Source organism: Lolium perenne, chromosome 7 (genome assembly GCF_019359855.2).
Source record: "Lolium perenne isolate Kyuss_39 chromosome 7, Kyuss_2.0, whole genome shotgun sequence".
NCBI lineage: Eukaryota > Viridiplantae > Streptophyta > Magnoliopsida > Poales > Poaceae > Lolium > Lolium perenne.
In genome coordinates this window covers 62,458,010-62,602,188 of record NC_067250.2, presented here as the reverse complement: position 1 = coordinate 62,602,188, position 144,179 = coordinate 62,458,010, and the positions used below count along the sequence as shown (strand labels likewise).

The window sequence follows — 144,179 nt, the reverse complement described above, 5'->3', positions numbered from 1 at the left end:
CTTCTCAATGGCTTCAACTTTAGCTCTATCAACTTCAATACCTCTCTCGGAAATTTTATGTCCCAATACAATTCCTTCATTAACCATAAAGTGGCATTTCTCCCAATTAAGAACAAGGTTAGTTTCTTCGCATCTCTGCAAAACTTTATCAAGGTTCCGCAAGCAATTATCAAAAGAATTTCCGTAGACGGAAAAATCGTCCATGAATACCTCTACAATACTCTCACAAAAGCCATGAAAAATAGCAGACATGCATCTTTGAAAAGTAGCAGGAGCATTACATAAACCAAAAGGCATACGCCTATAAGCATAAGTTGCATAGGGACAAGTGAAAGTGGTTTTCTCTTGATCTTTAGTTTTAACAGCAATTTGTGAAAACCCAGAATAACCATCAAGAAAACAAAAATGAGTATTTTTAGATAACCTTTCTAACATTTGATCAATAAAAGGCAAAGGGTAATGATCTTTCTTAGTAACCTTATTAACTTTTCGATAATCAATGCACATTCTATACCCTACAACTACTCTTTGAGGTATGAGCTCATCATTATCATTAGGCACAACAGTCATTCCTCCTTTCTTAGGAACACAATGCACAGGACTAACCCATCTACTATCAGCAATAGGATATATAATACCAGCTTCAAGGAGTCTTAATACCTCATTTCTTACCACATCCTTCATCTTAGGAATTAGACGACGCTGAGATTCAACAACAGGCTTCGCATCATCTTCCATATTAATGGCGTGTTGGCAAATAGAGGGAGAAATCCCCTTCAAGTCATCAAGAGTGTAGCCAATAGCACCTCGGTGTTTCTTCAGTATTTCCAATAACCTTTCTTCTTCAAACTCTGAAAGCTTAGAACTAATAATAACAGGATATATTTTCTTATCATCAATATGAGCATATTTAAGATTATCAGGCAATGGTTTTAAATCAAAGACAGGATCTTCCTTTGGTGGTGGTGTTGTACCCAGATCTTCCACCGGTAAATCATGCTTAAGAATAGGTTGACGAAGGAAAATTTCATCAAGCTCATCTCTTTCTTCCCTAAAAACTTCACTCTCACTATTCTCCAAATGTTGCTGCAAAGGATTACTAGGAGCAAGAGCAATAGATGCACATTGTTCAACTTTAAAATCACTATTAGGCGAATCAATTTTATAAGGAGTTTTGGTAAATTTAGAGAAGTTAAACTCATAAGATTCACCAGCAAATTTAGTCAAAATTTTCTCTTTCTTGCAATCTATAATAGCTCCACAAGTATTTAGAAAAGGTCTACCAAAAATAATAGGACAATATTTACTAGCAGCAGAACCAAGTACCAAAAAGTCAGCAGGATATTTAATCTTACCACATAGAACTTCCACATCTCGAATAATACCAATTGGAGAGATAGTTTCTCTATTAGCCAGCCGAATAACCACATCAATATCTTCAAGTTCACAAGAACCAATTTCGTGCATAATCTCCATGTAAAGCTCATAAGGAATAGCACTAATACTTGCACCAATATCACATAAACCATAATAACAATGATCACCAATTCTAACAGATAGCATAGGAACACTAGCTTTCCTAGACTTATTAGGATGCGAAACAATATTAGAGGCATCTTCACAGAAAATAATATGACCATCCTCCACATTTTCAGTCACAAGATCTTTAATAATTGCAACAGCAGGTTCAACTTTTATTTGTTCTTCAGGTTCTATAGGTTTCTTTTCACTTTTATGAACCGCACTATTTATAACAGAGTACTCCTTCATTTTAGCAGGGAAAGGAGTTTTTTCAATATAAGCTTCAGGAATAACATGATCAACAGTTTCAACTACAACACATTTATTTATAGATGAATCAATTTTATCTTTATACGGTTCATGATACTTATCAAAGTTATTCTTAGGCAATTCATAATGAGAGGCAAAAGCTTTATAAAGATTTGCAGCAACTTGAGAATCAAGACCATAAGTAGCACTCATATTACGAAATTTATCAGTATCCATAAAAGCTTCAATGCATTTATAATCATAATTTATACCTGATTCTCTATCCTTGTCATTCTCCCATCCTTCAGTATTATCTTGGATCCGATTAAGAAGGTCCCTTTTAAACTCTTCCTTGTTGCGTGTAAATGATCCAGAACAAGAAGTATCCAGCAAGGTCTTGTCTTGAAAAGAAAGTTTTGCATAGAAATTATCAATAATAATATTACCAGGAAGCTCATGAATGGGGCATTTGAGCATTAAAGACTTCAATCTCCCCCACGCTTGGGCAATACTCTCTTCTTCATGAGGCCAAAAATTATATATGCGATTCCGATCTTTGTGAATCTCACTTGGAGGATAGAACTTAGAATAAAACCGGGGTACAATATCATTCCATTCAAGAGAATCCCCATTATCCAATAATTTATACCAATGCGCCGCTTTACCAGACAGCGATATAGAGAATAGTTTCTTCCTCACTTCATCCATAGCAATACCTACACACTTGAATAAACCGCATAATTCATGTAAGAACAATAAATGATCTCCAGGGTGGACAGTTCCATCCCCTGTATAACGGTTACCCACTACACGTTCAATAATTTTCATAGGTATTTTGTATGGTATTTCTTCCTTACCTGGCGCCTCATCCACTACCTTTGCAGTAGTAGTAGATTTCCCAAATAAACACTCAAGAGAAGATCTCTCCATAATGAATTATAGCAGCAGGCAGAAATAAAATCAGCACAAACAGTAGAAATTTCCCTTACCAATTCCACTTACCAATAGCGCTTCACTCCCCGGCAACGGCGCCAGAAAATAGTCTTGATGACCCACAAGTATAGGGGGTGTATCGTAGTATCTTCGATAAGTAAGAATGTCGATCCCAACGAGGAGCAGAAGGTGTTGACAAGCAGTTTCGATGAAGGATTCACTGTAAATGCTCACAGACAAGTATTCAGGGGGTTTTGATGTAACAGATGAATAAAGTACGAGTAAGTAAAGTGCGAGAGTAATAATTGCAGCGAGTGGCCCAATCCTTTTTAGCACAAAGGACAAGCCAGTTTGTTTACTTATAATGACCAAACGTTCTTTAGGACACACGGGAATTTAGTCTAGTGCTTTCGCTACATACAGCTGATTAATCTTCATTCTTTTGATAAGTGTTGTGTGGGTGAACCTATGCTAATGTACCGCCCTTCCTAGGACTAATACATACTTGTGATTATACCCCTTGCAAGCATCCGCAACTACAAGAAAGTAATTAAGATAAATCTAAGCACAGCCTTAAACTCTGAGATCCTGCTATCCCTCCTGCATCGATATACCAACGGGGGCTCAGGTTTCTGTCACTCCGGCAACCCCGCAATTGGCAAACGAGTACAAGATGCATTCCCCTAGGCCCATAAAGGTGAAGTGTCGTGTAGTCGACGTTCACACGACACCACTAGAAGAATAACACCACAACTTAAATATCATAACATTGAATATTACTCAACCATACTTCACTACTAACATTTAGACTTCACCCATGTCCTCAAGAACTAAACGAACTACTCACGAGACATCATATGGAACATGATCAGAGGTGATATGATGATGAATAACAATCTGAACATAAACCTTGGTTCAATGGTTTCACTCAATAGCATCAATAACAAGTAGAAATCAACACCGGGAGAGTTTCCCCTATCAAACAATCAAGATCCAACCCGAATTGTTACAGCGGTGACGAGGTGCAGCGGTGGAGACGGCGGTGATGATGATGGAGATGATGACAATGGTGATGGAGATGATGTCCAGCTCGATGACGGTGACGATGGCGTCGATTTCCCCCTCCGGGAGGGAATTTCCCCGGCGGATTCCTGCCCGCCGGAGAGCTCTTTTCTCTCTGGTGTTCTCCGCCCCGCAGAGGCGGCTGTGGCTCTTCGCGATGTACCCTCTGGAGCTTAGGTTTTCGGGACGAAGGCGTACGCGAAGAAAAGGAGGCGAGAGAGGGCTGTGGGCCCCCTCCTCACAGGGCGGCGCGGCCAGGCCTTGGGCCGCGCCGGCCTATGAGGTGGGCCCACCTCAGGTCCCCTTGGCTCCCCCTTCTGGCTCCCTTCGTCATCTGAAAAAATAGGATTTTTCATATAATTTCCATCAACTATTGATCTTCCGAAATATTGCATTCTGACGGCGCTTTTTCCAGCAGAATCCTGACTCCGGTGCGCGATCCTCCAATAATCATGAAACATGCAAAATAGATGAAATAACATAAGTATTATCTCCAAATATGAAATATATCAATGAATAACAGCAAATTATGATATAAAATAGTGATGCAAAATGGACGTATCACGGGTTCCAGCAGCGGTGACCTCATCACCACGCTGCTGGCCCCTTCTAGCTCCGCCTCCGCGGCCGCGGCCTCTTCCGCCTCCTTGACCTCCGCGCTGGAAGGCCATGGCGATCAAGTCGGATCCGCCACTCCTTTGGTCATCAGGGGGATTTTTCCGCTTGGTGCCGCTGCTGCTACCGTTATCACGGTTCTTCTTTTGCTGATGCAGGGGAATTGCTGTAGCTGCTGGATCTCCGCCTGTGTCGTCATCGGTGGCAGTATGATCACTGGCGATGGTGATCATGTCATCCAAAGTCAGTTTGTTTGCATTGACCAAGCAGGTCAGCTTGTGCCGCAGCAGTCCTCCTCTCTGCAAACCACCAATAAAGGCGTGCATTGCTGTGCGGTTATCGACGTTCTCGCACTCGTTCCTGGTTTGCAACCATCGGGTGAGGAAACTCCTTGATGTTTCACCCTTCTTCTGGATACATGCATGTAGGTCGCTTGTCGTGGCAGGTCTCTTGTAGGTGCCCCTGAAGTGTTTCTCGAAGGCGTTCTTCAGGTCAAACCAGCAAAACATGGAGTTTTTCTCGAGGTCACTGAGCCAGATCCGGGCTGGACCTACAAGGTACAGCTGAAGCATGCGGCAGGCGATATTAGGGGTTCCTCCGGCAAAGGTTACTGCATTATAGTAATCCTCAATCCAGGTATCCAACATTTCCGTGCCATCATAATTCTTCAGGTTTCCGGGTAGCTTGAGGTTCATCCTTGGCTTTGGTTCCTCTCGAATCATCCTGCCAAAGCACTTTGGGCCAATGTAATCAGATATGTACTCATTGAGGCGTTCTCGGGCATCGCGTGGGCCGCCGCCGGGGGTTTTTGAGCGGGAACGAGATCTCCGGCCACCGCCTCCGCCTCCACCTCCGCCACTTGGTGGCGGTGAAGGAGACCTGCGAGGGGGCCTGTGAGATTTTTTGCTTCCGCCTTCAGATTCCCGGCGGTCTTCCCGTGGTTCCCTCCGGCTCCGGTGGCTACCTTCACCTTGGTGATAGTATCCTCCGTCGTTCCGGCTTCGACGGGGTTCCGGCTCACGCTCAGCATTCCGGCCCCTCCTGGGCTCAGGCTCGCGATCATTGTTCCGGCTTCTTCTGGGCTCGGGTTCACGATCGTTGTTCTGGCTCTGACGTGGTTCCGGTGTACGCTCTCTGGTTCTCGGCGGCGGCATGTCGCGGATGTTGATTCCACCGGCCCCATGGGGCCTGGTGTTTCCGGCTGGACTACGGCGGCGAGTGGGCGGGGGACGCGGGTACCCGTTAGGCGGAGGTGACGGGTTCCGGTACTTGTTCCTACCAGCGTACATTGCATCCTTTCCCTTCTTTGGATCTGACGGAGGCGTCTTTGATGGTATGGGGATCGGATTTGGGTGCTCCCTGGTTTTTCTTCTGCGCTCCGAAGATCTGGTGTGCGATTCATCATCGGGATGGCGATTGGCGTGGGCGTCCTTTTGCGCGGTAGAGACACAGTGATCCGGATTGGATTCCAACCTGCGTGAAGTATCTGCCTTACTCTGCTGCTTCACTGCTGAGGCAACGAGCGTACGAACGTAGTCGATGTCAATCTCCTCGTCCTTCTTTTTCAAGATCTCCGCAGCCTTTTTCATGTTGTCCTTTGGGGTTGCAAGTGGCTGTTGCTCAGTGGGGGTCGCGAAAGTGATCTTGCGAGGGGGTATAGCCTCCCGCCTGATTTGATCGACCTCCTGCTCCTTGACTTTTACGAGTTGTTGGTCAACCTCAAGTTCTCGCTGTTGGAAACCTTCCACGAATTGCGCGGCTTCTTTCCTTTCGTCCAGCATTGCTGCTGCGGTTCGAGTGATTTTCTGGGCTGTTGCCAACATCTCCTGCCTCTTGGCCTCTAGAGCCTCCGTGTCTGCAGCTTCCTCAGGAGTTATTGGTTTGTTGAGGATCGCCGAGTGTGCTATTGCGTCCATGCCTGCCTTCTCAACCAGTTCTTCTGGGGACAGGATTTCCTGACGCGGTCGTTCCCGCGATAGCGGAGTACCTGCATAGGATGGCTGCGGGTCGGAAGTGGTGTGCTCATCTGCAGATTCCTGCTGATCCAGCGCTGCTAAGGTTGCGAGAACCTGCTTAGGCTGGGCGGAATCTACCTCAATTTGCTCACCACCTCCGAGTTCCTTCAACTTGCGATCGTACTCTTCAGTGTCCATGGAGGAGGTGTCGTCGGAGGTTGGGCTGAGGTTGCCCAGGATCGATTCTTCACCCGGAGCGTCGCTTTCTCCGACAGCCTCCTGCTCATCCGGGGCGACGCCGTTTTCCGGTGCCTCAACCTGCACGGGGCCAGCTCCGACTTCTTGAGGGGCGGCTCCTGCAGTATGGGCTATGAAGTGCACGAAGTGACACCTTTTCTTCTCTAACACCTGGGAGACCCAGGCGGATCTGCATTGGTCTTCCACCGTTATTTCCTGCTCAGGGGCGGATTGGGTGGGCTTTGATTTTTCCAGATCTAAGGCGGAATCTTCCTTGGGAAGTTCCTGCGACTCAGATCGGATCTTCGCGACTGCGTCCTGCTCAGCGGCGGTCGCGTCAGCGTTACTTACCAGTGCGTTCCCGTCGGAATCGACGGTCTCGCCGATGAAGATGTGTATCCCGCCGATCGGGATGATGGAGAGCTTGACGGGGTTTGTTCTAGCCGGAATACAGCACTCATCCTCAGGGACGATCGGGAAATTTCTGGCGTACTTGACGCGCCCCACGGCGATGGTGTCGCCGATGCCTCCGAAGGTAGAACCCTCCCGGTTCCGGCCTCCAGACGCCGCTGGCCCCACGGTGGGTGCCAACTGTCGTTGCCTATTCGACGGTACCTCGGAGGAGGGATCCTCACGAGGGGGAGAAGATGTAGGGGCCATAGGGCGGAGTGCACTCGGGACGGTGGTACGCGATTTACCCAGCTTCGGAACACCTGCACGATGGCAAGGCCTACTGCTGCTTGTCTGGAATTATCTGGGCGCTTTCGTGTTGTTACAATGAGTTGTGGTTGTGCCTCTAGGGCTCCCGGGATCCGGCTTATAAAGGCGCACGGATCTATGGTTTACATGGAGAGTCCTAGCCGGATTACAGATTGCCTAACTACGGTACAATATCTTGCCGTGTACGTCAAGGATCCGCCTCCCATCTACGCCGTACTGGATCCGGGTTCCTCATGGGCCTCCCTGGATCCGGCTTCCTCCGAAGGTCAGTTCGGATCCGGCTTACTGATCCTGGGCTGGACTTCATCCTTCATGATCAACAGCAACTGGGCCGCCCGATGGGCCACATGCCACATCACCGTCTATGGGCCACCCGGGTTTGCCGGATCTAGGCATTGTCGATGGTACACCCATGAAGTATACCCACAACACATAGTATTCAATATTCATGGATCCCAATAAACACAACATGTAGCATTACATAAAGATGATCTTGATCATGATTGATAGCTCACAAGATCTAAACATGAAGCACAACCATCTAGCTACTGCTATGGACCCGTAATCCAGAGATGAACTACTCACGCATCACTTCAGATGCAGGCATGGCGATCTAGAGGCCTCCGGTGATGATCTCCCTCTCCGGCAAGGTGCCGGGAAGAGCTTCAGAACCCTCCCGAGCTAGGATCGGCGATGGCGGCCACGACGGGACTTTTTGTGGATGGATGCTCGGATGTTTAGGTTTTTCCCGAGATCGTGAATAAGTAGGCGGAAGGGCGAGGTCGGTGGGTGCCTGGGGGGCCCACACAACCCCATGGCGCGGCCAAGGAGTGGGCCGCGCCCAGGGCCTATGTCGACGCCTCGTGGCGCCCCTTCGTCTCTCCTCTGGACTCCGTCTTCATTACAGTAAAATAGGAACTTCGGCTTTTGTTTCGTCCAATTCCGAGAATATTTCCTGTACAACTTTTCTGAAATACAAAATAGCATAAAACAGGGAACTGACACTGTGGAATCTTGTAAATAGGTTAGTGTCGGAAAATGTATAAAAGTGCAACGAAGTGTAAACAAAACATATAGAAATTGGTGTAAAACAAGCATGTAGCATCAAAAATTATAGATACGTTTGCAACGTATCACCCGCCGAAGCCGCACCGCCGTTGTACCGCCTCCTCCTCGTCAACCCCCAACGGAGATCCTCATGCCTCGGCCAGCGACGACCGCGCCGCTCTGTGCCCCCACCAGCGACTCCCCAACTCCCGAGAGAAGCCATCAGGCAGCACCACACCATCCCCACCGCCGATTGACGGGAAGGGGGGCGCTACCACCGCCAGCAAGGGCGGCGATGGCCAGAGGGGGAGCGGGTGGAGGGGGAGAGGGGCGAGGGTGAAGGCGGCGCCTGCAGAGCCGCTCGGGGGGAGCGACCCGGGAGGGTTTCTTCCTTGGGTCGGGCCTTTCTCTTGGGTAGTAGACTAGTAGTCTCATGCTCAGGGGAAGAAGTACACGGTAATATAATACAATTTGGTTTACATCCTTCGGCAGGTTGCAATACGCAACATATACAGATATACTTGTTTACTCCTATGATGTTTGTTCCATCTAAGAATATTCGATTAATTTGACCACTTTCAGCTCGCTTGTGGTGAAGGCGGAAGCTAGTTAACACCTGCAGTAAGCCGAACGACTCTCTGATTGCATCTTGCTGTAGCGAAACTCGCAGCCTTTTTTATGATGAATGAACATCGGTGGTTTAATTAGCAGTCGTACTAATTGGTTATTAATGAGTAAGATACTGCCTGAATGTGAGGTTATCAGTCCCAGACCAAACCTATGTTCTTCTGGGGAAGGCAGTTATGAACTCTTTTCTGTTTTTGAAAATCCGCAATGATCACATCAAGGTGACTTCGAGGATAATATTCTGATGTAAATCGAAGTTCATGTCTCTTTACTAGCTTGCAACCGCGGAGAAAATGGAGTTAATATTAATATTTTAAAAGAGAATACAAGAAATAATTTGTCACCTCTAATGAATGCCCTTTAAAAAAAACTCCAGCATGTTTTTTCCCCAAGTATCACTAAAAATATGCTTTACATTGCTGTAGATTATAATAATCACATCTAGTTAGCTGCTTTTGGAGTAGGAAGAAGTGTAGTTATACTCAGAAGATGCTAGCTCACTACACACACCCATACATTTTTTTAGTTTGTATTTTTTGTATCTCGCAAACTACACAAAGTATGGATTAAAAAATCTGCAGGTCAATGAAACAGTACAACTAAAATCTAGGAAAGTAGTTTAATTTTTTAGCAATTGATTTTTTTTTGAATAATTGAAATTAAAAAAAAAATCTTTAAATATATATAATTTGATGTCATAAAGATCCTGAATTATTTTTCCTACATTCTGTATCAAATGTTTCTGTGAACTGCAAAGATTCAAGTTCAAATGTTGTATGTGTGAGAGAAAAAAGAGAAGTTGTTTGTGAGGGGGAAAAAGCTAGCGTGGATCTTGATGCAGCTATGAACATCTCAATGAGGGGTGTGTGTAGTGAGCACTTGCTCCGAACATCCTCTCTCTAATACTTTGGAATAACTACCTGACGAATAGAACAAAAGAGATATATTCATTCTTGTGGTAATCATATTGTGGTTTGTGGTTGTAAATAGTTTTTGAAACAAAGGCAAAAGCTTTGCCTATTTCATTGACTAACAAAAAGTAATTAAGGTTAAAAATTAGCCAAAAAAAGGCTAGAAGGCTAGGATACAAAAACCTACTATCGCGCATAATAGCACTGAAACGTTTTGCCCCGCGCCCAACCAAACAGAGGCATTTCTCTTAATGGCCGCAAGGACAATAGCGGGCATCGAAGTGAAATTCTTGAGGACCAGGGCATTTATCATTCCAAATCTCCCAAGCCACGAGCAAAAGTAAAGTAGAGAGTCATGTTCTTCTCGTCCCCATCCCCATAAGTGAGCACCACCACTCCATGACTGATGCAAAATTGCTCCAATGGGAGGTGCTCATATGAAGTACGCCGAGCCACTCCTTGATGCCCATCCAAACTCGGATAGAATTATGACATTTGAACATGATGTGTGCCGCGGTCTCCGGCTCGCGCCTGCAAAGTTGGCATATGCCACAGTTTGGCTAACATAGACGTGTAAGTCTATCCGCCATCCATACACGATCTTGGAGGATCAACCAAGCAAATAATTTGCATTTTAGAGGTGCCCAATTATCCCAAACTGCTGGCCTTATGAAGGATTTGGTGGCCACCCCAAAATGTATCAAATAGAACGAGGCAGCGAAATGTCTTCCATCACTTGTGTTCTTCCAAAAAATTGTGTCTGTGCACTGGTCCCAAAGATGAATGGTTTCAATCTTGATCCATAGGGCAAAGAACTCGGATATGTCGATGGTTGGTGTGTGCTCATTATGCAAGGTTCCTTATCCACAAATTATCATTTAGAGCCTTATGAACCGGGAAATTCTTTTTCTTAGATATGGCAAGAAGGGAAGGTGCAATGTCTCTCATCCCATCAAGCCAAGGCGGTATTACCATCTCCAATGGTAATGTTGATGGATGCACAGAACAACTCCATATTCTTGTCGTCGTTTGGGTGCCCCAAGCCCACCCAAGCTCGCCCCGGTTCCGCCCATTTATACCAAGGCCATCTTAACCTCAAGGCCCTTGCAAATTTCTCTAGATCCAAAACACTAAGCCTCTCATATTTTTCAGGGCACACAAAAGATCCCAGTTAACCTTGCATTTGCCGCCGGAAACCTTATACGGGCGCGCCCAGTGGAAAGCACGCTTTAAGCTTGACCATAGCTTTCATGATGTTGAATGTTGGACCGCATGCGGTCAAGGATAACTTTCTTGGAAAGTTGTCACGGATTTGATGAGGGTCATTCCACTGGTGGTGGTGACATATTTTCGTTTACCAATAGGGAGCATGTTTTCCATCTTGTCCACAATAAATTGAGAATTCACACCACGAAGATGCTAGGTCGAGAGCGGTAAGCCCAATTACTGGACCGGGAACCAGGAGCGCATGCGGGGAAGCCATGAATAATGGCATCAAGATCAACCTCTTTGGATCATCGTATAGGGACCTCCATGATTTTTTGCACATTTATGACAAGCCCGGTGAAGTCTCCAAACCTTTGGAGAATGCGTGGGAGGACCACAAAATCCTATTTAATAGGAGCCATGAAAATGGCCGCATCATCAGGGTAAAGTGAGGTGCAAAGTTTAGTAGCTCGAGCCAGAAGATGGTGAAGGTCCCCATTTCCGTGGCTTGGCGAGAATCCCTTGCAAGGGATCGATTGCTAGGACGAAGAAAGCAGTGATAGAGGGTTCCCTTGTCGTAGGCCTCTTCCATGCTTAATTAGAGAACTCGGAACACCATTTAAGAGCACAAGTGAATATGCGGAGGAAAGGAGGGACAAAAACCAATTTATAATTAACTCTTGGAGGGAACCCCCCTCTTTTGCAGATAATCAACGAGATGGTCCCATCTCACTGAATCAAATACCTTCTTTATGTCAAGCTTGAGCAAAAGAGCCGGATTTTTAGTATTGTGGAGTCTTCTCGCATAGTTGAGCATACTTATATCTGTCATGGATGCTTTTAGTTTGATGAAAGCACTCTGGGCTTGGGAGAAAAGGGTGTTCACGAAAGGAACAAATCTTGTGGCCATCAATTTTGCAACAATCTTTGCCACGGCATGGATGAGACTAATTGGCATATAATCTAAGATTTCTTTGACCCCTTCCTTCTTTGGAGCAACACAATGTTGGGGGAGTTAATGAATGTTGGAAAACAAGGTAATTACTTTAATGAGGTCCTCTTTTATGATGCTCCAACAAGATTTGAAGAAAATCCCGGTGAAACCGTCCATACTGGGGGCTTTGTCAGGCAGGAGTGCTTTGATGGCCTCATGCACCTCCTCCTCTGAGAAGTCCTCGGTGAGAGAAGGTCAGTCGTAATTTGATTTGCCAACAAGATTTTTTTTTTTTTTTGCAAAACTGAAACATGGGGAAAATAGCAGAAGACGCGGAATATTCTCCAACTACCTTTAGACAATGGATTAACAAATGAACATAAGTTAGCAACCACATACTAAGCTAAACCAAGTTTTGTATCATTAAAGATAATTGGAGAAATGTCTGCCTCGGTAATTGATGCTGAACTGATGGTCATAATTTTTGTTTGAATGGGCACATGTCTTGAAATCTTTCCAAGTAGTAGTTGTCTAGTCTTGGTGACCAGGCTTTCCCAAAAAAAAAAAAAGTCACGGTGGTCAGGCAAGCCAATTGATCTGATATTGATAACAGTGAAAATAAAGGAATTCTGACGTTTGTATTGTTCCATCTGAGAAGATTCCAGCCTCCAAAACTAAATGCTAAACTGTATGCTGATTCATGCTGAAAGAGCCTCGCCAATTTAATTGGCAGTGATGGTTCACCATCGAAGAAAAAAAAAGCAGTGGTACCAATGAGCAATGGTACTGCCCCAGTTAAGCTCACGAAGGTTGGCAGCCCTATTCTTCTGGAGAAGGCGATTTCATTCGCCTGTAGATTCCCATGATAGTCAAGGATTCCTCTCTTTGTCAAATAATATATGTACTTATAGTTTTTCGAGATATTAATATACTCCCTCCGTCTCAAAATGTAAGGCGTCTAAGCTTTAGTCAAAAGTCAATATCTTCTAAGTTTGACCAAGTTTATACGAAAAAATATAGATATCTACAATATCATATGAATATTTTGAGAAACTATACCTTCTGGTGAATCTGCTGATATTGATTTGGCATTGTGAATGTTTATATTTTTATGTATAATTTTGGTCAAACTTAAAATATGTTGACTTTTGACTAAAGCTTAGGCGCCTTAGAGCATGTACAACGGGGCGCTTATGCCCAGGCGCTAGGAAGAAAATACTGGCCGTTTTCTGCTAATCCCGGCAGTTTTTGAAGCATTGACGCATACTTAAGAGCCGGACGCTTGAAATATTAATGCAAAACAAGTCTGCCAAGCTGCCGGCGCTTGCATGCATGGAGTAACTGACTTCTCAAGCGCCCAGGCTGGAGTCTACCGATGTACATGCCCTTATATTTTGGGACGGAGGGAGTATTTCCTTTGTTCAAAACTAAATCGAGATTGTAAAGAGACATTCGAAATGCTCAAGCAAGCTTTTCTCCAAACAGATATAGCGGCCAAGTTCAGCAAAGATGGTTTAAACCGACTTTGTCAATTGGCAGGCGACTTGAACTTCGGTGATCCATAGATCCTTTGGCTTGGCGAATGGACTTTTAATCTTCCGGAACCAAGAGATCCTTTGGCTTGGTAGTGGGCTTTTGATCTTCGGGTATCCATGTAGATGTAGGCTCTCCTACATGTCATGTACTCCCTCCGTTCCGGAATGTAAGACGTCGGGGAGAACCCTCTACAGTACTCGGCCGCCTCTCTCTCTCGTCCGGGCCAATCCGAAGCCACTCTGCCGGAATAGCCGGCCGGAGGCGGTGGAGGTGAAGCGCCGGAGTAGTCTAGGTGTAGATCTGTAGGTTTTGTAGAGTTTGGGGCTGTTTGCCACCGTTTTGGGCAGATGCCCCGTAGAGGAGGCGGTGGCCTAGATCCTCGCCGCTGGATCCCGGCCAAGATAGGGTTGCTGCTGGCGGTTTCTCTGCTCCGGTGGTCGAAGGGAGATGCGGCGGCAAGCAACGCTGTCTTCTTCAATAAGTCTGCGGCGGCAGGCTCTTCTCCATCCCTCATCTGCAGTGAAGACGGAGATCTCCAGGGCGGCGGTGGAGGCGAGGTGGGGATTCTTCTTGGATTTGCAAGGTGTGTTACTGCATCTCTCCTGGCCGGCCTTGGTGGCGAGGAGGAGCGGAGGCGTGGCGTGCTGATTTTGGATCGAGGCGGAGGATCTTGTCCTCTCCGTCGACGCGGCGCGTGGTTGGCGGTTGCTAGCCCGCAACTTCTTCTTCCTTGCCATGGTGGCCACAAGAGGAGCGGCGGCGATGCACTGGCGGACCCTGCTCATCGGCTTCTGCCTGCAGGGTGCTACGGAGTTGCTCTTCAAGCACTCCACGCGACGTCTTCCAGCGACGCCGTGATCCTTGGCCGGCAAGGCGGCCCATCTGGTACCTCCAAGACGGAGGCCCTTCTGTGCGCTGTTCATTGGAGCTCGACGTTTCTCCACCAACAAGTGGTTCGTCGCTGGAGGAGGAGGAGCGGCCGGCGGATCAGCAGCTTCGCCGGAAGTATGCTGCCGAGCATCTTGGCATCGCATCTCGACGGCAACGTCTCGAGGTCGCCGGTGATTGGTGGCGGAGGCGCCCAGGGACCCGATTGCTTTCCCAGTTTTTGTCTCAGGGTGTTAGATGTAAATCTGGAGGGCCTTTCTTCAAATTCTGGTTTCTCTATGCAAAAGATGCCAAAGGACCTTCTTATAAATTTGTACCGGCCACATGTGATCTAATGAAATCTCTGGGTCCTTCTAGGCCCTTATCTTGTTCAAAAAAAAAGACGTCGGGGAGTGTCACGTGCAAAAAAAAATTGCACTACGAAATATGGTGTCTTGCCCGTTTTGCCCCTCTACCGCCCACTCGCTTGACTCGGTCCATGCCTCCACTCGAGCACCGGCTCCTCCCATGCCACCGTCCTTTCCCTGGCGTGCGCCGCCGCCATGTCTCCCTAGCACGCAGCGCCGCTGCCGCCTCTCCCTGGCGCGCGTAGCCACCATCCTATCTCCCTAGCATGCGTCGCCGCCGCCCCTCTCAACCGCCCGCGTCGCCTCCCCCTCGAGGGCGACCGCCAGGCCCAGTGAATTGTATAAGTTTGAACTGTCGTGGAGCCGGGAACACCACGACAGTTCATGAGCTGGGAGTTCTGCAACGAACACACCAGGCCAAAATTATGTTCCTATGTGAGACCCGTCAGAATTGTGATCGTATGCGCCGTCTTCGATCTCGCATGGGTCTCAGGGGTTTTACTGGAGTTGACTCGGAAGGCTTTAGTGGAGGACTTGCATTATTTTGGCATGAAAGTATTGAGGTGATTGTTAAAGATGCTACAGCAAGATACATTGATGTCTGGATGCGGATCAGTCCAGATGAGCCCATGTTTCATGCTACGTTTGTTTACGGAGAACCGAGGACTGAGAACAGGCACCGTATGTGGTCTTCCCTTTCCACGCTTTGTGCTTCTTCCTCTCTTCCCTGGGCTCTAATCGGAGATTTCAATGAAGCTTTGTGGTCATATGAGCACTTATCGGCGGTGCCACGGGCTGAGTCGCAGATGGCGGCATTTAGAGATTGTGTTCAGAGATGCTTGGATTCTCAGGTCTACCTTTCACATATGATAATAGGAGGGCTGGAAATAATAATGTGCAGGTACGCCTGGATAGAGCGCTCGCCGATAATGCGTGGCGGGATATATACTCAGACTCTACGGTGGTTCACCTGGTTACTCCATGTTCTGACCATTGTCCTCTGCTCTGGTCACTGGCAAGGGAAGTAAGAACACCACAAGTCCGTAGTTGTTTGCGTTATGAGATCTTTTGGGAACGTGATGCTGCCTTAAAAGAAGTGATTGAAACTTCGTGGAAAGGACTTGGACCAATGCAGGACATTGGTGGTGTGACACGAGGCCTGGCATCTGTTATGTCTTCCTTACATCAGTGTGGGAAGAGGAAGTTTGGAAATGTAACACGTGAGCTTGCCAGACTTCGTGAGAAACTCTCTAGTTTGCAAGCGTCTAATGCACCCAGGGAGGAGATAAGAGTCACCATGGATCTAATGAATGAGATTCTATATAGAGAAGAAATGCTATGGTTGCAAAGCTCCCGAATCGATTGGATGCGAGAAGGTGATCGTAATACAAAAGTTTTCCATCAAAAAGCTGTCTGGCGTGCTCGGAGGAATAAAATATTAAAGTTACGAGATGACATGGGTGTGTTTAAAACTGTACCATCAGATATGCAGAGGATGTCAGTCTCGCATTTTAAATTCTTATATACTCGTGATCCTTCCCTTGATCACACGAGTATTACAGATCTTATTCAGGAGAAGATCACAGAGGACATGAATAACGATCTTTGTAAGGAATTTACTGATAAAGAGATTGCTGATGCGGAAAACCAAATCTGATCCCGGGTGCATATGCACCTGGTATGTATAAAACTTATTTTCAAAACATAAAAAAATTAGTAAAAAAATTTAGCATATAGAGGGACATGTTCTATGTGTGCACGTAAAGTTTCACATAATACCAACAATTTTTCTACCCTGTGTAAAAAAGATAAATAATGCCTCAAAAAATAGACTATTTTAGCACCAAAGATTTGTCTTTTTTGCACAAGGCACGAAACATATCGGTTTTTGCTGAAACAACTTTGTAAGCATGTAATATGTCAAGGTATACATGGGGAATTTTTATTTGTATTTTTCTAACATTTTAAAATATGTTTAATATGCATTTCAAATAAAGGGTGCATATGCACCCGGGTGTAGAAACACCCTGTCCCTGATGATGCCTTGTTTCAAATTGGGCCTATCAAGGCCCCTGGGCCCGATGGTTTTCCAGCAAGGTTCTTTCAGCGTAATTGGGATCTCTTGCGTGGTGATATTATTGTTGCGGTTAAATTTTTTTTTGCCATGGGTCATATGCCGGAAGGAACGAATGACACATCAATTGTTTTGATCCCAAAGATTGATAACCCAATGAGTCTCTCTGACTATAGACCAATTGGGCTCTGCAATGTTGTGTACAAGATAGTTTCTAAATGCTTGGTTAATAGGCTAAGGCCTATACTTGGTGGCGTCATCTCTGAAAATCAAAGTGCATTCATCCCTGGCAGAATGATTACTGATAATGCATTACTGGCATTCGAGTGTCTCCATTATATGGAGCACGGTACATCTATAAATTCTAATTTTTGTGCCTGTAAGCTTGATTTGTCTAAGGCTTATGATAGAGTGGACTGGTCCTTTCTGGAGAGCACATTGCTGAAAATTGGGTTTTGCCACCGGTGGGTTAAATGGATCATGGCGTGCGTGACCACGAAGGAGGTTAATGATGGTGCACTATCCCCAATTAAGGTGTGTCGTAATGCCCCTGGTATTTCACATTTAATGTTTGCTGATGATACCATGTTATTCTTCCGTGCAAATGAGGAACAAGCAGTTCGTGTTAAGGAGGTGTTGGATGTTTATGAGAAGGGGACTGGCCAACTGATCAATCCGGCCAAATGTTCTATCCTTTTCAGCCCAATATGCTCACAGGATGATCAAGTTAGTGTTCGTAGTTCCCTCAATGTTGTCCAGCAAGCATTTGAGGACAAATACCTGGGCCTTCCAGCTCCAGAAGGTAGAATGAACAAAGGAAAATTTCAAAGCTTACAAGCTCGGCTGAGTAAATGGTTAATCGATCTTGGTGATAGTTTGCTGGCTCAAAGTGCACGTGAAGTGCTTATTAAAGCGATCGCCCAAGCCATTCCGACTTATGTCATGGGTGTGTTCAAGTTACTAGCTTCGGTTTGCGATGATCTTGAACAATTGATACGGAATTATTGGTGGGGATCGGAGAAGGGTAAAAGGAAAATTCATTGGATAGGTTGGCCAAGGCTGCTACGTCCTAAATCACAAGGTGGCATGGGTTTTAAGTATACTAGCAAACTACTGGCACGGCGGCACGCCGCGCCGAACATGTGCCTGTGAGTTAAAGAATAATAAGTGGTATTTTTAGAGTGGACGCATACTTTTGATTGAATGCTCGTTCATCGCAGCATTATTTCTGTCCAAGTTGTCAGATAAATCATCTATCAAGCAACAATGTAGATGAATTCGCAAAAAGAAAAAGCAACAATGTTGATGCATGTGGTACATGTATGGGATCTCGTCGCAACTTTTATTACACCATCAAAGATAAAAACTGACTATGCAATCCCTGGAAACCATCGTATGCACATTACACTTGGTAACTGGGACGTAAAAACATAGAACACAATTTTTGGAAAACCTTATTATTTCTACTTGGAGGGCAATCAGTATTTACCAAAGTCACCTCTTCTTTGTCAGAGAAAAGGAGGCTAATTTCCATGCCTTTGCCAACCGTGTCGGGGATAACCTACTCCTTGGTGGCACGCCTGATATGTGCTTCTTCTTTGATCTTCAGCCTGAACTCGTCCATTATAAGCAAGGAAGCAACTCAGACTTAGTAAGAACATGTTTTTTAAAACTACTTCAGAGGTCATAAAGCTGAATATATTTGTAGATGAAAAAATAGAGAACTTCCAAACATTGAATTCCAAGAAATCAATAATAGATCCCTAGATCTAAGTAACAAAAAAGACAACTTCCTATGCCAAAGCTCATATATCTGGCACCTTTTAGAAGCGGGCAACTTACATTGTAGCCTCAAGAAAAGTTTATTTAGTAGACTATTATAAGGACACATGCGTAAAAAAAGAAAGTAATACATCAGAGGTAACAACCGGCTTGGAAATGATAGCATGTTACCTAGGAAAAAAAATATGTTCAATGTATTGACCAAGACACATCTAGATGGCGACATGAGATACTTTTGTAGATGAAAAAATAGAGAACTTCCAAACATTGAATTCCAAGAAATCAATAATAGATCCCTAGATCTAAGTAACAAAAAAGACAACTTCCTATGCCAAAGCTCATATATCTGGCACCTTTTAGAAGCGGGCAACTTACATTGTAGCCTCAAGAAAAGTTTATTTAGTAGACTATTATAAGGACACATGCGTAAAAAAAGAAAGTAATACATCAGAGGTAACAACCGGCTTGGAAATGATAGCATGTTACCTAGGAAAAAAAATATGTTCAATGTATTGACCAAGACACATCTAGATGGCGACATGAGATACTTAGTATGCATGGTTCTATTAAACTGAACTGTGTTCTATGTTGATAACGTGAAATAAGTAGTTGACTTCAGAAACTCGTCCAAACAGCTCGGAAGCATCTTTCTAACATTATCTGTCTTAAAAAAGAAAAAAGAACAACCAGGGGTAAAAGAACATTCAAATAACTTATCAACTCTGATTAATATAAAAAGACGAAAAACATGGTTGAGGAGGTTTCCATGCTAGCTAGTATAAAGTGTATGCAAAATTTAATTCAGAAGATCGTGTAAATTCACGAATTGGTTTGCATGAAAATTATTACTTTGTGAGGTTGCAAGGTAAGATAATTTATATATTGCAAGAAATATAAGTTTAAGGGTGGTGGCAAAACAAATATTTTTATGCGAAAGGAAAGTTCAGATATAGGAGCATCCATTGATCTTTAATACAAAATGCAAGAAAAGTGTAATTCGAAAGATTAGGCATACTTATGAATTAGCAGATGAAAATTATTCACTGCTGTGGGATCACAAGGTTAAATAAATCATACAAAACAGGAAACATGAGTATAAGTGTAATGCTATGAAAACAATTATGATATGCAAGAAGATAACCAGATATAGACGAATCGGTTTATCTTCGTCCACGAACGCAATGTTCTAAATTAACCAGGGACAAAAAAAGAGGGAAAACAACATGGGAGCGCACAATGCAAGGTAGTTCAATACAATGTTTCAGATCATAAAACAGTACCTCATCGACAATAAACTCTAGCTCATATAAGTTCTGCTTTGTTTTTCTGATGCCTACACTTCCATATTCGAGCAGCACACACAAGAACCTTCCAGTTGAATCTTGGGATGATAAATCTTTTAGCGTCAAGACTTGCATATTTAGCACTTTTTGGTCTGTATTAAAGCGAAAATTCTGAGTAGAGAATTGTAGGCGGCATACCAAAGAGTGAAGATCTAATTACAAAATAATGGAAATAATTTCTTAGGGTGATTTTGTTCAACTTCGTTATGGGAGATTTTGCTCAGCACATCAGCAAGGATATTAAGAAGATGAAAGAGCTTGTACCAGTTTTTGCTCATTGTAATGAGAACACCAAAACGCTCCATACATCGCAGAACCAAACAACAGTGTGTAGGTGTCTTGCAAGTGAAACGGCAAATGGGGTTGATTCAGTTGATATCTCTGTTTCATATTGTTCTAATACAAAATCATCTGTGATGTATAAAAAGAAAATAAAAATACATAAGTTAGTTATAATGCTTTTAATTAAAAGCAATAGAATATGCAGGCTACAAACTGAAGTTGACTACCTAGCATGAAACTTGCCTCACCCCTTCAATTGAATAGTAATGCATATTTTAATAACTTTTAAGAAAACCCCTTGCCTGTTTAATTCGTAGGTTTGGCGAACTTAACATTGCATTAATGCTTGTGACTCCCATCCAAAAATCTCATTGGTGTTCTAGTTTTTTTTCATCTGAAAGTTCTGTAGATTCCTACATTGGGATCAATCATATTACTTAAACTTCTGAATTTGTGTGGCAAAAAGTGTATACCTAACCGGTAATTAATCTAAGCAGTAGGTTTATTTGGGAATCATACATATGTCCTTATTTTGGATTGATTATATGGAAAATCAAAATTCGCACCATTCACTTTCTTAAAAAAGTCTATACCTAACCGGTAATTAATCTAAGCAGTAGGTTTGTTCAGGAATCTTACATATGTCCATATTTTGGATTGATTATATGGAAAATCAAAATTCGCACCATTCACTTTCTTAAAATACATCTACTATCAAAGTATACTCTATAAATGCATCAATACGCAAGGCTTTTGAGCTTTCTGAAATATTTAGCTGTCCACAAAATATAGAGGCCTCCCAAGCCTTCAGAAAGTCTAAGTTTGTATTTACTGTAATGCCTTGAGGTAGCTCCAAGTGTGCAAGAAGAAGTCAATATTAATACTTATGGGTGTGTAATGATTATGAGAAATATACCCATATTAGCATATTATATATGTATAAGCACATGAGAAAAATCTGCACATTTAAGACAACTGAAATGAAGTTACAAGTGCTTCTTTTTATGTGGTTGCTAATTTCAAGGTTCTACTATTAATTACTGGAATGCAAAAAGTGTATGTTGCGCATAAGGGAGACGATATCACATTTTATCTAACCTATGAGAAGAACCCGGTCAGGAAATTTAGGCCTATCAGTAATCATCCACATAGCCGAATGATTTCAAGCCTTGATGTGAAATCAAAGTAACACAATTGGCTAAATGTCTGCATATACAGAATAATTTGTTGTTAGTTTACCTCAGACAATAGTACCGAGAAGATCGCAATAAGTTACCTGTAAGACATGAAGTGCTCCGAAAAGTGTTTGAGCCTACAGAAATTTGCAAGGCGACGGAGGTGGCTGATTCGATTGAAAATTGTTTTAAAGTGCTCAACACCACCTTGGCGGCGCACCGCCCCGCAAGCTTGAGCCCCTCCACACTGTCACCTTTGACCGTCAACATCCTTGGTCGCAGTGGCACTACACCGCCGCAACAACCTGTCGACCCCTTCTGTGCCTGCACCAGCCGCCTCGGCTAGGATACGGAGCGGGCGTGTCCACGCTAACTGGTACGGCAGGAAATAAGAAACATTACAGAGTAAAGATAAGATTTGGTCGATAAAATCTGAATCTATCACCACACAAAAAGCAAGACGAAAACTCTGTGATTCAGATATGTTTTTTTCCAAATTGATTCATGTATGCTAGAAAATCTAGGCATCTCAAGATCTGGAAATTAAATCCAAATCTTGCGCAGCCTTTGTGGAGGCACCATACTGCTTCATGTATTGTTAAGGATAAATTATATTTGAAATCCGCAGGTCTGTAACGAATTCTTTCTGATTGAAGCGAGGGTTTTAGCATGGCACCATGTAAACTTTTCTTTGCTGCTAATAAGAGAACTTCAACAAATTTATAACTGACTGGTATCGAGTATTCAGTATAATCTTCAATACTCCCTCCGGTTCATATTAATTGACTCTAATATGGATGTATCTAAACACATTTTAATTCTAGATACATTCATATTGAAGTCAATTAATATGAATCAGAGGGAGTAGATCTCAAAAAAAGAGTGGGAGGCAGAATGATAAAAACGTCACAAATTATAACTCAAGTGGTATGAGTGGATGAAATCTTTCTTGTGTGGAGATCATAAAATTTAACCCATCAGCATTAACTGTAATATCCAACACTGATGAAGTTAGCACTATCTTCAGCCTGAATTAACAATATGCTTTGCTGCAAAGGTACATGATACACGTAGATTGAATGGTAAAATAAAGGTCGATTTTCGTCCCGGTGCAACATTGATTGAGTACAGAGAACCTCGAGTCGGATTTTCACTTCAGCAAATGGAACAACATTTCACAGCCAAAGAAGGAAGGTAAGGGTGCCTGTGCTACAAAGAAGCGAACACCCGCAAGCATTACTAATTCAAAGTGGGCAGCTACATGTATTTCCCGTCATGGGCATACAGCGTGTGCTTTTAGAAAATGAAGCGTGGTTCAAATATCCACTGCTGCAAAGGATATGTGCAGCTCGAGCTTGTGTTTCAACTACTTACTGAACTTTTTAATTCCAGCACTTGGCAGACACTTTGTAACAGCTTATGGATGTAACTCTGTGCTACACACGACTGGCGGTTTGCATCTTTGGCCGGGATGAATACTTGTACTACCTTAAAAAACAAACCCGCTGCTCAATTCCATTGATCAAGTAAATATGTTGAACATTTCAGTGAATGAAGACAGTAATGCATCAGTAGCATTGTTGTTAGCTCTCAACGTAAATGGAAAGGCCAATAAAGAATATTTCGTAACTGAAGCTAGCTGCTGACTGCTGATCAAGCTATCGCCGAATCTTGGAAAGGGTAAAGACGACGGAAGTTCAATACGGACTGAAACAGGGAAGGGAAATAAAGAGACAAAGCGGATAAATTGGTACCTGAGGATGGGGGTCGTCGTACTGGATGGAGGCTTGCCTGAGAATTTCGACAAAGTGGGGCCGCCTCTGCTCCATTTCCTCCATGGATTTGGCGTCTGATCGACGCACTTGGGGTTCCACTTCGATTTCCTGGCAGGTAGCGGAAGTATACGTCGGCGCTGCCAGCCTGCCACGGGGCGACCCGCCACGGAGGGGGACTGGGCGGCTGCAGCGACCCCCATCCGGTCCGCGTCAAGCACGGTCCAAGCGCGCGGCCTCTGCTCCTCTGGAATCACCAGGAGGTGGTCGTCTCAGGCTCTCAGCGAACAGATCTAAGGAAGCAGGATCCTCCATACTCCACAGCCACCAGAAGACGACGACAGGCGACCGCCGCGGCGAGGTGGAGGGCAAGGAAAACCGCCGGGAGGCGTGCAAAGGCACACGCACGTCCAGAATCCGCAGCAGGTTCTCCCCGCCGCTGTGCCGCCCACAATACTCTTCTCGCTGGAGGCAAACGCGGGGACCAAGCTCAGCCACTCGACCTCGTCCCCTCCAAGGCCTCCACCCCTCCGCATGTTGCCCCCAATCGCACCCCGTCGCCGGCAATGACACATTCCGCGTCGCCGCCTCTGTGCATCATCAGAGCAAGTTGCTGAGTCAAGGAAACCAGCGTTAGACTGACCTCCACAGTACCCTTACCTGGTGACCATAGGAGGCGGTACGGGCACAGGATCTAGATATGAATCGGCTAGAAAGGAGCTCGGGCAGCGAGAGGACGAAGGAGATGGAGAACGCTGGAATTGATCTGGAAAAATCTAGAGGATTCTTGATTTCCCTCGATCTAGTCAAAACGGATGGAGAGAGGAAGAGAAAATCTAAAGAATCTATGGGCGGGCCGAGCACAGCGGTGCCGGGAAAACGAAAGAGAGCATGCAGTGGCGCCAGATGTGGAGGATGGCGGGTGGAGGGACACCGGAGAAACCAAAGAAAGACGATGGGGCCGTGACTCGTCAGAGGTTCGCCGCGCCGCGTAGTCCAGTGAAGGAGGAAGAAAATAACGGGCAAAGAAAGAGAGACCGCGGGGGGAAGTCGAGGGACGCAGACGATCTCTCTAGAAAAAGTTAAAGCGGCGGTTCAATAAAAATGCTACATCCACCCGTAACAAAAGGGAGCACAACATTAAATTTACAAAAGGAGAAAGTGCAAAAGGACACCCAAATTGCACACAAGAAATTCACAGCGGTAACAAACACAAAATCACATACGTGTCAACCTATAGGTAATCCAAAAAAAAGTTCAAAATTGTGAGAAAAAAGATGTTGGTTACCCTATAATATATAGTATTATGAGACTATTCAATCAGTCCCTGTTGGCACGTCAAGCATGGAGGCTGATCAATTTTCCCAATAGCTTGTGTGCAAGGGTACTACGTGCTCGATATCACCCAAATGGCGATCTAATTGATACGGTGTTTACCGGAAACCCGTCCTCTACTTGGACGGCAATTGTATATGGATTGGAATTACTTAAAAAGGGTGTTGTCTGGAGAGTTGGTAATGGACGGAGCATCAGGATATGGCGAGATAGTTGGCTTCCACGCCGGTCTTACATGAAGGTTTTATCACCTCGTCGCAGTTCTCGGCTGCGGTGGGTATCGGAACTATTGGATACCAGCGGACAGTGGAGGACAGAATTGGTTCGCCGAACCTTTAACCCAATTGATGCAGAGGTTATTCTCAGTATTAAACCTGCTTTCCGTTTTGATGATGTCCTTGCCTGGCAACCAACCAGAGAAGACTGATATCTTTTCTGTTCGAAGTGCTTATCGTTTAGCTTTCACTCAAATGCCGATTCAATGTAATTTTGCTGCTTCGAGTTCGAGGCCTAAGGGAGATGACGTTTGTTGGCAGAAGATATGGAAGGCCAACGTCCCTCCTAAAGTTAAAACCTTTGCATGGAAGGCTGCTTCCAATGCGTTGACCACAGAGCTGAACAAGAAATCTAGAGGTATTAAAGTTACTGGAACATGTCTAATTTGTGGCTCGGCAATGGAGGATACTCAGCATGCACTATTCTCATGCCCACATGCAAATCATCTTTGGTCGGCAATGTCGGATGTATGGCACATTCTGAGGTTGGATGAACTACGTGTTCAAGATGGTACGTGGCTTCATTCTGTAATCACATCAGCACAACCATCAATGGTAGATGCAATTCTGCTTATCCCCAGGAGGACATGGCACGCTCATAATGAGGCTACTCATTCAAAGCCACTACCATCTACTGAAGGCTCTAAGAGATTTTTAATCAGCTACTTGCGCTCGTACCGACAAGCTCGGGAACTTACCACAGAAGAGATGTTGCGTGGAAAACAAATCTTGGGCTCTCTGAATTTGAAACCAGAGGCCACGGGTCAAAGAAAAGAAGAAGCTTGCTGGTCTAAACCTGCCTCTGGATGGGTGAAACTGAATTGCGATGGCTCTTATCGCATAGAGGATGGCTCAGCGAGTGCTGAGAGGGTGTTGCCTTGGCCTTACAATGGAGTACTAAACCTTTGGTGGTGGAGCTCGACTGCGTTGGACTGGTGGATGCTATCAACAAATCATCACTGGACCGATCGGCGTTTTCGTTTCTTATTCAGGAGATTAAAGCTTTAGTTAATTCAAATCGTACTATTTCTGTTGTAAAAGTGGACCGTATACAAAATAGGGCTAGCGATTGTCTCGCAAATTTTGCAAGGCAACATAGTAGACAAATCCCCTTCTTGGCAACCGATCGCTCGAGCGAGCGATCCTTGTCGGCGCGGAGCGCTCGCGCGGCAGCGCGAAAGCAATTCCCTTTTCGCCGTGTCACGCGTGTCACGATTGATTCTATTTTTGGTAACCGATCGACTTTCCCTTTTCGGCCCGTCGTTTTCGAATTATTTCGAATCGATCTGGTGTTCCCCTCCTTCCGCCCGTTATCCTCTCTCCCCTGTTCTCGTCCCATTCAGCCCTGACGGAGAGGGCGACGACGACGGCGACGGCGGAGTCGACGCTCCGATTCCTCGTGGCTAGTGCGCGACCTAGATTTCTCCTGCCGTCGCTTCACTAGCAAGCTCCAGTCGAGTTCGGCGCTGTAAGGTTAGTATTCCAACTGGATCTAGTGGGGAGATCTAGGTCTCGCCGGCCGGTGTGTTTGTCCGGCGAGGGATTGTTTTCCACCGTGGATTTATTTTCTGATGGGTTTTTTGTTTGTCTGGCGATGGATTGTTCCGGCGAGGGTTTGTCTTTTTGGGTGGATTTTGTTCTCCGCCTAGGTTCCTGATCCGTCCCTCGGTTCACAAACCTCTGTTATCTGGGTCTCGCCGGCTGGTATTTGTTTTGTGCGGCGAGGGATTGTTCCACCTTGGGTTTTTTTTCTGATGGGATTTTTGTTTTTGTCCGGCGAGGGATTGTTCCGGCGAGGGTTTTTTTTTGGGTGTATTTTGTTCTTCGCCTAGGTTCCTGCTTCGTACCTAGTTTTTTCACAAATCTCTGTTATGGGATCGGCTGTAAATTGCGTTTTCACTATTTCAATGTTCATTGTAGTCCGATTTTTGGCCTGTTGCACTGCTTTTTGTCCACAATTTCTATGGTAATTGTAGCAGGAGAAAGCAGAGATCATTGGACTTGTTTTTCTAGGGGGTTCACAAATCCCTGTTATGGGGTTTGTTTTATCAACCCACTTATTCACTTTTCATCAACATGTATCTCAACGTTTAACCAATATATACATTCTGAAGTTACCCACCTCTTTTTTTTCCTGTGTTTAGGGATTGATGAACTCATTTTTTTTGTACTCCTGCATATGTTTTTTGTTTTGATGCTGATTTCTTCCTTTTTACAGTTGGTTGGGCTTGATATATCAACCAAGGCATTGTTATTTTGATTTCACTAAGAGTTTTTCTCATTATCATGGCATCTGTTTTTGTATTGCAGCGTTGTTGTTTACATGGCGGGCAGCAAGAAACAAGGTGGTGATCATCTAGGTGTTCGCAAAATGCCCAATGCTAGTGAGCGCGCTAGGAATCGGGCCTCTCCTTTTCCTGTTGTCAGGTTATATGAACATCTAAGTTCTGATCAGAAGAACTCGATTGGGGATATGGATCTTGGTTCAATGCTTGACATCAAGTGCCATGTTCTTCACAATCCATTGATAAGCTGGCTCGCTCCTTTGTATGATAGTCATTCCCGAGAGTTTGTCATTCAGGGGCGTGGTAGAATCCCTCTCAATGCTGATTCCATTTACCGCACACTCGGTCTTCCGCGGGGGGATATTCCTGTTGTGTATGCAATGGATTCTGTCATAGAGGCTCGTCTAGGTCCTTTGTTATTTCCTAGCCATAGCAGCACGCCGAAGATTACTGGTGTGTTCACAATGCTGTCAGAGATGACTCAGTATGATGACATTTTCAAGCAAGTTTGGATGATGTATCTTGTTTGTACTTTGCTTGCACCAACAACGTCTAACAAAGTCGACAACGAGATGTTATCCTATACTGGTATATGTGTTATCCTCTAGTTTTTTAAAAAATCATTCAATTTTTTTATCAATATATGTGAACAATCATTTTTTACGCGGTGTTTACATTATTTTTTTGTAGGACAACATTAGCAATGTCAGGAACATGAACCTTTGTCAGTTTGTGTGCGACAGATTGCATGATGAGCTTTGTACTGGGAAGCCTTCTGGAGGCTGCCTGTTCCATATTCGATTCTTTGTATGTTGACTCTTTGGATATTAGCTCTCTTAACCTTGACCTTCCAGATGGTAGATTTGTTGCTAATATATGGTCAAAGAAAGATGTTGATACTGTGCTTGATGCTGACTTGAAAAGGGATGGATCTGGTTATGGGAATCTCGAGGTTAGTTAATCTTTTTGTGTTTCTCATGTTATGACATGAACTTTTGTGGTCGATTTTGTGCAAGCTGATGCATTTTTTGTTTTTGTTTTGTCACTAATATCAGTTGAAGCCACACCTTGCTATAAATTTCAACTTGTTTGAAGGTGCAGCTAGCTTTGAAAGATGGGTTGAAACCAATACTGCACCTAACTGCCCGAAAAATGTATGATACAGTGATAAGTTTTTAATTTTAGTTTTTCAATTTTGTATGGTACCATTACATTTTTTTAGTATATCTCTTTTTTTAAATGAATTTTAACCTTTTCCATTTTTTGTGTGTTGTTTTTTGATGTAGCGTAAAGACAAGGTTGCTAGATTAATGGGTGAGTTTGCGTCTGGTCTCACTGGTCTAATGAGTAAGCTTGTGCAAGGTTTGACTGAGGTTGATGATGACGAAGTTGTGTATACTGCAAAATCTGATAAGACATTACGCTCTCAAATCGTTGCCTCTCGTTCATCGCATGATGGAGGTGCTGCAAACACAACCTCTCCTATTGCGCAATCAACTTATGATCGTCCTGATAAGATTGTAGGGAAATCACCAATACGCCGTCTGAAGAATGTGCCTTGCAACCAAAGTGCTGATGCTACAGATGTTGGGGGGGATGTGCCTTGCAAGCAGATTGCTGATGTTACAGATGTCGGAGGGGATGTCCTTTGCAACCAGAGTGCTGATGCTACAGATGTCGGAGGGGCTATTACTGCTGATCCATTGAATGTTGTTGATTCCGTTTCATCACCTGTCTCTGAGCAAACTAATGTTCTGGCCGAGGCCCGTGTTGTTGAGCAAACTCGTGTTACCAGGTCTGCTGCAAAAGCCGCTTGTGGTGCCAAAGCGCCATGTCAAACTGATAAGGTACCTGTTGTCAACTTCAGTGACAATATGTCTGACGGCGAGAGTTATCATTCTGGCAATGACAGTGATTATGTTGATGAAGCCGTTGCTGATCGCTTTGTTATTCAAAGCAGACGTCATGTGGATGGAGGTGAGCATGGTGATACCGTGTTGTCGGAATGTGCAGGAGTGCCAAGCCAGACAACTCTTTCTGGTGTTGCGACAGTTGTTCCCGGTGTTTCTCCTGAACTGGTTTCCAGCAGTGTACCCATGGATATTGATTGTGCTGTTGCGGAACCATCTGATGCTGATGCTCTAGTACGTTTTATGGAAACTGATATCACTGTTGCATCAGCAGAGAATAGGATTGTGTTTCAGGGTCTTGAAAATCTTGCAGAAACTGCTGCTATGCATATTGATGGTGTTGTTGATGAGCGAGATTTAGATATTGGGAAGCAAGTTTTATCTGAAACAAATGAAGCTGATCTTCTTCGTGCCAAAGATGCCAGTGCTGATGGTGCTGTCATTTCTGTCGGTACGAAGTCAGGCGAAGTTCTGAGTTCTAGCCTTGAGGTTGCTGTAATGAATGAAGGCAATGTGAAAGGATTATCTGATGGTTATGATGTTGTCAGTGAGACAATCAACGAAGTTGTGAATGATTTGAAAAGGAGTAGGTGTGCTCTCGATGCTTCTGAAGCGAAACGTACTTGTGTTGTACGCGAGGATCGTTCTGTTAATCCTGTACAGAATGAACCGTCATCTGCTCCTAAGAAGAAGCCCAATGTGAGAGGCAGAAGGTATTTTTGATCGACCCCGTTTGAAGTTACTTACCAATGTATTTCATGTGTAGCTATCAACATTTCTGTCGTTGCATTTTCTTACATTTTTTCGCTGTAAATGTATTCATGTTTTTTTCTTTTTTGCTCCTTTTTTGTATTTCGTGTAATTTTACCAAATACCATCTCATGAACTTACCAATGCCTTTTTCTGTTACTTATACTTCATTGTTTTGGAGTTTTTTCTAATAATTTTAAGTTTTTTGCTTTTTCACAGGCAAGCTGTTTATAAAAGTCAGGTTGCTACAAGATCTTCACCACGACGACCTCCTAGAGGTACTTCTTCAGGTGTTGCTGATAACGTTGCAGTTAAATCAAAAGTGTCTACTTTGAAAGACCGTCTTGAAGGCTCAACAAAAATTCACGCTGCTGGAACATCTACTGTAGTTGAAACTGGTAGTCAGATTTCATCAGAGGTTGTTTCTGATGGGGTTGTTTTTAAGGATGCTGTTTTCTCTTCCAAGTCTACAAGTGAAACTGTTCCAACAGGAAAAGAATCTGCACATGAGGATCCAGTTCAAGTTAGCTTTGCAACTGGTAGCCAGATTTCAGCAGTTGGTGGTTCTGATGTGGTTGTCCCTTCTAAGTCTACAAGTGAAATTGTTCCAACAGAAAAAGAATCTCCACACGAGGAACCACTTGAAGTTAGCTTTGCAACTGGTACCCAGGTTTCAGCAGAGGGTGGTTCTGATGTGGTTGTTCCTTCTAAGTCTTCAATTGAAATTGTCCCAACAGGACAAGAATCTGCACATGAGGAACCAGTTGAAGTTAGCTTTGCACCTCAAGATTCTGGTACCAGTGTTACAAATCAGATGGCTGATCCTGTTGGCGATGTTGACCATCATGCATCTGCTTCTACTGGAACAACTGTTGTTGTTGCTCGTGATGCTGAACAAAATGCAACAGCTTCTCCACAAGGTATTTGCTCTCTCTTTTTTTCGTTGTATCGGTTTATGTTTTTTGTATTTATTGTTTTTTCATTCTTTCATTGTTTTGTTTGACTTAGTATGAAACATTTTTTTAATCAGATCAAATTGTTACTGTTGTTAAGAGAGCTAAATTTGTTGCTGCTGATGGCAAACTGAGTCTCACTCCTGGCATCCCTATAGATCTGTCTGCTTATCATGTGTCTGTTGTAAATACATCTGCGTCTGATAAAAGCGCTTCTCCATCTGGTAATATGATTTTTTGTTTTGTGCTCTTTTTTGATTGCTTTTGTTTGTCACGCTGCTGCTCACAATATCATTGTTTTTGCGCAGAGGCATTAGGAAATGCTGATGGTCATGATTCTACCATTTCTGCTGATGTTGTTAAAGAATCAGAAAGTGCAAATGTGTCATCTATCCCTCCTACTGGTTAGATCACTTTTTCTATCTTTTTTGTGTTTTATTTTTACAGTTTTTACTTTCTTTTATTTTCATGTTCTTTCTGTTTTTCACTCAACCTTTTTTTACTTATTACATGTTTTCTGTGCATGTCTTGTTCCATCAATTCATCTACGCCCGTTCCGCATATTATCTCCCACTTGTAATCTATATATGCAGAATGCGTACCATCAGGGCAAGTAAATGCAAGTATCCGTAATACGTTTTCAAGGAACAAGAGAGGGAGGAAGAAGAAGAATTAATTGCTATTTTACAAAATCTGCCTTTTTTATGTATCATTGGGGGTGTGGCGAAGTGATGGTGCTGTTGAGTTGGTCGATGTATTAACTTTTTATTTTATTTTATATGGGTGAACAATATCCTGTATGAACGCTATGTAATTTTATCCCTGTTTATATGTAATGGATGATTTTACCTTTTTGTTATGAATAATTTCGATCTGTGTGAGTGAGTACTGTTTGTTTTTTCTTCCCTCTCTCTTTTGTTTTTTTTGGACCCTTTTCTTTTTTCTTTTTATACCTTCATTTTTGTTTTTTATTTGTGGCTACATGTGCGGTGATGTTTATATTTGTCAATGAAGACGGAGGTGCAACTGACTTTCAAGAACATTGTTTTGATGAATCTGTAGATGGATTGCATCCTGTAATCGCCACCGAAATCAGTAACAATGAAGCTGGTATGTCCTACTCTATCTTAGTAGTTAAGTTTTTCATATAGAATATCATGTCCTTGTTTTTTTACAATTTGTTCACTTTCTAATTTTTTTTTTTTTTTTGATTTTCTAAGATGATTTGGAGGTCCTTTATATTACTCCAGCTTTGCCAGTGCCTGTTCAGAATTTACCTGTTGCCAGTAGAACTCCAAGGACCAGGCTACGCATGGAAAGGGTCGTTCTTCCTTCGAAGTTCATGCTACCTCCATACAACCGAGTAACTTGTACCGATGAGCAAGAATTATTGTACCAGCAAGTTATAAAGCACAACAGCGACTCTGAACACTCTAAAATTAAACAGTATGTCAGTTTTCTCATGTATACGCAATGGTGTTCTTTTTAGATAATTCATTACTTTTTTAGCAACTTAGTTTTGTTCATGCATTCTTTTTTTTGGCAGATCAAGGTTCTTGATGATTGACCCTATGTGGGTTTCCACTGGTGACTTGGCTAGTAGCGTTATGCCTTCTGGAGAACTGTCAACAACGGTTGCCGAAATTGGAATTGCTGTTCTTCAGGTTGACTGTCCGAAGAAGAAGATCATTTTCCCATGGATAGTAACTGTTTATTTGCTTGAAAGAAGATTTAATTCAAGAATACTGCAGAAACATTTCAGGATGGATGATAAGTATAAACTTAGTCACCAAAATCTGGTAAACTTTTTCTGTGTGTTGTATGTTTTTCGATTTGTGTTACTTGTGAACATTTATTTTAATGTTTCTCTGACCCTTGTTTTTATCTTTTCTTTTTTTGTTTTTTTTCAGTTGTGTTTTGGTGTCCTTCAGAATCTTGGAACAGAAAAGAAGCCATGTGGTCATTGGTATTCACTGTTCTTGAATTTTGAGAAAAAAAGGTTTGAAGTTCTTGATTCTGCGCGTGGTCCTGATGATGAATCGCTCATTAATCATTCTAGCGATCTAGTCGATGCTATCAAGTGCATGTATCGTATAAATTACTCCAGTTCATCAAAACAGATTGATGACTATGAGTTGGTTTTCATTGAAGCTCCTAAGCAAAATAACAAGTATGTTCTCTTCTTTTTTATCTAACTTATGCTTTGTTCACTGTTTGGATATTTCTTTGTATTTGATAGCTCACAGATCTTTTGTTCTGTATCTTTTTTTTTTGAAGCATTGATTGTGGTTATTTTATGCTCAAGTTCCTTGAACTTTGGAATGGCCGTGTTGTACCTGCTATCACTTATGATCAGATACCAGAACTTAGGAAGGTCCTAACATGGAATTGGTTAAACCACCCTCTGAACAAGTTGCAGAATTGGAGGTACCTGTTGGAAAGCAACGCTCTGTGAGGTATGAACTACCAGATGCTACTCAAATAAACTACCACTTACAGCATAAATAAGCTACTTCTCTTTTTACTTGCAGTCTGATTTAGTTAGCATTTTTTTCTTATTCCTTTTTGGCTTGGTAATTTGTAACATTAACCGTTGGTAAATATATGTTTTAGTGGTTGGTAAGGGGGGGGGGGCAGGTTGGTATTTTGTTACGAGCTAAAATGTAATTTTTGTCTATTTTTTTTTCGTTTGTAACTTAATTTATTGCTGTTCGTGGAATTATCAATATGCTGGTAAACAACATGCTCAGGGGTTGATAAACACATTGAATAGCGGTTGATAACTTTCAAGAACTCGACCTGGTCAGGGGTGGTTTTTTGGGGGATGGTGTTGACAAGTTCATGTTCTTTTCCACAGCTGTTTTTCATAGGCTACTGGGTTGATAATTTTTCATGTTTTTACATTTGATAAACAACTGCTTGGAGGGTTGATACATAACTGGTCAGGGCGTTGATAAGTTCATTTTTCTTTTTTGACAGACTACTGGGTTGATAATTATCAAGGATAGTTTTCATAATTTATGGAACAGAAAAATAATTATCCAAATTGTAGTATTACAAGTTCGAACGACAAACACAGCATGACCATTACACAAATGATTGTACTCCTTCTTTCATTGCATACTTCCATCCTACTTTTTTCCCTCATCCTTCTTGCTTTGTCATGGGTTCCCTTCTTCTTTTTGGGAATCCATTCCTGGTATGCTCATGCCAACCTGTGTATTTTTTTTACATGGGATAAATTTAGTAAATGGTAATAACTTTTTTAATAGTTTCTTGTGTACTTGTGTGTATATTTTTCTGTAAGTCAGTACAGTACCTTGTCTCTGTCTGGGCATTTTGGTCTCTTGTGTCCAGGCAACCTGCAAAGTCCACACAATCTTGGTGCAGCCTTTTTCTTTAGTTTTGCAGCACATTTCTCATGGAAATTCATAGGTCTTTCACCTAGGTTGAACCCTGGTTTTCCTGACTGTGGTGGATCCTTATAAGGGCGATGCTCATCTTCATTTTTTTCTTCGTCACTTGAATTTTTCTCCTCATGGTGTATCTGTTCATTGTTGTGTCCATGATTGTTGTCTTCTCTATCTTCATGACGCATATTGTCAGTATCTTGTTGAACTGGGTCATCAACCTTTTTTCTCTTACGTGTGACTTTTTCTTTCGTCTGGAGGCGTTCCATTGCATCTTTGCATATAGCTTTCTTCAGCTCAACAACTCCTTCAGCAAACAAGTCGTATGACCTATCATCCGTGCAGACAGTAGATAGTATGTGTGATATTTTGCTCATTTCAATCGCGTGTCTAAATGCCCAAGTGTGTGTTCTGTGATGCCGTATTGCTTCTTCTCTCCGTCAATCGCGCTACCTCTATCCCACTGCAGTAGTCCATCTAGGGTTGATGAACCGACAGGAAGCTCTGTCAAACCAATATGACTAGCCACCCTCATGACATGGCAGCAGTGTATTCCATCGCGAGCCATCTTAGAGCACGAGCATCTGTACACATCGTCATCAGAGGAAATAGTAACCACATATATTAATTTGGGGAACTCTGCATTTCTATAGTTTGCCACCCTAATAACTCTGTACAATCTCTTCTCTTCCACAACTTCAACATTGTAAGCAGTACCCTTCCTTAGCTCTTCAGCAAACTTGCCGTATATTGGGTCTGTGTAGATTTTCATTGCTTCCCTTTCAAGAGGATTGAATCCCCAATTCACAGACTCCTTGAACTCACTTTTCTCTCTTAGGCGATCTAGGTCGGACTGTTTTTTTTCTTGTATTATGATATACTCCTTGAAGAATGTTGCAATCGAGTCCTTTCTTTTTACATAGTGTTTGAATAAGGAGTTTGTGCTCTCACTTCTCCCCGTCGATGAAGTGAATGGGAAGAATCTCTCTTTGAAATATGCTGGGACCCACTGAGCTCTGATGTCATATATCCTGTCCAGGTGTGGCTCTCCCAAAGCATTGTGACGCTCCAAAGAGATCATGCCAGCTATTTTCGAATTCCTCTGGAGTAAATGAGTTCCTTATAACCGCTCTTAGTTCTTCCTTCGTAGTCCCTCTTATCGAAGAATAGGGACAACTTGTCATCCAGGTTCTTGCTGATGTGAAAGTTGCAGAAACGGTGCACTGTGTAAGGTAATGCTTCAGATATTGCAATCCTCATTGCAACGTCTTGGTCTGTTATTATAGTTTCTGGGTGCTTGTTGTCCATAGCAGACAGGAATTCCTCAAACAGCCACTTGAAAGTGTCTGCTCTCTCATCCTCGAGCAGTCCTACTCCAAACACTACTGTTTTACCATAGTTATCAACCCCTAATATTGGAGCAAATGGCATCCCATACTGGTTGGTTGAAAATGTTGTATCAAATGATACAAATTGACCAAACTTTGAGTAGTTTGCCCTCCCTATTTGGTCTGTCCAAAATATACTTTTCACTCTATTATCGCTGTCAACATCAAGTGAATGTCTGAATCCAGGCATGTTTTCACGTGCTTCCTTGAATAGTAGCAACAACTCTTCAATGTCCCTGTTCTTAATTTTCTTTCTTTCTTTTGCTAGCTCGTTCTCTAGGTTTTTTGTATCAAATGGAACTGCCCTGAAGCTTCCCCTTGTTTTCCTGAATATTTTCATTATGTTCCTGGGTGGAACTCTTGTTTCTTGTAGGATGTGGATCAGAGTCTTGTCTGATGCAGACATTGACCTGTGACACTTCATGAACCTTACTATCCACTCTGAAGGAGCTAGGTTGTGGTTATGTTCTAGTCTTACGTTACTTATTGACCACTTTCCTCTGTATTCCTTCACAAACATTCTGACTTTGCATTTTTTCTGCACAATCCTGGAAGTCCGTCTCTGTCTGAGTGCACTGTCAACGTATGTATCGTCACGGCACCTGTTGCATGAGAATGTCTGTCTTGTTATTTCATTGGTTTTTCTAGACTCGTAGGAGGTGTCCTTTTTTATTGCAAATCCAACCCTTCTTGCGTACAATGCAAAGAAGAAGAATGCATCATCTTTTGAATCGAATTCCATCCCAACTGTGGGAGTAGATGCCTCTGATATCTCTTGCATTGTTGGATACTTCTTGTTTGCAAACATTCTATCCATTTCAAGCTCTTCAGCAGTCGGTTCCTCTGGATTCAGCACTGACTCAAGAGTTTCTTCATATTTTTCATCTTCTTTGTTCCCATGCTCATCACCATTTGAATAATCAACATTGTCAGCTGGGCATGCATTCTCACCAGCAAATGATGCACCATCTGCATGCAATTCTGGGATGTTGCTATCAGCATATCCTTCGTTGTCTTCGTTCTCGAATTTGAGCACCTGGTTTTCACATAGATGCATCATGGTTTTTGGGGTATCAGCTATGGTGTTTTGTTAATGTCTCCCAAATAAACTCAATGTTTTTACTTTATTTTTGTTTTGTAAATTATGTTACGTGAAGCAATTTGACATGTTACCTCATTTAAATCGAAGTCCTTGCATTTTTGTTTGCTCGCCCTTGTGATGTTTGATGACGTATGTCCTTCCGCTTCCGAGTTTTGTTTGTGCATGTAAAAACTTTCTTCAACTGCTTGTAGCTCTGCCAAGCTTTCGAGCTCAGCTCTCTCTTTCCTTCTCTGAAGAAATGCCTGTAATGTGTAACAAAGACTTTTATTAGTTTTTCTTTTTTGAGGATATGAACAAATGCCATCTCTATAGTCTGTAGAGGTTCATTACCTGTGCAAATTTATCTACCATCCTCCGGCACTGTATCGGTGTCTTCCCTGACATAGATCCAAATATACTTTCTGCAGCAGTTGTTCCATCCTCCTGTTGTGTTTTTCCCGACTCATTCGCTTTTGTTGTATCCATCTGCAAAAGAAATTATTGTTGTATCAGAGTTACTCTTTCTGTTTTACATTTGTTAGTCATAGTCACATGTTTATGTATATGAGTTTAAATCAATTTTTTTTTCATATCTTCCTTTTTCAGATAATGGAGGATTTAACTTTTTTGTGTGCAAGTCAATAAGAGTATGTGGAGCTATGGACAAAGAATTATGGACAGATGATACACAGTGTTACCATTTTTGTTCTACGTGTGCTGTGTAACTTTTAGTACACAGGAGGATGTTAACAGAGTTTTTCTTAATTCTGTCTCTTTTTTTATTTATTTTTCTCTTTGAGCTGTGTAAAGTGATCAATGTTCTGTAAGTTTTTCTATGTGATGTACATTGTACGTTTTTTCCCATGTAATATTCTACTATTCTGAACCTTTTCTATATTTTTCTATTATGGTAAATGAAGGTAATGTACACATGATTTTTCTAGGTTTTCTAGATGAAAAATGCATATGCTAGTTGAATTAAGTACTAACCTTTCCTTTTTATACCGTATGCTGGTGGGTGAATTTCCTATCTCAGATCAAGGACTCATCCCGTAAACCACTTGGATGATTTTGTCTATAACCTGAGCACCCTAAATCTCTCTCTCTAGAAGTTCTTCGTGAATTTTGTAGGATGATTCTCAGATTTCGTCCGTCTGGTCCACTTGCTCCATTGCTTTTTGATGTGCACCAGGCGGAAGCTTTTTTGTTTGGTTGAGGAGAGAGATGGTGGCGATGGTTGGTGGCGGAGGAGATGGATCTGTCCCCGATCAGATCCTGGGGAAGAAGGAGTTTATCTCCTTTTTTTCGGTTTTTACTGATGAGGTTTTGATTATTGTGTACGTGACCCTGTTTTTTATCTTCCTATATCTTTCATTTCTATCCTTGTGTGTGTACATGTCCACCTGTTCCGTGGGTATTTTTTATACTTTATTTTTTCGAGGGGTTTTTTGTCAATAGGTAGATCCTACCTAACCCGACGGTCTCGTTTTGTCTGGAGTTCGAGCTGTCCCCTTTCCTCTTCCATTCTATTTCCTCTCCCGACCATTCTCCATCAATCTCGTATATTTTCCTCCAAGAAGGCGCTAGGCGTGTACGGAGGAGAAACCATGGGCAGATCCATCTAGGTCCTGTTTTCAGATCTGTTTTTTTTGTCCTGCCCTTTGTTTCCTTTTCAATTTCTTCATACCTATACGTTTTTTCCAGCTCGTACGATCGCTGGTTTTCGTACCTCTTTTTCTTTGGCTTTTTCATCTTTTTGCAGATCCAATGATTTTTTTTTCCGCTTATCTTATGATGATTCGTCTATACTCCCCTGTACCTTTTTCCTGGATGATTTTTTGTTTTCCTCCAGGATTTTTTGTTTGGTTTTCTGTTCATATTGGTCTTCTTCTCTCAGCATTTCTTTTTTTCGAATGACTGATATATCAATTGTGTTAATCAAGGTACACCAACTTCTTTGTTTTTGCAGGGTATGGAGATTAATCTTTCAAACTAGCAATCCTTCTTCTTATATTTTTTTCTTCCATCTGCAAGCCATGGATGGGAATGATGTAGCAACGGTATAACATGATTTTGTTGTGTTTGTCTCTTTTTTCTTTTTGTGTTTATCTGTTATGTGTATGTCCCAAATTATATATGTTTTGCTTTTTCTGGTTGATCATTTATTAATTTTTTGTGTGCCTAGATCATAGTTGATGTTCATCAACCTGTAACGACTATTCGATGCCATGTGTACAAGGTAGTGTGAAAGTGCTGTCATTTGATGGTTTGTTTGTGTTCATTATACGGCGTTTTATCTGTGCGTAGAAGGTGTCGACATGAAGTGTACTGTCTCTTTGTCTCACTGGGGTAGTACTGGTTTTGTATTGAAGAATATCTTTTACGGATTGTTCACTATTTTACTGGGTATATGCTTTTCATTTCTTTTTTTTAATTGTGTGTGTGCTTGTTCCTCTTTTATAGAAAAATAAAGCACACAACATCGAATACTGCATGTTCACATTACATTGTTAATAGTTGTTGTGACCTACTTTTTTGGTATGTTAAGACTACATACTTGCTGTTCATCAACATGTACCGACTATTCGATTATTTTTTTTTAATCATATAATTTGCAATTATCAGGGCTTTAGGACCAAGCTCTCGCTTCCTAAGTTTCTTGGAGTGACTAGACGGTTGACAGCTAGTCAGAAAAAGCTTGTTGCTGATATTGGTCTTGAGCAACTGCTCTATGTGACCTGTGATTACCTTCCTAGAAGTCTCATCGCTTACCTGGTAGCTAACTTCGATTCGCAGACTAGGTTGCTCTCTCTACCTAATGGTCCTCCTGTCAAATTCAGTGCCTATTGTATCAACAAAGTTCTCGGCACACCCATCGGAGGTTTGCTGATTGGTAGGAAAGTCGATCCTCATTTAAGGGCAGCTATTGGTGATTTGACCAACTGCAAAGGACATTACCCTACCATTTCCGAGCTGGATAAAATTTTGACAAGTGATTTGGATGGAGACACTTTCAAAATTGTTTTCACTTTGTATGCCATGACCGCTTTTCTTTGTCCTTCTAGCCATGACGCTGTGTGTCCTGATTACTTACACATCGTGGACAATCCTTCTGTGATATCTTCTTTCGACTTCTCAAGTGCTGTACTCCAAAAGCTCGTTTCTTCCATTGAAGCTTATAATGGAGGTACAACTTCGGTCTTAGGAGGGAACCTGTTTTGCTTAATGGTACGTAATGTTCATACCATGGTAGAATTCTCCAAAAGGGGGAAAAAGTCTGTATTTTAACATCTTTTCTGCTTTTTGTGTTGTCATAGGCTGTGTACTTTGAGTTTCTTGACACTGAGGTGATTCTGCCACACTTGAAGTGCAATGTTCCTCGAATATCAATATGGTCTTCTTCTTTGGTTTCGGAAATCGAGATGCTAGATTGTGTTTGCAAAGACAAAGCAATATTCGGTAGCTTGCCTGTATGTTTTCCTTTTTCCAGACTTAGTTTATTTCGTACAAATTTCATCTTTCTCACACAATTATCCTTCAAACATTGTTGTTTTTCTTCTCTTATTCATTCAGACGAAAGATGTTGCAAGGACCCCTTTTGGAAATTCACTTAATGAAGGTCAAACCATTGAGAGTAATTCATATGAAGACCTTCTACAATTTGTCTTGTCAACAACACCTTTGGAGTCGCATGAAGAGGTATGTATGCTTCTAAGATAATTATAATTCTGTGATAGCACCAACTGCTTTTGAAGAATTCTACCCTGGTCGTGGGGGGTGGGGGGGTCTTTTTTTTGGGAGGATGGTGTTTTTCTGGGAGGGAGTTGACATGTTCAAGTTTTTTTACAGTTTTGGTACGCGACTGGGTTGATAATTTCACGTTTTAACATTTGATAAATAACTTTTCGTGGGATTGATACATAACTGGTCAGGGGGTTGATAAATACACTTTTTTCACAGGCAGGTGACAGGGTTGATAATTTGACGTTATTACACTTGATAAATAACTTTTATGGCGTTTGATACATAACTGGGCAGGTGGTTCTTAAATACACCTTTTTTCACAGGCAGGCTACTGGGTTGATAAGTCCACCCTTTTACATTTGATAAATAACTGATCGTGGGGTTGATACATACCTGCTCAGGTGGTTGATAAATACACTTTTATTTTTGCCAGGGTAGGCTACTTGGTTGATAAATTCACCTATCTACATTTTGATAAATAACTGATCGATGGGTTGATACATAACTGGTCAAAGGGTTGATAAACACAATTTTTCTAAGTCTGTTGTTCAATAGTTTCTTTTTTATACTAGTTGCATTTTTTTTTATTAATGTGTCTTTTTGTTTTTATTTTTGTTTTGTTCATAAAGGTTAAGGCACAAGTCGCTTTGTTAATAAGCAAAATGCAGAAAGACATAATGGACTCCATACAACCAGTAATTGTCAAGAATGTCATGAGTTTTCTTAGGATGACTTCAGTTAGATCATCCTTGTTGAATACTGACGAGAAGCATGAATGTCAGAGTGGACCTGTGTGTTTCAAAGTACCTTCGCATGGTTCTACTGTTTGCCAAAGTCCATTAGTTCAGTCGGACACTATGTGTATTCCTGGGCATGCAGCAGCATTAAAATTTTCTGATCCTCTGACTATGTCTGATGTGTACTCTGAAGTAGAACATGTCTGCAATGATGGGTGCTTGTTACCAGTTCCTGGCGATGATATCCTTGAGAGATCGACTAAAGAAGGCATGAAGGATGGTCAGGTTCCTGATATCGCCTCCATTATTTCTGCTATGGAATCTCTTGAATACCCAAGCGGTCTAGGTGAACTCACATGTAACTTTGAGTTGTTGGAGCAGATGATCCCGGCCAAGCCTGACTTCTCTCAGTTTTATGATTCTGCATCACCAGTAGTTGACATGCTTCAGTATGTTATAGATCAAGCTGCAGAAGAGAGGAAACTTATGGATGCAAGGGAATTGCAGTCACAGCTGTTGTTTGAAAAAGTTCACTTCTCTGTCGATTTGGACAGTGTCAGCAGTTTCAGGAGACCCAATGGCGCAGGGTACTCTTGCAATGAAATATTATCCTCCAACAAAAGAAATGCAATGATTTCAAGCAATGATTTTGGTTCTGAATCTGCTTGCTTGATAAAGAGGCCAAGGATGTTTGGAATTAAAGAAGAAGCTGCAGTTCAGAGCATTGATCCTGCTGGTATAGATAATACAAAGGAAACTCGTTTTAATGATGGAGAGAAATCCTTTATATCTCCCATCAACTGTACCATATCGCACAGACATGTTCAAGCTCCTGAGACCTCGTATTCATGGGATGAAAGTGAGTTTGACAGGGAGTTATTAAGAACAACACTTCAAGCAGAGGCTGAGCACGAATCGAAGCTACGTTCGACGCAGTTTCCAAGTTATGAAAATCAAGCATTCAATGTTACAGAGATCAGCCCAAACAAGGTCATATCAGAGTTCAATTCTACACTGGTTGAACAAGATGTTTTCAAGGACATTGTGCACAGAGTCCCCAAAACTGCAAAAGCAAAGACGTAAGTTGATCTCCCATTGATCATTTTTTTATCGGCAGTACTTGTTTCTTATACTGTCCATCCTTTTTTTATGTGTTTGTGTTCACTGTCTTTATTTTGTTTTTGTGTTTCGTTGTTTCTTTTTTGGCAGTGTCAATATTGTGCGAATGGGTAGTACTTGGGCCGAGCACCGTGTTTTTGCTCTTAGTATGCAAGTGTATGGTAATGTGAACAAATACGTTATCAACATGTTGGGGAAAGCTGTCATTGTTGAGGATACTGAGAAGCGTTCACTGAAACTTTTACCTGAAGACCATTGGAAACGATATTTCATCCCTTTTGATGAATCTGTAAGCTTCTTTTCTTTTTCATCTCTCTCTCTCTCTCTATATATATATGCTTGTGATACATATAGGTTGGACTTTTGTTTCATAAACCTGTATTGATGTTTTTCATTATCAATACGTAGGCTCTGTTTGCAAAACCTTATGAGAACCCTGGAAACCTGTCTAGACTCATATCACATGAAATGATTGGTTTTAAGCTCGATTCAATGGATCTGGTATGTTTTTTATAAACTTTTATATGTGTTCTAAAATAATGGCTTTATAACCCTCTTTTTATTTTGCCTTATTGTTTTTCAGCAGCTTTTGAAACTTTTTATCTATCAGATGTTGTATTTTATCTTTCTCACACTTATTATTGTCCTTTCCTTGTTATGCCTTTTTTTATCGTAGGTGCATGTTCCGTTGATGACTTCTGGGTTCTACTACCTTCTTCTTATCAACTTTAGGTTAAAGTTGTTTGAAGTGTTATACCCTAACAGAAAAATCAATCTTGTGTCTGAGCACGTCGAGGTTGCAATTAAGAATTTTAAAATGGGATTCAATTTATCGTACAAGCACTCATTGATCAAAGTTGATGGCATGCAAACAATTTACAGGAGTGTATGTTCTTCTGACAAAGAGTATGTCACAATTTCCTATATATGTTTTCACATGTTCTATATGTTTACAGAAAAAGAAAAAAAGGAGGTAATAAAAGTTATCAGGGGTATTGTTATGTAGTTACCATCGGTTTTGATAGTATGTTACCAGGTCATTCATTATATAGTTACCAATGGGTGGTGGAGGGGTGGTGGTGCAAGTTATGATTCTGTATAGCTTTTCCCTTTTTTATAGGTTATTGTTTTTTTCAGTGTTCTCAAATTATGTTGTTTTTAAGAAGGTGTCAGGCCATTTTTGATTGTGTCGTTACGAGGGCTTTTGTTTCCTTTTCTTTTATGTATCCTAATGCCATACAAGTTCTATTGTAACTTTTTATCCTTTCTTTTTTATGTATTTTTTCAGTTGTGACAGTGGTGTGTTCATCATGGAATTAATAAGAAATCAGAAGGGAGGAAACAAACTCTGTTTTGAACCAGTATGTTTTTTCATTTCCTTTTTCATTTCTTTTTTGTTACCGATGAATGAAATATATTTTTGTTAAAATGTTTATTTAATATATGTATTCTTTATTGTCTTTTTTAGAACCATGCAAAACCATTGCGCGAAAGTCTTACTTACTATATGGTTGCTCATCCTTTCAATGAGAAGATGCCACTGGAAACAAAAGAAATCCTTAAGAAGCATGTACGTTTTTTCACATTTTTGATTTATCTTTTTTCCTGAATTTTTTTAATCTTTTTTATTGATCAATCTACTGATCAGTATTTATTTTTCTTTTTTTTTGCCATGCATTTCATGATACAGGGAATCCCATTTGACCACCAGGTTTGTATTTCTTAAATCTAGTTTTTATATGGCTTTTTTTCCCATATCATTTTGTTTTGTTGTTTGTTTTTGCACACAATTGACTGTACTTCTTTCATTTTCAGACACCAGGTTACTATCCCTGGATGCACGAGCAAAACAAGCTTGTTAATGGTGAATATCACATAGTCCTTTTTGTCATATCTTCATTTTTTCTTATCTGTTTTGTTCATATTTTTGCAATTAAATTTTTATTTATTTTTTGCATGATATGAGTTGGCTGTCTTTTTTTTTGAATGCAGATGATACTGACTCCATTGAAGAAATGCTTATTTTCTGATCCTTTTCCATGTTATGACTGTCCGATTTGGTGTGAAGAGGAGATGAAATGCGACCGATAAGATGTAGTGTAGACAATTTTTTTTTATCAATCATTTTATGTTTCTTCTTCTTTTTTAAATTAATTGTCTAGTTATTCTTCTAGTTTTTGTGGAAGTGTAATGACTTTTAAATGTCTACATATCCATCCGGGGTTGGAATGTGAGTGAGAACCTTGTGTTTGTCAAATAATAATCGCAAATTATTCCTCTTATTTCATTCTTTTTTGGGGGGGTTCGCACTGTGTTTGGCCCATCGTGGCCCAGTAATTAAACTCCTTTTTTATCTAGTCTTTTTTTTGTTACTGGGCCGTCTCTTCAGGTCCAGTCCAGTAAACAACTTCTATAAGTATTCCTGGTCTGGAACCCACGGAGCCCCCACATCTACAGTTTCCGCATTTACAGTTCTGCTCGCCCGAGAAGTGGGAGGGGCGGTTCAGAGCAAGCGGATAGAACGGTGGTGTAAGTTCAATCTCAAATCTTCCGCCGTCATCTCTCTTTTCGATCTATATTTCTTCTCACTTTTCTTTTTTCGCATTACTGTCTAGTTGCTTTTGTAGCATTTTCTCAAGTTTCTATGGTGTTTTTTCTTGCTGGAAAAACCAATCTATGTATCTTTTTGGTGTTCTTTTTTGTGGAATCTGAGTTCTCTCTGTAGCTTTTTTTTGTTGTCTTTCGTCCGGATCTCATCCTAATGGTCTTTTTCATTCTAATATATTCTACTTTTTAATCGACTATCTGATGTATCTTAGATTTTTTTATTTTCGCAGGTGAACAGTAAGTGCGAACAAAAGGGTGGTTTTCTCTTTCTGGAGGTCGTTGCTGTTCAAGTTTTTTTGGTGGAGATCTGCTTTTTTGTTCGTCGGTGGTGAGCACTTTCCCCTTTTTTTTATGTATTTGTATTACCTTTTATCTATATTTATTTTTCTTATCTGCATGTTTTCATTTAATCATTATCCTCCTGGCAGTAAGTCAAGAAATTGGGATCCAATAATTTTTTTTTTGTAATCTTTCTTGCGTCTGGAATCCTGGTTATGTGTCAGTAGTAAAGTAGATATCATGGTAGGTATCAACAGTTATACATTGTAGTCATCAAGGTGCTTTTTTTTATAGTGCTTTTAGTTTCATGTTCTTCACCTTCAGTTTTACATTGACAGCTGGTAGTCTGTTAGCATAACTCTAGATATCATAGTAGTTATCAACATTCCTATTCTGTAGTTATCAAGGCGCTTTCTATCTACTGCTCGTTGGTGACCTTTAACTGTTAGTTTTAAACATTTTTTGATATTTTTTTTGATTAGTGCTTTTTGTACATTTCTAGGAGAGTGAAATTCAGTATGTCTACTTATCTGACTGAAGAGACGACGGTTCAGGTGTCTAAGTTCCTTCTTAGTAAACTAGGACTTACTCCTGGCCCAGTTACCAATCTGTTTCTTGTCAAGAACCTTTCCTGTTTTGAGCCTGCTGGAGTCTTCAAGTGTCTCCATGTCATCAACAAGCTGGTCGGCACAGAGTTTGATTTCATAGTTAATCAAAGCCGCCAGTGTGAAGTCTTTGTTAGGTGCATGACCCCTGTTGCATGTACGAAGCTTCACGACGTGCTTCCTTTAACCTTTAAGTTTGATGAAGCTCGCGTGAAGTTTTGCAAGGTTAGCTTCCTTGAAACACTCCCAGAAGATGAAGACATTTTCCTCAAGGAACCAGCCAAGACCTTTGGAGAATCGTAGTATTACTCAACAGAAGCTTCTAGGTTACCCTGCTGGGTACTCTGATGCAAGCCTTGACATGGATTATGAGGAGAACATCAGAATGACGGACACCACGATGAAGATTCTCGGTGTTTCTGAGGGTTCTCAAGAGGGTCTAGTTAGAGTGAACCTAAAATATCTGCTTTCACCTGAGTACATTGCCCATGCATACTGTTGTGCAATCCCTGCACCTTGTCAAGTTTGTCGTTGAATACAACTCCAAGCTTTATATGAAGTTCAAGATCCCAATGATGGCTGAGGTGATGACCAAGAGCCACTACTTTGTTGATAGATTCATGATCAAGTTCTATTTAGTCAAGACTGTCAGGAAGTGTTCATTCATGGAAGATATTGGCAGGAAATGTCCAGTATACAGTAGGCTCAAGAATGAAGACCATTTCGAAGACCATTTCGAGTCTGCTTGATTTCTTAATAGACGATATAGTGCCTTTCCCTTTCCCTAAGTGTTTTTTAGAAGCACAGTATGAACTCCATGTAATGTGGTGCTTTTGTATCAAGGCATAAAGCCCTTGATGTTTGATTTGTGTACTATATACTTTCTGTGTCTAGGTGGTTTGATGAAACTTTTTTTTTAATGCTGCTTTTTCGTCGTGTGTAATGGATGCTATTTATTTGTACTTTTTTACGTAAGTCCTGGTCGGTGATGAGTGTGTGCTGACATTTTATATGCACATGTGTGACAAATCTGAGTGTCACACATATCTTGCCTGATATACAATCTCTTTTTTTTAACCTATCATTTTTGTTTCCTGTTCTTTTTTTAACAGGGTATGTCGTACATCACTAAGATGAGGAGGCCATCAGTTACTCGTCATGTTATGAGTAGGCTTGGAGAGTATCCTGGGAAAGTGCATGATCTTTACCTTTTCCGTGTGATGGATACTCGGCTTGATGGTATATTCATTTGTCTTGCACTAGCAAAGAAGCTGCTCACTAGGGATTTTCAGTACACTGTTAATCAGGGCAGCAAAACCAAAGTGTTCATCAGGCCCAGTGGGACAGATGATAAAGCTACTCTTCTAGCTGCTTCTGAATTTAAGTACATGCTGAATCACTATCATATCAAGATCATCAAGATAGAAGAGCTTCACTACAAGCCAGTTTCCAAGGATTTCTCTCTGAACAAACCAGTGTCGACATTCCCTTGTTCATATGATCATCTCTCAGTTGAAATGATGACTGAATTATCTTATCCTGTTCGTTTCTCTAGCCAAGGTGATAACATTGATGGTTTTTGCAACACAATAATGTCAGAGACAACCATGAGTCTTCTGGGTATTTCTGAAGGAGTGCGATCTGGTCTTCTCAATGTCATTGTCAAGTACTTCGTTCAACCTTCAACCATTGGGCTTGCACTTGAAGTTATCCCTACAGACTTTGAATTCAAGTATGCCATTGACCAGAATGGATCTTTTTACATGAAGTTCAAAAAGCCCGAGCAAGCTGAAGCTATTGCTAGGAGGCATTACTTTATTGGAGGCAAAATGATCAAGTTTTACTATGTGAAGACTGTCGAACAGTTGGATGAACAAGATGACACGGGCAAACTGTCTTTCCACAAGAAGCATCATACTGATGATTTCTATGTGCTTTTCTAGTCAATCTATGACTGTGTAGTCGTGCTTTCGTGTCGTTTAGTCACCTGGTGCCTTTTGTTTTGTTTCTAAAAACTTGTCATGTAATAAGTAGGTAGCAGGGACTTTACATGTTTTTTTACTCTTTTCAGTGATGTATTTTTGCTTTATCATATCTGCAGTCAGTATGTTTTTTTTTTCTCTTTGGACACTATGATGTAATAAGTCTGTAGCAAGATATGCTATGTTATTTTTTTAACCTTTTTTTTCACTGTTTTTTTTTGTCTCTTTTTTTTGTATGAGTGGTTTTATTGTTCTTCATTTGTATCCTTTTTCATCTGTCTTTTTTTTTGCCATTTTGCCCCTGATTTGTATTCAAATCTTCTATTTTTTTACTGGATGTCCAAAATATTGTCTAGCTTGCCGTCATTTTTTACAAGCAGTTATGAATATATTATAATTGTTCATGACGCCGGCATCTAGTCTATATTTTTTATTCTTTTAAATTTTTACAGTGGTTTTCTTTTAAATGGTTTTTCCATAGGTGGACAGATAAAATGGTTCTCTTTTTTGTAATGCATCGGTACTCATACTCTTAGTTTGTAATAGCTATCGAGCGTGACTGTATGTAGTTACCAACGCTGGTCTAATGTATTTACCAACACTTTGGCATTACAGACTGTATGTAGATTACTTGCTCGCGGAGCGCGCGCACTTGAGGTGTTCGGCAGCGCGCCGGTTCACGAACTCGGCCACGTCGCGCAGCATCCTCTCGCCGTCGGTGTGGTCCTCGAACACGTAGAACGCGTGGATGGCGTCGGGGAACTCGACGACGGTGGCCTCCTCGGCGCCAGCGGCGCGGAGCGCGTCCGCGTACTCCCGCTGCCTGTCCTAATTTCAAATGTATTTACCGACACTTGGCATTACAGACATTTCTTTTTTGCACGTCCTCTTTTTTAGTTTTTATTAGATTATAAAATAGAAATGTTGGATATTTTTTTCACTTTACTTATGCATAGCTCACTCCTTTTTATAGTGGTTGTTTATTCTCTTTTTTTTCAGCTCAACTAAAGGAGCCAGTTAGACGCTTTTTTGTTCACTGCAATTTTTTTAATGCTACAGTTGGTGGAAGGTGAGACGACTACGCCTCAATAAATAGAGACCCCCTTTATCACTTCTGCATCTCTTCTCACCCTTGGCTATTCCATTCTCCCTCTTTCTAGGTCAACACATCCACATCGAGCCATTGCTTTTAGTGCTTCTTCTCCCTCAGTCCAGGCGGAAGGAATCCTCTTCTATCTATCTTTTTTTGGGTGGATCTTTTCCAAAGGTGCATCTGGACGGTAAGGCTTTTGTTTGCTCCCTTTTTCTGACCCCGCGCGCCCCCCTCTGTCTGTTGACCTTTTTTGCTAAATCTAGAAAGTACCTGGACAACAACTTTTTAAATATATAACCAGATTCTGAAGATTTAACTCTATTTTTAGCAGATCTACAACAATATTCCTGTAGATCTAGTTTACTTTTTTGTAATCTATGAGAGCTCGTCTTCTATTTTCCTATAGTTTTACTCACAGATGTCCCTTTTTTTCATTGCACAGGGTTTTCCTTTTGCTCTTTTCAAGATGGTCTGCAATGTATGTGGTAATCTAGATGGACCATGCAGGGCCAAAACGAGGGATTGCTCTTTTTTCATATCAGAGATATTGGTTACCTCTGAAGATTGGATGGTACATTTTAATACTTTATTCTTCGTTTTTATACTTTGTTTTTGTGAGATTTATTTGCTGATTTCCTTTTTATCACTGCACCAATGTATTTTTGTTTGTTCTACAAATTTTTTGTTTTGCATGTTGTTCACTATACTTTTTTATCTTTTGGCAGAATGTTCCATGCTATGTTAGGAACCAGATAAATATGATATGTCTTTGTGAACCGATATCTCTGTCTCTGATGAGTCTGGAACCACTCACACTTTCAATGTAGCTATGAATGAGTCGGTAACAAGTTTTTATGGTTGGGGGTGGAAGGAATTTCTGATCACGTCCAATTCCAAACCTGGTGATTTCCTTATGTTTCAAATGACCAATAACCCTGAGATACCAATTAAAGTAGGATGTTGCAAGTCAGCAACAATGTCTCAGTTCAGTAATGTGCAATCTGGTACGTTGAATGATTCCGATAGTGAATCAAGTGATGAAGAACAAGATCAAAGTGATTCAAGTGATGGAGAACCAGATCAAGGTTGTACGATTTTTGTTTTACCTTTTTTTTGCACATTTCTTTTACAGATGATGCAAAATGCTTAGACCTTAAACAACATTAACTTATTCATTCCTTTCTTTTTGTTTTTTGATTTTCTTTTGTTATCAGTGTATGATCGACATAGTGTTGTTGTCATGACAAGGCCACTTGATTGGACTATGAATCTCTTGGCTAGCTGGAGAGCAATTGTTAACAGGAGAGGCATTGGTTTGGGACCATTGTTTCTGCACAAACTCACTGCCACAAACATTAACAATTCGCTGATGGTATGTATGTAATTTGTGTCTCTTTTTATATGTGTCCCTTTTTAAAATGTTTAATTTTTGTGTTCTCAAGATCATGATATGAACATGCATGTTTATATATACTCAGGGTTGTTTCTTTTGTTGTTGTTTGTACTGTGCAGAAAATCCCAGGCATGGTTGTCCAGGGTCTTAATCTCGAACCATCAGGTTCCGTGGTTCTATCAGCGGACAACACACCAGATGTCCTTGGACAGTTCCATCCCTCCACTGATGGTAGGATGATAATAAGTGTTCAAGCATGGGGAGAGTTTGCTGAAAAGAAGGGATTAGCAGCTGGTCAAGTGGTGATGTTTCTCTTCCATCAATATGGTGGTATCATGACACGCAGGCAGGGTGTTGTTATTACTGTCGATGTTATTTGAATATGCAACGAATCTGTGTATGTTGGAACATCGATCAAGTCCTTTATGTATCGTTTTGAAACACCTTTGTTATCCATTTTCTATGTAACTGAACTATGTTTTGTAACTCAACTTTGTTTTGAGATCAATGTTTTTTACCAACCCATGTCATCTTTTGTTACCTCCTTCTTTTTATTTCTCTTTTTCTGTAGACAAATGTGGTCCTTTTTGTTTTTTAAGTGAACAAGGGAACCTACTTATCAACCCTCCCATGCAGTCTTCATCAACAGGTCGCTCAATGTTTTATCAACCCATCTACTCTCTTGTTACCATCTTCTTTTCTTTCTTTTTTCTGTAGACAAAGGTGGTCCTTTTTTGTTTTTAAGGGAACAAGTGAATCTACTTATCAACCCTCCAATGCACTCTTCATCAACAAGTGACTCAATGTTTTATCAACCCATCTACTCTATTGTTACCATCTTCTTTCTTTTCTTGTTTTGTAGACAAAGCTGGTCCTTTTTGTTTCTTAAGGGAACAAGGAAACCTACTTATCAACCCTCCCATGCACTCTTCATCAATAGGTGACTCAATGTTTTACCAACCCATCTACTCTTTTGTTACCTCCTTCTTTTTATTTCTCTTTTATTTGTAGACAAAGGTGGTCCTTTTTTGTTTTTTAAGGGAACAAGGGAACCTAATTATCAACCCTCCCATGCACTCTTCATCAACAGGTGACTCAATGTTTTATCAACCCATCTACTCCCTTGTTACCATCTTCTTTTCTCTCTTTTTTCTGTAGACAAAGGTGGTCCTTTTTTGTTTTTAAGGGAACAAGGGAACCTACTTATCAACCATCTCATGCACTATTCATCAACAGGTGACTGAATGTTTTATCAACCCATTTACTCTCTTGTTACCATCTTATTTCTTTCTTTTTTCTGTAGACAAAGGTGGTCCTTTTTGGTTTTTTAAGGGAACAATGGAATCTACTTATCAACCTCCCATGCAGTGTTTTAAGGGAATAATTTTTGGTCGCCTGAGGTGCTCGCCGAAGCAGTGTCGTCTGAGGGGGCTCGCTGATGCAGGGCCTTATGAGGTTGTCACAAGAGTTGGGCCGGACGAGGGGTGTGTAGGGGAGAAAGGCACCGAGTCGAGTTGGCTAGGAGGTTTGTGGGGGGTGTGCGCAAGGTTTGCGGCGACGGGCGTAGGGGCGAGTCGGTGGTTGCCGAGAGAAGGGATACGGGAGAGTTCCGGAGCGCGAGGAGGACAGAAGGGAGCTGCAGGCCGCGAGAATGTAGACGGTGGCGGTTGTTAGAAGGACAGGATGGAAGATTGGTAGGGGCAGTCGTGCAGCGAGGGAGATGTGCGGGGCAGACGCAAGTTTCCGAGTTTTTCTAAGGGTGAGACTATTTATCAACCCACTTATTTTTATCAACCCTCTTATTTCAGTTTTCACCAATACGTTATTCAATGTTTTTTTGTCAACTTTTTTTTTTATGTCTAGCGTCTCTTACTCTCTTTTTTGGGCCGTCCCGTTGTTTTTAGGCCCAGTCCAGTACAAAACACTACAAAGCATGCGTCTTCTCGAATCGACGGGGACCCCACGCGTGCAGTTTCTCCCATTTACAGTTCTGGTCGCTTGAGAAGTGGGAGAGGCGGTTGATACGAGGCGGATAGGACGTTGTTGCAGGTTAAATCTCAAATCTTTGCCCATCCAATCTCTTTTCGATCTTTATTTTCTTCTTAATCTCTTTTCGTATTTCCTGTCTTAGTTGATTTTCCTAGCATTTTTGCAAGTTCTTAGGGCTTTTTGCTGGAGGAGCTAATCTATCTCTCTCTATTCTTTTTTCTGTCGAATCTGTGTTGCCACTCAAGTAATTTCTTCATCTCTTGTTTGTTCGAATCTTATCCTAATCGACTATTCTCTTCTGCTCATCAATTTTTACATTTCGCAGGTGAACAGTAAGTACGAACAGAAAGGGTTTTTTTTTCTCTCTGTAGATTTGTTGCTGTTCATCTTCTTCTTTTGTCGGGGGACATCTGCTTCTGTATCTAGGCGGTGAGTACTTATCCTTCTTTTTTATGTATTTTTCATTAGCTTTTATGTAGATTTTAACTTTGCAATCTTCATGTTTTTGTAGTATGCATTGTTCTTATTTCTAGGGGGTAAGCCAAGAAATGAAATCCAATACTTTTTTTTGGTAATCTAATGGTCTCAAATCCATGTTATTTTACCAGCAGCAAAGTACATATAATGATAATTATCAACATTCATTCATTGTAGTCACCAAGGTACTTTTTCTTTAATAATCTGCTCATTGATGTTCTTCCCCGTCAGTTATTTGGGGTTATTTTTTAGATAAACAACAGTTATACTTGGTTATGTATGACATTTTTTTTTTGCAGACTAAATATCTTTTTATGTTCATGTTTTTTATTACACATTACTTTGCCTAGCAGCAAGCCTACAAAATGTGATCCTATATACTCTTTTTCTCCAGGGGCACTCCGCAGCAAGTTATCTCCCTTTTGCTGTTCCTTCTCATCTTTTTTTCTTTTTTCCAGTGACCTCTTCGTGTCCCTCTCATAATGGATGAGGAAGGCAAGTTTAGCAATCCCAGCAGTGACAAGGATCAGGAAGAAGTGGTTAGCAATCAAAACAGTGATACGGATGAGGAGGTGTATGTTAGGACTGACATCACTGAAACCCGTAAGATGTTTGCACACACGGCTGATATTGAGGTTGTCTATACTGATGACACCCATAAAGCAGCCGAGATTATCGACATGTACGAGCAATGGCTTATGAAGGAGAAAGACAAGTTCGTGGGTCTTGACTTTGAGTATTGTGACCCAGAATATAAAGGTGACTATCGTATTGCGGTTGTTCAACTGTCGATGAACAATCATGTATTGGTATACCAATGGTCTAGGTATGATATTTCAACTTGCATTTATTTTTTTTGTTGTGTGTTTTAATCAGTGTTGAAAGCAGATTTTTTCATATCTTATATCCTTCTGTTTTTATGTTTTTGCAGTAGCCTGAAGTGGTGGCCGAAACTTATGGATTTCTTACGCAGCGGCGTACATTTTGCTAGTGTTGACATAAGGAATGACAAAATAGCAATCAAGCAAAGTTGGAATATTGAGATACCAGCTGAGTGCCACATTGATCTTCAAGACTTGTTCAAGCTCGATCGTGACAGGACTGGTATGGCTGACATGGCAGCCAGCCTCATAGACAGTAGCTACAAAGTAATGAAGCAGAAGTTCCCATCTATTCAGCACAAGTTCTGGGAGAAGAGTCCGCTTGATGATATTAATATTGAGTATGCAGCCAGAGATGGTTATGTTGCGTATCAACTGTATCGTACAATTCTTGCCTGCAACTATGGACAGCGGCACAGGCTACCTCCGCAAGCAACACCAACAGCATTGCAACCCAGTTCAACGGGTGGCACAGAGGCTTCTTCATCGAGCATCTGCAAAGTACAAAAAGTATTGGTTGGCACGAAGCGACCAAGTGGGGATGAAGGGTGGACACAAATTCGCATGACTGATGGGCATGAATATTGGAGTGCCGCGTCCTGGAAATTTCCCATGTATTATGAAACAAGCCCTCCTCATTATCTTGAGGGCCAGTGGGATGATTGGCCAGAGGACAAGAAGCCGAAGATAGATTGGAGTGATGCGCCTGCCGACACACCCGTGTTCTATGCTCCGTGAAGTGTGTATGTTCATACCAGGCTTTTTGTAAATGGGATGAACTACTTGTCTAAAATGCAAAGTGTGTGTTTTGCACTTGAAAACATCTTCAAGGAATTTGCTGTGTGTACGTCGAAAATTCAAGTGTGTGAGTGTGTAGCTGAATAAGGGCTACTATGTTTTTGGGCGTGTGATCCTTGTTACAAATGCAAACCCTGTCTCTACACCTGAACAAATCTTAAACGTTTTAATACCCGTGTTCATACTGTGTTTTTATGTATGTATCTGAGATGTTTACTCTTCATCATGAAAAATGATCAACAAATATGTACCAACCCTCACATGTACTTTTTATCAACAATTGAGTTAATGTTTTACCAACCCATTTAATTTTTTGTTACCTCCTTCTTTTTAGTTTCTCTTTTATTTTTTGTTGTAGACAAAAGGTGGTCCTTTTTGTTTTTTAAGGGACCAAGGGAAAAAATAATTATCTACCCATACATTCAGTATTCATCAACACATGAGTCCACGTGTTACCGACCCATTTTCATTATTTTTAGCTGCATCTATTTTTTTTCTTATATATGAACTTTTTGGTTTCTTTTTTGTTTCTTACGTGAATAGGGTGAACCTACTTATCAACCCTCCCATGCACTCTTCATCAATAGGTGGCTCAATGTTTTACCAACCCATCTACTCTCTTGTTACCATCTTATTTTCTTTCTTTTTCTATAGACAAATGTGGTCCTTTTTGGTATTTTAAGGGAATAAGGGAACCTACTTATCACCCCTCCCATGCACTCTTCATCAATAGGTGGCTCAATGTTTTTACCAACCCATCTACTATTTTATTACCTCCTTTTTTTTTCTTTTTCTCTACACAAAGGTGGTCCTTTTTGGTATTTTAAGGGAACAAGGGAACCTACTTATCAACCCTCCCATGCACTCTTCATCAATAGGTGACTCAATGTTTTACCAACCCATCTACTCTCTTGTTACCATCTTCTTTCTTTCTTTTTCTATAGACAAAGGTGGTCCTTTTTGGTTTTTTAAGGGAATAAGGGAACCTAATTTATCAACCCTCCCATGTAATCTTCATCAATAGGTGGCTCAATGTTTTACCAACACATCTACTCTTTTGTTACCTGCTTTTTTTTTCTGTACACAAAGGTGGTCCTTTTTGTTTTTTAAGGCAACAAGGGAACCTACTTATCAACCCTCCCATGCACTCTTCATCAACAGGTGACTTAATGTTTTATCAACCCATCTATTATCCTCTAACCATCTTCTTTCTTTCTTTTTCTGTAGACAAATGTGGTCCTTTTTATTATTTCAGGGAACAAGGTAACCTACTTATCAACCCTCCCATGCACTCTTCATGAATAGGTGGCTCAATGTTTTACCAACCCATCTACTCTTTTGTTACCTCCTTCTTTTTTTCTTTTTTTGTACACAAAGGTGGTCCTTTTTGTTTTTTAAGGGAACAAGGGAACCTACTTATCAACCATCCCATGCACTCTTCATCAATAGGTGACTCAATGTTTTATCAACCCATCTACTCTCTTTGTTACCTCCTTCTTTTTATTTCTCTTTTTTTGTAGACAAAGCTGGTCCTTTTTGGTTTCTTAAGGGAACAAGGGAACCTACTTATCAACCCTCCCATGCACTCTTCATCAATAGGTGGCTCAATGTTTTACCAACCCATCTACTCTCTTGTTACCATCTTCTTTCTTTCTTTTTCTGTAGACAAAGCTGGTCCTTTTTGGTTTCTTCAGGGAACAAGGGAACCTACCTATCAACCCTCCCATGCACTCTTCATCAATAGGTCGCTCAATGTTTTATCAACCCATCTACTCTCTTTGTTACCATCTTCTTTCTTTCTTTTTCTGTAGACAAAGGTGGTCCTTTTTGGGTTTTTAAGGGAATAAGGGAACCTACTTATCAACCCTCCCATGCACTCTTCATCAATAGGTGGCTCAATGTTTTACCAACCCATCTACTCTCTTGTTACCTCCTTCTTTTTTTTCTTTTCCTGTATACAAAGGTGGTCCTTTTTGTTTTTTAAGGGAACAAGGGAACCTACTTAACAACCCTCCCATGCACTCTTCATCAATAGGTGGCTCAATGTTTTACCAACCCATCTACTCTTTTGTTACCATCTTCTTTCTTTCTTTTTCTGTAGACAAAGGTGGTCCTTTTTGGTTTTTTAAGGGAATAAGGGAACCTACTTATCAACCCTCCCATGCACTCTTCATCAATAGGTGGCTCAATGTTTTACCAACCGATCTACTCTCTTGTTACCATCTTCTTTCTTTCTTGTTCTGTACACAAAGGTGGTCCTTTTTGTTTTTTTAAGGGAACAAGGGAACCTACTTATCAACCCTCCCATGCACTCTTCATCAATAGGTCGCTCAATGTTTTATCAACCCATCTACTCTCTTTGTTACCATCTTCTTTCTTTCTTTTTCTGTAGACAAAGGTGGTCCTTTTTGGGTTTTTAAGGGAATTAGGGAACCTACTTATCAACCCTCCCATGCACTCTTCATCAATAGGTGGCTCAATGTTTTACCAACCCATCTACTCTCTTGTTACCTCCTTCTTTTTTTTCTTTTTCTGTACAGAAAGGTGGTCCTTTTTGTTTTTTAAGGGAACAAGGGAACCTACTTAACAACCCGCCCATGCACTCTTCATCAATAGGTGGCTCAATGTTTTACCAACCCATCTACTCTTTTGTTACCATCTTCTTTCTTTCTCTTTTTTTGTAGACAAAGGTGGTCCTTTTTGTTTTTTAAGGGAACAAGGGAACCTACTTATCAACCCTCCCATGCACTCTTCATCAATAGGTGGCTCAATGTTTTACCAACCCATCTACTCTCTTGTTACCATCTTCTTTCTTTCTTGTGTCTGTAGACAAAGCTGGTCCTTTTTGTTTTTTAAGGGAACAAGGGAACCTACTTATCAACCCTCCCATGCACTCTTCATCAATAGGTGGCTCAATGTTTTTACCAACCCATCTACTCTTTTTGTTACCTCCTTCTTTTTTTTTCTGTAGACAAAGGTGGTCCTTTTTAGTTTTTTAAGGGAATAAGGGAACCTACTTATCAACCCTCCCATGCACTCTTCATCAATAGGTGGCTCAATGTTTTACCAACCGATCTACTCTTTTGTTTCCTCCTTCTTTTTTTCTTGTTTTGTACACAAAGGTGGTCCTTTTTGTTTTTTTAAGGGAACAAGGGAACCTACTTATCAACCATCCCATGCACTCTTCATCAATAGGTGGCTCAATGTTTTACCAACACATCTACTATTTTGTTACCTCATTCTTTTTATTTCTCTTTTTTTGTAGACAAAGGTGGTCCTTTTTGTTTTTTAAGGGAACAAGGGAACCTACTTATCAACCCTCCCATGCACTCTTCATCAATAGGTGGCTCAATGTTTTACCAACCCATCTACTCTCTTGTTACCATCTTCTTTCTTTCTTGTGTCTGTAGACAAAGCTGGTCCTTTTTGTTTTTTAAGGGAACAAGGGAACCTACTTATCAACCCTCCCATGCACTCTTCATCAATAGGTGGCTCAATGTTTTTACCAACCCATCTACTCTTTTTGTTACCTCCTTCTTTTTATTTCTCTTTTTTTTGTAGACAAAGGTGGTCCTTTTTGGTTTTTTAAGGCAACAAGGGAACCTACTTATCAACCCTCCCATGCATTCTGCATCAATGGGTGGCTCAATGTTTTTACCAACACATCTACTCTTTTGTTACCTCCTTTTTTTTTCTGTGACACAAAGATGGTGTTTTTTGTTTTTTAAGGCAACAAGGGAACCTACTTATCAACCCTCCCATGCAATCTTCATCAATAGGTGGCTCAATGTTTTATCAACCCATCTACTCTCTTGTTACCATCTTCTTTCTTTCTTTTTCTGTAGACAAAGGTGGTCCTTTTTGGTTTTTTAAGGGAATAAGGGAACCTACTTATCAACCCTCCCATGCACTCTTCATCAATAGGTGGCTCAATGTTTTATCAACCCATCTACTCTCTTGTTACCATCTTCTTTCTTTCTTTTTCTGTAGACAAAGGTGGTCCTTTTTGGTTTTTGTAGGGAATAAGGGAACCTACTTATCAACCCTCCCATGCACTCTTCATCAATAGGTGGCTCAATGTTTTATCAACCCATCTACTCTCTTGTTACCATCTTCTTTCTTTCTTTTTCTGTAGACAAAGGTGGTCCTTTTTGGTTTTTTAAGGGAATAAGGGAACCTACTTATCAACCCTCCCATGCAATCTTCATCAATAGGTGGCTCAATGTTTTATCAACCCATCTACTCTCTTGTTACCATCTTCTTTCTTTTCTTTTTCTGTAGACAAATGTGGTCCTTTTTGGTATTTTAAGGGAATAAGGGAATCTACTTATCAAGCCTCCCATGCAATCTTCATCAATAGGTGGCTCAATGTTTTATCAACCCATCTACTCTCTTGTTACCATCTTCTTTCTTTTCTTTTTCTGTAGACAAAGGTGGTCCTTTTTGGTATTTTAAGGGAATAAGGGAACCTACTTATCAAGCCTCCCATGCAATCTTCATCAATAGGTGGCTCAATGTTTTATCAACCCATCTACTCTCTTGTTACCATCTTCTTTCTTTCTTTTTCTGTAGACAAAGGTGGTCCTTTTTGGTTTTTTAAGGGAATAAGGGAACCTACTTATCAAGCCTCCCATGCAATCTTCATCAATAGGTGGCTCAATGTTTTATCAACCCATCTACTCTCTTGTTACCATCTTCTTTCTTTCTTTTTCTGTAGACAAAGGTGGTCCTTTTTGGTTTTTTAAAGGAATAAGGGAACCTACTTATCAAGCCTCCCATGCAATCTTCATCAATAGGTGGCTCAATGTTTTATCAACCCATCTACTCTCTTGTTACCATCTTCTTTCTTTCTTTTTCTGTACACAAAGGTGGTCCTTTTTGGTATTTTAAGGGAATAAGGGAACCTACTTATCAACCCTCCCATGCACTCTTCATCAATAGGTGGCTCAATGTTTTATCAACCCATCTACTCTCTTGTTACCATCTTCTTTCTTTCTTTTTCTGTAGACAAAGGTGGTCCTTTTTGGTATTTTAAGGGAATAAGGGAACCTACTTATCAACCCTCCCATGCACTCTTCATCAATAGGTGGCTCAATATTTTACCAACCCATCTACTCTCTTGTTACCTCCTTCTTTTTTTTCTTTTCCTGTACACAAAGGTGGTCCTTTTTGTTTTTTAAGGGAACAAGGGAACCTACTTATCAACCATCCCATGCACTCTTCATCAATAGGTGGCTCAATGTTTTGCCAACCCATCTACTCTTTTGTTACCTCCTTCTTTTTTTCTTTTTCTGTACACAAAGGTGGTCCTTTTTGTTTTTTAAGGGAACAAGGGAACCTACTTATCAACCATCCGATGCACTCTTCATCAATAGGTGGCTCAATGTTTTACCAACCCATCTACTCTCTTGTTACCTCCTTCTTTTTATTTTTCTTTTTCTGTAGACAAAGGTGGTCCTTTTTGTTTATCAACTCTACTTATCAACCCTCCCATGAACTCTTCATCAACACCTTAGTCCATATGTTACCAACACTCCAATTCAGTCTTTATCAACATGTATATGGAAGCTTAACCAACACCTACATTATTATGTTACCAAGAAGGGAATTGCGGAAGAAGGGAATTGTCATGTTGCAAGTCGTAGTTCATTTCATTTGCAAGTGGATTATCTTTGCTCCCTCCCTTTTTTTTAACCCTAAAATTTCACTAGCCCAAAAAGAGAATAAGGGAATAGTTAATATTTTACTACGTGAACATGTAAAGGGAATTGCCCACGTGCAGCAAGCAAATTAACGTACGACAACCCAACTTGTGTCACGAGCGGAAAAGGAATTGCCACGAAAGAGAATTGCCACGAGCGGAAAGGGAATTGCCACGAGCGGAAGGCAAATCAATTAAGGCACGTAACCTCTGTGGTCCACAATTACCACGAAAGGCAAAACGCGTTTTTATGGTTTTATTCCCAAATTGGGTTGTCCGAAACCGATCGCTCGATTTAATCCTGGCGCGCGAGCGCCAGCTAGGGCCGCCCCATAGTAGAACGGTTACATGGGTGAGCTTGGGGCCTGAATGTCTTCGGAAGTTCCTCGAGGCGGACCTGATTGTAAATCCTATTGAGTAATAAAGTTCACTTTTACGCGCGGAAAAAAAAACAGAGCTACCAGATCGAGGTCAACTTGAAAATGAGTTTTTTCCTCCACCGGCGGCCAAATCTGCAGCGGCGGTGCTCGATCTGATGAGCCAAAGTGAGGCACGGAGGATGAGGTGGTGGAGATCGCGTGAAGCGGCTGTCGGCGAGGTCGCGGCACGGCGCGGCAGAGTTCCGGAACGAGGTGGAGCTGATCGCCAAGCTGCAGCACAGAACCTGGTGAGGCTGCTGGGGTGCTGCGTGGAGAAGGACGAGAAGATGCTCGTCTACGAGTACCTCCCCAACCGGAGCCTCGACGCATTCCTCTTTGGTTCGTTTGCTTTCCCCCCTTTCCCTCCATTAACTCTGGAAGTAGTCCCCGTGTAGAATTATTTCCTCGATCGTGCAACACGACTGTGTCTACGATCGGCCTAATTGATTGGCCATTTTGGTATGGTAGGTGTGAAGATCGGGTTTGATTTGGTGACACATGGGACGTGCTTGCACATGACTGAACCAAATTGCAGGTCCTGGGTTGTGGAACCTCTGTAGTTTACTGATTTTGAGTAAAGTAGATCTAATGAGGCTACCCAGATCGATGCCAAAGGAGAAATTATCATGGATTTTACTAACTTGATGAATTTTCGTGCCATCGGGTACTGCAGGGACTGCACACCTGGACTGGAGGATGAGGTAGAGCATCATCCTGGGCATCTCTCGCGGCCGCTCTACCTCCACGAGGACTCCTACCTGAAGATCGTCCACCGGGACCTCAGGGCCAGCAATGTGTTCCTCGACAACAAGATGAACCCCAAGATCTCCGACTTCACCATAGCCAAGATCTTCGAGGACGAGGTGATCAAGGTCAACACCGGCTTCGTCATAACCTGTCTAGGGTTGTTTCAGATTGTGGTAATATGTACTCCATGTTGTATGGACCTCTTTCTTAGCTTCCATGTTGGTTGAAATGCATGTGAACTTATAACCAATCTTGGCTATACATTGCTAGTTATGATTCTTTTTATATAAAAAATACTGACAGAAACATATGTGTGCTATGCTTCAAAATTTTAAGTCAAGGCGCTCAAGAAGTGGTTCCATGTATACTTGCTCAAGAACTTGTTGTCCACTGCTGTCCATGTATACTTGCTCTAATTACTCCAGTGCTGGGTACCAATATAAAATCACAAGTTACTCTAAATAAAATCACAAGTTAAATTTAATCCTACTCCACTGCTATCTATACATTCCATGTCAGATTGAACTATGAAATTTATCTTCAGTACTCGATTTCTATCTGCTACAGAACACTAGCTAGTCGTGATGTCTAAGTCCATAATTGCATACTTACTTTCCACCTATATGCCTATTGAGCTATTGATTCATATATTTTTCCCCACTTCATAAAAAAGATGTTCCTGTAATCTACACCACAACCTAAATCTGTGCTTTTGTGCGGTTGGTTTTGTGTGCATATGATCTGGATTAGGACATATATAATGCATATATCTTATAGGAGCAAAGTGCAGGGAAATAATATGTTTCCACTCATTCCACAGAGATATGTATGAAGGAACAAGAACTGCTAGAAAAATCATTCACCCCCAAGAAAAATCTGTGAATGTTTGTTTTATATGTTTAGCTAGTAAAGGCTACGCAAACCTCTAGTTTCAATTATTTGTCAGAGAGTGTATGTAGTTTATAAATCCCAGCTTAGACTTGAGATAAGAGCTTTAGTGTTGCCGTTGCCTTGCTTATTTGCTGCTGGTAGTTCAGTTCACCTTTCAGGTATGGGGTTGCTACTGTTGTGATGTGCTGCTGCTGCTCAATTTGTTCAACATATATGTTCTGATGTATGCTGCTCTGCTTTCCGTGTGAGGCAAACCTGTGTGCTTCGAGGCGCTTGTTGAGGAAGAACCTGGGCGGGCCAGGAGAACCTGGGCTAGGAGTTGCTTGGGCCGGAGGAGACTGTCCTCTAGGAGCACTTGGGAGAGAAGATGCCTGGGCCGGAGGAGATTGTTCTCCAAGAGCACCTGGACGAGGAGATCGTCCTGGGTCGGAGCACCTGGGGGAGGAGATCGTCCTTCACGAGCACCTGGGCGAGGAGCTGCCTGGGTTGGAGGTGCAGGGGACGGAGGAGGAGTTGCAGCGGACGGAGATTGAGCTGCTGCAGCCGGAGGAGCTGATGGGGCTGGATCAAGAGCGCCCGGACGAGGAGATTATCCTCCACGAGCACCTGGGGGAGGAGATCGGCCTCCACAAGCACCTGGGCGAGGAGCTGCCTGGGATGAAGATGCAGGGGACAGAGGTGGAGCGGTGGAGCTGCTGGTGCTGGAGGTGGAGTCGCTGGCGGAGGTGTGAGAGGGCGGAGATGGAGCTGCTGGTGCTGGAGGTGGAGTCGCTGGCGGAGATGAAATCTGGGAAGGGTACCGATTCGGTGCAAGGGTAGCCTTGTCTTTTTTATGGGAAGGGTACCGATTCGGTGCAAGGGTAGCCTTGTCTTTTTTACGGGAAGGGTACCGATTCGGTGCAAGGGTAGCCTTGTCTTTTTTACGTTTTTCACCTGGTCGGAACGGATCGTTAAACATCTTACATTCTTATTCTTGAACGGAGGGAGTATGACTTTTAGTCGCCCTAGGGTTGGAATTCGAGCCGAGCCGAGCCAGATTTCCATCTCCACCTCGATCGCCTCCGCAGCCCCTCCCTCCTCGATCGCCCTCTGTCAGCTCGGCTCGACTCTCTAAAGCTTGGTCAACAATCGAGTTAGCTTGACTCGACTCGTTTACCAATCGAGTCCTGATTTGAAACTTGGCTCGACTCGCAAAGCTCGCGAGTAACTCACGAATAGCTCGTTTAAAACTATCAAATAGAACATGCAAAATGTACAACGCATTTTCCCGAATATTTGGGCATGAATGATGAAGAACAAGCATTAGGATTATGGTACCAGAATAATATAAACCACAACGATCAATATATCATGAGAGTACGATTGCCAAGTTAAGAAACCACACATATAGTTGCCTATTTTGGTGGGCTTGGGCCGACTTCATTTTTACCAAGCTAATATGAAACTCGGTTTAGCTCGTTATACACCGAGTTCGAGTAGAGGCGAGTCGAGTCGCGAGTTACTCGTTTAGCTCACGAGTTTCGAGTTTTAATTTCAGGCCTAGTCGCCGACACCCTTCCCATTGAAGCCACTGCATGTAGACTACTCAGGTTTGCTCTTCGGTGATTGGATCTATCGATGGCTCCTTCCTGGTCCTGGTGTTCCCATTCTTATAGTCTGGGTGTCACCAACGATTGTGGTTGATGTTGATGCTTGTTACTCCGTGTCGTGATCGCTCCAGCATGAATTTTAGGGCAATGTTTTTCTATTATTTGCATTTTTGAATAATTTAGATGTATGCAAAATTGATGTCTCGTCCATCTCATGTTGTTGCAGTTTAGAGTTTAGTGTACTTGGTATCAGCTTCACATTAATACATTACACTTTTTATCCAAAAAAAACAGGGGCAACGCTAGCCCTCGGTCACCCGATCTGGGCAGAAAAATCGGTTGCCCTCCGTGCCATTGGATCCCGATCCGACGTCTAAAAACAGCCACAACGATATTTGCATTTAGCCTCTCTAATTTTCTAAAATCAACCCGCGGTCCAGGTGCACTTCACTGAAACTGTAGGGGTATGCTATTTTGGCCCTGACCATCCCAATATTTGCATCAAATATGCCACCATGAAGATATTAGCGTGTAACAGAGACTATTACAACAAAAACCCTCACCCCCGCGTACGAAAAATCACCCTACAACAAAATCATCCCAATATTTTTAAAAAGTAATGCTACAAATATAAGTGGGTAACAACAATTTTTTGCTCTAGGTTCCTTCACAACAAAATTTTCTATAAATATTTACAAAAATCACAGAATGTTACAATAATATATTTTTTGAACAATATTTGTTCTAGGTTCCTTCACAACAAAAATTTCTATAAATATTTACAAAAATCACAGACTATTACAATAATATAATATTTTAACAATATTAGCTCTAGGTTCCTTCACAACAACAAAAAATCATAAATATTTACAAAAATCATGAACTATTACAATAAAATTATTTTTTAAAAAAGCAATTCCATAAATAAGTAATTCACAATTTTTTGTTTGACAATGATTTACAACAAAAATCACCAAATATGTTAATAAAAATCATAAACAAATACAACAAAAAACCATGTGTTTGTACCAACATTTTTTTTTGCTCCAGTTTCATTTACAACAACAAAACATAATCTATTTTAATAAAATAACAAACGATTACCACAATAAAATCATGTGGTTCCAGCAAAAATAAAGAAGCTAACAAGAAATGAAGCAGCAACATCGCGGGCCTCTATCTAGATTCTTTTTGAGCAAAACAGGCTTGGGCCAAGTTACGGGCTTGGCAAAAAGCAAGCGGATCAATAGGCTACCATGCAGCTAGTGGGCCAGAAGAAGGTGCTCCAGACTCGAAACGAAAGGACACAGGCCAGCGAGGCACGACCGATCGCCCGCACGGGATCGGTCGCCGGATACGGAGTGTTTTCCAAAAAAAAAAAGACAGGCGACAGGTTCATTTGGGAGCAAATCGAATTTTCTTGGAGTTAATAATCGTGTATGGAATTAATAACGCGTAGTGACCCTGAGCGAAAAAAGGTCACTGATATGTATACTAAGTTGTTAATTTCGTGGATGAAATTTGACATAATGTGTAGTAGACACAGAAATCAGTCACTAAAGGACACATATGTAAATGCAGTTTCTTTGGGAAACCCCTCCAATATAAAATTGGAGCATTGCTAATTTACTATAAATAATCGTCGCAGTTGTGTTTCTTTCTTCCACACACAAAACAAACCACCTGTGACGTTCGAAACTCTGTAAAAACAGAGCAAATATATAATTCACGGGTATACATGAGAGATGAGACCGATGCTGCAAGCCTGCAACTGCAATATTTGTTTATCACATGATTGTTTAAATAGTTCAGCTGCAACTTTCAGAGGCCACCTAGTGTTCCACTCTACGGCACCTATCAAAATATTACAGAAAGTAGCTACGTACTCTCTCTATTCCATAATATAAGATGTTTGGTTGTAATAACATCTTATACTTCGTATTATGAGACGAACGGAGTAACATTTATAGGACAACCTGCTTAACCTGAAACAGAAAAATGTCAAGTGCTGATACCCTATTTGTGATTACCTAAAATAAAAGTTACTTAGAAGGGAACTACGGTATAGGGTCAGTGGCCGCGGCGGCATTCCAGTAGAGCAACTGGCCAGACGACATGCAGATAAGAGGGCCAGCCACCATCATATGCCAAAAAAAACACGCAGCGTTCTCGTCTATAGTCATTAGCAGTTGACAGATACCATTCCTGTCAAACATGTGTTAGCACCTACACGCAACTATTGCTCGGTCTCGCGCGTTCTTTGAAAAACTGAAACAACGAGGGAGGGGGGGAGGGAGGGAGGGAGAGAATGAGAGAGCGCCACGCTCCTACCAGGTCGTGCCATCCCATGATCTGACCGAGTCGTCCACGACGATCCTACAAACCAGGTCAAAAACGCACACACGCGCTAGACCCTAACAGATCAGGCTAAACCCTTGACTGAAGAAAAAAAAGGCTAAGTGTTACTGAAACTAACACCTATAACTGAAACATGCATGCAGCCTGACTCTGTTTGCAACTTGCATAAGTGGGATACATATAGCTCTAAATCTAAACTAAATCTCAATCAAACAACCAAATACATATACTGGAACCGTAGTTATTTTATTAGATTCTGGAGCTTCACATTCCTAAGAGTTTTTTTTTTTTTGAACTGGTTTTTTTTGAACTGGCACATTCCTAAGAGTTGGTAGTAGTTCAGAAGACCTTGCAGCTCTCTCGCTCTCAGAATTGACGGTTCAGACACATGTGAATCAAATGGTCGACCTAGATGTATACACTGAGAGGTCGCCCAATGTGACGACACAAGCAGTCTGCCCGGTAGCTATCGTGAAAGTCACTTCGCTCGAAGCCTCGAAATAATTGCGTGAGAAATTTTCTTGTGTCCGTCTATGCTTGCACCAACTCGTTGAGTTGATTAATCCAACAGGAAGCTAGCTACTTGGATTATTGTTTGGAAAAGGGAATCTTTCGACAAAGTTTTCTTATGGAAAACAGTATGAAAGGATCCAACCGTCTATGTATTTTGTTTGTTTGAGAAACTCCCACTGTCTATGTTGTAAACTTGTAATAGGCATATTGGTGATGGCAGAATAGTGGCTGTAGCTCATTCGTCCCTATCTTTATCTAGTTAACTTTTATACTAAGCTAGACATATAACTATAGCAGTTGGGCCAGCCCAAGGGCATGTACAACAGTCGGTTTAAAGTACACGCGGTCACGCGTACAAGAGATTTGTACAGGAAAAGGAAAGTCCAGATCTAAAGGGAATTAAATAAATCTGTCATCCACGCTGAAAATATTGTGCAGGCCTTCTATGTTGCTCTGTACTTAATCCATCCTCATTTTTCCTTGAAAAAGCCTTTAACCTGAACAAGCTTGCCTAGAGATTGTGAAAAACAAATGTATTTCTTGCTTTTCAAATGACCCATGCTCCCAAAATAACTTATGTAGTCTATGCATTTCTTGTCTTCCAAATTCTTTCGTTGATTGGCGTAATATTGGGCTGTTAATGTAATGTTGCCAGATTGGGTTAGTGACATTTGCGTGTAATATTTTGCCATGTATTGCTTTTTTAACTTGTAGAGTCACTGTTGTGATTCTTTTATTGTAAGCTCACATGTTTTAGGTAAGGCTTATGTCGGAATTTATATTGCCCTGACCCCCTGGAGGTCCCTCGGTCTTGCTCCTGGACTTGGACTGAGTTAGACGCAAGCTGGCCCAGGTCTTCATTGTGTAAGCCCTTCAGGGGGGAGTCCATAAGCAGGCCATGGGTTTCCCTGGTCTTGTGGCCTGTCTCCACCTTGTGGGTTGGTGTCCCCTCATCACGAAAGAAGAAACATCCTTTTTGGTAAGGGAAATGATATGTAAGCTTGTTGGAGCACTCGGTCGGAACGTTGTGGCAGCCGCCACTCTATGGGCCGAGATAAGGTGGCTTAACCCAGCCTCAAGACAGGTGAAGCACCTAAGCATGGTGCATTCCCTCGGCAGTCCCCCTTCGTAGTTATATCTCTCCGCTGAAACATGGCGGGCTTATGAACGAATTTATATCGTGTCCGGAAGGTACCTATAAAATAATAAAGCAAGAAAATGTTTTTCCACCTTCTGGATGTTTTGATTGATATGTTCACTATCAACACGCAACCGTAGTAATTTTATTAGATTCTGAAGCTTCACATTCCTAAGAGTTTTGCCATAGAATTTGGTTCCAAGTTATTGCTTCTGAATGGAAATGTTAAGTTAGTATTAGCAACAAATCCCACATAAATAAAGTTCTAATGTCATCCATTTCATCTGATCAACAAGGCAACATCTGAGATCTATCTTTCATTAAACGGAAGGCTCGAAATGAGCCCGACTTTGAATTAACAAAGCCATCAACCGGCTAGGAGTTACACCAGAAGTTACAACACACACGCGCAAAGCGCAAACCGAAACACAAAACAGAAGACAACACAAGGAACGTCAAACTCGCCGGAGCGTCAACTTGAACCATGAAAAGGGAGCTTTGTCTTCTGCAGCACCGGAGCAATCACGGCCATGTCCGCACCAACAAACCTCCACCGCACCAAGACTGCAATCCACGGGGAACTCAACGACGGGCCGACCACCTAACAGAGCTTGAGGAGCCAAAGGAGGAGGGGTCCTGCGGCGACGCCTCCAAGAAGGGGAATGGCGCTGGAGTGCGCCATCGTCACCGGCAGAGACAGAAGGTCCTGCAAAGTTTTCACCCAGACCCAAGAGCCACCACCCCTGGAGCTCGAGCTAGGTCCAAACCTGGAACACAACATCATCCCCTGGCATTGGGATAAGCACACCGGCAAAGACTACGACCAGACGCCGGCCTAGCAAAGCCCCCCAAGGCGCTAGAGAGGACATCAGCTACCGCAGCAAGCCGTGTAAAAACAGCCAAGCCGACGTTGCGAGAGGGCTGAAACACCAGCAAGAGGTCACATGGTGATCCACAAGACACTACCAGAGAGGCATGCCCAAAGCGAGGCCCCCAAGGAGAGCAGATTGAGGCGGAGGGATGGAGCCCATCACTTCGAAAAGGAGAGACAGCATCGGGACGCCTTCAACAAGGGAGCGACACCCGCAGGTGCCGCCGTCACCGGCACAGGCCACTGCCATGTGCAGCTTTCGCTGAGGTCCAAACACCCGATCAAAGTTCCGGACGCCATCGCGAGGGCGTAGAGCAGACAAAGCAGAAAACGCTGCCGCGCCCCCAACCGAAGCCGCACTAAGCACTAGCCCCAACTAGACTCGAGCGCAAGGTGAACGCAGACTGGCTGGCAATGCCCGGCCAGACCCAGATCTAGACGTCGACGACGCTAGATCGGCGGCAACCCGACGACCCCACCATCCCCAGAGCGTCACCACCTGCGCAAACGCGACCAAACTGGTCGGAGGGGAAGCATACCAAAGCCGCGAGAGCAGCTGTAGCAGCGAGCATGCTACCTACCCCGGCGAGCACGCGCGGCCCAAGGACCCACTCCTGGATGGCCGGCAAGAACGTCGCCCACAACGACAACGGAACAGTCAGAAACCCCCAAGGTCCCGACACAGCTAAGCAGGGCCGTCGGACCCCGGCCACCGCGCAGGACGGACAACACGCTGCTCAGCCGACACCATCAACCCCAGCCGCGCGACGGCAGCATACACGGGAGGCCACGATGGGGAAGGCAAGGGTGTGAGGGCGACCGGGCCCACCAAGCCCAGATCTAGGCCCGCGGGCCAAGATCTGGCCGCCCCCAGGAGCATCCCCTGCAGCACCGGTGGCGGCGGCCAGAGGCTCCACCACCGCGCCCAGGCACGAGCTACGCCATGGCGGGAGCCCGCAGCAGCCGGGCCAGGGCCGGCGCCTTCTCCGCCGCAGAAACGAGGCCGCCCCGACGGAGCGTCCCTGCGCGCGGGAGAGAGAGAAGGCCGCCGCCGCCGGCCACCGCCAGGGCTTTGCCCGGCGGCTCCCGCCGGCGGCTCCCGCCGGCGGCGGCGACGAGGGAAGGTGTGGGGGGGAGGGGCGCGCGGGCGTGGGGCGACGGGAGCGGGGGGAGTTTTTCCTCGGAGCACTTGGTCACTTCATTTCAGAACACAAGAACTAAACAGAGCAGCCTAGCTGCTTTGTTCTCATTCCCACCTCCCTTTTATGGTATTCCAAGTTTCCAACCTGTGGTATGAACGGAACACGTACTCTCCTAAAAAAATGAAAGTACTTCGAGTTCCCTTCAAATTAATTCTTGTGAACAAATCAATGTAATAATAACACCAACAGTTAGTTGAGCAAGAAGAAACTGAAAGTAGAAAATGTGAAGCGATTGGTAAAGTCAGTTCCTCTCCACTAGTATTCTGCATTCCATGCTTTTCCTTCAAAATGTGCAAGCATGGATCATCCACTGCACGTATATGCTCTTTGTCGAGAGGAGATGGTGCAACCAAGCACGGGCTGAATGAAAGGGACAATTTGGGGCCAAACAATCCAAAATACTAGTGGGGTAATCAGGGAGGGAACATTTTCAAGTGGTGGTTTTAATATGAAGGTTTCTATATATGCTCAGCTCACGCACGGGAGAGGCAGAGAGATATTAGCCCCAAAACGGCAAAGACGACGTGCGAGTTGCAGACCAGAATTTCTGGGAGAGCGCAAAATATTTCTTCTAGCTCGAATCTTGAGGTATGCATTGCCTGCCGACATAGTATAACTGGCTGAACGCAGAAATTATTGGTAAAAGAAAGTGTACAAATAGAGTGGCGTATGTTTGGTTAGACAGGTGGCCTGCTTTTGTTGATCTCAGCCGCCCACACCGACACTATTTGTCGTTGTTAAGTTCAGCTAATTAACTAATACTAGTTACTAAGTTATATAGTTATTCCAAATACATGCTGGCAAGGACGAGGACACTTGCCTTGGTAGCTATGCACCAATGGGTGCTCCTCCATTAGCTAGCTACCTTCCTTACATAGACCCCATCTCCCTCTAGATCTCTTCTTCCTATATGTTCATTGTTAGCTCCCCAGCTCTAGCAGTGCATATACATATTCCCCAGTTCTCATCTTCAGTGCATTTGTTTTGATCGCTAGCGAGCTTTGATGATCGGTGTTTGCAGGCGTGGCATCATCAAGATTCACATCCATGCCTGGCCCATGCATCGATCAACAAGATTATGTCCACGTTGATTGATGAGAATCTTGATGATGCTGCATTTGCAGACAAGGGCATTGCTCCTCATCTGCAGCACCTTCGTACATGACAAGTGGTGAGACGTCATTCCATATATCAGCCATATATATGACCCATTAATCTTCTCTAGCTTCATTCTGTTCTTTTTTCTTGGCAAGCAGCTTCATTCTGTTTGTCTTCATTTTATACCACTTCATGGGCTAAGCAACCCAATTAATAGATTAGCTAGGCAAACATTCATAATATAGTTGCTTGCTTGCATGATGCATGCATTAAAGCCCCCATTCAGAAATATATGATATGCTAAAGGATTCTTTCATGATGACCTCTCTCTGGTGTGTTGTAAGGTATTGTAATATTTCTTTTCACTTGCTGCTTTCAGTTTCTTCATTCTTATTTCTTAAGTTTCTCTCTCCCGGTTGGCGTGCCAAACGGGAGGATCTTCAACTCTAGTACGGCGTTCAACAATTATCCCGCCCGAAGGCAAAGTCCCAGCAGCGTAGCTGGTGGTCGTGCCTGGAGTGCTCTACGCAAGATCAGTACGTGGAGGACAAGATTGTAATCTTTATCTTTTAATATATGCAGGGTCCTTTTCATAAACACTTAGGACTATGTTGTAGTTTGTGTTTCTTCTGGGATCCTTTCTGTGAAATGTGTGCCCATTTTGGGTCCTTCGGGGTAATACCCTTGTTTAAAAAAAATTGTGATATTATTACATCCTAGATTCATTTATTTATTCATAGGAACTGTTTGTACCAAATACCATAGAAGCATGTACAGCCCATAAATTTTTCTACTCCTACTCCAACCAATTTATATTACTTGACACTAATATAGATATATCTAGACATATTTCAATTATAAGTAAAACCATTCACGCTTGCCAGAATTAAGGAAGTAGCATGTATTCGAAATTGTCTACATACTACATCAAGCAAGTCAATGTAAAAAAGAAGAGTCTTTCAGAGTACTCTAATAACATCACACACCCAAGATATTTTGATGACATGGCATGACAATAATGTTATAAATGAAGGAAAAGAGTGGGATAGTAACTAGCTATGTTACTATAACATCACACACTCCAAGATAAGATGAATCTAGAACATAATAAATAACACAATCTATTAAACCAAATATAAGATACTACCCACTATAAAGATAATACTCCCTCCATTTTTGTTTAAAGGGCGCATATCCAAATCACAGAATTTTCAGAATGGAAGGCAAATAAGGCGCACGCAATTAATTAGGCCCAATTATTTCTCTATTTTCTTTTTTCCTTCCGGAGTGTGCATGCAAGTGTGAACAAGGTTGAGCTTTGTGGAAACAGCAAATTGATTGGCCGTGTGGTTTACAAAGCGTTTTTCTTGCGATTTGTTAGGCACATCTCCTTAATCACCGATGCTATTTTTACGTTCGACGCCCACGGAATTCCTCCAATCGGCATATACCTTGGTCCCAGAGATCTTTGAGCTGCGCCCTTTTAAAAAAAATGGAGGGAGTAGTAACATAGATTAGTAAAATATACATATTACTACTTACATAGATTAGTAAAATATGCATGTTACTACCTTATGTTACTCCTCACTATGAGAATCATCAGTGTGGAATTGGCTCCCTTTTGTCTTTTTATGTTGACTGTTAAGTCCACTTTGCTTTGATTTCCTAGACAATTCAACGAAGTGCTGAGACCCCCAAATAGCACGAGAGTTCCGCCTCATTTCCGCGGTCCTTCCATCTCGATCGACTCTGTCAGTCAACACCTCAGACCTCAGACCAAGTCATGGTTCAGCAAATTAAAATGCAGACAGCCAGCGGAGTGCCTCTTCTATTCACCGCTCAGGCCAATCTTGATGGGCGCCGCAGCAGGAAAGGACGGCAGAGACTTTACATCTTCTGCTGGGACAACACGAGCAGAGGACCGGCTCGCCGTCGCTGAGCATGTCATCGTTGAGTTCGGGCGCCGCCGGATGAGCGGTGATCGCAACACCCTTGGTATATGGGACGCACAAGCGACCTGCACCAACAAAAGCCTCCTCGCCGCGGTAGACGAGATCGTCTTCCTCAAGGAGATGCAAGCGTTCCCCATGGCCACCGCAGCTGGCCGCCGCATGGATGGTGCCCTGCGGGATGCCATGTCGCACCTCATGGAGGAGCTCCTCAGCCTCAGAGTCTGGGAAGGGTCCCAGCTGGAACGCAGGAGCGGCCTTCGCTTCGCCATCGAGAAGCTCTCCATCTCCATGACCATGGCAGCAGGTGTGTCGTCACCGGCTCTTGTCTTCCTAACCGACAGCAGCACAGCCAGCACGGTGAGAACCAACACAGAGGAGGTGAGCTTCAGCACCATCGATGAGCTGTGCACGTCCAGCGGGAGCCAACCAGCTGGGCCTGATGACTTCTTGGACAGGAAGTTCCCGGACGAGCTCGATCTGATCTGCCCAGGAAGCTTGTCTGTCCTCCATGATATCTCACTACGGGTCATCCGTGCCGGCTACACCAAAGAGCTTCTCCAGACGCCCTGCGACGTTTTAGACAGGTACTAGTTATTTCTTTAAAAAATCCTATTAATCTATTCTAGACATGGAAGATATGCTAGAGCATATTCATCTGAGGTGCATATTGGATCTGAACTTGTCTTACTTGTGCTTCCTTTAATTCTTGGTGTTAAACAACTAAAAATTGTCACCATGGAACAGGTTCCTGTCGATTCTCAAAGAGGGATGCTCTCTGGAGACCAATGAGGCAATCAGTTACGAGAATGCCGAGTGGTGGACAGCGGAGGACATGATCAGGCGGTGGATCTTGGCGACTAAGCTGGTGGGGAAGGCCCTTGTTGCCATGCAAATGCAGCTCCACGCACAGAGCAACGGCGCATTTGACAGGTTCAAGGACGAATACCTGATGGCCATTGCAAAGCGGAGTACTTTCATCCTGCTCAGATTTGCAGATGGGTTCACCAGCACGCACTCAGTAGAGAAGCTCATAAATGTCCTAGAAATGTACGAGGTCCTTGGCAGTGCTGTCCCAAGTCTCATTCAGGTGTTCACCGGGCAACGCAAGGAGCTCATCTCCAGGCAGGTCGAGGTAGTCCTTGCCAAGCTGGCACGGGCGTTGAAGGTCATGGTCAGCAGTCTCATCACCAAGATCCGAACCGGCATTAGCTCAGGAACGCAGACCACGACACGAGGTGTCGGCGCTGGCATCCATCCGCTGACGCGGTATACCATGGCCTACGTGGAGTCTTTGGCACCGCACTGTGGTGCTCTGGATCTGATCCTCAAGAGCAAGAGCGGAGGCACCTGCAGTGCTGAGGGCATTGACTCGTTCGATGACCTCGTCTCCGAGTTAATCGCGTCCTTGGAACCAAACCTTGAGGAGATATCCGCTCTCCGCGGCACCCAAGGAGGAGGTATGCAGCACCTCTTCCTAGCTAACAATACCAGCTATGTGCTTCAGCATGCTGCCAGCTTGCTCAGGGGAGACAAGTGGGTCACGCGGTGCCAGGGTCAAGTCATGCAGCACATGACAGATTACATAGAGGCTTCCTGGGCGCCAGTGGTGGCTTGCCTCGAAGCCACAGGCACTGGCAAGCCCACTGTGAAGATCCTGGCCAAGTTTAACTCCGCTCTCGAGAAAGCGTACAGCAGCCATGCACGCTGCAAGGTCCCAGATCCCGCGCTCCGTGAGGCACTGCAGAAGGCCGTTTCAGATAAGGTCGTCGCTGTTTATGACACATATCTGCTCAAGCACCCCAAGCTTCAGAAGTCTGCAAAGTACACGGCCGAGAGCCTGGCTGCATTGCTGTCAGAGTTGTTTGAAGGAGAAGATGGAGAGGGCAGACGTTCCTAGCACTACTGCTCACAGATCATGTCCAAGTAATATCAAGATAGCAGTAATACCTGTTTTGATTGTTCCTTTCAGTATATAAACCAAATTCATGTCACAGGCTACCAGGCTTCGTTAACTAAGACATATAGCTAGTCAGACTAAAAAACAATGGGACCTATGTTAATAAGATCAAGATAAGAGAACACAAAGTAAAATAATCATAACACATGTTCGCTTCACCACTTACTGCAAGCATGTACTCATGTTTTGCAAGGAGCAATGCATTAGTTGTCTACTAATGTGACCAATCTCACCTACATACGACAAATACAAAAAAACACCAACTAAGGTAAACTACCACGGGAAAGAACCAACAAATGGAAAAAAAAATGGATAATGATGCCAACATATGGTAGTCATAAGCAGATATCTGAACATCCCAACTTTAAAATTTCCAAACATCATGCATTGCATTCATAAGCATCATGTCATCATTGCACTTTAGGAAAAAAATTCAAATTCATGTCAAAACCCCAAAACCAAAATGGCACTATTAGCCACTTAGGCATGTATGCCATTTTTGTTTTCTAAAAGTTTTATTTTGTTTTAAAAGTGGTTCCAGAATGAAGCCCTTTTCAGAAGGAATCCATATATAGTTTATTTGTATTTTTCCGATCATTTTTGGTGCCCCAAATGTATATTCAAATAAAAGAAAGAAACAAAAAAAAAGGATCGACCGCTGGGCCAACCCAGGCGGCTGAAACGGCCCAGCACGGCCAGGCCCACGCACCCCCTCCCCCTCTCTCTCTCTCCTCTCCTGCCGCCGGGTCCCACCTGCCGCAGGCCCCACCTATCAACACCTTCCCCAACCTCCACCCACCCCCTCTCTCTCTCTTTCCTGCACGCACCCACCCTGGCCACTCTCCCCACGTCGCCACGCCCCCTCCCCCTCGGCCCCGAGGCCCTCCCCTTAAAGCCCCCCCCCCCCCTCTTTTCCCCTACTCCCGCGCCCCCAGGCCGCCGGAATAGCTCGCCAGAGCCACTGCCGACCGCGCCGCCTCCATTTCGCCGCCTAGCGCCGCCACGGGCCGAACCCCGCCAAGCCGCAACCTCCACCCGACGCGCCACGCCAAGCCACACCCCTTCCGCGCCTTGGCCGCCGCCGGGAACGCCGTCGCCGAGCACGTCCGACCCGCCGCCGCCATCCTCTCCATCACCGGCGCCACATCATCGCCTCGTCACCGACCACATCAGCGCCACCACGCCGCCATCTCAGCCCAGGGTGAGGCCAACTCAGACCCTGGCTTTAGATCTCAGCCATAGATGTTAGTTAGATCCAACAGTGCAAACAGCGTGATCCGCGTGAAGGGGTATCAACCAGTAGCAGTGCGCCACGTGTCATGAACATACCCTAGTTTCCGTTTTAACAGGATTTACATAGTCCGCGCCTTGTAAAATTCATAACCACCAAAAATCACGAATCATATATCGTTGGAATCCTAAAAATATAAGGAACATTATGAAACAAAACAATGTGAACTTGCAGAAGTTTAAAAATCATTCATATTTAAATGCCTAATTAGAGTACTCTTGTCCATAAAATGAGTATTAGACACCCTTTTTGAGTGATTCCTTTTGCATATGCTTGCAAATGGAACCCTCTGTCCAGTACTACCAAAATCAACATTTGTCTACTGTACCAAAATACCTTTTACAATTAATGGTAGTTGCCCTTCGCTAGTGCGACTTAAATGGTTCGCAATAATTCAACCAACCATAAAACTTGACCATGGCATCATGCATGTAGTAGACAACCAGAGAACAACTAAGAGATGTTATCATGATTAAGATACATATTGCATTCATGTTTTCTGTTTGTGCATGTCAATGTATGGCACCATGCTTATGGTGCATTGTTATATGATTATAGATTGTGACTGCCGACTGCAACGCGTGTGCTTGTGAAGATTGTACCAACTCTCCACCTTATTCAGGCAAGTGACACACCAATCACAAATGTCCCAGTTTTTATCTATGCACAGTAGAAATTTTTGTGGTATACATGTGTAGGGTTTTATGCTTGCTATGCAATCCCAGTAGTCTAGCTACCCCTACTTGACTTACTTTGTCTCCATTAAATTTAGTTGTTGCTCAGCTATGCTATGAAATGATTTTATTAGTGAATTATGGAAAACAACTAAGTTTAATGAACTACCTGGGTGGAATTAGTATTGCTCGGGTTATGTTGAGTGGTTGCAACGGGGTCATGTCTATGAACCGCCGTGTGCATCGCACTTGTGGACGGCCACCCAGGAACAAAGAGATTGTAGACAACCTTGCTCATTAGCTACCGTAAAGCCACATGCTAATATGGGCTCTGGCTTGACATAATATGTTGTGAGAACCCGAATCCTACGTGACAGATGATGTAGGGGATTGTAGGTTGGTACGGGTCCGTAGAGAAAGGTCTGGGGATTACTTCGGAAAAGTGTTGTCCTAGTCAACATCTGTCCATTTGACCAAATGTGCTTCATGGAAGAAGAGCAGACCAGGTCATGTGGGTAAACTGTACAACCTCTGCATATGGGTGAACAGGGATATGACAATTGGTGCAAGTGTCTATGGTCTGAGTCTGCACGGGTAGGTCACCCAAACTAAGTTGATCATATGGAATAGGAAGGCTCACTGATGTCTATCGGTGGTGTCTAGGTTCATTGATGTCTATCAGTGGTACCGCTTAATTAGTCTGGAAGAAAAATGATTTGTCAAATGATAGGATAAAATTTGCTTTAATGTATAGCAGCAATCTATCTAGTACACTTAAATGAAAGTATTTCTTGAAGTTCCACATCAGGGGCTAATCTCACCTCAGCCTTGCTAAGGTGGCAGGCTTCATATTTAGTCAAACAAACAGAAAAAAAAACTGCAGCCAAAATTTCGCTGCCATTTTTGCACTAAAAAGATACTGCCCAAATTTACTTTAGCAAATTCTGGATTCGTTAACAAACCAAAAAGGATATTTCGCCACATTTTTGGCATGCTATTTTCGTAAGGTAATTATTTGCGTTAAACCAAACAAGCCTTAACTGAGGGAAAATATATATGCATTGTCAAATTTTGGTAAAACAAATTATGCATCAAAACCAAAGAGCATGTGCTTCATGTAACCACTGGGAATAAAGGAGGCTTGTTTATTGGACTTTATACAGTTAAGAGTACTCAACAGACTGTGACAGTAAATAGTATTTAAGTCTTCAACACTGTTCCAACATGAAATTGTAGAAAACAGGTGAGTAGTTTTAGTGTGGAATGCCTCCTCGAACTTATTTAAGCAGTTCATTAAAAAGGACTTATCAAACAGTGAGATAAAAATGTTGAAAAAAGGGCATCTGCTCTCAAATATTATATGCCTTGTGTATATAGTTATTACTTCATTAACTTTTCAAAATTGATTTACTGGTCAAGAGAAAGAACCTGGCTAAAATTCCTACTTCACATCATAGTTCTGGCAAACAGAGAGACAGCAACTGCACAACATGCAAGAAAGTCACGGGTATGATGATCCATAAATTCTGCAAAGAGTTAAATGGCATATTAATACAAAACTGTAGCTTTTGAAGTTGTTCAAATTTGTTAAGACATCACAATAAAATCACATAAGAACTATGTCAAACAAAACTGCAAAAAATATCAGGGGCAAAATGTATTAATTATGAATCCAAGCGTATTCAGCAACTGAAAGTAAAGCCATAATCAGGCAGAGCTTTCCAACGCACATATAGGATAGGATGGTGCCATACAATATTTATCTTAGAATGTTTCATCAGTTAAATTTATCTCAAAGAATTACTATGATATATTCCTAGAGACAAACTAATGGGAAGAGAAGTTCTGGCCTAGGTGTAAGAGATCTCCAAAATTTAGAGAACAACTTTATGCCCCAGTATGGAACAACATATATCCTAAGAGGACACTGAAGCATATTGTATATAAAAAAAAAGGACGTACCCAGTGCTAAGAGCTCCCGCACTGTGCGGGGTCTGGGGAAGGTGTTAGTGGCAAGCCTTACCCTCACGAAGTGCAATGTGAGGAGACCGCGACTCGAACCTGGGACCTCTCGGTCACAGGCGGTGAGGCTCTACCGCTGCACCAGGCCCGCCCTTCACTGAAGCATATTGTATGCAAATGCAAAAATATGCAGGCTCAATCAATTCTTCATTAGTGCGTAAACAACTTTAAACTATTCAACGGCATAGCATATGCAAATTTGATCCTATATTTGTAGGGGCAAATGCATGTCCAGATCCCCCATGTTACAAAAAGAGTTGAGAGCAAATACAGTTCACATTTCGACAGTAGCTTCTCATTGCCTAATCTTGTGAAAAAAGGACAACCTATTACCAGATTAGTTCTTCAACAAATCTGAGTGCATGGTTTGAACAAAATAGTGCACTTCCACACCTAACATTTTAGGTCTCCTTTTATCAATCCTTTCTTCAAACAGATGGCAGGAGGTCTGCCTATTCACAGAAGAGGAGATGGAGTTCAAGTGGCCACTTGGTTGGAGCCAAACATTGCAACAGTTTTTCATACTTCTCTTGGCCAAGTGTTTATTCATAGACCTGAGGCATGCCCAAATATCAGCTCTGCACAACACGTCATAAACATTGAAAGTTTGCAAAAGTTTGCCATACGTCTCTTAGCCAAGTGTTGTGACAAGGATCAGTATTCACTAAAGATTGTTTGGGTCGCTACCAAACAGTGTTGTCACAAAGTGAGACAGGACAATTTTGTTACGGCCAACAAATCAGTGACCACACCTTAGATAACGCTTGGCAACAAAAACTATATCAATAAAAGAATGGGTACGATGGAGCTAAGAGAATGTACGTGGCACATATTTGGCATTGAACTAACACTAGTGTAGTAAAGTAACAGTTAGCTAACTTTGGTATTGTATGTTTGGTATCAATCAAACATGCCCTAAGCCAAGCTAAGTTCTGGAACCATTTTTTTTTTACCACGAGTTTAGCCAAACATGCTAGGGTGCCTAGGTACTCCTAAACTTCAACCAAACAGGTAATAAAAGTTACATGATCCTTCCAGCAAGACATCCCAAGTGCAACTGCAAACACCTCCTCTAAAAAGTGTGCAAACACACACACCCCAAATGTTGCAGTTTCAAATGGAACAAACTTGTAATAGTTGCACCATGCATGTAAGAGGGATACATAAATAGTAGTCTTCGAAGGAAACATCCCTCCTTTGAAAAATCCGATTCCTTAAAATAAATACACTCAACCTGAGGCACACAACCTATTAAACCATAGTTCTCAACAGAGAAAGATTACATCCACAGACCCACAATATAAAGGCAAGACAAAACAATGTATGATAAATTGATTATTCCACCATGCTATGGAAGGTGACATCATAGGACAGGTCAAGAGGTGCCATACAACCATTTAGGTGTTGCTTTGTCACAAAAGGAAAACTCTCACTCAAAGCAAGATAAGCAATTAGGACGTTCCAGGGAGCTAGAGATTAAGATACTCTTTGGCCCTAGATTCTTATGTACGACAAGGATCCAAGGGTCCTTAGAGATTCAAGAGGGTTGTGAGACTGTGTCAATCTAGTTAAATATTTTGTGGTTGTACCGAAGCAATGTCCAAATCCTTTATTTTCTTGTGAATTCGACACTGCCTCCCTCTACGAGATATAGTACTTTGTTCATGATACAGTTCAAGCTTGATCTGTCTGGCAATATTTGACACAGAAAATATGATGACCAAACTACAATGTAAAAAAAACTAACTCCTATTTACTTAACATTTGGGAATCGAGCAGTTAATTATTTAATTGTCCAGAAAATCTTGGGAAACCCATAAACATGAACTGGCATAAAAAAAACATTCTCGTGTACGACATAGGAGTATATATTTCTTACTTGTAACTTCCTTGCAAGTAATGCAGTTGTAGCCTCACGCTTGGTGCCACCACATGCAATAACTGCGTAGAAACATCACAACAATCAAAAGACAAAAAAGGAAAAGCGCAAACAAAATCATGGAACACCCTGTGTTTTGGTGCTCGATCTTTTCTTGGAGGTCTAGCGAATAAAAAATATTAGCATCGCACGCACTGACGGAACACTTTCTGACCTTACTCATTGCGATAATGGTGCATAAGGCTTAAACATACAGAGGCAAGGCTGTGTGGCAGCCCTATTACACAGAGTGAGCAATTAGTATATGTAGCAATTTCCTAGCCCACATCGGGCACAGTCCTACAGTGTTCCTATTTTGTTTTCGTAAATTTCGAATGTTGATCTGTAGCAAAGCTGACTAGCTGAGTACAGGCTGCAAAATTTGAGATCCGTGCCATCGCATTTTCTGGTTTGCTCTTAATACACAGAATATCATCCAGAAAAGGAAAAAAAAAAGGCAGACGTATCAATTAGGCATTGCACACGATGTGTACTTTGCTTCCACGAACACGCATCAGTCTATCCGGTCGCTCGCACGGCGATAACCACCATCACAGGTAGCTACAAGACCCTAGAAGCCCGTCCGACGACTACATTCCAATGAACTGTTCTGCTTCGCCGGCCACGATTAAGGTCGGCGCAAAGAAGCAAAACAGGAGCTAGATCTGGTAGAAGCCCGAAATTCCCATCGGAACTCACCTCAAACCGTCGGCGGCCTCCGTCGGCCGCGGGAGGCGAGGCGGCTCGAGGAGGATCTACAGGCGGCGGGTTCCATGGAGGCGGCCTGGAAACCCTAGCAGGGGCAGTATTATAGTGGAGCTGAGATTTTTCTACTGCCTAATTGCGGCGTGGACCTGATTTTTGCAGATTTGGGCAAGGCGGAGCGAATGAGAAAGAACTAGGCGAGGCGAAAAGATTAGCGGAACAGCTGGTTTATTTACCCTTGGTTAGGTATTTAATTAGGGTTAGGGAGGGAAAAGCTGTGGCTGTCAAGGCGGCACGTCGCGTGGTAGGTTATTTCAAATGGAACAGATGTCGACAGGGAAAATGGGATCGGGCGATTGGCATCTCAGCTCTCAGGAAAGAAGAAAACAATTGATCTCACAAAAGGATAGTGCCTTCAGAATGCATTGAGTGTTGGCACGTTATACTAGTTTCTGTTGACAATCACCTAATGCATTGTTTTTTAGGTTGTACCAGTTTAGTCAGAGTTAAACTTTACAAAGTTTGATCAAATACTTAAAAAAAATATTAAATACAACGTTTATATTCAAGAAAAGATAGGAAAATTCAAAATTTCAAAGTTTGACTTTGACTAAACCTACAACGCAAACTAACTGTGAACGGTCCATTTAATAAATGTGAACGCAAATCTAAGGACATGATAGTATATATTTTATTACGGTACTAATGATATCATTTTGATTTTCTAAATAATAATATGTTTTTACATTTGATTGGTCAAACTTGGAAAAGTTTAACTTTGGAAAAACCTTATATGTAAAGCAATATGAAAGAGAGAGAGTAGAAAAGACTACCCATAGTGAGGTATAGGAGCATCTCCACCGGCGGCCTGCGCCGGCACTCACATATGGGGGACGCCAGCAAGCCTTCCTCCGTTTGGAGAAGGCTTTCCCACACCTGCGCCTCCAATTGAAATTTTTGAACCAAAAAATAAATAAAACTCACAAACATGGATAGACATTTGAATTTAAGGTTTTTGAATACAAAGTCTAGGCTAACATCTGGCCGCTAAATCACCGTCATTCATCATAGTCCGGCTGCCAAAAAACAGTGTGCGTTTCAAGGCCAAATGATCACAATAAGGGCATCAACAGCGATTGCACCTCAATGACGTCCTCCTCGTGGCGATCAACTGTGCCTAATGGCGTAGCTTAGTGCATGTCAGGCCCCCCCCCCTCCATGATTTGCACATGCATTGAAGAAAAAAAATTTGGAGATCCTAAATTATGGATTTCTGTGTATTTTGCTCCCCCATGAACTCATGTATTTAATTTTGCCCCCTCCCCAACACCTTCCAGCAAGCTCCGCCACTGACTGTGGCACCTCGTCAGTGGACGCCGACGGAGGCATGGGAGTCGGTGCAGCCATGCTCGTCGATGTCGCTATCGGTACGCCGGCGCATGCATGTGGGTCGATGGTGCCGATGCTGCCATGGACGTCGTCGCAGCTTGCGCCGCCATCACCTCCTTGCCGATGCGCTCGCGGTACCTCTCGTGCCACACCCTCGCCAATGGATCCATGCTCACCATTTCCGCCATCAAGATCTCGGATTCTTCAATCATCTTGGCCAATAATAGCTGTGTCACTTCATTCATGGGTTTCATGACGCCGGCCTTGAGCTTCCATCTTGGCCGCCTCAACCTTCCATCTTGAGCTTCCAGTGAGCTAAGTAGGATGCACAACACTTGTATTTGTGCCTATCACAAGGCTCGCTTGTACCGTCGCGGGATCACATCTGAAATTGAGGCACCTATAGTGCCTCAACATTTTAATCATTGGACAAATCAACAACGACATGCCTCATACTTACGGTGGACACAAATCCCAGAGACGGAGTAAGAAAAACAAGTAGGATGCACAAGATTTGTATTTGTGCATATCACAAGGTGAGATCACACCATCCCGGGATCACATAGTGCCACAAAATTTTAAACATCGACATTCTAAAAAAAGTACAAAACTAAACAGCGGTATAAAGAGATAAACTATGTGTGACCTAGTTTCTAAACCTAGTCCAAAACTTAGGTTTAGTTAACCTGCAACAACATCTACCTAGGCGTTGGGTTGAGCACAAGATCCAGGTGGTCGAAGTCGTCTTCGATCTATCACAACCGCCGGGGTGGTGCGTGACGAGGCTACCAGGCAGGTACAGGGCAAGGCTAGGGCGACTATGGTCAAGAAGAGTGAGGATGAGATCGCGGTCAGGATACTAGTGGCATACCAGAAGTAGGGTACGCCACCAGTAAGCGGACCGCTTTGGGCACCCCAAACAGTATCCTGATACTAGTGGCGTACATGCAATAGGGATTTATGGGGTCCACTTAATATTGGTGTACTATACTAGGGGGGGAATCTACTCCACTAGTAAGAGCTTACTGGTGGCGGCGTACCCAATTTACCTCCGCCGGTGCTGATAGTGCTGGTGTAGAAAAAATAGGGTCCGCCACTAGTAAGATTCCACCCATAGTCATATTCTTACTAGTGGTTCAAGCAGTTTCATCGTTTGCGACAAAGAAAACATCTCTCAACATTGAAGTAAGTCATGGTTCCACTTGGCGACAAAGAAAACATCCCTCTCAACTCTCGCAATGTACGACATTATACCCCTCCCCTCCCCCCCCCCTCCCTCCACACACACACGCACACGCACACATACTTTCCCCTGTTCGGTTACAAGAACACCGCATATGGATTAGCTAAATCATCATAGTCAGTAGAATAATCGAATCTACAATAATTTTGTGAAAAAACTAACTGCCAAATGGTCACGTGCCATCGATAGGAGGAGATGAGTAAGATGAAGAGGATAGGAGGAGATGAGTAGGAGGAGGAGGGGTAGGAAAGGATGGAGGATTAAGACAAAGACTCGGGAGAACGGAGGACTTGCCATTGACAATGAGACAGCGATGACGACGAGGTTGAGATCGACAACTACCCTCAAGGCTACTTCAAACGTTCACTGTGAAATTTGAGGGTAGAGGAAGATCGATCAAATCATCATCCATTGAAGGCACGTAGAAGGTGGCCTCAACGGCAAGGTGGAGAGGAGGAGCATAATGAGGGCATGCTCGGCTATTGCACTTTTCACCATACCATACTCCAGTAGTAAATTTTAAGAACATAAATCAAATTATATGGATATTAAAGCGGAAGACTATCATTATAAAATCATAAGACGCACTCTTCGTGCTACTTCATTGCACATCTCGAAATGAAGAAACAAGTAGGACAACCTCAATACAAAAATAAGACAAAACCCGATATAATCTTAGAAATTTCAAAATCTGAGTATAGGATATCCAAAAGAGCGTACCCACTGCTAGAGGGGAAATGCACTTTGGCTCATAGGAGCATATGCTCCCATTATGTGAATTCACATTTTAAAGTGTTAAAAAATTCTAAACTAAATTTTTACATGTACATCTAGACATGGTACACAAGTTTTCAAAAGAAAAAACATTTTTCTATAGCTCATGTAAAAAAGACAAATTTTGATGCTGTAACACGACTACGTACAGGCCATTTTTTTTGTCTTTTTTGTACACACCACACAAAAAAGATTTTCCCACAAAAACTTGTGAACGAACATAGGATGTCACGACGTATACCAAAAATTTTATGTCATATTTTTTGACATTTTTAAAATTGTTTTTTTATTATTTTCTATAATGGGTGCATATGCACGCGTGCCAAAACGCCACCTCCAGCTCCTACACGTTGTGGGGGTAGCTCGAGGACACAGGTGGAAACGCTCTACCACTGCGCCAGCCAACTTGGTCAAAATATTTTAACTTAGGATAAAGGTAGAATTTCATTCTTTTTGGAATGGGGGAAGTAGGTATTAGAGTGAGACATGAACTACCATTTCTCTTCTGTGAAAACACTTGCTCTGTAGTCTTGGTGAACAACTGAGCTAGAATAGTATTTTTCAGGTTGCAAAAGGTTCTGATTGCTTTTCCAAAATTCATAAATCAGTTTCAGTTATCACGAAATTTTAAGTTCGGGAACAATAATGAGTTATTTATAAGCAAAAAAAAAAATTGAATCAGGATTATGCAGTCCAAAGCACCGTTTGCACTTTTCAGCTAAAGCTCATCACGTGTTAAACCGCACTTTGATCTCTGCCATAACAAAATGGGCAAATTATTTAACTGCGAATATTTGACGAAAGTAAGACAATGCACTCTCACCAGAGTCAAAAATCAAAGAACAAGAGTTATATAATAGTAGCTGAGAAAGCAACAACTTTACAGAGTACAGAAAACCTGGTAATACTAATATTTACACTTGCAAAGCGTGAGGATGTATCATTGGCGGTTTAGCAAGCCCATAAACATACTAGCAACCGAAACAGAAGAGTTACTATTTACATCTGCACAGCTCAGAAAGCAACAAACTTATGTACAAATCTGGGGCCATTGCCCCTCCCTCTACCTTAGGTCAAACTAGGCCAGGAGCTTACAAAACTTCATTAAGAACCTACGTGTGGTGACTACAACCCATGGTGTGTATTAACTTGCATACTATAGAAGGGCATTGATGCCACATATAACCTACGCTAAAAGCTGTACACCTGCATGGATGTATCAGAAACTCCATTAAGAACAAAACAGATGGTCTCTAGCAATACAGCAACACGGAACTCTCACTTACGCTGTACAAGTTAGCCCACCACCACTTTATGGAATCAAAACAGGTGCTCTTCAACCGCTCCTCTTCCATAGAGACGATGGCGATATGACCATAGCTTAACCAGCCTCCTCATGAATGAAGTCTATGATTGAGAAGGCCCGGAATATTTGTATGCAGATTCTTTCTTGTGTGCAGGATCCAGGCTGTGAGAAATATACAAAAAGTAAGAATAATGTACCAATAACAGCAAATGTTCAGCAACACTTAGCTCGGTCAGTGCAAAACCAGGTTACTGCGAAGGAACAAATCAGCTGCATTATTTTTCTTTGGCCCGAAATATATTGTTAGGACCTCCACAAAACATCGAAGGTATTCCTTAATATTATCTTTCTTACTGTCGACAGGTAATTCTTTTAAAAGAATAACATTACAGATGGATTGTCCAATATATTACAAGCTTGGTTTATACTCCCTCCGTGTTACATCTTATATTATGGGACGGAGGGAGTAGAATTCAATTGCATAGTTCTTGCACGGTTTAGCTTCACCATAGATCATTGTTGGTAACATAAATGTGCATGCAGTGTCTAAAATGTGAAGTGCCTACTGCCAACTGCAAGCTGATAAGCACTGACAATACATGTGATTAAAGAGCAAATTCTACTCCCTCTGTCCCATAATATAAAATGTGAAGTGCCCACTGCCAACTGCAAGCTGATAAGCACTGACAATACATGTGAATAAAGAGCAAATTCTACTCCCGCCCTCCCATAATATTTAACCACTTGACCTACTACATACATAGAATAAATTGATACATATCGACAGCCTGTTGAGGACAGAAATGAACGAATTTAAGAAATCAGGAAGACAGGAAAAGCGAAGTCAATAGTCCATTATGATGGTTGTAACTAAATGATGTATGCCTGTATCTATAGACTGTTTCCAGCAGTATTTGAGAACGAGCAAAAACTCACCTGTTTCTTAGCCCAAGAAGTGCATAATGTACAGCACGAGCAGAAGCTGATACTGGAGCTACTGCAGCAGCTGGAGCTCCACATATTGCAGTAGCCAACACTGAACCAGGGCCACCCCCACGATTATAAACCTTGATAGGATTGCCAATCAAAGCAGAAGCTGTCCTTCCAAGCCCATCAGTTAAACTTTCATAGGCCTGGACAAATCTATTATATACTAAAAGCATAATACGGAGGTCTAAAATAGAGGCACCACGTTAATCCACATCATAAGAATTATTTTAACCGTTAGATCTATAAATTACGGATAGGATTGAACAAAACACTAATAGTTACATAACTGTGTAACCATGCTTGTCACGTTTAATAATAAGTATATGCGCTAAATACGGAAGGGAAATCACGTACCATGTGTATGACGTGAAAAAAAGGATTCATGATAAAAAAAAGATGTGCCTGGATAGACGTATAACTCTAGAACTCTAGCACGTACCATGCATATGACGTAAAAAAAAAAGGATTCATGAGAAAAAAAGATGAGCCTAGATAGACGTATAACTCTAGGACTCTAGCTTTCCAATAAAACCAAAAAAATGTGTTTATTAAATGTTAATTCTTTTATTTAATTCTTGGTTCTAAAGTCTTACATCTATTCATCTATTATATATTAAAAAAATACAGTTCTTTTTCGGTACAACACGTTAATCCAAATATAGTGAAATTATTTGATCTATCATCCTTATACAGTTCTTTTTCGAGACACCACGTTAATCCAGTACTGAAATTATTTGATCTAGCAACCTTCATTTTAATGGCTAATATTTAATGCCTAAAAATGTTAAACGAACTATAATAATATATAGCAAGTCATGTAGATGATCATCAACAAATATACTATTATATATTAAAAAAATACAGATCTTTTCCGGGACAACACGTTAATCCAGATGTACTGAAATTATTTGATCTATCAACCTTATACAGTTCTTTTTCGAGACACCACGTTAATCCAGATATACTGAAATTATTTGATCTAGCAACCTTAATTTTAATGGTTAAGATTTAAAGTCTAAAAATGTTACACGAACTATAATAATATATAGCATGTCATGTAGGTGATCATCAACAAATATACTAAAATTATTGTTACCTAGATGAGCATCAAAGATGGACACGTAACAAAAGTTTTTTCAAAATGAAAGTACAGATTAGAAAAAATGGATAGACAGATTCTAAAAGAATAAACTAAAGGTTTCCATTCAAGTGTGCATCTGCACGCTAGGAAAAGAAAAATTGAATATAAGGCAAAATATTTACAAATTTCAATGTTTATATATCAAACGAGTGATTACAATGCTATTTTCTGTCCTAGGTGAATTAAACATTTGGTCCATATCATCAACAAATGATTAAAAAATTATCATATATGGCTGTATAAGAAACATTTATTATAATAGGCGACCATTAGGGATCGAGCGACAATACTACATTAAAATGCAGTGCCATTAAAACAATTTTGTTGATATAATAGTCATTATCAATATAATTAGATCCTTATAAAAGTCTATAGATTACACACAACTTGAAATGATAAAATACTCAGTTTCTTAAATGGGTCATCTATTAACATCGAATAGACATTTTTAAAATTGAAATATAATACCATATAAAAATTAAACATATCACCATAAGTATCATTTTTTAAAATAACGGAATTATTATTTGCATGAATAAGCAAATATGATTAGAGATGTTGTATGCAGTTCTTATATTTTATTCGCAATGTATTCGGTGGTTACAAAACCGTATCATATATTAATACATTGTGACACAATATGAATATATAAGACTATATAAATAGTCAAAGGACAATAAGACTAAAAAATTAAAGAGTATAGGTGCTGCCCTCGGGTGTTCGAGGGCCACCTTGCTAGTTTCAAGTGAATATTAATAACATTAGGCAAGAAATGAACCGTCTTATATTATGTTAGGCTTCAGAACTAGATAGAGTTCAGAGATATTAACAGGAACCAATTTTAAGGTCCATTTCTAACAAAACAAAATAGATCGAAACAAGACATTTGCAATGCAGGTGCCTCCTGAAGATTTAATTGTCTTTTATTGGCAGAACAGGAGATGCTTTTATCACGCAATTCAGACAATACCTGCTTCAACCCTTGATGTGCACCTTCAGGCTGGTTGGCTCTTATATTGTCTTTGGGTTTTCTTGCTTCGCGCGAGGTTGAAGGAGGTGGAACAGCTGTAAGTGCACGTTCTGTCTTCAAAAGCAAATCATGAGCTCCCCCTGCTAAATGGACGCCAAGCCCTACAGCTTCGATGGACACACTTCTGATGAAAGCAACCGCACCTGTCAAACGGCATGTAAGACAGTCAATATTTCTTGCAACACATATCATCATTAACTAATTGATTTATTAATATGATAACATCACATATTATTAACACTTCAACAGAAATGTTAGATAATTGTTCATATCAGTGTCGTAGAATAGTGTAGATCTAGCTTACCTCTTTGCATTCCCTTGAGCAACTTGCGGTCCTTCTTGTAGCTTTTGAATGGTAGTGAAACCAATTTCTTAGTGCCTGAACCGACAGCAACTAATGATTTTATAGGTGGGAGCCCTTTTAACAATTTATGGACCTACACAAGCAGCATATTGTCAATTCAGGTGAGGGCAGGATTTCTTTTTGCAAGACAAAGCAGATTTACAGTTCTCTTTATTTTGCAGAAGTACATATGCTTTGACATGAAGCACCGCATATTTAATCTGTGTTTCTTTATGATATCGAGTGTATTAAGTATGTACATGTCCATGTATACAACAATAAGCATGTCTAAATGTACAGTTGTGCATGGGGAAAATCAGGACCTGATTTTTGGAAATGTCCTCCAGCCACTCCGCAGCTACTGTTTCACATATACTGTTCCACCCGTAAACACCCATTGCAGAAACATTCTTAAGCTTCAAATCAATTCCCTGCACACAAAAAATATTTCAGGGTTGTCTGTTGGTACACAGATAATCATCAGTGAACTAACTGCTCTAAAGTATTTCTTATGCAACAACGAATTACCTTCCATGGAAGGATGTTGAGAAGTTCTGCATAATTTCCTTTGCCAAGTGCAATAGGATCAAACTGGCGAGGAATATAATTAATATGCAGAACCAGAGGCTTCACGTCAAATTTCTGGCACCATAGAAAAATATTAGATTGTTCACTGAAGACAAACAGAGCCCAGCTGGCTATTGCTTACTAGTGCAAAAAATGAAAAAACGGAAGAACTCGATGACTGTTGGCGTTCGTATTTTTTTTTAGTATGCCAGGTTACTGGGTGCAGAAAGTTCTCATGTGATCCCTATGAAGTCCCGTGATTAAGAGGGAAACAGTCATTGTAAGTTCAAATACCTGAAAGAAAGGAAGTAATGCCTCATCCACAATTGCAGCGCTTCCATATGTTGTGCTGTCCATACCAACAATCTCATTTTCGTAAGACAGATGAGGGTTGCTGTTGCTAGATTCAATCTGGAAGAAACTGATGTGGAAGTTCAGTTGCCCCTGATCAAGATGTAATTGAAGAGGCAAAATCTCAAGGCATAACCTGAAGAAAGATGCAAGAGAAGAGGGTTAATCGACACACTGAGGGAGCATAAAAGGTGTCAGATAGGAGTTGAAAAATAGCCAGCTAATTCCTTGGAACTACAATTTAACACTAAAGTATGGCAGAGACACAAATTAGTTATAAGGTCAAAGGTCTAAAGAGCAACAATGCTTCATAAACAACCAACCAAATATGCATGAAGAATATGGATCTGCTATCTGGAACTTTTCTCAGAACTTCCAAAGCGTTAACAATATGCATAAGCAACTATAATAGTGGAATTGGGTCAAAACACTACATCAGATTAGATCCAATTACTACGAATAAATTATGTCTGCTATTGAACTGTTAAAATGACATGTTCCATATACCCTTACATTAGCCAAGTATACAACTTAATCTCACAATGTTCTGCAACCAACACATAGGTTACTTTACTACAATCCACCAGATTAAAGGATGTCTTGCATGTAATATGTATATGTATGATGTATAAGGGATACCCTTACAGTAATATTTACCTTTAACCATTTGAATATGTCTAAGTATCGAATGAAGGACGAACACAGTACAGAGCACAGAAACAAGGAAATATCTTTTCCAGTACGGAGTAGATTAATTCGTTGTGTATGCAATCTAGTGCTGCACATACCTGTAGTCTTCCAAAGGAGCCTCTGGTTCAGGCCTTACAGACTCCAGTTCTAACTTGAATGCAGGGGAGCAAGATTCTCTTGGGTAGCCCTTTGAGTCATAGCATCCAAGAACCTTTTACGAAAACACAGAAGTTTAGCATCAATTGGTGATAAAAACAATTTATCAATGAAATTTAGCCAAAAATATATGTGTACCATTTTCCATGGAGCATGCGTATTTTGGTCACAAAGATTTAGGTCCTGGGCAGAGATGGCTAACTTAGAAACAGAAACATCCCCATCTGGATACATATCAAATTGCATACTGAGCCCTGACACGATAAACTCCAAAGAAGAGCTCCTATCTCTTCCATTTGAGCACATACGGCTAGTTAAATCGTTCTCAGCTAATGACCAGTCATCTCCAGCATACATTCGCCACTTAACATCTATATCATGAATAAGAATCTGGCCTTTCAGATTGCAAGATTCATCAGAATTCAAGTTGCGAACAGCATGATCACCTTCTTGTTGGAACACATGCTCTCCATGCGGGTTGTTCCTTTTTGAGACATGGTTTTCAACTATCGTCAAGGGAGTATTGCTGTACCATCCACCATCATCGCAGTCCACGACTTTACAAGCATCATCACCAGATGTGCACTGATGGTTTACTTTACGAGATGATGATGATGAATTCAGAAGATCAGGCATATAATAAGAGTCAATGATGTGGTCAGGACAGGAGTTCTGCTTTTGTGGTATTTGAGCAGTACTGTCTGCTGGAGTGACTAATGATGATCCAAGCGAAATGTGTGAAACACAGGCATCAGTTGCCTCAGGGTTAATCATACTCATCTCATACTCAACATTCACTTCACTGTTACTAAATGAGTTATGACAATTTCTGTCCCAGAAATTGTAGGTTGTGTTGGCCTGGTCACTGTAAAAAGCATTATCAATTATGTCATCAAGCAAACCGTCAGACTTGGACTCTGCTGAATCTGCGAAGCTGTCAGTGCTGTTCTCTGACATATCTGATGCATCACTGGCCATATTTTGCGTGTTTGCCTGTTGGACAATATTCCACCTAGATTGGAGATGAACTAAGGCATCCCGCATATCTGGAGCATATAGCTTCTGTAATTGAGAAACCAAATGGACAAGACCATATGTTGAATCACGGCAGGTACCAATATCAAATTGTGACTCGGATATTTCAAGCTTCCAAAAGGAAGTATCAATTCGTAGAGCAGCTTCAACGAATGTATTATGGCCAATCTTAGCATAGCCCATTTGACGGAGGTAATCCACATCATAACCGCAAGTAACATTTTTTGAACCAGATGATCCACAGATGAGAAGCCCGAGATCTCGTAGTTGGATGTCAAAATCAGTAGCTGCGGAGTCTGATGCAGATTTGCTATGAAGTTTAAATGAAGAGGTAGCTAAAAGGCATGAAAAAGACTTGCAATCTGGAGCTTCAGCACCAAATGTAGAATTTTTCCGGTGAGGTTCATAGCTCAGAGCAACATCAGCCAACTCAAGGAAAAAAGATGACCAAAAAGGTTCACCAGCCTCTGAACTATTTGTGCTACTACTATTACTGGATTGTTCAGATCCACTTGAACCTGAACTGAACAGCAAAGATATTGCACTGATCCAATCCATTCGTCCACCAGGTGCCACAAGTGTCCCAGAACGAACATTGACAGAAGTATAATTCTCTTGTAGCTTTGGGTTCCTGATGTGGGTCACAGAACAGCCAGCAGTTCCAAAAGACAATACATTGTTCCCTTCACCGTCACCCCGCTGACTAGCGGAGTCCTTGCAAATAACTAGTTGAAAATCTTTGCTTTCTTCACAAGTTTGATCATCTGTACCACTAACAGAACCCCAAAGCTCACCTTCACCATGATTCACCAAAAGAAAACTGGAATTATTGACCCCACCAACATTAGAAAATGAGCACAGAGACAATTTTGAAACGGACAACTTGAGGCGATTCCAGGAGCCTTCTAGTTCTGTCTGCAATGAAGGACTAACTTCCACAGCTTCATCCAACTCAGTGCAAATATCCAACATGCTGCATTCAAAAATGACAGATGTTTGAATGGCAACTTCGCTGTTTTTGTCCTTGCCATTTTCAGAACTGCCTGTTGCTACATCTGACAGCCCATCAACTATGAGATCTAGCAGCTGATTTAGTTGTCCACAATCCTTCTTATTGAGATGAACTGAAACACAAGGAAGTTGAACATGCAGCAAGAATTCAGTGCTCTGAATGAGCTCCTGGCGTATAGTAAAACTTGACTCTACAAGATCTTGTGAAGTTGTAGAAGAGGCAACGCCGACCCATTTGTTATTTTCTTTCTGAGTAATCTTCTGGTCGTGTAGGTTTGGCAAACTCCATACTTTGTTCACCATCTCAGGGCAAGTTACAGGATGACTTTTCCGGCACATTCTAATGCTGGAGTCATGATATTCGGATCTAGTCACCGATAAAATCTTCAAAGCAGAGAAAGTTTGCCTGCTCAAAGAGCCGATTCTACCATCCAATACACCGACAGGTTTAATGAAGTAGATGTCAAAGTTCCCAGTAGCCAAATGGAGTGAAGTAGATGGTGTGCTCGGATGACCATCATTAGATCTTTCATTTTGAAGTGGGGAAGGGGCTTTCTGAGATAACGTGTGGTCGAGGACAAGGAACTTATCCAAGATGGACGGGCGACTTAAATCCCAAGAGGGCTCATAAGGAAAGCAAAGAATGATTCTTGCATGCGATGGGGCTATCTGAACCTTCAGGCTCTCGCTGGACGAAGTATTAGCCAATTTGCTGTTTTTTTCATCACCATCCCTGTGAAGTTTATGCTCTCCATGAAGATCAGACTTAACTTTACTGATAAATTTCAGTACCGTGTATACTGTATGGAAGTGCACCCACAAAATCAAAGGAGCCAAATGAATTGACAGTGAAGTTGAGCTTCCTGAGTTGTCATCTTGATCCTGACATCATAATGGAATGTGCACTCACCAAATTTTTTTAGTAGCTCAACCTTAATGAATTTATCTGAATTGTGAGAAAAGCTGTAATGTCCCAGGTTTAGAGACGATCGAGGGGTAGATTTTAAAAAGGGATGTGCATTGCATCGTAAATTCTGGGGAAATTTCGCGCTTTTAAAACAAAACTAAGGGGGACAAGTTTCTCTCTCGACACCTTACAGGGTTAGGGTTTCGAGAGTGCGACAAACTTGCTCTTATTCAACTACATTAGGGTTTTGAGAAGAGAGAAGAGATATTGCATCACAATCTTAAGTTGCATGATTGAATTCAAATTTAAGTTGCATTATTGAATTCAAACCAAAGTTGAATTTGAATTTCAAATTCAAACATTAAATTGATATCTCACAATTCAAACTTGAGATAAATCAATAAACAATTATAAGTAATCAAGAATATAAATAGTACAACAATTATATAAAGCTCATTAAGGAAAATTGGAGCTCTATTGATAATCACACATGATACATTGTCAATTACAATACTCAGAATAGAAATATGAAATATTACAACACATTACACAAATTGGAAAAATAGAAAAAGAAAATAAAAAGAAAAGTACAAGGTAAGATTCTATCCTAAATACTACAAGGTAATCTTCATTTGATCTTGGACTTCATGATCTTCATGTCCATCTGGATCATCATCTTGATCCCTGCATAAAACACAAATCAAACATAGCCACTTGGCAGATTAGCAAAGAAATGAAAATTGAGAAGATATGATCAACTCTGCCGAGCTGATCCTCCCAAAGCCCAAGTGCAAAGCATCTGGTATACACACACACAGCCTGCTCACAAGGCTGTGTGCATGCAACACACACACACAGCACAGAGAGGAGTCACCAACACATGCCGTGCAAGTCATCGACCAGAGAAGCAAGGGCCAGGCATATAAAACCTTTTCCACAGTAAACCCTAGCTCATTCATCGACAAAGCAGCAGGGTAAGTCACCAGATAGCAAGAACAGCTCAAGAACACCAAGAACAGGTGAACAGCCAGAGCTGTCTCACCTATTCCCCAATCACCAGAAATTAACCAAGCATCAAGCTTGCAAGGAGGAGCAGGGCAAGCCAAGAAATCAACCAGCAGCTGAACCTCTACACCAACACCCATTTCTAGGAGCTGGAGTGAGGTATACCAATAAATCATGAGCAAGCAAGGTTTTGCTCATACTAATGCAGCATATGCACAAGTCACAGAAGCAAAAGAGGGTAGAACCCTGTTTGTGTCATCATTTGGCTGTAAAGCCATTTGGTGCAAGCAAATATGGGTAAAGACCATTAGGCAATCATCCTATGGGAACAGCAGTTATGCAAATTAATGCATAACTAAAGAAATCCAGCAAAAGATGAAGTCACAGCTAGCCTAGCCCACACACTTAACACCTACAGCTATTTATGCCATCAGACTATAGACAATTTCTTGTCTATATACTTTGTCAACATCAAAAGGCCACTGGAAGTCCAGTTTTGGATCAACCAGTGAGCAACTATTCACCACAGCAAGCCACAGAGAAAGGGGAGCTACCATGACAGCACCAAAGGGCTGTCAGGGCCACCTCAACCCACAGCCAACACTTCCAGCCATCACATCTGAAGGAGATATGCCCAAGAGGCAATAATAAAAGTGATTATTATATATCTTTATGTTTATGATAAATGTTTATATACCATGCTATAATTGTATTAACCGAAACATTGATACATGTGTGATATGTAAACAACAAAGAGTCCCTAGTATGCCTCTTAACTAGCTTGTTGATTAATGGATGATTAGTTTCATAATCATGAACATTGGATGTTATTAATAACAAGGTTATATCATTGTATGAATGATGTAATGGACACACCCAATTAAGCGTAGCATAAGATCACGTCATTAAGTTATTTGCTATAAGCTTTCGATACATAGTTACGTAGTCCTTATGACCATGAGATCATGTAAATCACTTATACCGGAAAGGTACTTTGATTAATTCAAACGCCACTGCGTAAATGGGTGGTTATAAAGGTGGGATTAAGTATCCGGAAAGTATGAGTTGAGGCATATGGATCAACAGTGGGATTTGTCCATCCCAATAGACGGATAGATATACTCTGGGCCCTCTCGGTGGAATGTCGTCTAATGTCTTGCAAGCATATGAATAAGTTCATAAGAGACCACATACCACGGTACGAGTAAAGAGTACTTGTCAGGAGACGAGGTTGAACAAGGTATAGAGTGATACCGATGATCAAACCTCCGACAAGTAAAATATCGCGTGACAAAGGGAATTGGTATCGTATGTGAATGGTTCATTCGATCACTAAAGTCATCGTTGAATATGTGGGAGCCATTATGGATCTCCAGATCCCGCTATTGGTTATTGGTTGGAGAGAGTACTCAACCATGTCCGCATAGTTCACGAACCGTAGGGTGACACACTTAAAGTTTGATGTTGAAATGGTAGAACTTGAATATGGAATGGAGTTCGAAGATTTGTTCGAAGTCCCGGATGAGATCCCGGACATCACGAGGAGTTCCGGAATGGTCCGGAGAATAAGATTCATATATAGGAAGTCATTTTATGAGTTTGAAAATGATCCGGTGCATTTATGGAAGGTGCTAGAAGGTTCTAGAATATTCCGGAAGAAAGTCACTTTGGAAGGCGGAGTCCCGAAGGGACTCCACCACCATGGCCGGCCAACCCTAGGGGGTGGAGTCCCAGGTGGACTCCACCTATGGTGGCCGGCCACCCCCTCCCAAGGGAAGGTGGGAATCCCACCTCTAGTGGGAGTCCTAGCTTGGGTAGGTTTCATGTGATATGGAAGGTTTTGGTTTGGGGTCTTATTCGAAGACTTGTAGACCAACTCTTGGGTGTTCCACCTATATAATGAGGGCCAAGGGGAGGGGGCCGGCCACCCCAAGACCACAAGGTGGCCGCACCCCCTAGTGGTCGGCGCCCCCCTCTCCCAAACCCTAGCGGCCCTCTCTCCTCCACCACTTCCCGCACGCTTAGGGAAGCTCCGCCGGGTTTCTCCACCACCACCGACACCACGCCGTCGTGCTGCCGGATTCAAGAGGAGCTACTACTTCCGCTGCCCGCTGGAACGGGGAGGTGGACATCGACTTCATCAACACCGAACGTGTGACCGAGTACGGAGGTGTTGCCCGATTGTGGCGTTGTGATCAAGATCTTCTACGCGCTTTTGCAAGCGGCAAGTGAACGTCTACCGCAGCAATAAGAGCCTACTCTTATAGGCTTTGGAACTCTTCAAGGGTGAGTCTCGATCATCCCCTCGTTGCTACCGTCTTCTAGATTGCATCTTGGCTTGGATTGCGTGTTCGCGGTAGGAAAATTTTTGTTTTCTATGCAACGAATCCCTTCAGTGGTATCAGAGCCGTGTCTATGCATAGATGGTTGCACGAGTAGAACACAATGGTTTTGTGGGCGTTGATGCTCTTTTTGTCTTTAGTTTGAGTACTTTGCATCTTTGTGGCATAGTGGGATGAAGCGGCTCGGACTAACTTTACATGACCGCGTTCATGAGACTTGTTCCTCGTTCGACATGCAACTTGTATTGCATAAGAGGCTTTGCGGGTGTCTGTCTCTCCTACTATAGTGAAGATTCAATTTACTCTTCTATTGACAACATTAGTATCACCGTTGTGGTTCATGTTCGTAAGTAGATTAGATCTCTATCGAAAACCCAAAACCACGTAAAATATGCAAACCAAATTAGAGACGTCTAACTTGTTTTTGCAGGGTTTGGTGATGTGATATGGCCATAATGTGATGATGAATATGTATGAGATGATCATTATTGTATTGTGGCAACCGGCAGGAGCCTTATGGTTGTCTTTAAATTTCATGTTGAGTAGTATTTCAAAGTAGTTGTAATAGTTGCTACATGGAGGACAATCATGAAGACGGCGCCATTGACCTTGACGCTACGCCGACGATGATGAAGATCATACCCGAAGATGATGGAGATCATGTCCGTGCTTTGGAGATGAAGATCAAAGGCGCTAAGACAAAAGGGCCATATCATATCACATATGAACTGCATGTGATGTTAATCCTTTTATGCATCTTATTTTGCTTAGATCGCGACGGTAGCATTATAAGATGATCCCTCACATTAATATCAAGATAATAAAGTGTTCTCCCCTTGTATGCACTGTTGCCAAAGTTCGTCGTTTCAAAGCATCTCGTGATGATCGGATGTGATAGATTCAACATTCATATACAACGGGTGTAAGCCATGTTGCACACGCGGAATACTTGGGTTTGCTTGACGAGCCTAGCATGTACAGACATGGCCTCGGGACAACGGAAACCGAAAGGTTGAACACGAGTCATATGGATGATATGATCAACATGTTGATGTTCACTATTGAAGCTACATCATCTCACGTGATGATCGGTTTTGGTGTAGTGGATTTGGATCGTGTACCACTTAACAACTATGAGGGATGTTGTATTAAGTGCGAGTTCATTAGTAATTAGATTAAAACATGAACTAATTATCATAAACATAGTCTGGGTAGTATTTTGAATTAATTTTGTAGTATTGGCATCCGTTTACTACTATGCGCTAGTCTTGTAATTGAGATAGAAATTCTGTTAAAATCTGATAAGAAACTTTACGGATTGGTACCGTATTGTTAAAGAATCAAGAATTGATTAAGTCCTATTGCAAACTTTTAGTAAACCTCACATTGTTGATTCAAAGAGCTATGGTTTCAATTAGTACCTAAAGTTATCTTGTCTCCGTGAAACTTGAAGTTCAAATCTGTTTGAAAAGTAAGGAGCTGAAAATTTAGTTTTCAGAAATAATCAAGGTATGAGATATATGTGATATCTAAGACCTTATTGCAAGATGATAGAATATAAATTTGGTGAGACTACATAAACTCATAAGTTTTATGGGAATGTATGAAGGTTGAAGACGCCAGGCGTCACAATCCTCCAACTATTGGGGCACTAATAATATTCGCATATCCATGAAGTTATCATCCTTAGTATGCACCGTTGCTAAGACTCGTCGTTTCGAAGCATCACGTGATGATCGGGTGTTATAGATTCTACGTGTGCATACAACGGGTGCAAGCTAGATTTGCACATGCGAATACTAATATTAAACTTTATGAGCCTAGCATGTACAGACATGGTCTCAGAAAGTCATCATGATACAATGGATAAAATTATGAGTGAAATTGTTCATCATATTACAAAGTTACTAATAGTGAAATCCGGAACACTTGTCATATGATGATCAACTTCAAAGGAAGAACCTCAAGGTTATTGGTATTTGACCAACAAACCTAGAAGTTATTGATGTTGAAGTGTTTTTCTGAATAATGAGGAAAGCTAAAAGAAAAACTACAAAAGATTATTGGCAGAAAGAAAGAAAAGATTAGAAAGTCTAGCTCAGGTGTATATAAATGATATACATGTTATGGATGTATTCCTCGTTTGGTCACACAATGAAATTCTTGGGTATTTGTACCATATTGGTTAGTATGAAGTGTCATACAAAACAACGCAATACAAGAATACAATGGCCTAAGTGACTGACAGGGAATATGATAGGAATACACGTCTGGAACAAAAATAAAGTGTTATTATGTTCGTCGTTGGCATTCTATCTAGCCCTTAGGATTTATAATAAAGAACATAATAATTTTTATTTTGCTCTGGTCAAATAAAAACAATGAGTTGTTCAAATTATGACATTACTCCATGTACGATGGATAAGTTATTATAAATCTTAATGGTGAAACACACACACATAATACTGACGCTAAAATGCCATAAGGCAAATGATTTGAATTCCACTTATTTGTGGAACCGCCATTTAGGTCATGTTAGAGAGGAACGCATGAAGGAACTCCATGCAAATGGATTTTTGGAGTCATTTGATTTTTTGAATCGTTTGGCGCTTGCAAATCTTTTCTAAAAAGAATGACTAAAATACCGTTCATAGGCCAAGAGTTGAACGGGCAACTAACTTAGTGAAAACATATATGATGATATATGTGGCTCACTGGGCATAGTTGTGTGCGGGAGATTCTTCTACTTAATGAAAACTTCCAACAATGAATTGAGTATATATATGTGGATATATTCGATAAGGAAGAAGTTTGAAACATTTGAATGGATTCAAATAAATTTCAGCATGAAGTGGAAATCGTCGTAATAGAAAAATCAAATATCTATGATTGGATCATTTGGAAAATATTTGAATTACGAGTTTTAGCGAACATCTAAGAGAGTCATGAAATTGTTCTACAACTCACATTTCTTGGAGTATCATAATGATGATATAGTATCCGAAAGATGTATCCAAACCTTGTTGGATCAATGATGAGATAAAATATCAATGCCATTATATTTTTGTGGATTATGCTTTAGTGACTACCGCTTTTACACTAAATAGAGCATCATCATGATCCGTTGAAATGACACCATACGAGTTATGGCATGGGTATAAAACCTGATAGTCTTTTCTTAAATTTTGGTCTAAAAGTTTACAACCAAAAGCGGATGAATGTCTTTGTTGGTTATCCCAAAGAATTGATTGGGAATTCTTTCCACTATGAAGTAAACGACAAAAGTGTTTGTTAATGTTACTTGCTTATTTCCAAGAAATTGTTTTCTAGCGAAGTTTTTGAGTGGGAGGACAATAGAACTTGATAAGGTTTATGAACCTGAGCATAATGATCAGAGTAGCGCAGCATCGGAAATTGGTTCCGGAAGCGACCACGACGATCATGGCTCTCATGACTACAAAGTGTTTTAGCCATGGAGATCGAAGTACATATTGAACCTTGTATGTATGGTTTACTTTGTGATCAAATAAATGATTTGTGGACAAAGGATTGATTTTGAACAATGATAAACCAACTACAAACAAAGAAGTTATGATGGGTCCTGACTCCGTTAAAATGGCTATACGCCATGAAATCCAAGATAGATAAATACTTTCTGAAAGTAAATAGATCTATAAAATTGATGGACTTGGATGAAATATCCTTGAAGAAGCTCGACTTGTCGAAAAGTTGTTTACAACAAAGTTCAAAGAGTTGACTACGATAAGATTAGATCTTCCGTGGCAATGCTTATAGTCTATGTGGATTATTCTAGTAATCACTACATATTTCTTTTATGAGATATGATGGCAAAATACATTACTTAACAGAAGTGTGTATTAAAGATGTATACAAGATACAACCAAGAGTTTTGCTGGTCCGTGGAATACTAGATAGATATACAAACTTCAATTGGATGAAGTGAGTATCATGGAGTTGGAATCTTCACCGGATGAAATAGTCAAAGAGTTTTTGATTTCATCAGAGACGATGAAGAGGCTTGCATTTGCAAGAAATTAAGTGGGAGCGCTGAGACATATTTATAATACTTATGTAGATGACAATTAGTTGGTTATAAATTATGTAATTATATACTTGATTAAAAGGTTTCATTGAGAAATTAACTTCAATGAAAGGATATGGACTGAAACAAATTTTGTGTCAAGATCTATGAAGATAGATTGAAACACATAATATGTTTAAGTCAAAGTACATAGAATGGATATTGAAATAGTTCAATATAGAAATATTAAGAAAATGTTCTTGTCATGTGAAATTTTAACAAGACTTAAGTGTATCTGACACTCAATGAGTAAAAACACATGAGTGATTATAGATCACGAATAATATGTACACAATCAGATGTTCTGTGTTCTAAAGTGTTATGAGCATGTACCAAAATGATTCATATGATGATCATTGGATGACAGTAAGAAAATCCTTGAGTACTTTAGAAGAACTAAGGATATATATATATAGTTTTGTATGGGGTAATGACAAACAAATCGCTGTAAAATGTTGCACCGATATTAGTTTGATCACATATACAAATAAATTTCAAATCTCAAATTAGGCTAAGTGTTGTTTAAAAGGTAGCACAATGAGATAGAAGTTGTCTATACTAGATTTAGATGAGTTCTAAATATTGTGACGGATTCTACAAAAGAAGGCAGAGTATGTCATTGTTTTGACAATGACAAAGGATGTTAAGTCAAGAGGTTCTTTGAGAACTTGGTGTAGTTTCGACAAAGTCAGAACTTTGAAGCTATATTGTATGTGACAATATTAGTGACATATTTCAGACCGCGGAATTAAGGTTCCACCAGAAGACCAAACATATTTAATGCCGACTCATTTGGAAATGAGTGATGCGTTGAGACGCAAATGAATTACAAAATACATACGTTTCTGAGCGTGTCAGATCCGTTGACTAAAACCTCTCCCGTGAGCAATACATGATAAAGCACCGGAAGGCCAAGGTGTTATATCTTTACAAATGTAATCTAGATTATTGACTCTAGTGCAAGTGGGAGACTGAAGGAGATATGCCCAAGAGGCAATAATAAAAGTGGTTATTATATATCTTTATGTTTATGATAAATGTTTATATACCATGCTATAATTGTATTAACCGAAACATTGATACATGTGTGATATGTAAACAACAAAGAGTCCCTAGTATGCCTCTTAACTAGCTTGTTGATTAATGGATGATTAGTTTCATAATCATGAACATTGGATGTTATTAATAACAAGGTTATATCATTGTATGAATGATGTAATGGACACACCCAATTAAGCGTAGCATAAGATCACGTCATTAAGTTATTTGCTATAAGCTTTCGATACATAGTTACCTAGTCCTTATGACACTTGAGATCATGTAAATCACTTATACCGGAAAGGTACTTTGATTACATCAAACGCCACTGCGTAAATGGGTGGTTATAAAGGTGGGATTAAGTATCCGGAAAGTATGAGTTGAGGCATATGGATCAATAGTGGGATTTGTCCATCCCAATGACGGATAGATATACTCTGGGCCCTCTCGGTGGAATGTCGTCTAATGTCTTGCAAGCATATGAATAAGTTCATAAGAGACCACATACCACGGTACGAGTAAAGAGTACTTGTCAGGAGACGAGGTTGAACAAGGTATAGAGTGATACCGATGATCAAACCTCCGACAAGTAAAATATCGCGTGACAAAGGGAATTGGTATCGTATGTGAATGGTTCATTCGATCACTAAAGTCATCGTTGAATATGTGGGAGCCATTATGGATCTCCAGATCCCGCTATTGGTTATTGGTTGGAGAGAGTACTCAACCATGTCCGCATAGTTCACGAACCGTAGGGTGACACACTTAAAGTTTGATGTTGAAATGGTAGAACTTGAATATGGAATGGAGTTCGAAGATTTGTTCGAAGTCCCGGATGAGATCCCGGACATCACGAGGAGTTCCGGAATGGTCCGGAGAATAAGATTCATATATAAGAAGTCATTTATGAGTTTGAAAATGATCCGGTGCATTTATGGAAGGTGCTAGAAGGTTCTAGAATATTCCGGAAGAAAGTCACTTTGGAAGGTGGAGTCCCTAAGGGACTCCACCACCATGGCCGGCCAACCCTAGGGGGTGGAGTCCCAGGTGGACTCCACCTATGGTGGCCGGCCACCCCCTCCCAAGGGAAGGTGGGAATCCCACCTCTAGTGGGAGTCCTAGCTTGGGTAGGTTTCATGTGATATGGAAGGTTTTGGTTTGGGGTCTTATTCGAAGACTTGTAGACCAACTCTTGGGTGTTCCACCTATATAATGAGGGCCAAGGGGAGGGGGTCGGCCACCCCAAGACCACAAGGTGGCCGCACCCCCTAGTGGCCGGCGCCCCCCTCTCCCATACCCTAGCGGCCCTCTCTCCTCCACCACTTCCCGCACGCTTAGCGAAGCTCCGCCGGGTTTCTCCACCACCACCGACACCACGCCGTCGTGCTGCCAGATTCAAGAGGAGCTACTACTTCTGCTGCCCGCTGGAACGGGGAGGTGGACGTCGACTTCATCAACACCAAACGTGTGACCGAGTACGGAGGTGCTGCCCGATTGTGGCGCCGTGATCAAGATCTTCTACGCGCTTTTGCAAGCGGCAAGTGAACGTCTACCGCAGCAATAAGAGCCTACTCTTATAGGCTTTGGAACTCTTCAAGGGTGAGTCTCGATCATCCCCTCGTTGCTACCGTCTTCTAGATTGCATCTTGGCTTGGATTGCGTGTTCGCGGTAGGAATTTTTTTGTTTTCTATGCAACGAATCCCTTCAACATCATCACCCAAGAGGGTTCAGTATGAGCTAGGGTACCCAACCAGTGGTTGGCATCCCTCTAGCTACATCAAATCCATCCATAAGATCATTACTGCTAAACAGTTCACATCATTTATCCATCTAATAAAGCAGGGAAATACAGATAAATGAAACAAACAAGTCATCAAAGCACCAACATCTTTCCAGTGATCCAAGGGATCACTGCAAGCATCAGTTGATGCTTGAGCAAGCATCAACACATACCAACACATGTATGTGTGTCACACAGACACAAGGATAAGCATCAGAAAGGCACATGCAGTAGGATGGTAAGCAATCAACATGCACCTGATGATCACTGGATCATCAGAGCTTGCCAAATTATGCAAGTGCTTGTCAGAGACAAGTCTGACATCAATTCATGAATCATACAAATGAAATAGCCACAGTTAAGCAACAATTGTATCACAGATAATCATACAAAACAATTTCATGATTGTATCCAGAAGCACATCATCAAGGAATTGATGCATACATACAACAGTTAAACCAAGCAGAGCCTACCATGAGCCAGAGTCCAATAAGCATCACACAAATAGCACTGGCTCTTGCTAAAAGCAAGGATTGCTCACAGTAATCAAGCCAGGGGCAAGAACCAAGGCTACACATGGCTATCCAGTAACAGCAACAACAGCTGGAGCAACATGGAAAGCCATGAGCATCACAGCTTGCTCATGAGCAAGTATAGAGGCATCACAGAAGAAGAAATAGCATGAGCATGAGCATAGGATTAGCAGCACAAGCATAAGCTAGAGAGAGGAGAGCACCAGTACAAGCACAACACTAGAGCTAGGCCATGGCAAGCAGAGCGCAGCAGCAGCACAGCCAGGGGTAGGCGCAGCAACTATGATGCAGCACATCGCAACAGCAGCACGACACACCATGGCATCTCCATGAAGAGAGACAGCCATAGCTCAGCTAGGAGGAGGAGTACAGAAAGAAGAAGGAGGGGAGCACTTACAGGCGTAGCGGAGAGAAGCACATCCATGGCGGCACGGCGGCACACGCCGGGCGAACGGCGGCACCAGGCCAAGCCGAGCCAGGCCACCACCTCGCCGCAACGCCAGCATCACCACGACGGCGCCACGGCGCCAGGAACGCCGGTGAATGGCGGATCTTCACGGAACCGTGCGGCCGAGGCACAGCAAGGTTGGGGGCGAGCAGGAACGGCTGCGAAAGTCAGATTGACGCGGACCAGACGGTGCGCCGTCGAACGGCGGTTCGATTGGCATCGATCTCGCCGGCGGGGATGGCCAGAGACGGCCGGATTAATTCGGCGACGGCGGAGCGACGCGGGTCGCCAGAGAGACGAGGAGGGGTTAGGGTTTCTGCGCGAGGAAGAGAGGAAGGGACGAGTGGGCCGACCGAGCCGAACGAGTGGCTCGGGTTCGACCTAACCCGCTGGGCCGCACTGACAGGTGGGTCCAGGGGCAAATTAGTCATTTCACATTTTCCACTAAACCAGAAACTTTGAAAATAAATAGAAAATGTTTAATAGCTCTAAAAAAATAATTAAAAATATGAAAATTGATCAGCATAAAATTCTCTATCTGAATAAAATATCAAAGGGAATTTTTGAAGACAACTAAGAATAAGACTTAATTTGAGGATTAAAATAATCATTTAAATCACATATATTATTTTCAATAATGAAAATAAGTCCATAAATTCTTTTGGACTTTAAAAACACCTTGACAACATTTCAAGGATGTATTTTACTCCAAATAAAGTATCCCAAATCATTCTTAATATTAACCTCTCACATGAAATGATAAGACATCGGAAGGGGGAACAAACCCTAAAAACTGGAATCATGCATAATTGTTTCTTTAACCATTGCCCTTATCGGACAATGATGCTATTTTTCAGAAACAGAGGACAAGGGTCAGTCCACACCATCCAACTGCAAAACTTTGCAGTGTTCAGGCAAGTTCATCGCTTGCTCATGTCATTCGAGTATTTTTATCAAATTACTTGCAAAGTACTATGTTTATCACTATTGCATAAAAACCAAAACCACTATTTTCATAACTATGAATATGACTATGTGGTGGGCAATGGAACCATGGATTGTGTGGATATGGTGGAGGTTCCATTGCAAGGGTTTATATCCATCTAGGATTAAACAACAAATGTCGTCCAGTGATTCTTGTGCCGTAATACCCGTGCTAACCATAAGATCTGGAGTGGGACGGAATAGTCAATCGTATTTCCACCTCTTGTACATCAACAGACGCGCTTTACCGTAGCACACTTGTCATCTGTCGGGGCAAGCAGTAGGCTGGGGAAGCCAATTGAAGTCCCCACGGCTTTGTCCGTAGCACACTTGTCGCCGAAGTGCAAGCGGTAGGTTGGGGAAGCCATTGAAGTCCCCACGGTATTGCGGTCTATGAGGGGTTGCATCTGCCGGCGAAGGAGTTTGGTTCGATCCCAGACTGTCGTCGTGGTCGGGGTCCACCCTGAAATACGGGAATAATGGGATCGGCGAGGACCCAGGGTCGGGCATGCAGCAAAGGGTGGGTGTGCGAGGTAGCGGAGGAATATGATTGGCTATGACCTTATACCGGGCCTCACACCGAAGGAAGTGTGGATGGGAAAGCTGCCCGGTTGGCACCAAGTTTAAGATCTCTTATGGGTAAAGCAACACACCTCTGCAGAGTGTAAAGAACCGTGACCTGTCACTCCCTGTTCCGGGATATGGAACTGCGAACGCGGCCGGAAAGGAGCTCCATGAAGTTCTAGTAAACCGGTGAAGGCTGACGGACATAGTTCTTTGAAATAAAAGCAACCTCTTGAAGAAATGTTTATCAAAACCTGCATTGGTATTAGACTTTCTAGTCTAATATTGTAGCTAGTGCATTAAACACCTCTTATCTATAATGAACTTGTTGAGTACGCTCGTACTCATCCCAATCTTAAATCCCCTGCTTAGATTGTCTGAACCGTCTGGAGGGCAACGACAACCCTGAAGGAGCCAAGATCATCGGCTATGAAGAACTAGACCTCTCTGGAGGTATTGAAGGCGTAGACTACCTTATAGTCTACGGAACCGGGGAGGCTTCCGGAGGAGATCAAGCCTAGAATAACCGAGTAGTAGTAGTATTCGAGCAGTGCGAACTCTTAGTACTTAACTGCTCGAGGGGATAAATGTATAACCTTGTGAAACTTCTATATTGTAAGTTAAGATGGGTTCGCCCCGAACCCAGGAGTATCCCTCTTAGGACCCAAGAGGAGCTCCGAGACGATATGTATATTATGCTTGTAATAATAAATGAATGAGTTATGGACCTGCTATGTTCTGTTGTACTACTCTGAGGGATGTAATATTTGCGGAATGGTACTTCGTGAATGTTATATCAACGACTGGCATACTACAACATGCAGTGGTATGCAGGGTCACCACAGTTGGTATCAGAGCAAAAGCTTTGACCTTAGGTTGGAACCTAGTAAATGGGACCGAACGTTAGGAGTCAAATAGGACTAGTAAAGAATTCTCTAAAAATATGGTGTATATTCAATTGAGAATACAACAATCATATCTTTTAGTGTGATAATTCTTTATTATCTCTATTATGATGCATTATTACTAATCTTATATTCTTTCTATTTCTACAGCCAACTATGGCAAGTTCACGTCCCGGACGAAACGTGAAAGTGATGGATTCAACACTGAGTGAGTATGAAGGAGGACTCGCAGATATTCTACGTGCCATGTTACTTGAATTTGGGTGTGATCCCCAGATCCAAGTAAAGAAATACATGTACTATGATGGTACTGTATTGGCAAAGTGTAGGGTAGGACTAAGACTCCCAGAATCCCTAGGAATGAGCATAGTGATGCCAGCAGGTGAGGCCAGAACTATCCAAACAGCCTACCATATAGCCATTATGAGAGCCATCACTGATATCCGGGAACATAAGACGAAAGAGCTTATGGGTTCCGAATTCTCACACATTCCTCATATGGAGGAGGAAGATGATCCCATGCTTAACCACTTCAAATTTGCAAAACGCAAACCAGCAGAAGCCGCAAAGTACATGGACAATAGCCGCAACTTACTGTCATTGTTCTTTCAATTGAACCGACATCTGTCGGGAGCAATTGATACAATGCTAGAGGAGTTTACTGAACCCAAGGAGGAGACTAAGGGGAAGGGACCCATGGAGAATGAAGTGCACACACCAGTTTACTCAGCTGGTGACTACATTAGTATTGACCACCCTGAACTAGAAACTACACCCATTACACCTGGGTACTATCCTAGTAGCTCCTATAGAGGATATGAGGGTGGAGAGGAATCCGGAAACAATCAGCGTTCCGAGACTCCTATAGAGAACTCAATAGGTTGGCGTTGGGGGTCAGACACAGGAAACTCTGGCAATTCTGTCAGAAATAATGCGGAGATGAATGAGGACGCCACAAACCAGTTCCAGGGTAATCAGTATAATAGGGGTGACTATGAGGAGTACCCTATACTGATTGAGTCAGATACTGATGGAGGTAATACCTATGGCGGAGTCACAGGGGAATATACCTGATGGGTGGATTATGATGTTTTGAATAATCAATTCATGAACACAGATTTCTCCCTCGGATCATCCTCTGATTCCGACTACCAGCCAACGGGAAGACCCTACATTCCAGATTCTGTCAGGAGGACGACACGTTCGACCGGATGGAAGCCTGGGATGTACCGGGAGTGAAGATCGACTAGAGACCACCAAGGGAGGCGAGACTACAATACACAAGTACCACGTGTATTGTAGTGTGTAATATTTGTAGATATTTGTACATATACTTCAATAAGTGAGTTTGCATACTCACATCGACCTGAGTATTGTAATAAGACCACTTAAGTATGTATATACATGGTATATGTTTTGTATGATTTGGATTTGCTTCTTGATTTCCATTGCGTGACTAGTTCTGTGCACAAAGTTGAGCTCAGAAAACTTGCGCATGGAGTAATTATGAGTACCACTTTGTGTTGCAGAACTAGGGGGATATGTCGGGACCGGTAGGAGAGGAGAGTGAAGCGCAGCGCATGGAGCGCGAGGCTAAGCAAAAGGAAGAGGCTGATGAAGCAGCCAGAAATCAGTTTCCACCACCACGACCACCCATGACGCAGCAGAACTTTGTCCAGTACATGAAGATGATGGAAGAGAGGAAACGTATAACGTTGGAGCAGCAGAATAAGTTCTTCCAGGAGCTGCTGCAACAGAACAGGGTGGAGAGACCCGAGAATCAGGGAGTCACCTTGTCAGACTTCCAGAACACAAAGCCTATATCTTTCGCATACGCGCCCGAGCCAATGGACGCGGAGGACTGGCTTATGGACACTGAGCGAAAGCTCAACACCGTTGGTTGCAACGACCTGGAGAAGGTCCGTTATGCTACACACTTGTTGTGTGGACCTTCCGCATCATGGTGGGACAACATCGTAGCTGTTTATCCGGCTGAGAAGGTTTTCACCTGGGAGGAGTTCAAGCGAAAGTTCAGGGAATCCAATGTCCCTGAAAGCATTGTGGAGCTGAAGCGTCAAGAATTTGAAAGTCTCGAGCAGAAGGACAAGGCCATCCTGACTTATGTCAGGGACTTTTCAAAGCTGTCCCGGTACGCTGTTGAGGAGGTCAACACCGAGGACAAGAAGAAAAAGAGGTTCATGCGGGGATTGAATCCCCAGTTCAAGGTTCAGCTTAGGATGATGAGGGCAACTGAATTCCAAGAGTTGGTGGATGCAGCCATCACTCTTGAAGACGACTTCAAGCAACTGCAGGATGAGAAGAGGAAGAAGGCTAAATTCGAGCCTAAGAGGTTTGTCATCAACAAGCCTAACACTGGTTTGAGTTTCAAACCAAGGTACAACAACAACAAAAACTACAACAACAACAACAACCAGATGAGGAATCAAGGATTCCAGCCTGCAAACCTGGTATTATGCCGAAGCTGTGGAAAACCAGGACATTTCTCCAAGGATTGCAAGAGGCCAAGGATAATCTGCTTTGGTTGTCATGAGGAGGGTCACATGATGAAGGATTGCCCTAGGAATAAGACTGGAGGAGGTCAGTCTGGAGGAGGTGGAAGCCGAGGAGGAAACACCGGAGGGAATTGGAAGAACAAGAAGCCCTTCGGCAAGTTAAACTGCACCAGCTTGGAGGAGGTGGTTAACTCCGATCAGGCAGTGATAGGTACGCTCCAGATACTCACTCATCCTGGCAAAGTACTTTTTGATACTGGTGCAACTACATCATTCATTTCTCAGCAATTCATCATCAAACATGGGATTAGTTGCACTAAGTTAGAAACACCCATATCCATACTTTCCGCGGGGGGAACGATAGTAGTAACCCATACCAAACAAAAACAAGTCATTATGATCAATAAATGCGCGTTTGACGCAGACCTGTTCATTTTACCGATGAAGGACATTGATGTCATTCTTGGTATGAACTGGTTAGAAGCTAACAGAGCATTGATCGACTGTGTGAACAAGACTGTGTCTTTGAAAAGCCCTGATGGAAGTAGAATGATCTACCAAGGAGACAAGCATACACAGATCGAAGTCGAGCTACAATTGAACAAAGATGAAGGAGGTGAAGTTGGAGGATATACCTGTAGTGAATGAATTCCAGGATGTGTTTCCTAAGGAATTACCTGGAATGCCACCAGATAGGGAGATAGAATTCACTATCGACCTAATTCCAGGAACAGCTCCGATTGCTAAAGCACCATATAAGATGGGGCCTAAGGAGTTGAAAGAACTTAAGGAGCAATTGGATGACTTGGAACAGAAAGGATTCATACAAGAGAGTGTTTCACCATGGGGATCACCTGTGATCTTCGTAGATAAAAGAGATGGAGGTAGAAGGATGTGCGGAGATTACAGGAATTTGAACAATGTCACAATCAAGAACAAGTACCCACTTCCCAGAATACAAGATCTATTTGATCAAGTTAGAGGCGCGGGAGTCTTTTCCAAAATTGATTTAGATTAAGATCAAGAAGGAAGACGTTCCGAAAACTGCCTTTGTCTCAAGGTATGGACATCATGAATACCTTGTAGTGCCATTTGGATTAACCAATGCCCCAGCAATCTTCATGAATCTTATGAATAAGATCTTCATGCCATATTTAGACAAGTTTGTCATCGTATTCATCGATGATATCTTGATATACTCCAAAGACAAAACTGAACATGCTGAACATCTGAGGTTAGTGCTGCAAACACTAAGAGAACATCAACTCTATGCCAAGTTCAGCAGGTGTGAATTTTGGCTAGATCAAGTGGAATTTCTTGGTCATGTCATTAGCAAAGATGGAATAGCTGTTAACCCGAGCAAGGTAGCAGCGGTTTTAGAATGGGAAGCACCCAAGACTGTCAAGGAAATCCGAGGATTCCTAGGAATGGTAGGATATTATCGGAGATTCATTGAAGGATTCTCCAAAATAGCAGGACCAATGACGAAGCTGTTAAGAAAGAACACACCATTCGTGTGGTCAGAGGAGTGTGAGAAAAGTTTTCAAACTCTGAAAGAGAAACTCACCACGGCACCAGTGTTAGCAGTTCCGGAAGTTGGCAAGGATTACACCGTGTACTGTGACGCATCCAAACATGGATTGGGTTGCGTACTCATGCAGGATCGAAAAGTAATATCTTATGGATCGAGGCAACTCAGACCTCATGAAGTGAATTATCCAACACATGACTTAGAACTAGCAGCAGTCGTATTCGCACTTAAAACTTGGAGACATTTTCTCTATGGAGCCAAGTGTGAGCTCTATACGGATCATAAGAGTCTCAAGTACTTCTTCACTCAGAAGGAACTCAATATGAGGCAGAAAATATGGCTTAAACTAATCAAGGATTATGATTTGACCATCAATTATACTCCAGGAAAGGCCAATGTTGTAGCAGATGCCTTGAGTAGGAAGAGCACTGGAGGAGTTGAACAAGAGTTATCACCGGAGTTGAGGAAGGAAATAAGCCAAGCCCAGATACAACTTTGGGAGAAAGAGGCTCATGAAGGACTATCGGCTTTACAAGTAGCCGATGAGCTAAATGTTAACTTAAAGAATGAGATAATGATGGGTCAATTGGACGATCCATTCATCGTAGAGGAGATGAGAAGGATAGATGAAGGTAGACCATCAGAATTTCACCGAGGAGAATCAGGATCATTATGGTTCCAAAAGAGGATTTGCGTTCCGGATATTGCTGAGATCAAGGAAGTAATACTCCGGGAAGCTCATCAAACCCCATATTCCATACATCCGGGAAGTACCAAGATGTACATGGATCTTAAGGAGCTATTCTGGTGGAACAACATGAAGAGATAGATAGCACAATATGTGGCGGAATGCCATACCTGCCAAAGGGTGAAGGCTGAACATCAGAGTCCGGCAGGAAAGTTACAACCTTTACCAATCCCAGAATGGAAATGGGAGGAGATAGGAATGGATTTCATCACCGGACTACCCATGACCAATAAAAGGAAGGATATGATATGGGTAATCGTGGACCGGCTGACGAAAAGTGCACACTTCTCAGCGGTAAACCAGCAGGATAAAGGAGAGAAACTCATCGATCTTTACATCAAAGAGATCGTGAGTAAACATGGAGTGCCCAAGAAGATCGTGTCGGATCGAGGATCCGTGTTCACGTCAGCATTTTGGAAGCAACTACATGAAGCTTTAGGATCCAAGTTGGATTATAGTACCGCCTATCATCCTCAGACATGTGGACAAACAGAGAGAACTAACCAGATCCTAGAGGATATGCTTAGGGCTTGTGCCCTAGACTTCGGAGGATCATGGGAGGAGCATTTGCCACTTGCAGAGTTTTCATACAACAATAGCTATCAAAGCAGCATCAAGATGGCACCGTTCGAAGCTCTGTATGGAAGGAAGTGTAGATCACCCATATGCTGGTATGAAGTTGGAGCAAGCAAAGAGTTCAATCCTGATTATGTCAAGGAAAATCAACAAATCATTGACATTATAAGAGATAGGCTCAAGATAGCCCAAAGCCGACAGAAAGTTATGCCGATCAGAAGAGAAGCACATGGGAGCCACAAGTTGGAGACATGGTATATCTCAAGGTGAGCCCAATGAAAGGACTTCAGATATTCGGAGTAAAAGGAAAGTTAAGCCCTAGGTACATCGGACCTTTCAAGATTCTGAGTCAAAACCGAGGGTTAGCCTTTGAATTGGAACTACCGGGAAGGTTATCCCAAGTTCACAACGTATTCCATGTGTCGCAACTCAGAAAGTGTTTGAAGACCCCAGATGAGCCAGTATCACATGATGAGCTCGAGCTACAACCAGATTTGACATACATCGAAAAGCCAGCGAAGATTCTCGAGGAGAACTGGAAACAACTCAGGAATCGAGCCATAAAATACTGCAAGATACAATGGAAGCATCACCCCGAGAGGGAAGCCACCTGGGAAAAGGAGGAAGACCTGAGGAAAACATACCCCGAACTCTTCAGGTATTACAACCACAACTTCGGGACGAAGTTTTCTTTAAGGGGGAAAGGCTGTAATGTCCCAGGTTTAGAGACGATCGAGGGGTAGATTTTAGAAAGGGATGTGCATTGCATCGTAAATTCTGGGGAAATTTCGCGCTTTTAAAACAAAACTGCATCGAAGGGGGACAAGTTTCTCTCTCGACACCTTACAGGGTTAGGGTTTCGAGAGTGCGACAAACTTGCTCTTATTCAACTACATTAGGGTTTTGAGAAGAGAGAAGAGATATTGCATCACAATCTTAAGTTGCATGATTGAATTCAAATTTAAGTTGCATGATTGAATTCAAACCAAAGTTGAATTTGAATTTCAAATTCAAACATTAAATTGATATCTCACAATTCAAACTTGAGATAAATCAATAAACAATTATAAGTAATCAAGAATATAAATAGTACAACAATTATATAAAGCTCATTAAGGAAAATTGGAGCTCTATTGATAATCACACATGATACATTGTCAATTACAATATTCAGAATAGAAATATGAAATATTACAACACATTACACAAATTGGAAAAATAGAAAAAGAAAATAAAAAGAAAAGTACAAGGTAAGATTCTATCCTAAATACTACAAGGTAATCTTCATTTGATCTTGGACTTGATGATCTTCATGTCCATCTGGATCATCATCTTGATCCCTGCATAAAACACAAATCAAACATAGCATTATGCCAAGTGGCATTGCCACTTGGCAGATTTGCAAAGAAATGAAAATTGAGAAGATATGATCAACTCTGCCGAGCTGATCCTCCCAAAGCCCAAGTGCAAAGCATCTGGTATACACACACACACAGCCTGCTCACAAGGCTGTGTGCATGCAACACACACACACAGCACAGAGAGGAGTCACCAACACATGCCAGGCAGTGCTGTCGACCAGAGAAGCAAGGGCCAGGCATATAAAACCTTTTCCACAGTAAACCCTAGCTCATTCATCGACAAAGCAGCAGGGTAAGTCACCAGATAGCAAGAACAGCTCAAGAACACCAAGAACAGGTGAACAGCCAGAGCTGTCTCACCTATTCCCCAATCACCAGAAATTAACCAAGCATCAAGCTTGCAAGGAGGAGCAGGGCAAGCCAAGAAATCAACCAGCAGCTGAACCTCTACACCAACACCCATTTCTAGGAGCTGGAGTGAGGTATACCAATAAATCATGAGCAAGCAAGGTTTTGCTCATACTAATGCAGCATATGCACAAATCACAGAAGCAAAAGAGGGTAGAACCCTGTTTGTGTCATCATTTGGCTGTAAAGCCATTTGGTGCAAGCAAATATGGGTAAAGACCATTAGGCAATCATCCTATGGGAACAGCAGTTATGCAAATTAATGCATAACTAAAGAAATCCAGCAAAAGATGAAGTCACAGCTAGCCTAGCCCACACACTTAACACCTACAGCTATTTATGCCATCAGACTATAGACAATTTCTTGTCTATATACTTTGTCAACATCAAAAGGCCACTGGAAGTCCAGTTTTGGATCAACCAGTGAGCAACTATTCACCACAGCAAGCCACAGAGAAAGGGGAGCTACCATGACAGCACCAAAGGGCTGTTAGGGCCACCTCAACCCACAACCAACACTTCCAGCCATCATATCATCACCCAAGAGGGTTCAGTATGAGCTAGGATACCCAACCAGTGGTTGGCATCCCTCTAGCTACATCAAATCCATCCATAAGATCATTACTGCTAAACAGTTCACATCATTTATCCATCTAATAAAGCAGGAAAATATAGATAAATGAAACAAACAAGTAATCAAAGCACCAACATCTTGCCAGTGATCCAAGGGATCACTTCAAGCATCATTTGATGCTTGAGCAAGCATCAACACATACCAACACATGTATGTGTGTCACACAGACACAAGGATAAGCATCAGAAAGGCACAGGCAGTAGGATGGTAAGCAATCAACATGCACCTGATGATCACTGGATCATCAGAGCTTGCCAAATTATGCAAGTGCTTGTCAGAGACAAGTCTGGCATCAATTCATGAATCATACAAATGAAATAGCCACAGTTAAGCAACAATTGTATCACAGATAATCATACAAACAATTTCATGATTGTATCCAGAAGCACATCATCAAGGAATTGATGCATACATACAATAGTTAAACCAAGCAGAGCCTACCATGAGCCAGAGTCCAATAAGCATCACACAAATAGCACGCAGCAGCAGCACAGCCAGGGGTAGGCGCAGCAACTATGATGCAGCACATCGCAACAGCAGCACGGCACACCATGGCATCTCCATGAAGAGAGACAGCCGTAGCTCAGCTAGGAGGAGGAGTAGAGAAAGAAGAAGGAGGGGAGCACTTACAGGCGTAGCGGAGAGAAGCACAACCATGGCGGCACGGCGGCACACGCCGGGCGAACGGCGGCGCCAGGCCAAGCCGAGCCAGGCCACCACCTCGCCGCAACGCCAGCATCACCACGGCGGTGCCACGACGCCAGGAACGCCGGTGAATGGCGGATCTTCACGGAACCGTGCGGCCGAGGCACAGCAAGGTTGGGGGCGAGCAGGAACGGCTGCGAAAGTCAGATCGACGCGGACCAGACGGTGCACCGTCGAACAGCGGTTCGATTGGCACCGATCTCGCCGGCGGGGATGGCCGGAGACGGTCGGATTAATTCGGCGACGGCGGGGCGACGCGGGTCACCAGAGAGACGAGGAGGGGTTAGGGTTTCTGCGCGAGGAAGAGAGGAAGGGACGAGTGGGCCGACCGAGCCGAACGGGTGGCTCGGGTTCGACCTAACCCGCTGGGCCGCACTCACAGGTGGGTCCAGGGGCAAATTAGTCATTTCACATTTTCCACTAAACCAAAAACTTTGAAAATAAATAGAAAATGTTTAATAGCTCTAAAAAAATAATTAAAAATATGAAAATTGATCAGCATAAAATTCTCTATCTGAATAAAATATCAAAGGGAATTTTTGAAGACAACTAAGAATAAGACTTAATTTGAGGATTAAAATAATCATTTAAATCACATATATTATTTTCAATAATGAAAATAAGTCCATAAATTCTTTTGGACTTTAAAAACACCTTGACAACATTTCAAGGTTGTATTTTACTCCAAATAAAGTATCCCAAATCATTCTTAGTATTAACCTCTCACATGAAATGATAAGACATCGAAAGGGGAACAAACCCTAAAAACTGGAATCATGCATAATTGCTTCTTTAACCATTGCCCTTATCGGACAATGATGCTATTTTTCAGAAACAGAGGACAAGGGTCAGTCCACACCATCCAACTGCAAAACTTTGCAGTGTTCAGGCAAGTTCATCGCTTGCTCATGTCATTCGAGTATTTTTATCAAATTACTTGCAAAGTACTATGTTTATCACTATTGCATAAAAACCAAAACCACTATTTTCATAACTATGAATATGACTATGTGGTGGGCAATGGAACCATGGATTGTGTGGATATGGTGGAGGTTCCATTGCAAGGGTTTATATCCATCTAGGATTAAACAACAAATGTCGTCCAGTGATTCTTGTGCCGTAATACCCGTGTTAACCATAAGATCTGGAGTGGGACGGAATAGTCAATCGTATTTCCACCTCTTGTACATCAACGGACGCGCTTTACCGTAGCACACTTGTCATCTGTCGGGGCAAGCGGTAGGCTGGGGAAGCCAATTGAAGTCCCCACGGCTTTGTCTGTAGCACACTTGTCGCCGAAGTGCAAGCGGTAGGTTGGGGAAGCCATTGAAGTCCCCACGGTATTGCGGTCTATGAGGGGTTGCATCTGCCGGCGAAGGAGTTTGGTTCGATCCCAGACTGTCGTCGTGGTCGAGGTCCACCCTGAAATACGGGAATAATGGGACCGGCGAGGACCCAGGGTCGGGGATGCAGCAAAGGGTGGGTGTGCGAGGTAGCGGAGGAATATGATTGGCTATGACCTTATACCGGGCCTCACACCGAAGGAAGTGTGGACGGGAAAGCTGCACGGTTGGCACCAAGGTTAAGATCGCTTATGGGTAAAACAACACACCTCTGCAGAGTGTAAAGAACCGTGACCTGTCACTCCCTGTTCCGGGATATGGAACTGCGAACGCGGCCGGAAAGAAGCTCCATGAAGTTCTAGTAAACCGGTGAAGGCTGACGGACATAGTTCTTTGAAATAAAAGCAACCTCTTAAAGAAATGTTTATCAAAACCTGCATTGGTATTAGACTTTCTAGTCTAATATTGTAGCTAGTGCATTAAACACCTCTTATCTATAATGAACTTGTTGAGTACGCTCGTACTCATCCCAATCTTAAATCCCCTGCTTAGATTGTCTGAACCGTCTGGAGGAGGGCAACGACAACCCTGAAGGAGCCGAGATCATCGGTTATGAAGAACCAGACCTCTCTGGAGGTATTGAAGGCGTAGACTACCTTATAGTCTACGGAACCGGGGAGGCTTCCGGAGGAGATCAAGCCTAGAATAACCGAGTAGTAGTAGTATCCGAGCAGTGCGAACTCTTAGTACTTAACTGCTCGAGGGGATAAATGTATAACCTTGTGAAACTTCTATATTGTAAGTTAAGATGGGTTCGCCCCGAACCCAGGAGTATCCCTCTTAGGACCCAAGAGGAGCTCCGAGACGATATGTATATTATGCTTGTAATAATAAATGAATGAGTTATGGACCTGCTATGTTCTGTTGTACTACTCTGAGAGATGTAATATTTGCGGAATGGTACTTCGTGAATGTTATATCAACGACTGGCATACTACAACATGCAGTGGCATGCAGGGTCACCACAAAAGCGTCCAGCTGTTTCCACCCAGTAATCTTGAGCAGCAAATGGGAATTGAGGGAGAGCAGCTTGAACTTCTCTACAGAAGTTATTATTTAAGAAAGCAGTCCCAAGGTGTGAGTGGGTTGAATTAGTATTTTCAGTACTGTAGTATTCATCAAGCTTCATGTGGGCAATCGATGCCTTGAAGCCTAAGTTTCTGGGATATGTCTGCGGACATCAGAAAAAAGATTCAGCATCAAGCTTCATAACACTTCAATGATACATGAACTGAGAACAAGTACTGGAGGAGGGAAAAAGTACCTCAAGTTCAAGATGGATGTTCTGACACTTGGCTCAAGATGGTGCATATTTAAGCTGGATGCAGTAGCAGGAGACATCATTGATTGTTCTATCTGCCCAGAGGAGAGGCAGCTCGAAAACATTTCGGAACTTCTCATATCATGGAATAGACTGGTAGAAGCACTCAAATCGCCCGCATCCATTTCATCATTTAACAAAAGAATAACAGATATCTCAGCGATGGAAGCCCGTACGGTTTTCTCAATCGGTGGTTCTGTTAGGAAGGAAAAGAGAAGTAAGTCCTGATATATAGAAGTTCAGATAATTTAATAAGAAAAGGTAAAATACTAAACCACTTGCACGATTCAAAATTATTGCATTTATCGCTACTGCACTGTTCATACCAGACAACCAAATAGAATATATGAAGCATAAAGCCATAACAAATAAACATTACATACCTTTAGGAACTTGATCTGATCCAGAAGCTAAAGTGGATGCAAAAGTAATAGCGTTGAACACTGAACACGTCCAGTCCCATATGCCACTATTTCCTAAATTTGTCTGGGAGTTCCTCAGTTCTTCAAAACATTCAAAGAACTGATCAATGCTGTCAAAGATAACAACAAATCGTTTTCGCGAAAAAAAAGATAACAACAAATCAGTAATCCAATTAGGCTAGTCCAAATATCCTTTTCTTTCTTTTTGCCTAAAAATGGGATGCTTCTCTTAATAATGGTAAAAACAAACACACGTAGCAAGAGATAGCCTCTTACAGGGTAAATATATAATTAAAGACAGTTGGAAAAAGGAAAGGAAAACTATGCTAATGTCAAAAAAGAGATCTGGCACATTTGATCACTAAAACCCCATGAAACATACCAAAGCTGCAGAGAACTATTCTAGGAACTGATGCCAGCAGGCAGTGATTTCGGTAAGTTACAATTTTAATGACAGTAGGACATCTAGAAGACAGATGATAAAGTACAAGACAAGAAGAACAAAAGGAACGAGAGGAAGAATTCGTTGTAACCCCCAAAACATGTATTACAATAGTGTGAAATTGAGGAGCAAAATTTCTGTAAATCGTATATCTGGTTAAACATTCGTAAACCATGGATGCAATGTGGCATAGCAACAGCATCTTTTAATTTTTCTACAATGATCTGATAACAGCTATCGCAAAAGTATACTTGTTTAAGGGGTTAATCATGTGAGCTGAAGTAAACTGGAAGATGATAGAAACATAGGTACAACTTACATCATTAGGGATTTCAAGGGATTTAACAAAGAAACAGACCTTTCATCACAATCTGAATCAGGTTCGCCTTGATCTTCGTGAAGAACTAGCTCTGGAATCCAATCCTGAATCACATGTGCCTTAGTTAGGAAAGAATCCTGATATTTGTCTTGCCTATTTTGTGAAAGTGCGATCTGATCCAAATCTTCCCTGTTGGCCATCACTGATTTCGAAGCGTTTAAGGCAGATCTGGAGGTGTTCAAGGACATATCTGCTGTATTATGGGCAGAATTATGTTCACCTTGGTTCCTATGCAGAGAATCCAACACGTAGATGAACCACTGGATACTGCTGATTTGTAACAACAATTCTAATGAATCAACAGATACATCTGCATCAATTTTCTTAAGGTTCAAGCATCCATTACTCCACGGGATGCTTAAGTTCAATGTCCCCGAGAATCCACCAATAGGGCCTGTCAAGACCGAGGTAGTACTATGACCTGATGAGATGTCAGCTGCTGCTCTATCCGAATTATTCTGAAGCAATACATCGACATGATCCATCTTCAAGAACTCAATCACCGCCTCATGGAACGTTACAAAATTATTCAGCTTGACAAGCCCATCTGTTGAAAGATTGGTTCCAAATTCTATCTCTTTAACCCGGAAAACTAGTGATCGGTTGAATTCCGAGACCTTGTTATCCAAACTTGTCTGAGGATCAAATACAATATATGTATTCTTAAACTTGATTTTGAAGTTTGTCAGGAACCACTTGACAACATTGGCTATTCTCTTAACGCCTTCATCCACATCTCGAGATGCAGATGTGGAACAGTGTTTATCGGATTCGCTTCTGTTGGTGTTGATGGATGTCTGCGTGCCACTACTATTACCAGAAACAGAGCACTCGGCATCTACAGGTGGAACTTCACTAGGAACAGATGGAGCGAGGACAAGCTCCAAGTCTTCCACTACAATCTCACAACTCTTCAACTGTAGAGGAAATTTAACCAGCAGGGATTTTATGGATCCTTCTTTCACCATGAAAGGAGATCTTGATAGCTGAAAAAGAAAAGGAAATTTAACTATAGATTTTTTGTAATGTAAGAGGCAAATGAACAGAATGAGATCTAACAAACTACAAGTTTGGATACATCAGTTTGGCGGGGGAAATCTGGACGGACCTGGGCGTTGATGAACTCGGCGTTGAGCGCGAGGTCGGTGAGCTCGAGCGTGCCGCGGGTGAGCTGGAGGTCGATCTGGTCTAGATCGAGCTCGCCCAGGAAGAACTCGCCGAGCCCCTTCTTCAGCACCGCCTTGCACATCCGCTTCATCACGGCCCCCACCGAGAACCCCCGCAGCAGCCCCATCCTGCCTCCCCCGGCAGACGCGAATCCGCGGCGTCGGCGCCCGGCGGCGGGCGGGCGGGGCGGCGGGGAATAAGTCGCCGGAGGACGGCGGCGCGAGAGAAGGAGGGAGGGTTGCTTCGGTGGTGCGGCTTCGGTGTTGCGTCCGGAACCCCGGGAAGGTTTTAGGGCATGTATGTACGTACAAGGGGAGCGCTTGGAGCGGGCGCTAGGCTCTTTTTCCTGGTCGTTTCCTTGGATTCCCGATTGATCCCGGGATTTTGCTTGGCATCGACGCAAAAAAGATGAGCCGGCGCTTGCCCTTAAATCTTCCCGCATGATCTGGATCGAGGAGCGACGGGCGCTAGGATCAACCGAATTGGAGAGCTGACTCCTTCCAAAACGGTTTAACTAAATTCAGCTCGGCCCCATGCTTTCCTTCCATATAGTAGAGCTACTCAATTACTCAAAGATGCTTCCATATATTTAAAGAAAAATCTGAACGGAATCTTCTATCACGCACACAGTGACATATATACACAACAATTATGTTGTCTTCTCCATCTCTTCTTCCTCTTTTCCCCTTGATTTTGGTTGAAAAGCCTCTGAAAAAGAAAACTATAATCTGCAGAACAGAGGAGTGAGATTGGAAAGCCTACACGGAAGACGGTCGGCTGGGTACCTCACAATCGGCGCTGCAGGACGGATCGAAGAGCCCTCCACGACCACCTCCAGCTCCACGGATTTGGGCGGTCGTTGGAGGCCGATTGAGCAGATCATGTGCCGTGTCGATGAACCCGTCGTCCACCGCTCAGGAGCCCTGCCTACAGCTGTCCTGCGACATCCTGGGTATCTAAAGGTATAAACGATGCCCCCCATAGGGGGCCTCACAGCTCTCACAACACGTGAATCGTTGGATCTTTTCACCCATACATCTCATCCGTCGATCCTGGTTGCTCCCCATTGGCTAGATTAAGCCATGCAATGGTGCCATTCTACCCACATGTGGCTGCACGCGGGGCCTGCGGTTGTCTGGCCCGCTCGTCTGTTACCTGTGGTGGGCTTTGGGTGAGTCACGTGTGGCTACAGGCTCGCGAGGCAAGTGGACGTGGTGGGCCTTCGGTTGGACACAGACGCTCGTGCCAGAGAAAACCTAGCGCCCAGCCTCCTATCTCAATCCTCCCCCAATCCCGCAACCGCCTCTTCCCCAGCTCCCACCCCTGCTGCCGATCTTCTCTTCGGCGAACCGCCGCCGGTTTCCTCTCCGGCGAGCGCCATCGGCCTCAAACCGGGAAGAAACATGGTAGCGGCAGCGCCCAGCACACGCCTGGGCTACGGAGCCGACCGCACGCCTGGAGACGGTGGCGGTGAAGGCGAGCGCGCGCCTGGGCGACTGCGGCGGCGAGCGCGTGCCTGGAGACGACGTCCGCCAGCGCCTCTCCGGCGAGAGGAGGACACGACAGAGCTGCACCGGCCGCCCCGCACCTTCGCCGTCGCCGGACTCGCCCTTCTCACTCCTTGTCGTGTGAGGTCGTTCTTGGGTTGGAGCTGGGCAGGAGGTGGAGGAGACCGGCGAGGAGCAGGGCAGTGGTGCCTCGCGAGCAATCTTGAGGTCATGCGAGGTAATACTCTCTGGTTTCCTCTGTTCTTCCTCAAGCGCAAACAAGCAGCAGCGGTGCGGCACTTACCCTGCCTCTTCTAGGCCGAGAATTTGGATCTGTACGGGTGGGTATGAGGCCGGCGACATGAGGGAAGGGCAGGCCAGCCCTGGTTCCTCGTGGAGAACGCCGGCGCGGCTGGTCGCCCTCTTCCGTATCTTCTTCGGTGGACAATGGACCCAGAACGGAGACATACAAGAATATCTCTGTTGCCGACCAATAGCGGCGACCGTATGAGCCCTCCAACCACTTCCGACTTCCGCTTCATCGATTTCATCAATCACCCGAGGCTAAGGTGCATCGCGTTGCCGCCTCCTCTGAGTTCTGACCCCAATTGCTTCTGAAACACTTTGCAGTAGAGCAGGATACGAAGCAGAGGTGTGGAGCCCTAGAAGACAGCCGCGGCAATAGGCGATCCTGGAGGTTGGATCACATGCTCCCTGGCCTGATCCGATCTGCAGTAATCTCTCGGTACCGATCTGATTTACCAGCAGTTGTTTTCCCCAAAAGTTTTCATGATCAGTACTACTACTTCTCCATGGCTTTGGTACGTTAAAATATGGTCTGTCAATTGGATCTAAGTTTCAAGTAATATGTGCTGCCCATTTGAGACTTTGACTTCTGGGATTTCATTGCAACTTTTATGTGCTGGTACTAACTAAGGCTTCGAATAATTTTTCCTAAAAATAAAATGACAGATTAAGACTCCCCAGACCTAATTTGTATGTGCTATATCAGTTGGAAATTTTATGTACACAACCTGCACCCCTTGGGTTTAGGATGGTTTGCGACTGTGTGTCTGTTATTTAGGTGCTTCATAGTTTTCATCCTCTGGCGTACTGGTCTTTTTATATTGAGTAAAGCACTCTAATTTTCAATTGCTAATTGATTCTTTTCCTGAACACACTGTGCGCAGTACTGAGAAAGAAGAGCAGATTCTAGCTAAAGAGTATGGTGGAGAAGAAAAACAAGGTGATTTATCTCTCTTGCGAACACAATCAAGTTTAACCTGAGCAATGGGTTAATTGGTGCTTATTGTTAGTAACTGAATATACCTTCAGTATAGAAAGCACAGAAAATGTCATTGTATGTTTCATGATGTTATGTACTATTCATGATCTGAGAAATATTTCCAGCTTATGTGGGTTCTCCTTGGTGTTTGATAGTCCATTCTTTGTTGGTGAATACATATTTTCTAGAACCATGAGTTTACCAAAATATCGATGGCCTAGGACTGTTAGTAAACCATTATATATTATAGAGAACAAATGAAATTAACTCCTCAACAATAATCTGCTTATGAGGGACTTTATTGTGTTTCTTTATGCCTATTTATTTTAGCTCTGTTAGGATAGCTGCTTACTGCGGCATGGGCGGCATGTCATCAGAATTGTGTGTTGGACATGGTATGAGCTACAATAGCGTACGAGTTTTCTATTTATTCATATTTCTTTTGACAAGCAAACAACTATGGCTAATTCTTGCATTTTGAGTATAGGCATTGTGTCCAAACCTCCAAGGAGGATTTTGATGTGGTGTTATGTCAAGTTACGTAGTGGGAAAATTTTGGTTCTCAAGATTAGTTTTGAGTATGACAAGCTCACAGATGTTACATATAATTGCACGTTTGTCTTCAATTGTTGCTTTCTCTGGTTCTTATTTCTATGAGCATTACTATTCTTGAATTTTAGCTGTATTGATACTTTTCTCCCTTCGTAGCTTAATGTTTAGCAAGACTATCTAAAATAATAGCAGCGGGATGAGGTCGGTACCCGAGGTGCACACTTGGGTCTTTTACGATGGCAGGAAAGTACTATCATCTCAATTTCTTGATGTCGTTGGTTTTCTTATTTAATCTTGAGAATTGTTGTTTGTATTCTGCTCTAGGTTTTGCAGGCCAAGTGGTTTATGCATTTATTTTTGTACAAGCCGTGTCGATGTTTTGTTCTGCGTATAGCACATTAAGTAAATATAACTAACTTTTGATCTATGGGAAATAGTGGAAAAAGAAATCCAATATAGTTGTTGTCATTCATTGGCCGAAAATATTATTGACTGCAATGCTATAGGTATCTGAACCAAAAGTCCTTATGAATCTATTTCAGTGCAACTTATCATGCATTTTGTTGTGAAATTTTATCTTCTCATTACTTATATAGTAAATATTTTACAGAGGTCCACCACTTCAACGACCCCTAATAGACCAACTGCCAGGAGCGGCTACCAGAGCTTGGGGTATTTCAGACAATACATACACTTTTTAGCATCGAAACATTGTACAGGGGAGAACACCCTTATAGTGTTTTCCTTAGGTTGTATTACAACATAAATTAGCCGGAATTTGAATGCTTTGCACATCAACGACTGCAAGCCATCATCATTTTTAGACCAAAGAACATTTCACTTATATGTACCATACACACAGTTCAAGATATAAGAGGAACTAAGGAGATGGCGTGCACCACCAGGAACTAAAGGAAATGAAATATTTATCAAGTTTATTTTGAAAATAAATTTAATAGAGTCTACGCTATTTTATCCTCCCAGTTGACTTGAGAGCTAGATGACATTGTTCCACTGGAATTTCTAACATTTCTAAGTTAATTTAACATTAATCGGGTGTACTGTTATTTCTAACGGTTCAGCGGTTTGTCCATGCAGTTATCACTTAAGTCCATCCTCTGAACTTCCTTCGGTTTAGTAATTCCCGCTGCTCAATTCACTGCAGGTAGACCAGAAGGTTAGTATTGTCACATCGCGGGGAGGATGGGCCAGGCCGTCGACGAGCGCATGGAGGGAGGGCTCCGCCAGTGTACTGCTCCCTCCTCCTCGTGGCGTCCTCATCTCCTCATCTCCTCCCGCCGCCTCCATCCCCAGCCTCTGCTACATGGCCTCGAGCCCCGACGTCCTGCTGCATCTGCCCTGCCTCCTCTGCACAACCTTACATGCCGCTGAGACCCGACACTGCACAATCTCCGCCCTTGTCTTGTGTTTCTGCCATGGGATAGCGCCAGCGACAACATCAACCATTGGTCGTCTCCTTCCTCCTCCCTACAGGTTGAACCCCTCTTGCACGAGCTCCTCTACATGATTTCATCCTTTGTAATTTATTTATATTTTGAATAGCTAGAGTTTGGATGGCCCGTAGGTTCCAACAATAGCTCCAGAAGCCCTGGTTCCCCAATGAAATCAGGTTCCAGTGAAATATATGTATCAATGTGGAAGGTACATCTTAAACATTCTTACTAATGTGTTGTGTTGGGATTAATAAAATGATCAGTTTATTTTATTGTAGTAATTTATGCAAATGGATTTTATTTTCTTTTAAGCCACACTATTTGTGTTCTTTGATGTGATAAATTTCTTGTTCTACCAAATAATTGTGGACTGCTTATTGTTGCAGCTTTGCAGGAGCAGAATGAAACCTGTCCGGCCTTTGTTTTCGTAACATGTTGGTCTTCCGTTCCTCAAAAACCTATAGGTGAGCACTCTTCCTCCCTCTTCTTTGCTTACTCCTCAATATAGGTTTGTAAGGTAGCTCTTTCATATAGAAAGTGTTGGTTGGAGACCATTGCTTCAATGTGTCTCACCACGTTCTTTTTTTCCTGGTTTCCGAGTCTGGGAATGTTGCAACCTTGTCAAATTTGGCATTTGATCTAGATGTGTTAGTTCACACATTGTAAACTTACTATGAAATTTTGGACAGTTGATGCATTGCAACTTTCTTATGAAGGTTGTTTTGGACTAGGTTTTCTATTCGATTAGCGTACTGAGAGAAGTGTGTGACCCTGCTGGCAGCGAGGTGCTATTCCGAAAGGAGCAGTACATGTAGGAGGGAAAGGAGGATGGCAATTGCCTAATACATATCACGGCATTGCAATGCCTAATATATGTATATATGCTTCTTTTCGCCTTTAATTTTCCTATCTGTACATTCATAGAAAAGTGCATACATGTTATTGCAGCATTGGTATATTCCTTTTAGGTGAAAAGAAATTGTTGTTTTGTTTAGTATATATTTGCTTCCAGTAACCGGTGAATAGTAACTCTGTTCATTAGTATCCCCAATGCATTTTGTCATTTTGCATCTTTGATTCCATGTTCAGGCTGACATGGTACGTTCTGTTTGTGGAGGAGCAAAAACCATGGTTGTCATCACTATTTAGGTGGCAAAGAAATGCCAGGAAGCAGACTGCTATGGGTTGTTACTTGAGCATTGGTCTTCTCCCAGCTTTTCTTTTTTTAGCATGTTGATTTTGTTTTTGTGAAAATTAAGAGAACCATAAGCAACTTGTAAGCATGTATATTTAGCACCACGTGATCTTAAAATCAATTTTCATCTAATCTTATTGTCTACAGGTGATAGGTTTACTGCCAGGTTTAGATCTTCCGCTCACGAAATTTGCCCTTTCGGGCAGCATACATCATGTAATTCATCATCATGAGACTCGGTTGAATATTTATTTCTTAGTTGCTCCTCTATGCTCAGGTGAGCTGCTGCCACATAACTTGGTCAATATGTACAATCCTTTTATTTCTTACATTACTGGGGAAATATGTTTTTCATTCTTCTTTGGTGCTTTGTTGTACTGACATATTATTGATCAGCAAGGAAAGTGTTAGCATATACAGTGACTAATGGCTACCGAAGGATATACTGGGAGGGGAGTTTAAATTTATATAAGTCCAAATTATTCACTTTGGTGATTCTGGCCATATGACTTATATGGTTACTGATGTTGTCCGTTCTCAGGTCCCTTTCTAAGCTCCTTTTCTTTATCTATTTATCCTCGAAGCATGTCCATTTTCAATATTGTCAATGCTTTGTTTCATGACCTGAAGAGGAGGTTTTTGCACTGCAATTCAGATTGATTTGGTTCGGGGTAATGTTTGGGTTATCATTCCTGGCCCTTGCTACTTTACGCTGGGATTATAATTGCAAGCTAGGATTGGATGATATGTTCTTTGTATGGTTTGAACAACCCGCCTCTTAACACTAGCATGCTTATTAATGCTTCCTTCTTAGAATATTATTTTTTATTTTTCTTATAAATAAGGGTTGATGTGCAGAATTTATCAGCCTGGTTAACAATTCTATTGACATGTATTTTATACATTTATTTGCGAGTTCGCACTTTTGCAATCAAAAGTTTGGATTAGCATTCCCCACAGCTTTTACATTGGGATTATAATCGTAGGATAGGGCGCCGAGCTGTGCCTTTCGCCAAGTCTGCCATGTTGATGTGCTATGTAAATATGTTTCCCATAGTGTCAAGCATATAATTTTATCTTACCAGAGGTTGGTTTCACATTGTTTTTAATGAATGATTTGCACAGGATCAAAGAATATAAAAACAGAAGAACAAGGTCTATATTTGCAACATACTCTCTTTCCTTACTTTATTATTGACATATTAAAGGTAAATTACCTTGGACCTTCAACGGGGCCCTGATTTTCTTATAATAATCTACTCATTTCAGATGTAGTTTATATTATGTGCTTGAGGTTTCACTACTATCTGCTAGCTAATGCAGTTATGTTGTACCGCATGATTATTGCTTTAGTTATGTGCTTCTCCTACTTTACTTGGTGTTGCTGCTGTTCTTGGATAATTTCCTTGAAATACCTCTGCTTATGGCTGGAATGCAAGCTAGGTTTCTTTATTATAATGAATGGTGTGCTTGATAAACATTGAGGTGAACCAAAAAACATACACTGATTAGATTAGGATAGTAACTAGCTACATAACAGAGTTTCACCTTGAATTTAATATTCAAAGTCCATTTAGATCGCTCATGTTGTTTATTAATCTATTATTTTCTTGGAAGTAAAAGATAAAAATATTTGGCCTCCATCATTGGATATTCTCTTGGTAGACTGCAAATATGATATTTCTTTTTTATTCAGTCCCTCGGTTATTCAAATCAATTGAGCTTTGGATATTCTCTTGAGAGATATATGTTTTTTGGTGGCCTCTGAGATATATGATTTAATTTCGCATGGGGAGAAGAGAAGAGAAATAGGTAGATCTATGGGAAAAATTGTAAATACATGCATCTGGTGTGCCATTGTTTTTTCAGGTATGATGAACACTATTGTTGTTGTAGTGCTAAAAACGGTATGTATCTACACAGACCCTAAAGGATTGAAGAGTAATATAATTTACTATCCGTACAAATAGACAACTCAGAATAATGTAGTTCCTGCAGACCATAATTGATTCTTCTCCTTTGCTTTAGGCTTTGTCCTCTCCCAATACTCCTTATGTCTTTTGGGTTAGCACATGCGGAAGAAGACATAGATGCTTGTGTTTTATTTATTTCAGTCATTGTATGCTGGAAGTCTGTATCTTCTTGATATCTTCTTCCCTCTTAGCATTATTTTTTCATGTTTGTATTACTGGTGGCTGCTAATTTATTATGTGAAGATTGTTTCCTCGCGTATATATGAGCTCATATCAGATTTTTGATGGCTTATTGTTGCTTCCGTGCTTACATGATAACTGATTTTGTGATTTTTCACCATTTAAATTCCTGCTCTTAGATAATTATCAATGCTTTTATATCCTTTGCATGGAATAAGTAGTGGGAAATTTCAAAGGCACCTTAGGTTATATTGAGGACAAATTCGAGATTTTATTTTATTCACATATGGGTTGAAATTGTATGATATTTGTGCGCTCCTTTCAATATATCATGCTATTGAAAGAAGAGATATTATTTTTCTTATGATCACAAGATGATTCAGAGTTATTAATTTTTTTTTGTCTTGCTTCTTTCCTTCCAAGTCCTAATCATGAATGTGCTCATTACCTCTATCTTTTGGAAAGATGATGATAACAAATTGACATTTCCAGGTATGGAGCCACTCCCATGTTATTTAGCTTAATATTCTATGTATGATACCCCCACCTTCCACTGCAACGGGGTGTATGAGGTTGGCATGATGCTATTGCAGTAGATATTCAATTCTTGTGCACTTTGTAAGGAACTGGGTGTTTTCAAGCAGTAGTATATTGAGCGCCAGCAGGTTATCATCCTTATTCTGGCCGTGCTTCAAATGCTGCTGCATACTAAAATAGTCATATTATTTAGTACATATTAATTTGATATGTAGTGGTTATTATATTTTATGAAGATTGTTTCTCCCTTTAAACATTATATATGTTCATTACCATGCTTTATGGTTTCGTGGAGTAGTGTTTCATAAGATATGTAATGATTCAAGATTGTTTGTGTTTAAACTCGGCATTGAGATATGTTTTTTGGCAGCCGCTGAGATATATGATTTAATTTTGCGTGGGGAGAATAAGAGAAGACAGATAGGCAGATCTATGAGAAAAATTCTGAATACATGCATCTGGTGTGCCTTTTTTTTAGGTACGATGAACACTATTGTTGTTGTAGTGCTAAATAACGGTATGTACCTACACAGACCCTAAAGGATTAAAGAGTAATATAATTTACTATCTGTACAAATAGACAACTCAGAATAATGTAGTTCTTGTAGAGCGTAATTGATTCTTCTCCTTGCTTCCGGCTTTGTCCTCTCCCAATACTCTTTGTGTCTTTTGCGTTAGCACAGGCGAAAGAAGACATTGATGCTTGTGTTTTATTTATTTCATTCATTGTATGTTGAAAGTCTGTATCTGCTTGATATCTTCTTCCCATTTAGCATTATTTTTTCATGTTTATATTATTGGTGGCTGCTAATTTAGTATGTGAAGATTGTTTCCTCACGGATATATCAGCTCATGTCGGATTTGCGCTGGCTTATTGTTGCTTCCGTGCTTACATGATAACTGATTTGATTTTTCACCATATAAAGTTCCTGCTCTTAAATAATTGTCAATGTTTTATATCCTTTTCATGGAATAGGCAGTGGGAAAGTTCAAAGGCACCTTAGATCATATTGAGGACAATTTTGAGTTTTTATTTTATTCACATATAGGTTGAAATTGTACGATATGTGTGCGCTCCTTTTCTTTAATATATCATGCTATTGAAAGAAGAGATATTATTTTTCTTATGATCACAAGATGATTCAGAGTTGTTAGTTTCTTTTTTGTCTTGCTTCTGTCCTTCCAAGTCCTAATCATGAATGTTCTCATTACCTCTAGCTTTTGGAAAGATGATGATAACAAATTGACATTTCCAGGTATGGAGCCACTCCCATGTGATTTAGCTTAATATTCTATGTACGGTACCTCCACCTTCCACTGCAACGGGGTGTATGAGGTTGGCATGATGCTGTGAGTGGTACTATCTCAGCGGTGAGCTCTTTATGCAATCCTGATCTTTATAACCAGATGGCTAAAACGATTAGCTAAAATTGAAAGCTTTGTAGGGATACTTGATTGTTACACTATCTAAACCGTCTAATACCAGTTTCAGATATCTGGTTAAACATGTTTCCTTGAAATGTCTTTGATGGATTTTAGGTGTTTTGGTACCACGATCTGCTGTTAGAATTCATTCATTAATTTTGGTTGATTGGATTAGACTGAGCCATGTATAATTTCCAGTTGATTCAAGTAACTATTTACAACTTTACCCCAAGTTCTGGCTAAACCACATATTATATTGATCTGTTTTGGTGCAATTAAGCCAGTGTTGCTAAGCATATAGTGACATATCATGTTCTGCATCTACTGTCTTATGCACGCCAGATGGCGGACCCATATGGCACCAGCAGAAAGCCCAAGCAGCATCTGAAGCTGGCGCTTGTGAGGGAGGCTCCGATCCCATCCACGTCGAGCTTGCCCAGCACCCAGTTGGTGCCGAGGAACTTAAAGTCACCAAAGATGGATTTTCTCATTCAAGAAGGTTTTAATTGTCAAAATCAATTGTATTAATCATCTGGCACTTTTTCGGATCGGTGGAAGTAGTATATTTAAAACTATTTTCATGATTGTATATATGTATTGTTGTTCCGTTTGTTTTTGTGTGGTTGGGTCTAATTTCACTTTATTAACTTTGTTTTCTGAATTCAATAAAGCAATTTTTTATTTAGATGTGGATCGGTTCAAGTTTCACGGGATCGTGCGCCAAGGCGCACATCTAAATCTAGTCATGTGTTAACCAGGAGCAGGGTTGGGGAGAGAGATAGACATAGAGAGGACTGAGCGAGCAGCTGAGGATGGTGTGGCCAGTGGCCCGCTCTGGCATGTCAGTGCGGTAAGCGGCCGGCCCAAGCATCGCGCGTTGGAGAGCAAGGGCGCTGCAGGTTCTTTTGGCGTCCAGTTTAGCGACCGAGCAAGCGCTCGGCGTCGCGAGGCCGTTTAGCGCATAATTATAATTTCTGGAATTTTCTTTTTTCACTTAAGTGTCTATCTTTTTTTAAAAAAATACTTAAGCGTCTATCTAAGAGTCTTCCATTGTAGATGCCCTTATACGCCGCCACGGTTCGTGTCTCCCTCGGTTTTATACGACTTGTTCTTTATTAACTATAGTCCGTATACTATGTCTTTTTTAAAAGTTTGCTCTTTCATGTTTATTTATACTTTATATTTGAACATAAATTATACATGAATTAGCTATTTCTTCTTAAATAATGTAAAGGAACTAACTACTACTAAAGAATAAAATATATTCAATCTAGTGAGTAATAATTTATTTTCGAGATAAACCCCCAAAATTGAGGATAATTTAAATGAGAGGAATTTTCTCAACATTAACAACAAAATTAATAGAAAATATAAAATATTACTTGATTGACGCATCACTCATTGCCAGGTTAATTAGTGGTAAAGACGTGTATAATGTTCATGTGTGACTAGTTAAAAACAAAAAATGTTGCCACATTATCGTAGACCCATATAAATTTCTATCTATTCAAGTGCAAATTACTCTTATGTGTTGAAAATAGTTTTATACTAGTCAGTTCTCACCACACCATGCTCATCTCCTAGGCGGAGGAACGTGCCAAGTGGATTGGCCTTGAGGAGGCCATCAACTGTCACAGCAGGCAACCACGCCGGTGGCGCCACCTCCATCGTCGGCAACTGAGTAGGATCTTCATTGACATCATCAACGGAGAATAGAAGTCACTGGCAAGTAGGACCACGATGGATTATCTTTATTCCTCCGATCCATAATACTTGTCACTAAAAGGAATGTACCCAGGGGCGGATCCACGTTGGACCCAGTGTGGGCCTAGGCCCGAGTCAATTTTGTTTTATAGTGTTGAAGCTTACTATTTTACTACTTGGTCTCCCACTCACTAAGGCTCTACTAGAATTTTGGGCTGGGTCCGCCACTGAATGTACCTACAATTAAAGTCGTCTAGGTACATCTATATTAATATAAATTGAATGGAGTATTCGATGGAGAGCGGTTTTGCTATGTCTCAGTCAACTGAGAATTCCTTAAGTCTCAGTCACCCATAAAAATGAACTTGAGTTGCACTTTTCTGTCAAAAAAGTGCAATTGCACTCTACTAGAAAAGTGCAACTGATCCGAGTTGCACATTTTTTTGAACTGCAGTTGCACTTTTCTGAGGTGACTGAGACTTAAAAAAATCTCAATCGACTTAGACATAGGCACACCCTTGTACTTATACGTTCAGGTGAGAGGCCTCTCTTCAACATGAGTGCGATCGCAGGGTGCGAACCGAAGAAAACGGCCACCCTTTTTCTGGAGCAAAAGCTGAGGTGGACCCGCTACGGGCCAAGTATTTGGCGTCGCAACGGCAGCCGCCCCGCGCTACACCTACACGGCCGGGCCGTTCGTTTTTCTAGTCTGAGACGTGCACCGTCACGGGCCGGTAGCGGTGTAGCCTCCGTTCACGTTTGCCTGAACGTACTTCCTCCGTTCACAAATAAGTGGACATCTAGCCCCTAAATTTTGTCCACAAAAGAGTGTACTTTTATATTTCCAATGCATTTTAATTGCTTCTCTCTCATTGCACGGAAATCAAACCCAATAATATTGAGCATATGTTCTCCTTGTTTTTTACAAACACTTAACTCATTGGAGGTGAACTAATTAAAGAAAGGAGATGCATCTTCCCAATGCATTTTTTACTTCACTTCATAATGTATCTTGAAAATCCCGCACGTACACTTATTTGTGGACGGGGGGAGGAAATATGCGCCACGCGACAAGAGCCGGCCCAAGGAGGTGACCGTGTCGGCCGCTACACGGTGACGTCGTTAATTAATCAAGAAATACAAATAGACAACCACACGATTCTTCCGCGACATTTCTCCGAGAGTAAAATGCTTATCTATGCGCACTATAATTGCATGCTTGGGTCGATTTGATCTTCCCTAATCGAGAATTGCAGATTTGTCACTTTGTGCATGATCCAATGACTCAATTTAGTTCTAATTTTTAAATCAATCTTGCCGTGCTTGCGTGGATGGACACCAGCTCGAGTCAGAGAGAGGATAGCTAACGACCCGCAATCAGGTCATGCCATGACGTTCCTTGCCAAATCCTGTAATTGTATCTATGCTATCTGTAGGTAAAATTGGGTCTCCCCAAATTTCCCATTGATCCATCTCTCTTTCTTAAATCATTCACCCTCGTTCTTCTATGTTGCACCCGATTCCCAAGAATCCGCTCCTCTATAGCCACGCGAGCTAAGCCAAGTTGTCGCCATGGGATGGTGGCTCGAGCATGAAACCGTACCTTGTGCCCACCATGGAATCTCCAGTTGTGAAGTGCAATCGGTGCAACATTGGGGACGTCGAGAAGTCCACCGCACTCACCGACATCAACAACGATTAGTCTGCGGAGTTCTTCAAGTGCCCTAATCACAAAGTGGATTGGTTTGACGTCTTATTTATTTTTAGTTTTTGGATGAACTTCGTTTCGTCATGATTGTAAGGTGGTGGATGTGATTTCGAGAAATGGGACAACCTTTATGAAGAATCCCATGGCCTCTAGGATATTCGCTCATTTGAATAGGATTTAAACATGCATTGTTCAAAGCTCAAGTTTGAACAACATGGAGGTCCAAAAGGACAAAGATGTGGCGGCTGTTACGAATAAGCAACTTACATTTCACGAGGGAAAATGCCACAATATATAGTATAAATACATGTGTGAAATATGCAGAAAGCCCCTAACTACTAGAGATACTAAAATATACAAATATCTCTCTAACAGAGATGTCATAGTTGTTTCAAGCAAAATTAAGATGTTGCCAAGTCGCATTTTGATTTTTAGATCTGAGGTCCTCGCTGAAACTAAGATCTGAGGTCCTCATAGTTGTTTCAAGCAAAATTAAGATATTCACATTTCATGGCATTTTGATTTTTAGATCTGAGGTCCTCGGTGAAATGTGAATGACTTGTTTGTACTTTTCTATCTTTTTAGGTTCCTAACTCCACAGCTTTGAAATACTGAAGTTTCTCAGTCCTCCAGCACCAATCCCACTTCAAATAAGTTGTCTTGATACTATTCGTACCAACCAAAGGAAACTGACTCCCATAATTTGAACCGCGTCCATGTATTTGTAAAACGTCATACTTTGGAATGTAGGATGCATATTGTTGAATATATAAACAAATTATCATATGAATTAATTTAAACTAATACTTGACAAATCATGACTACATAAACAACAGAAGAACTAATCATGCAAATCAACAGAGTAGATAAACAGATAGCATCTGGACATGGTAAACCTATCGCATCTACTCCAAACAACAGTACTAGAAACTCTAGCAAGATCTAAAACGAGAAGGGCATATGTACGTACCGTCCAACGTTGGCAGCAGCAGCGATGTTGGTAGCAGCAGCAGGATCCTGATTGTTGTCGCCCATGTTGAGATTGCCGAAGAGGTTGTCGATGTCCAATAAGAAGTCGTCGTTCGGGAACTCGACGTCGTGTCGCCAGTAGTCGCGCGTAAGCGCTCCCCAGAAACCTGAGTGCCCCTCACTCGTACAGGTCTACGAGAGGCAGGGTTCCGAAGGCCTAATGTCCCGCTGCTCGATGCACGCCGAAGGACGGGATGAGGAAGACGAAGGCGGCGGCGCAATGTACTGGAAAGAGTCGGTCGCATATGGTGTCTCGTACATGCTAGGGTTCACGTCCGCGCTTATATAGTGCAGTTCAGGAAGGTCGTGGGGCGCAACCCACGTACGAGTCCATGATACGTCCAATTTGCATCACTATTTTATATCATAATTTGCTGTTATTCATTGATATATTTCATATTGGGACACAATACTTATGTTATTTTATCTATTTTGCATGTTTCATCATTATTGGAGGATCAAGCACCGGAGCCAGGATTCTGCTGGAAAAAGCACCGTCAGAACGCAATATTTCGGAAGATCAACTGTGGAAGGAAATTATACCAAAAATCCTATTTTTCCAGATGACGAAGGAAGCCAGAAGGGGGAGCTGAGAAGGCCCAAGGTGGGGCCAGACCACAGGCCGGCGCGGCCCATGGCCTGGCCGCGCCACCTTGTGGTGTGGGGGCCCCACAGCCCCTTTCGCCTCCTTTTCTTCGCGAAACCCTTCGTCCCGAAGACCTAAGCCACAGAGGGTACCTCACGAAGAGTTACAGCCGCCTCTGCGGGGCGGAGAACACCAGAGAGAAAAGAGCTCTCCGGCGGGCAGGAATCCGCCGGGGAAATTCCCTCCCGGAGGGGGAAATCGACGCCATCGTCACCGTCATCGAGCTGGACATCATCTCCATCACCATCATCATCATCTCCACCATCATCACCACCGTCTCCACCGCTGGACATCGTCACCGCCGTAGCAATTTGGGTTTGATCTTGATTGTTTGATAGGGGAAACTCTCCCGGTATCGATTTCTACTTGTTGTTGATGCTATTGAGTGAAACCATTGAACCAAGGTTTATGTTCAGATTGTTATTCATCATCATATCACCTCTGATCATGTTCCATATGATGTCTCGTGAGTAGTTCGTTTAGTTCTTGAGGACATGGGTGAAGTCTAACTGTTAGTAGTGAACTATGGTTGAGTAATATTCAATGTTATGATATTTAAGTTGTGGTGTTATTCTTCTAGTGGTGTCATGTGAACGTCGACTACATGACACTTCACCTTTATGGGCCTAGGGGAATGCATCTTGTACTCGTTTTGCCAATTGTGGTGTTGCCGGAGTGACAGAAACCTAAACCCCCGTTGGTATATCGATGCAGGAGGGATAGCAGGATCTCAGAGTTTAAGGCTGTGGTTAGATTTATTCTTAATTACTTTCTTGTAGTTGCGGATGCTTGCAAGGGGTATAATCACAAGTATGTATTAGTCCTAGGAAGGGCGGTACATTAGCATAGGTTCACCCACACAACACTTATCATAACAATGAAGATTATTTAGCCGTATGTAGCGAAAGCACTAGACTAAAATCCCGTGTGTCCTCGAGAATGTTTGGTCATTATAAGTAAACAAACCGGCTTGTCCTTTGTGCTAAAAAGGATTGGGCCACTCGCTGCAATTGTTACTCTCGCACTTTACTTACTCGTACTTTATTCAACTGTTACATCAAAACCCCCTGAATACTTGTCTGTGAGCATTTACAGTGAATCCTTCATCGAAACTGCTTGTCAACACCTTCTGCTCCTCGTTGGGATCGACATTCTTACTTATCAAAGATACTGCGATACACCCCCTATACTTGTGGGTCATCAAGACTATTTTCTGGTGCCGTTGCCGGGGAGTGAAGCGCTATTGGTAAGTGGAATTGGTAAGGAAAACCTTTACTGTTTGTGCTGATTTTATTTACTCGCTTGCTATAAGTCATTATGGAGAGATCTTCTCTTCAATTTCTATTTGGGAAATCTACTACTACTGCAACGGTAGTGGATGAGGCGCCAGGTGAGGAAGTGATACCATATAAAATACCTATGAAAATTATTGAACGTGTTATGGATAACCGCTATGAAGGGGATGGAACTGTCCATCCCGGTGATCATTTACTGTTTTTGCATGAATTATGCGGGTTATTCAAATATGCAGGTATTGCCATGGATGAAGTTAGAAAGAAACTATTCTCTATATCGCTGTCTGGTAAAGCGGCGCATTGGTATAAATTGCTGAAGAATGGTGATTCTCTTGATTGGGAAGACATTGTGCCTTTATTTTATTCTAAATTCTATCCTCCAAGTGAAATTCACAAAGATCGTAACCGCATATATAATTTCTGGCCTCATGATGGAGAAAGTATTGCCCAAGCTTGGGGGAGATTGAAGTCTTTAATGCTCAAATGCCCCATTCATGAGCTTCCTGGTAATGTTATTATTGATAATTTCTATGCAAGACTTTCTTTTCAAGACAAGACCTTGCTGGATACTTCTTGTTCTGGATCATTTACACGCAACAAAGAAGAGTTTAAAAAGGACCTTCTTGATCGGATCCAAGAAAATCTTTGAAGGTTGGGAGAACGACAAGGATAGAGAATCAGGTATAATTTATGATTATAAATGCATTGAAGCTTTTATGGATACTGATAAATTTCGTAATATGAGTGCTACATATGGTCTTGATTCTCAAGTTGCTGCAAATCTTTATAAAGCTTTTGCCTCTCATTATGAATTGCCTAAGAAGAATTTTGATAAATATCATGAACCGTATAAAGATAAAATTGATTCATCTATTAATATAAATGCGTTGTAGTTGAAACTGCTGATCATGTTATTCCTGAAGCTTATATTGAAAAAACTCCTTTCCCTGCTAAAATGAAGGAGTACTCTGTTATAAATAGTGCGGTTCATAAAAGTGAAAAGAAACCTGTAGAACCTGAAGAACAAATAAAAGTTGAACCTGCTGTTGCAATAGTTAAAGATCTTGTGACTGAAAATGTGGAGGATGGTCATATTATTTTCTGTGAAGATGCTTCTAATATTGTTTCACATCCTAATAAACCCAAACAAGTTAGTGTTCCTATGCTATCTGTTAGAATTGGTGATCATTGCTATTATGGTTTATGTGATATTGGTGCAAGTGTTAGTGCTATTCCTTATGAGCTTTATACGGAGATTATGCACGAAATTGGTTCTTGTGAACTTGAAGATATTGATGTGGTTATTCAGCTGGCTAATAGAGAAACTATTTCTCCAATTGGTATTGTTCGAGATGTGGAAGTTCTATGTGGTAAGATTAAATATCCTGCTGACTTTTTGGTACTTGGTTCTGCTGCTAGTGATTATTGTCCTATTATTTTTGGTAGACCTTTTCTAAATACTTGTGGAGCTATTATAGATTGCAAGAAAGAGAAAATTTTGATTAAATTTGCTGGTGAATCATATGAGTTTAACTTCTCTAAATTTACCAAAGCTCCTTATAAAGCTGATTTGCCTAATAATGATTTTAAAATGGAACAGTGTGCATCTATTGTTCTTGTTCCTAATAATCCTTTGCAGCAACATTTGGAGGATAGCGAGAGTGAAGTTTTTAGGAAAGAAAGAGATGAGCTTGAGGAAATTTTTCTTCGCCAACCTATTCTTAAGCATGATTTACCGGTGGAAGATCTGGGTACAACACCGCCACCAAAGGAAGATCCTGTCTTTGATTTAAAACCATTGCCTGATAATCTTAAATATGCTCATATTGATGATAAGAAAATATATCCTGTTATTATTAGTTCTAAGCTTACAGAGTTTGAAGAAGAAAGGCTATTGGAAATATTGAAGAAACACCGAGGAGCTATTGGCTACACTCTTGATGATTTGAAGGGGATTTCTCCTTCTATTTGCCAACATGCTATTAATATGGAAGATGATGCAAAGCCTGTTGTTGAACATCAGCGTCGTCTAATTCCGAAGATGAAGGAGGTGGTAAGGAATGAGGTATTAAAACTTCTTGAAGCTGGTATTATATATCCTATTGCTGATAGTAGATGGGTTAGTCCTGTGCATTGCGTTCCCAAGAAAGGAGGAATGACTGTTGTGCCTAATGATAATGATGAGCTCATCCCTCAAAGAGTAGTTGTAGGGTATAGAATGTGCATTAATTTTCGAAAAGTTAATAAAGTTACTAAGAAAGATCATTACCCTTTACCATTTATTGATCAAATGCTAGAAAGATTGTCTAAAAATACTCATTTTTGCTTTCTTGATGGTTATTCTGGGTTTTCACAAATTGCTGTTAAAACTAAAGATCAAGAGAAAACCACTTTTACTTGTCCCTATGGAACTTATGCTTATAGGCATATGCCTTTTGGTTTATGTAATGCTCCTGCTACTTTTCAAAGATGCATGTCTGCTATTTTTCATGGCTTTTGCGAGAGTATTGTGGAAGTATTCATGGATGATTTTTCTGTCTATGGGAATTCTTTTGATAGTTGCTTGCGAAACCTTGATAAAGTTTTGCAGAGATGTGAAGAAACTAACCTTGTTCTTAATTGGGAGAAATGCCACTTTATGGTTAATGAAGGAATTGTATTGGGACATAAAATTTTCGACACAGGAAATGAAGTTGATAGAGCTAAAGTTGAAGCAATTGAGAAGATGCCCTATCCGAGGGATGTTAAAGGTATTCGTAGTGTTCTTGGTCATGCTGGGTTTTATAGGAGATTTATTAAAGATTTGTCCAAGATTTCAAAGCCTCTTACTAATCTTCTTCAAAAAGACGTACCTTTTATTTTTGATGATGATTGTAAGGAAGCTTTTGAAACTCTAAAGAAAGCCTTAACAACTGCTCCTGTAGTTGAACCTCCTGATTGGAACTTACCATTTGAAATTATGTGTGATGCTAGTGATTTTCTTTGTAGGCGCTGTTCTTGGACAGCGGGTAAATAAAAAACTGAATGTTATTCATTATGCTAGTAAAACTCTTGATGCTGCTCAAAAGAAATTATGCTACAACTGAAAAAGAATTATTAGCTGTAGTCTTTGCTTGTGATAAATTTAGATCTTATATTGTTGATTCAAAAGTTACGATTCATACCGATCATCTTGCAATTAGATACCTTATGACAAAGAAAGATGCTAAGCCGAGGCTTATTAGATGGGTACTTCTTTTGCAAGAATTTGATTTACATATTGTAGATAGGAAAGGTGCTGATAATCACATGTCGTGATAATTTGTCTAGATTGGAAAATATTGCTTATGATCCTGTTCTGTTAATGATAGTTTTCCAAATGAACAATTGGCTGTAATAAAGGTGAGCTCGCGAGACAGGTCCTTGGTATGCTTTGATTATGCTAACTTTATTGTTTCCAAGTACTTGCCTCCAACCTTTTCAGCTCAGCAAAGGAGGAAATTCTTTTATGACTTGAGGCATTATTTTTGGGATGACCCACACTTATATAAAGAAGGAGTGGATGGTATTCTGCGAAGGTGTGTTCCCGAATATGAACAACAAGAGATATTGAGTAAATGTCATGGTAGTGCTTATGGAGGACATCACGCTGGGAGAAAGAACCGCGCAAAAGGTTCTACAATCAGGTTTTTATTGGCCAACTCTCTTCAAGGATGCGAGAAAGTTTATTTTATCTTGTGATGAATGCCAAAGGGTTGGTAATATCTCCAGACGTAATGAAATGCCTATGAATTATACTCTTGTTATTGAACCATTTGATTGTTGGGGATTTGACTTCATGGGACCTTTTCCGTCTTCAGAAGGTAACACTCATATACTTGTTGCTGTTGATTATGTTACTAAATGGGTGGAAGCCATACCTACAAAAAGTGCTGATGGTGAGACCTCTTTAAGAATGCTTTTAGACATTATTTTTTCTAGATTTGGAGTGCCTAGATATATTATGACTGATGGAGGTTCTCATTTTATTCATGGAGGTTTTAGAAAAACTCTTGCTAGGTATGGTATTAATCATAGAATTGTTTCCGCTTATCATCCTCAAACTAGTGGTCAAGTAGAATTATCAAATAGAGAGATTAAATCTATCTTGCAAAAGACTGTTAATAAAACTAGAAAGAATTGGGCTAGTAAATTGAAGGATGCATTATGGGCTTATAGAACTGCTTATAAAAATCCCATGGGAATGTCACCTTATAAAATGGTTTATGGGAAAGCTTGTCATTTACCTTTAGAACTAGAGCACAAAGCTTATTGGGCAGTTAGAGAATTAAATAAAGATCCTAAACTTGCCGGTAATAAGAGGTTGCTGCAATTAAGTTCTCTAGATGAATGGAGAAGTGAAGCTTATGAAAATGCTAAACTCTTTAAAGAGAAAGTTAAAAAAATGGCATGACAGGAGGATTATCAAAAGAGAATTTAATATTGGGGATAAAGTCCTATTGTATCGGTCTCGTCTCAGATTCTTTGCAGGAAAATTACTCTCGAAATGGGAAGGACCATATGTTGTTGAGGAGGTGTATCGTTCAGGAGCAATTAAAATTAGCTCTCTCCAAGGCAATGCCACGCAAGTGGTGAATGGACAAAGACTCAAGCATTATATCTCAGGTGATTCCTATAATGTTGATGTTGATATTATTCGAGTGGAAACACCGGATGCTTTCATCAAAGGGCAAATTGACAGTCCGCCAGAACTCGACTTTGAATAGGTAACAGTACTGGTAATGAAAAGTACGCAATTTACTTTCCGAACAATATTTTTGCTGTTTTTGGAAAATATGAAAAATTTCGAGATCGAAACGGAGTGGAAAAGACGCACGAGGGCGTGCCACCATAGGCCGGTGCGGCCTGACCTGGGCCCGCGCCGACCTATGGTCTGGCCGCCTCGTCGCCCCTTTCCGACTCTAGTTCGATCTGGTACTTTCCTTTTGTCGTGAATTTTTTTGCTATATAATCCCCCGGACCCCTGGAGGCCCGTATATCGTTTTCTCGACGTGTTTTGTTTCGAGCTGTTTCTGCCAGGATTTGCTTCGGATCTAGAGCCATCATGTCTTCGTCGGAAACTCCGAAGGACAGCTCCTGCAAGGATGTTAGCAACTTGTACATGGAGGAGCTGAGGATGCACCCCAAGGAGTTGCTGCTCGTTGAAGGAGAACTGCAGATCAAGGATGTCCAGGGTCCTAAAGGAGAAGGAAGCTTGGAAGACAGGATGGAGAAGCTAGAACAAGAGGTTTTCAAATACAAGAAGATGGTTGAGCGTGAGGTGGATATCTTCCACAGGATTGTGTCTGAACTCATTGCTGAACATGAGAAGGAAACTGCAAAGCTTTGGGGCGACATCCTCTCACTTCACGACACCACCAACAAGCTCCAAGCACAACTCTATGACGTTCAGAATCAGAACTGTGAGTATGAAAACAGGTTTAAATACATAAGCCGTGCTGCTAGTTTCAGGATTCCCGAGACCAAGATGTCGTTTCTTGATGGAGAGCCTCTTCCTTGGAAGTTTGATGACGGGAGTTCATCACCACCATCGCCGCAGGAGTAATTCATCATCGGTATTGGCATCCCCTTGGTTTGTTCCAAGCTTGGGGGAGTGCTGCGGTATCACATCATTACTACCTTTTACTTTTTATTGTCAAGTAGTGTCATATCATGAGTAGGGAAGTTATCATATAAGATGGGTTGTAGTTTGGAAGTATCTCTCCTTTAGTTGGTTATCTATGTATCCCTTGGTGTGAGTTATCATTATAGAATATTAATGAGAAGTCTTATCATTTACATATTGCACATCTTATTTTAGTTTGCAATCTCTATTATATGATTTACCTTGTTGTTAGTATTGGTATCACTTTGGGAGCATTGAATAAATCTATTTGGTTTTGGCAAACTTAGCATTGGTCAATAGCAACAACACTTTGAGGTTTAAGTACAAAAGAGAAATACATGTAGTTATTTCATTGTCTTTCTTTCTTGTTAGCTCATAGCTTATTATTCTGAAGTTAAAATTGTTTGTGCTTACAAGGAAGATGCATAATTGTTTCTATCACATGTATATTTGTTTGTTTCCCTCAA

At 41.8% G+C, this 144,179-nt stretch overlaps 7 protein-coding genes and 2 long non-coding RNA genes across 12 annotated transcripts; 4 read left to right on the top strand and 5 right to left on the bottom strand.

Annotated features, from left to right (window-relative positions):
- Positions 1 to 15,270: 15,270 nt before the first annotated feature.
- Positions 15,271 to 16,445, top strand: LOC139833601 (uncharacterized). The gene is made up of 2 exons (XM_071823918.1): positions 15,271 to 15,689; positions 15,809 to 16,445. Exons 1-2 carry the CDS (start codon positions 15,271 to 15,273, stop codon positions 16,443 to 16,445), a joined length of 1,056 nt encoding a protein of 351 aa, XP_071680019.1.
- A 1,799-nt stretch (positions 16,446 to 18,244) lies between these two features.
- On the bottom strand, positions 18,245 to 21,685 carry LOC127317299 (uncharacterized). Its single transcript, XR_007861040.2, has 5 exons — positions 21,546 to 21,685; positions 21,368 to 21,475; positions 20,252 to 20,398; positions 19,925 to 20,079; positions 18,245 to 18,472 (listed from the first exon to the last, which is right to left on the bottom strand). It is a non-coding gene; the product is annotated as an uncharacterized lncRNA (long non-coding RNA).
- A 5,512-nt stretch (positions 21,686 to 27,197) lies between these two features.
- On the top strand, positions 27,198 to 33,179 carry LOC139833600 (uncharacterized). Its single transcript, XM_071823917.1, has 13 exons — positions 27,198 to 27,617; positions 27,802 to 27,871; positions 27,966 to 28,063; positions 28,167 to 28,265; positions 28,398 to 29,734; positions 29,991 to 30,691; positions 30,802 to 30,948; positions 31,033 to 31,128; positions 31,787 to 31,834; positions 31,945 to 32,170; positions 32,271 to 32,523; positions 32,635 to 32,894; positions 33,002 to 33,179. Exons 1-13 carry the CDS (start codon positions 27,198 to 27,200, stop codon positions 33,177 to 33,179), a joined length of 3,933 nt encoding a protein of 1,310 aa, XP_071680018.1.
- A 706-nt stretch (positions 33,180 to 33,885) lies between these two features.
- LOC139833599 (protein FAR1-RELATED SEQUENCE 5-like) lies at positions 33,886 to 35,215 on the bottom strand. The gene is made up of 3 exons (XM_071823916.1): positions 34,588 to 35,215; positions 34,044 to 34,441; positions 33,886 to 33,939 (listed from the first exon to the last, which is right to left on the bottom strand). The coding sequence occupies exons 1-3, from the start codon at positions 35,213 to 35,215 to the stop codon at positions 33,886 to 33,888; spliced, it is 1,080 nt and encodes a 359-aa protein (XP_071680017.1).
- A 25,196-nt stretch (positions 35,216 to 60,411) lies between these two features.
- LOC127317300 (G-type lectin S-receptor-like serine/threonine-protein kinase At1g61360) lies at positions 60,412 to 63,114 on the top strand. Of its 3 annotated transcripts, none has more exons than XM_051347833.2 (3): positions 60,412 to 60,766; positions 60,896 to 60,962; positions 61,101 to 63,114. In XM_051347833.2, exon 3 carries the CDS (start codon positions 62,291 to 62,293, stop codon positions 62,882 to 62,884), a length of 594 nt encoding a protein of 197 aa, XP_051203793.2. In that variant the 5' UTR covers positions 60,412 to 60,766; positions 60,896 to 60,962; positions 61,101 to 62,290; the 3' UTR covers positions 62,885 to 63,114. The 3 variants fall into 3 exon arrangements, with proteins under 3 accessions (XP_051203793.2, XP_051203792.1, XP_071679690.1); XM_071823589.1 differs by having other exon boundaries at positions 60,414 to 60,766; XM_051347832.2 differs by lacking the exon at positions 60,896 to 60,962.
- A 9,568-nt stretch (positions 63,115 to 72,682) lies between these two features.
- On the top strand, positions 72,683 to 74,777 carry LOC127317301 (exocyst complex component EXO70A1). Its single transcript, XM_051347834.2, has 2 exons — positions 72,683 to 73,370; positions 73,531 to 74,777. The coding sequence occupies exons 1-2, from the start codon at positions 72,688 to 72,690 to the stop codon at positions 74,681 to 74,683; spliced, it is 1,836 nt and encodes a 611-aa protein (XP_051203794.1). The 5' UTR covers positions 72,683 to 72,687; the 3' UTR covers positions 74,684 to 74,777.
- Positions 74,778 to 74,836: 59 nt separating this feature from the next.
- On the bottom strand, positions 74,837 to 81,743 carry LOC127317302 (uncharacterized). Its single transcript, XR_007861043.2, has 4 exons — positions 81,348 to 81,743; positions 80,610 to 80,671; positions 78,137 to 78,234; positions 74,837 to 74,976 (listed from the first exon to the last, which is right to left on the bottom strand). It is a non-coding gene; the product is annotated as an uncharacterized lncRNA (long non-coding RNA).
- A 4,130-nt stretch (positions 81,744 to 85,873) lies between these two features.
- LOC127315990 (autophagy-related protein 2-like) lies at positions 85,874 to 105,511 on the bottom strand. The gene is made up of 11 exons (XM_071823915.1): positions 105,485 to 105,511; positions 91,472 to 94,261; positions 91,276 to 91,388; positions 90,431 to 90,623; positions 90,098 to 90,211; positions 89,893 to 90,000; positions 89,531 to 89,663; positions 89,167 to 89,369; positions 87,002 to 87,198; positions 86,046 to 86,227; positions 85,874 to 85,965 (listed from the first exon to the last, which is right to left on the bottom strand). Exons 1-10 carry the CDS (start codon positions 105,509 to 105,511, stop codon positions 86,167 to 86,169), a joined length of 3,939 nt encoding a protein of 1,312 aa, XP_071680016.1. The 3' UTR covers positions 85,874 to 85,965; positions 86,046 to 86,166.
- Positions 105,512 to 118,616: 13,105 nt separating this feature from the next.
- On the bottom strand, positions 118,617 to 122,533 carry LOC127317303 (autophagy-related protein 2-like). 2 transcript variants are annotated; one of them, XM_051347836.2, is made up of 6 exons: positions 122,384 to 122,533; positions 121,540 to 122,306; positions 120,411 to 121,417; positions 119,572 to 119,720; positions 119,132 to 119,384; positions 118,617 to 119,038 (listed from the first exon to the last, which is right to left on the bottom strand). In XM_051347836.2, exons 2-6 carry the CDS (start codon positions 122,038 to 122,040, stop codon positions 119,020 to 119,022), a joined length of 1,929 nt encoding a protein of 642 aa, XP_051203796.1. In that variant the 5' UTR covers positions 122,041 to 122,306; positions 122,384 to 122,533; the 3' UTR covers positions 118,617 to 119,019. The 2 variants fall into 2 exon arrangements, with proteins under 2 accessions (XP_051203796.1, XP_051203795.1); XM_051347835.2 differs by having other exon boundaries at positions 121,540 to 122,533.
- Positions 122,534 to 144,179: the final 21,646 nt, after the last annotated feature.

Excerpts from the sequence above, each read along its gene's own strand:
- LOC139833601 (XM_071823918.1), top strand. The coding sequence starts at position 15,271 with ATGGGTCTCAGGGGTTTTACTGGAGTTGACTCGGAAGGCTTTAGTGGA. Across the intron at positions 15,690-15,808 it reads CTGGAAATAATAATGTGCAG|GGAAGTAAGAACACCACAAG; the intron begins GTACGCCTGGAT and ends GTCACTGGCAAG.
- LOC139833600 (XM_071823917.1), top strand. The coding sequence starts at position 27,198 with ATGCCCAATGCTAGTGAGCGCGCTAGGAATCGGGCCTCTCCTTTTCCT. Across the intron at positions 30,949-31,032 it reads TAAAAGCGCTTCTCCATCTG|AGGCATTAGGAAATGCTGAT; the intron begins GTAATATGATTT and ends GTTTTTGCGCAG. Across the intron at positions 32,524-32,634 it reads AACTTAGTCACCAAAATCTG|TTGTGTTTTGGTGTCCTTCA; the intron begins GTAAACTTTTTC and ends GTTTTTTTTCAG.
- LOC139833599 (XM_071823916.1), bottom strand. The coding sequence starts at position 35,215 with ATGATCTCTTTGGAGCGTCACAATGCTTTGGGAGAGCCACACCTGGAC. Across the intron at positions 34,442-34,587 it reads ACTACTGCAGTGGGATAGAG|GAGTTGTTGAGCTGAAGAAA; the intron begins GTAGCGCGATTG and ends TGTTTGCTGAAG. Across the intron at positions 33,940-34,043 it reads AATGCCCAGACAGAGACAAG|GTTGGCATGAGCATACCAGG; the intron begins GTACTGTACTGA and ends AAAAATACACAG.
- LOC127317300 (XM_051347832.2), top strand. The coding sequence starts at position 62,291 with ATGCTGCTCTGCTTTCCGTGTGAGGCAAACCTGTGTGCTTCGAGGCGC.
- LOC127317301 (XM_051347834.2), top strand. The coding sequence starts at position 72,688 with ATGGGCGCCGCAGCAGGAAAGGACGGCAGAGACTTTACATCTTCTGCT. Across the intron at positions 73,371-73,530 it reads CCCTGCGACGTTTTAGACAG|GTTCCTGTCGATTCTCAAAG; the intron begins GTACTAGTTATT and ends ACCATGGAACAG.
- LOC127315990 (XM_071823915.1), bottom strand. The coding sequence starts at position 105,511 with ATGGATGTGCTTCTCTCCGCTACGCCT. Across the intron at positions 89,370-89,530 it reads GCTCAAGGGAATGCAAAGAG|GTGCGGTTGCTTTCATCAGA; the intron begins GTAAGCTAGATC and ends GCCGTTTGACAG. Across the intron at positions 86,228-87,001 it reads CTTCTTGGGCTAAGAAACAG|CCTGGATCCTGCACACAAGA; the intron begins GTGAGTTTTTGC and ends TATTTCTCACAG.
- LOC127317303 (XM_051347835.2), bottom strand. The coding sequence starts at position 122,040 with ATGCGGGAAGATTTAAGGGCAAGCGCCGGCTCATCTTTTTTGCGTCGA. Across the intron at positions 121,418-121,539 it reads CCGAGTTCATCAACGCCCAG|CTATCAAGATCTCCTTTCAT; the intron begins GTCCGTCCAGAT and ends TTTCTTTTTCAG. Across the intron at positions 119,385-119,571 it reads ATCAGATCAAGTTCCTAAAG|AACCACCGATTGAGAAAACC; the intron begins GTATGTAATGTT and ends CCTTCCTAACAG.